Genomic DNA, 144,179 nt, shown 5'->3' with positions numbered 1-144,179 from the left:
GTGCTTACCTGATCCAAGTACAATAGACCCTCAGTTATCCGACCCTCGTTTATCAGAGCAACTGTTCTGTTAAAGTGTTTTTAGTGCAGGTGTATGTTCTATTAGAGTATTTCAACTGAGTATTGTATATAAATGTATGGCTTCAGTTATCTGAACAGTTCAGTTATCTGAACACTTTTATCATTGCCCGAGATCATTTTGGTTCAGATAACTGAGTATCCACTGTATTTGTTTCTAACTTAATCCTAGCTTTTCACAGAAGTATTCCTTTTGAACCCAAACCTCGCAAATGGCAGACTAAATAGTTGCTAAGTGTTTCTGTGATGCACACTACAATATTCATCATATGCAAACCCTCTGTACTGTACAATATACATGTATGTATTGCAAGTAAGGTTGTTGAAGTTCGATCACTATGTACTGTTTATTCATACGCTCAAGTGTTGTTTAGAACCAATACACTATAGTTGACTGTAAGTGAATTACATTGTACCTCTCTTCCCTCCTCCAGTACATGTGGTGTAGACAGGTGTTCATATCTCCGTTGAAGCTATTGACAGGGGTTTTCACTGAAGCCATACTTGTGCTTGATCCTCCACCTACAAGATGTCTGTCAACTGCTATTGATACTAGTAGTGACCCCATCAGTACTTTAATATCCATGAGACAGGTGTGTGCTGTTTGACAGTGTATACTGCATGTATGTTATGTGTGTATGGTGTGTGTACTGTATGTGAAGAATACATGCATTTGTATGCAGTATGTTTGAGCGATAAGACCTTCATTATCTGAACACCTGTGTTCAGTCACATAAGTATTCAGATAGTGTAGCAAACTTACTCTATTGACAAAATACTCTAATAGAACAGTCATTGCTTATTATCACTAGGATTTAGTTAACTGAGACATGGATAATTGAGATCCTAGTATGCTGGGTGTAGTGTGCATTTGTCATGTGCAGTGATCCATCTGAGTGTATGTAGTGATGTGTATTGCATTGTGCAATTCAGTACATTTAAGCTATACCATTTTTGTACTACAGGCAGCTCTACGTTTCATTAAAGGATTAGAGGGAACAGTAGCAAGTGTTGAAGGTGAGGTCAGTGTCCCCCACTGAGGTAGTGTTATTGTTTCTGTCACAGGAAAGGAACTTGAGTTGCTCTACCCATTAATGTTGTCCATACATACTCCATACTCTCAAGCCTTATTACGCTATCCTGCACTGGAACAACAACAACTAGCAAAGAAGTTACAAGATATTAAAATTGTATGACTGTGTGTCAGTATTGTATATTGTGTGTGTTGCATATATACAGTGCAACCCCTGTACTCTGAAATTAGGATATCTTGATAATCCGGACACTTGTCCGTGGTCCCATTTGTATTCCAGAGTACATGCATTTAGATGACACTTAAATAATGACATAGCATGTTCCAAGGTAGAAGGGTTTGTACATGTAGACATATGCATACAGTATGTATACATACGTTTACATTAATGAGTGTGTGTAATATTCCCTATAGTCCTTCCAGGGTCTGTATGATACAGTGAGCTGTTTACTGGACTCTGTGCCCAAAGTGTTTGCAATTGGAAATGAGGTGTGTAGCGTTCACTACTCATGGGGTTAGGGTAACAATATTATGTATCTCATTATGCAGGCTGTGGATCACTGTGTGCAGCTGACAGAGGGGTGGGGCTTAACTGCTCTGCAAGGTGTACTAGAGGTGTGGCTCAAATTATCACTCTGTACACTGTTAACAATAAATGTATCTCCAGACATACTTCAGTTCATACTTCAACAAGTTCACTAGTGTGTTGTCAGAGCTGAGGAAGTTGTGTGGGCTGGATGGCTGTGTTGATAAGGTGTCCATTAGTGATGTGAAGGACATTCCCGACTCCCACGAGGAATGGGTGGAGTTTCAGCTAGCCTTCCAACTGATACAATGTTGTGGTGAGAAATGGTACTATAAGGACCATTGTTATTGATGTTGAATACCCATAAACACAGCATGTGACCACTTGGCAATGAACAGTTCAGTGGTCACAGAACTAGTGTATAGCTAGCTGAGGGGTTGCAGATTGGCAGCAATCCATGTTGAAATTTATTGTAGCTCGATCAAAATGGCATTATAGAATTTTTTGAGGGTAAAATTTTTTGCAGATTGCCACCTTGCAAACTTTCGAGGAGGAAAAGTTTTAATTCTTAAGGAATTTTAGCTACGTATACGGTATCCTGTTATGAGACTTTAGAACTATTTGTTCATATGTATGTATAGTGTACACTATGCTTTCTCTCACAGGCGAGATGATGATACATTGTGACAGACTGAAGGATCACGTGATCACTAGTCTCAGCAGTTGCTCTTCTCACTTACACACCCCCTTATCCCCTGCTAGTCCATTTGGATCACATGACTACCTCTCTGGGAGGTCTCCAGGAGAAAGGAACAAGCTAATGGAGTTGTTATCACAAGTGGAGAATAGTAAGTGTTGTTGTGTGCCAGTTACAATGTCACACCGTACCATTACAGCTGATAGAGATCAGCTAATATTGAAGACGACTGATACACATATCAGCTCACTGAATGACAGTGCCCACAAGTTTGCATTTGACATCATCTTCATCCAACTGAAGACAAAACTAGAGGAAGTGCCAACAATGGAAGTGAGTTACTGTGATATAGGTCACAGGTTTTGTATATAATCCAGTCACGTACATCCTTTGCTCTTGAGGAGTAATTCACCATACACTAACATGACATAGTGTCAGTTACTGTATTTTTTATGTATATGTCCCTATAAATTTGGCCACACAAACTGGTCAGTGACTGATTTTGGTCTTGTTTTCACCTAATTTCTTATAGGTACTGTACGTACATACTGTAAACAGGTAAAGGTTTTATGCGTCGCTTTTCTATATTCAATTTGCATATCTACAAAAATAATGTGACTGCTCTATTAGAGTACTACCATCTGTACATGTGTTTGGATTATTATCCATTAGCTAACTGTGGTAAAGTGTTCCAAAGTCTATAATAAAATGGTTTACCTTAAATGTCTGTTTGGTGACTTGACAGCACAAATTCCACCTTTGAATTTTCAAAAATTATGTGTAATCTGCCAATTCTTTATCTACGATTTTTAATATATTGATACATCGTGTTTTGCAATGTATCAATCATGCACCCTGTGTAACAACATACTTGCATTATGAATTCAGATAAACCATACGAAAGTTCTGTGTGTATGCTATGAAAGATAATGAGAAACAGCATAGTAAGTGGGCCGGGTCATCCAGATTATCCGATTCACATTTTGTCCGGGTCAAGTTGGTCTTATCCACTTCATTGAATATCTGGGTCTGACCCGGATGAGATCACGTGTGACTAGAAGTTGACAAGCTCGATTGTATTGGTGGAAATACAGTTGTAAACACTCAAGAAACTTACGTGGAGCCACACCCACCATTCAGGAATATGCTTTGCTGTCTGTTCTGTGTATGTAGAGTCACATCCACTTATCGAAATCAAATCAGCTGTTCTCTGTGGGCTTGCATTTAGATCGGTGTTGCTACTTGAAATGTGGTAACTAACTTCGGGAAATTCTTAATTGCTGTTGCTGCATGTAGACTTATGTGTAGCCACACCCACTTAATGATAATACGTATGTTGAGCCACACCCACTTGATAACAATACGTATGTTGAGCCACACCCACTTGATAATACGTAGCTACTCACTTCTTGCAGACAATCCTTTCTATAGTGGCTAACTAATGTAACTTGTAATTTGTGGACTTTTAATATAGCTCTTGAGGCACGCCTCTATTTTAATTAAACCGGGTCAGATCTGGGTCCCATCCGGATAACTATTTGGGTCAGTGGGTCAAACAGGTCAACAGTACTGACCCACTTACAACATTGATGAGAAATACAATGTTTGAATTTTGAAGAAACACAAGTCTCAGGGATGAATGGGCTAATTTAGCTTTAAATAGTGATTCCACCCATCCACTTGTTTGTTTCTAATAAGACGAGACTGATTTAAGGATATGTGTCTTATTTTGTGATAATCACATGTTTAAGTTTCCTCTGTGTGTGTGGTAGTGCTGGGTGGTATGTACTAATGTGATGATATTGTTACTAAACTGGTACGGTAAACTAAATGTGTGGTACTGTGGAGATCAGGGTTTTGATAAGTATTTTGACTCTGAGCCAAACTGGCTCAACCCAGACATCTTCTGCTCCACTAGTAGTATACCACTGGACCAATCGGCTTATGTTTGATGTGTGTTAGTCACAACGTTGAACTAGTGCTGAGAAAATTGGAGCAGAAGTCATGAGTTGTGTGGGTCATTTTGTGTTCACACTGGGCCAATGGAGTGTCATATTGCCTTATCAAATACCCTGGTGGAGATGCCAAGCGGATTGAAATTATCATACTGTGCATGACACTACTATGTGTTTTAGTGTTATGTGTTTCAGTAGTCTGTTGATAACTCTTGTGTTGGATTGTTACAGGCCTGGGAATGTTATACACCCCCTCAGAGCCCCAGCAGAGCTATAATGGAGGACCTGCCAATGTTCAGTCTCTCTCCTCTACCATATATCACTGAGGTGAGGAGACATATTGTTGTGAAGATGTGTTTAACAGACTGTCCCCATACAAGCTATATTGTAAGAATTGCAAGACCATCTCTGTGGAATGTTTATTACACTGTGCTTTTTAAAAACTGTATAAAAGTAGTGTGTACCTAGCTGTTTGTACAGCTCATTTCACTAGGCTATTAAAATTACCGCATGAATAATATAGAAGCTAAAACTAAACAATGACAGATTTACTTATCACAACTCCAGCCCCAGTATTGGCTTCTCTTTTCATTGTTGTGCCATGCATGTACGTAGCTAGAATACCCTCCTAACTAATATATCCTGCCGTCTACAAGCACACATGAACTAGCTGATTTGACAAGTAACTTGATATGTCAACTACGTCCTACAACTGATTGATACAAATATTATAAGGAAAATTAGGAATTTTCAATTCAAGTAGGACTCATAGAAATATAAAGCAATGGAACAAGAGAGATCATCTGTAGCTGTGGTTCAGCATGTCCAGTAACACGTCACATACTGCCATGCTTTAGTCCATTCACACTTGTGTGAGAGAAAGGATACCATATTTATTAGGGTAAATGCCACACCTTGAATAGCAATTGATTTTGAACAGTGTGACATTAGATTGTAAAATTGTACATCATTCCTGCATATCAAGTAGTATGTAGTTGAGTTTGAATAGTGTTGATTTTGAACTAAGGTAATAAACACCACAGCATTTAACACATACAGTACCTGTCATGTGTTAATCCTTCAGATTACCAGTCACTTATGATGCTGTCTGAATGAACCTGGTTAAATGCTGACTCTTCATTTTGCAGATTGGTGATTACCTTTTAACACTCCCCCAACAACTGGAGCCATTCATGTCACATGATAACCCTTCCCTGGCTAGTGCTCTTAAAACTGGAAAACTACCAGCACTAGATTGTGAGTGTGTGTGCGTGCTTGCATGTACGTGTGTGTGTGTGTGTGTGTGTGTGTGTGTGTGTGTGTGTGTGTGTGTGTGTGTGTGTGTGTGTGTGTGTGTGTGTGTGTGTGTGTGTGTATTTGGTGTTGGTGTGCATGTGCGTGTGTGTGTGCTGATGTATATGTGTTAATGCATCTTTGTTCAACCAAGAGTAGCAGAGTAGCATTCCCTTTGTTGTTGTCCTTGGTGTTATGTTCCTCTGTTGAGTGCTTTGCTATTTTGTTTCACAGCAACAACAGTTGAAGATGTTGATAGTGAGGATCATCCTTCTTCCTTTTGGTTGGCAGCCATAGCTAAGGGTACCATGGATACCTACTCTACTAACATTCTCAAGATAAAGTCCATTACACAACATGCATCACGACAACTAGCAACGGATATTGGTTGGCTAGAATATAATGTTGAATGTTGTATTTTAACGTTTCCCTCCATTTTCAGCCTACCTTTGTAATGTATTGGCTGCATTGGGCCAATCAGCTAGCAGCACTCTAAGTCAAATGGAAGTATTGTTTAAAGCTGGAGAAGAAGAGTAAGTGATTGTACCTAACACTGATAGAGCAACATAAAATCATATCTTGTATCGTAAGCACTGTACCTGTACATGAGCTCTTTTATTAACTGTTATGTGCTGTTTAAATGGAATGCATGTTTACCCAATAGGAATAGTGAATTAAAAACTGTAATAATTGTTAGGTGAAATGACTAAAGTATAGCTAAGCTGAAGATAAAGCTTTATTTACTAATTATACCAAGAGTACTCTTGATTATATTAGCTATGTTAACCAGGAAAGATTTGCCAGCTAAAAATAATAAGAAATTGATTTTTGTTATAATGATAATTAACAAATAGTAATCCACTAACCACAAGAGAATTTGATCAAGGCATGCACTTCAGTAGTGTGGGCGTTTGAGGAGATTCGTATTGTCACTTAGTCTTGGCTGATGAGATGTCATTTTTGTCAGCATCATTGTTAATCAAGCTTTGATCCAGCTGATAGCAATTACAAATGTGGAATTCAAATGTTAGATTTCTCCACAATTCTAAACACTTAGAAGTTAGGCATGATACATTCTGTATAAATGTTTGGTTTGTGACGTTCATGAAAGTGTGGTCAATCAGGTTGGTCATGCCTGTAGTAGAAACTCAGAAATATACCATTCTCCGTGCTCTGTATTAGCCTGAGCTATGTTTTTTGGATGAGGTTTCGATTTTTGAGAATTGGTTTCATGGATAGTAGAGGATTCCATTTTATTTTGCCGAGGCTATTGATACCGATCATTGGTGTTGATAAATGCCATCTAAAGCTATTGACACCGATTGGCATAAACTTAGATAAAAATGTAGGAGAAAAAGAAACACAAAAATTTTACTAAACAGATCCCGACCTTTGGGATGCTACATATTCTCCAGTCCACCGTGCTAACTGTTCAACTACCAGTGTCAGCTACCGACTTATCTTCTATTCTACCTTATAAATGCGAGTTGAAAGGGATACTATATTTAAGAAGACCAGTGAAGTAGAAATCAAGGCTGAATCCGACCCTAAACCTAACATTAACACTGAAGTTAGCGATGTCTTTCACTATCTGTATGAAAGTGAGTTCGAGGCAAGCTAGGGTTGGAGGGAGCAAAGTGTTTATGGTCCCGGAGAAGGGTTGGCCTGGCTTCGCTGGGACAGTCGCTTTGCTCCCTGCGACCCTAACTTGCCTCAAGCTTATCCCTTCATGCAGCTAGTGTGTTAGATGCTTGAGTTGTTTGGTTGATGTCAATAGCTTTTGGTGGCGCTTATTGACACCGATGATCTGTATCAATAGCCACTGCATTTTTTTTCCATATAGCTGGCTAATTACACAAAGTTTTCAAACCTTGTCCAAAAAATTTGCCCCTGTATGAGAATTATATTGTTGTGATTATTTGCAGGTTTTATGAGTATGAAGAAGATGAATCAATTTCAAAAGACTTGTACACAAAACTGAAGAAAATTAGAATATGGGATGATGACTAGCTAATTGTTTAAAATACATGTTTACCAAAATTTAATATTACAATGATATAGACTATAGTTAGAATATATAATAATACCACATGTACACCATTATACATGTACGTGTGTCCATCTCAATATCAGTGGAGGTCTACTTTCAACCCATCTGATCAGTGTCCCCCACCATCTGCTGGCGTGCATCGGCAGCTCTGCAAATGAATGACATTAGGGATTGCTAGCTACGCCTATACACATTAGTCCAATTACTGATGGCTACTAGAGTTGACACTGATCTTACTCTTTGTGGTGTGAACCCTACAGGAAAGGAAATTGGTCGCGGTGCTTATGGGAATGTTTGAGGTTGACTATCAAGGGACACTGTGTGCTGCCAAGGAGGTACACGCGTTACTATTATTATATTGTGTACTGTGCAGGAATCATGATGCACAGGCGTAATTATAAAAGTGTCCAAATCTCAGTGTATGTGGGAGTGTTAACAATGTTCTGGGATAGATTTAATCACTAAAGGGTAGATTATTCCATAGTTTAATTACTGAAGGAAAGAAGGAAAATTTAAAACTATTCTCTAGTATTTAGTTGATTAAAATAGCCACTTTGTAGAAAGGAGGGAACGGGAGTTAAAACAATCATCTGGAATATCAGCTAAATGATGAATGATTTTATACAGCATTTGTAATTTTTAATTTTTTCTGCTCTGCAGGGTGGGTAGATCGAGATCAGTTAACATTGTGGAAACACTGGAGAATCTAGAAAAGTCTGTATAACACTTTCTTGCGGCAGATCTCTGTACAGCTTCTAATCGATTAATGTTAACACATGTGTGTGGGTCCCAGACTGTGGAAGCATACTCCATAATAGGGCGAACCATTGCTTTATAAATATTACATTTAATTGTGGGAGGGAATTGATAAAGATTAATATGTATATAAGAATGCATTAATTCTGGTGGATTTACTAGCAACCTGCATAACTGTTTTATGTATTCGTTCCAGATAAGATGTTGATCAATGACTACACCTAGATATTTAGCATGAGTAACCACTTAGATATGTTTATCTTGTTTGATATTCGTAGGAATTCACATTTGATTGGATTAAAGGTCATAAGCCACTTGTGTGCCCACTGTGTTAAGGAGTCAAGATCACATTGTAATTGATGGCAGTCCTCCACGGAGTAGATATTTGAGTAAAGTATAACATCGTCAGCACAAAGTCAAAATTTACTTGAGACATGTAAATGTTGGAAGGTCATTGATAAATAGCAATGGAGCCAGAACAGTATTATTACAATATTCACAAGATGACGAGCTTCACAAGATCACAACTGTTTATCTTAGCGAATGTCAAATTTAGAGTGCCATTCGCCACCCCTGTGTCATGCAATTCTTAGGTCAGTAATGTTGTTTTGTCGCGTGACCATGTACTCTACCATGTTTGCTTGGATCACTCTCAATCATAATATAGTGGGGTTGCAATGATGTGAAATAGATCAGAGTACTGAAAATTTCCTGAACCTGAAAACCCTGAAAATTTCTAGTTCCATCACTGTAATACAGTATGGAGTATAAAAAAAAATCAGGAAGATCTGCAATAGGCTTGGGCCAATTATGTTTTGAAAATATAGCCTGTTATGCTTTTGAGCAGTGCTCAAAAATCCAGCCTATTATGCTCAAAATTATATGCTTTCAAAATCGTGATCATGCTCTAGAGTTGCTGTGTTTTAATAGAGACTTAGAGTATATCAGCCTTTCTTGACTGCTGTATTAGAGTAAGTGACATGCTTTTGCTGGCCTATTGTGCTCAAAATTATTCAGGCATAATTGGTGCAAACCTAGTCTGCAACATTGCGATTTTTCTCAAAATACAAAGAATGCAATGTTGAATATATCCTGTACATCTCCATATAACTAATCTACGTATAAGCTATACAGCTATTATAGGTTAATATGTTATAGTGTAACTGTTGCAGAAACTTGTGTACCAACTATTTCAGACTAACTACCTGTTAGCTATTGAGTTCATTGTCTGTGATACAGAACTTTCCAAGGTTTGGTCTGAGTAATATGAATAATCGGAAAAGGCTCTATTTATAAATAGCATCTATTTTTTGGTAGTTGCATCCCCTCAAATTGTAAAGCTATTCATCTGCTTTCTAATTTAAATCTTTTCAGGTCAAAGAAAACACTGGAATGATAGTCAGGCTAGGTGATTCATTTTAAAAATTAGATGCAACATCTTAGTGTGTAGATGATAACTTTGTTTAGTGCTTCAATGGTACTGTTCAGAGCCCAGGGCTGGAGTGTTGCTCTGGCTAGTCCAGCAATGCAATCACTGGACCACTTGGTTTTCTAATAGAATAATCATTGTGATACACTCTAATAGAACAATCATTGCTATACACTGTCATACTTTTCAAAAGTTCCTGTGAATCATTTACATTAGGCTAATTGATCATGCATGTCTTGCATTAGCAATTACAAAAAATTGCTTCCAAATCAAGGACTAAACTGACTCTAAAGTTTTGCTTTCAGAATTTTTGTAGCTTCTAGATATGAAACTAAATTAATTAGTACTGTAGCACAAAAATACCAGCAATATATCCTTGATGTTAACAAAAAGAGATTTTGCATGTAAAAATTCTAGAGAGCACATTAGCATGCCGTAAATTATCGTGTAATTGACATGTGAGTCACTTGTTTGAATTTTGGCGCACATCTCTAAAGCGTGAGCTAGTTTAGTGCTGAGATAGTGAGATTCTTATCATGGTGTGTTTTGAAATAGTAGATATGATCAAGACTTATTATTCACTCTTGATATGATGCTATAGGCTATAGGTGGGAGTAGCTATGTCAGAAAACAAATGTGATCAGTGAAGGGGAAACTAACCAATGTGGCCTGAACCGTGCTGGCAATGAGTGTGTGGTAGAGTTGTAGGTTCTTCCTCGTTCTGCTGCAAATATTGTGACAAAGTATTCCAGCGTCCTAGTTCATTGAGTAGACATGTGAAATCTGAATGCTACTCAGAAGCTTCATCCCCCTATGTGTATTGTTGTCACGAATGCTCAGAAAAGTAAGCATGACAAACATTATAATCAATCACTATGCATTAATGCCTTGTATAATCCCAGCATTTATATTATGAGGAAGAGTGTCTAACTTGCAAAGTAACAGCTCAGTCTTTTCTCAGACCAAAGGCTTTGCCCTCATCAACACCAGTTGACAGTTCTCTATCCCCAGTGGAGAAGATGCTGATTTGAGTGAAAAATGAACTTTACTCAGGGTGTTTGTACAGGCCATGCTCAGAGAGTTAGACACTCTCCCATATAAATTTTATGAACTCTTGATTAAAGTAATTACATCCTTGCAGGGTTAAGGACATTAAAGATTTGCTAAGTCATATTCAAAAAAGGCACAATATTAAAACAAACAGTTCTGTACATAAATTTAGTTCAACTACTGAACTTGAAAAATGGAAAGAAGAGGAGGAAATTTCAAGCAGGCCACACTTCGTTACTAAGAGAGCAGCAAGGATTACTTTAAACACTAAACATGTGTACTACTATTGCAACACATAATTTTTTGCTAACTAGATAATAGTTGTTAGCTATTAGGGGTGGTGGAGCAGGTAACCAAACTGCAGTGATGACTGTTCAATGTGAAATGTTACTAACTGCAGGACAAGCTCTAGCCAAATTAAGTTGAGTAGGCCCCCTAGGGTTTTTAGGTATGCAATATGTTTATCATGGTGGGTGTGGGGCCGTATGATGCCATGATACATTGGATCCACTGAGTAAGCATTCCTTAGTACATTACATAGTATTCATACCAGACTTGTTGGCCAGTTGTACATGTGACATATAGTTATGAAACATTGTAAACTTGTATATGTGACCTAGTCAGGAAAACCGATCTTATCGCCTATTTTAAAGTATCGAAAAATGCTAGTTTTAAGTATTTAGTGTGCTGTAGCTCGCCAATGGTTGAAGCTATGTGATAGTTTACAAGTTTGAGGGTAAGTTTCACTTAACAAAGCAGCAGACTCATATGTATAGTTATTGGGCTTCTTATGTGCACTAGTTAAGATGAGTTTAGTTCTGAAAAGTTGGGTTTGCATAGCCTACTCACTCCCCCTCCAGAGCTGATGTTGAACTGTAGGGCAAATCCTTGTTTGATTCCTTTATTAGAATAGTCACTTGACTGCTTTATTAGAGTATTTCCATCACTTTCATAAAATGGGAGTTCAAAGTACACACTGTATGATTAATGTTAGTTAAGTGTAACTGCATTCATAGTGCTAAATTGTAGTGGTATATGGTTGTTTGGTGTGGTAACTTTCCAGTGCAGCAATAACATGTGACTGAGCTAGCAACACTACATTTAAAGAGGGGGGACCGAGCTACAGAATTTTGGCTAAACCTGCCACCAAGGGTTGGCTTTGGTAATGAGTGTTGTATGTTATGAGATAGTATACTTTTTACTTTATTCCTTTTCATTAAATAGCTAATTACCAAAATATAGAAAACTGATTGTTTTATTAAAGTCCATCATTTTTACACTTGCTTTTCTACTACATATGTTCGAAGAGCAAGTATATGGGCCACTTGCTATAGAACTGGTACCACTGCCAATACTAATAGCTATGCATTTAGAGGCATTTCACCGAAAGCTGAAAGTTGTGTATCATTGTAACAAACAAAATCAGCGTCTTGACTATTTACTTCACATTTTATCATATTTAAATGACTGTGATTATCAGATGAGGTGTGAACGATGCGATGTTTGTATGCATATGTATTCTTGCTTGATGCCACATTGCACTATACCATGTGCAAGCATGTGCATTTGGTGTGCATGCACCACAGCCAAAGTAGGGATGAACGGGATGATCAAGTAATGCAGCTGCACAGAGACAGTATTGAGCAAGATGATCAGATGTTGCAGCAACACAGCCTAAGTAGTGATGAACAGGTGTTGCAGCTGTCCAGCTATACTGATGAACTGAATGATCAGGTGTTGAACAGTTTTTACAGTGAAAGTCATCACCACTGGTAGATACACAGTCACAGTGGGCCCACATGTTCAAATTTCACAGGCAACCCATCAATAAAGTTGCTTGCCGCTGTAGTTTTGCCATCTTCCTTAAACACACGCTACAAACTAAGATGTCAAAACTAGATAACACTTGTTTGCTGGACAAAATTTCCTCATTTGTCTGCTTTTTACAACCAGTTTGCATTTTCTTTCTATTTCTTCTTGTCAAGTAAAAATGTTTCTGCTTCTCATTGTTGGCATTTGGTGAACATCTTTTCTTGATAGGTATATCACATGTATATTCACTGTTACTATGGCTAGCCAATGATGCTTGGACTGTCATTAAAGCACTATGATTTGCATGAAGCACAACTGAAAACTGACCTACACTGCAAAACTTCTATGATATCATGTGTTGGTCAGTGGTTGTGTTGCTATAGCAGCTGTCTTACATTTGCTTATCAAACCATTTATAAAACTGCTGTCTATAATTACTGTATGTTACAGGCTTGTAACTAAACATGCTATCATCATTAAATTTTTTTCAACTGACCTATGCCAACCCAAATCTGATAGCTTTTGCTTCTAGCTATCAGATTTCACTGATTGGATTTCACTTTTTTCCCATTTTCTCTACTTTCACTGATTGGCTGGGGACCCTTGCTTCTAGCTTTATCAATTTCCACACCCACCTGACTTGCTTTTGGTAAGGCCAACAATTGTAAAGTCCTTGTTTCCTGTCCTAGTCAGACAAAAAATACGGCTAGTATTTATTATATTGTTAAAACCTATTATTTAATATCAAGGAGATTAAAGGGAGCCCATTAACTTCAAATTGCTTTTTTCTCTTAAATTCAGAAGAGCTAGATTCAAGGTTAGTTGTAATTTGCTAAGATTCAAACCTCTAGTAGGGATTTCCAACTAAATTAAAAAGTTTACATTCCTTAAAATCTTTGGTATGACAAATATTGTGCATTTTTAGAATCGTTTTAGTGCAAACCTCACCTTAATCAGTGGTTCCAATCTAGAGATACAAACAAAGAAGTTGGTAGAGTGGTGATTTTTGTGTACGACATATTTAGGGCTTTTCTGTACATTAGCATGGCACCAAGCACAATATCCAAAATGCCATAACTTTTAACAGGAATCTCCTAATGACATGAAGTTTTCACCACCTAACCACTCATTGTAGTAAAATGCATGAGATAAATAAAACCTTTCTAAAGTGACCTTTCTAAAGTTGTTTTCTCAAGGAAACAACAACATCATGGGATTCGAACTTTGCAGCAGGCTGATGCTCTACCACTTGGCTACACAACACATGCACGTATGTACATATATATATATATGTACCACTTTCACACCTCAGATCAAAGGAAAGCCAGTGCATATATATATCACATATTGCACTGACTCAAAATATTAACGAGATATACACAGTGCGTATATCTCGTTAAGGCAGTGCGCATATCTCGTTACACACTGCCTTAACGAGATATACGCACTGCATATATCTCGTTAACTTGAGACATTGCATACCTAATAGGTGTGCACACTATATCCAGAAATCATCAGATTTCTTTGATGTTTTACTGTTATCCTCTTCTCTTATATAGGGAATCAAGCAAGCTGTGATTGTGGGATTGAATTCTGCCAAACAACCTGTGATTGTGGGATTCAATTTTAATACATTAGCAGTACTTTGTTTTTTACTTTTGTAAATGTAGCAATTAAAGTAATATAATTAACACTAGTTTCTTAAAATTGCTATATTAGCAATAATAAAATCAAACTACAGTTTGATGTATTAAAATTGAACCCCACCATCACAGCTTACTTGGTTCCCTATATAAGAGAAGGGTATAGCAACTAAAGATTTTGCCAATTAGGTGAGTCTACATGCTAAAGTAGAACATATTAGTTATACCATGGGCACTCGTGCTTTGCTTTGCTTATTCGTCATGCTATTCGTCAATTAGCTACTGAAAGAAAAAAAAATTAGCTACTGAGCTATATTTGTAGGCTAGCCAGCACAACTCTATGAAACAACTGATCCTGACTGGGTGCCCACTTTATACTGACATGGCCGGGCCATAAAGTTTCTGTTCCTGATCCAGAAAGGCACAACAGGGCTGAACAATGGGCTAAAAGGAAGAAAGTTGTTTCTGATTCTGAGGATGTTGGCAATACTAGTTCTGTAGCAGTAGCTAGTACAACCACCAAAACAACCGCGAATCGGATGGATGTCAGACAGATAACGCTTTCATGCTGGAGTACATACAGTTACAGAGGGATAATGACAGGCTAAGAAAAGAGAATGATGAGCTTAAAATGATAGAATCATACTTAGAAAGAACTCACATATCCAGTGAGCACTTGCAACAGAGCGATCACTTACTGAAATTTTACACAGGTAGTTAACACATATTTTTGCCATAATGTAGATTATGACTTTAGTCTTTACAGGTATTGCTGAGTGGTGTGTTTTTAAGGCTTTGTTTGACCTTGTATCATCGGCCTTACCTGATAACACAAAGTTATCAAAAATGTCTATCTTAATCATGTTCTTCATGAAACTTCGCCTAAATTTAATGGATGGAGACCTTGCATTCCGATTTGGGGTGCATTGTAGCACTGTATCTAGATATTTTCACCAGGTATTGGATGTAATGGCTGTGAATACTGCTCCTTTTATCAAATGGCCTGACAGAGATACTCTACGTCAAACAATGCCCACAGCATTTAGAAAGTTTTTTAAGAAGTGTGCAGTTATAATAGACTGCACTGAAATTTTCATAGAGAGACCATCAGATTTACTGGCACGTGCACAAGTTTGGAGTAATTACAAGCATCACTCCACTATTAAATTCTTGATTGAAATTACCCCACAACAAACAATTTCTCATTATATCAAAATGTGTTGGTGGGCAGATGTCAGATAAAGAAATTACTGAACAATCTGGCTTAATTCAACATTTGCTTCCAGGTAAGATGTATTACCATCATTGTGCATTTTACAACACTGTTAACTGTTTAGGTGATGTGATATTAGGCTTTAAATGTGATGACTATGCAAGAATGGCTATGGCTAAAGTGAAGATTCCTCCCTTCACAAAGGGAAAGAAGCAGCTAGAGAAAGTAGAAGTTGACTGGAGCCGAGAATTGTCTGTAGTTTGAATACATGTAGAGAGGGTGATAGGTGTTCTTAAACAAAAGTACACTATATTACAAGGAACATTACCAATTAGACTAATTGTTGGTGATGAAAATGACAGTACCATTGATAAAATTGTAAGTGTATGCTGTGCATGTGTAAACTTGTGTCGATCAGTTGTTAGTCAAGATTAAAATTTAGGATTTATAGCTGAGTCTTTATTGAGATTCTTTTTGGAGCCTTTACCTTTGGTAAATTGTGGCAGTTTTCGACAAGATGGACAATACCAATGATTTTTAGGGGGGCATCTGATTCGTAGACAGTCAAAATGGAACCACTTTATAGGGCACTCTTCATTGTCACATAATACCATGCCACCAAAGCTTGGTTCTTGACAGTAACACCATAATCTTGTGATGTCTTCATCTTCACAATCCAGGTGGTATTCAGTTGATACTGTTCTTGGTACAACATTTGTTGTGTCAGCCACTGGTCTCCTTGTGTACCACTTCCTGATGATTTCTGGGAGCATTCCATAGACAAAATAGTCATATAGTGTTTCCAGCTTTTGTTCAAAAAAATCATTGTCTGCCTTAATCCTTTCGATAATAAACCCACTTTCGCTCCACACAACAAAATCACAATATGTTACTTTACAGATAGCCATTTGCATTTGAACTTGATAAAAATACGCATGTTCTCTTTTTAATTTCCATTTTCCATCATCATTTTTCTCCATATAATAGTTTGTATCAGCTGATGTATCATCTGGTAATGCATCCTTAAAACAAATGGGCATTTGATCTCTAGCACTCTGTGCCCATCTTTGCAACATGAACAATTTACCAAACCATCAGGTGATGCACCCAAATATGGCCGGTCAGCATCAATAAACAAGCCAGCTTCAGAGCACTGAAAATGTTTGTGTTTTGTAATGGCTTGTTGCTTGTAAGCATCAAAGGCAACCTTTTTATGATCACAACCCCACCTATTGTGTATGTATAAATGCATATAACTCATGATCAGATGACAAAATATTATAAATTTAGCTACTCACTTTGTTGCTTTTGTTGTGAACTTATGAACTTCTGGATAGCACAATCTTTTGATTAAACTTTGGGAAGGTGAAAGTAAGCTCGTTGCAGTCACTGCCTTAAAGTTTGAGGCAGTGATCCTTCCTGCTCTGTGTATAAACCAACTCTTAGTTGATGACTGCATGGCCCCTGGTCACTTCGTCTAATTTTGCAACTTGTTCAGCAGTCACCTACAGCATACAGTAATGACAGAATTACTATGAAAAATGGTAGCCATGCATGACAAACCTTGATGGTAGCAATGGTTCTCTCACATTCAGTTAGAAGGTCATGATATTGAAGAGTCAGTGCCTCTGGATTGTACAGCTCCATCATTGCTGTAGGGTAGATTGATTGACTCAAAATAGGAATAAAATTGTCGCTATGTGGAGGCGAAATCTTTAGTATTCCAGGCTTTCTTATTGTGTAATTGTTAATTACATCATAAAAAGTGTTCAATTCAGCATCTGATGGGTCAGATATCTCTGCAGTGGAGGTATTATTTTGTGATGATGTAGCATCTGTACTACCACTATCACATCTCTGCCTTTTACCACTTGAGGATCGAAACTTTATTTCACAAATTTTTGCTGGGGTAACCTATAATTGGAGATACAAAATGTTATACATATAAGCAGCTAGTTATATGAATCATTTTATTATGCAATGTGGGCAATACACTTTCAAAACTTTTATCTATATTTACTTACACTCTTTGCAGGTGGAAGCCACATGCATCTTTGTGATGTAACTGATGCTGATCTCTGTCGTATACTGTTAGCAGCCACAAGACTGGAAATAATGGCAGCAATATGGGAACAGGCTTCTCCTAATCTATACAATTTCATAGATAACATCCTTTCTTTTTATTATTATTATTATTATTGTTACTGAGCAGACAGCACAGCTGATATGCTCAGGAAAAAAAAGCAACCATAAAATGAATTTAGCTACGTAGTTACAAAGATTACAGTTATTGAGTTCCATACAATGTTTGCAGTTCCGCTGAAAAAGAGTCAATATTGTTGCTCTCAATGATGGAAGATGGTAAGTTGTTCCAATCCTTAATTGATCTGGAGAAAAAGCTCTGTTGGTATGAATAGGTGGATGAGTTTGGTAGAATAAAATGATGTGGGTGATATAGTCTGGTGGATCTTGTCATTGAAATAAAATGAAGGGGAATTGACAGTGAATAACCTTGATGTATAATTTTAAGAAGTGCTTGTAATCTGGATATTTTACGTCTCAGCTGAAGGCTTGGCCAAGAAAGATGCTGTAACATAGCTGTGACTGAGCTGAATCGATTGAAATTATTTAGGACCCATCTAGCTGCCCTACGCTGTACTTTCTCTAGCTGTTGAATATTGTTATGGTGGTATGGGTCCCAGATGACTGCAGCGTATTCCATTGACGGTCGTACTATTGTAAGGTAGGCTGTTGCTTTGATGTTAGACGAGCAGCAACTCAGATTGCATTTCAAGAAGTTTAATGTTTTATTGGCCTTAGCAGCTATATTACTAATATGTGGAGACCATGATAGTTTGTTATCCAGTATAACACCAAGGTAGGAGTGTTGGTTTGATGTACCCAAGTTGTGATTGTTTAGCTTGTAGTTGAAAATGATTGGTGATAATGATCTGGTAAACCGCATAATAGTACATTTGGTTACATTGAATCTTAATTGCCACTTAGTTGCCCATTCATGTAGTTGATCAAGATCATGCTGAAGTTGAATGGCATCCTCCTTGGTGGTGATAATTCTGTAAAGTAAACAATCATCAGCAAATAACCGTAGTGGCGAATTTACATGTTCTGTTATATCATTAATGTATAGAAAAACATCAAAGGGCCAAGGACTGTCCCTTGAGGGACTCCTGAGTGAACAGCTATTGAGTCAGAAAAAGTACCGTCCAAAGCTACTTGCTGTGACCTTCTGGTCAGCCAAGTATTGACCCACTGACAGATATGATCGTTGATACCATAGTGTCTTAATTTAAATAATCTTTGATGTGGGACACTATCAAACGCTTTAGCAAAGTCAAGGAGAATGACATCGGTTTGTTTCTGTTGGTCTAGAGCATGTGACAAGTCTTCTATCAGTGAAATAAGTTGGGTAACACAAGAGTGCTAGGATCTGAAGCCGTGCTTGGTATCACTGAGAATGTTGTTAGAGTTTAAATGATTCATTATGGAATGATATATAATATGTTTCATAGTTTTGGAGCATACAGAAGTCAATGATATTGGTCGGCAGTTTGCGGTACTAGTACGGTTTCCTTCCTTGAAAACCGGACATACATTGGCCATGAGCCAATCAGAAGGTAGTATACCTGTGTCTAGTGATTGAGTGAATATAACTTGCAGTATAGGAGATATTTCGTTTGCACAATTCTTCAAGATATATGGATGAATGTTGTCTGGTCCACTGACTTTGTTGGTATCTAATAGGGATAATTGATGTTGTATACCAGCCACTGAAAATTTAATACTTGGCACAGTAGGCAGAGCATTCACAGGGTTGTTGCAACCATTCATGGAAGGGATATTTGATAAGTTTTCTTTAGTGAAGACTGACTCAAAATAGTTGTTCAATGCATTGGCTTTACTCTTTGTATCTGAGATAGATTCACCATCTACAATTTGGGGTGGAGATATTATGGTAGTCCTTACGTTTTGCTCTAATATACTTCAAAAATTGTCTACGATTTCCATTAAATGAGTTGTCAAACATTCTATTAAAATAATTATTGTGTGCTACTTTAATCTTGCTATTTGTAGAGTTTTTAATCTTGCGATAGGCATTCTGGTCATTACTAGGTTTGGTTCTTTTAGCTATGTTGTATAATTGTTTGCATCTCTTCATATCTCTCTGTTTATCCATGGTAATTTGGAGTTGGAACGTCTAGTTTTGTATGGCATGTGCTTTGCAACACTGTCATTGATTACACCTTTTAGATCAGTCCAGTTTTGTTCGACAGTTTTATGGTAAGGATCATTCCCAAGAAAATAAGTTTGAAATTCAAGTAGGTCTCTTTCAATATTCTCAAGATTAGCTCGGTGGTATAAAGCAACTTTGTGTTCAGATTTAGTATTAATATTTGTATTATCAAGAGTTAATATGTGACCGGATTTCATATAACAAGGCTTCCACACACACAAAATTAAACTTACGATTTTACCAGAAATGGATTGCTGGTCTAATACACTATCATATTTCACACTGTACTACCTTCAGCACCGGCAAGTCTGGTTTCTGTAGCAGCTTTCTTCCGACCCTGTCAAAGCCACGAGTGTGAGATTGGCACCATTAAATGGCCATGGCTTTGTGATAATGGTGTGTAGTGAGCTGGGACTTCACAGAGAGCTCGCCAATAGTGTTCTCAGTCACTTTGGAGTAATTTGAGGGCCATGGAGGGCCATAGAGAGCCCAAACTTGGCCTCTGGATTCCAATCATCTTCTTACTCCATTTTATACCCGTATATTAAGACCACCGTCCACCCCCACCCTCGCACCCTGTTACTACCATCTGTGATATTATTACCCGCTCGAAAAAAGCTGCTCAAAACAGGGCAAAGTTTGGGTATCAGAAATGTATACACCCACTCAGTGATAGCTAGTGAACAGATGAACAATTGGTGCAAATTTTGTTTGCACAGCTGTAGGCACTGGGAAGTTATTACACAATGATTCCTTAAAATCGCCATATCTCCTAACAAAGCTTTGTGCGTCGAAGCCTTGTTTTGTCAAATTCAGTCACATATTATTAACTCTTGGTATTATCTATATTATAATGGAAGACAACAGCCTTGTGATCCGACATTCCTGGTGCAGTAGTTAAGTCCAAAATGGTAGAAGAGGTAGAAAGTACAAGATCAAGTATGTTGCTGTTTCTATATATATATATATATATATATATATATATAAATATATATATATATAAATATATATATATATATATATATATATATTTGTTAATGTACAAACTCAATCATGAGTATATTTGTACATATGTAGTTAGTTACTTATTTACAAATTTATATAATTATTAAATAAATCCAGAGATGGAGCTTGGATAATATGATCATCTAGTTGGTTCCATAATTTTATTGTAAAAGGAAATAAGCATCTATCCTTGTTGGCAACTGGAGAAATCTTTGATGGTGACCTCTAGTTGTGGTGTTGCTTGGTCTAAACTGTTGGTGCACATTAATATCTACCATGTCATTAATTATTTTATACATTAGTGAGGCTCTCAATTTATTTCTTCGCTTCTCCAATGTGTGCCATTGTAAACTGTTCAACATTTCTGTCACACTAGCTGTTCTATTATAGTTATTCATCACAAACCTTGCTGCTCTTCTCTGTACCATTTCTAATTTATAGATGTTATGTTCATGGTATGGGGACCACACTGTACTGGCATATTCTAGAATGGGGCAAACAAATGTATCATAGCAGTAGCATTTAACTGTTGCAGGACACTTTGCTAGATTCCGTTGTAAAAGACTTCTTACTGAGTTTGCTTTTGCAGTGATCATGTTAACATGTTGTGTCCATTTAAGATTTTTGTCGATAATGACACCCAGATACATAGTCGGAGTATTGACAAATTGATTAAGGCCAATATCATTAATTTGATCAAGAAATACATTATTTAGTTCTACTCCATAGCTAGGATTAGAGGCAACCTGACCACTTTCATCTAACCAATTAATACCTGGAAGGTTGAAACCACCCATTACTATTATATTAGGTAGTTCAGTAAACCTACGTGTAAGAGTGTTCAAAGATAATCCCAATTGCAGTATGGGGTCAATGGACAGGTCTGGTGGACGATAAAATGAGCAAACATACAGGGGCGGATCCAGAGTTTGGAAAGAAGGGGGGCACCTTGCTGAAAAAAGTTGAAGAGCAAAAAAAAAAAAAAAAGTCACAACAATAATAGCTAGTTATCCTTTACCGAATATATTATATCACGTATGTTATGTAAAATAAAATCCTATTTATAGCTTCATAGGTAAGCTGCACTGCCTCATGAACATTGTGACTGCTTTATTAGAGTAATTGACTGCTCTATTAGAGTATCTCAATCTTGTATGCAACTTCTTGAAGGGGGAGGGGGGGAATTTGCCCCAAATGCCCCATCTTGGATCCGCCATTGACATAAATGGGGGCCCTTCTAGAAGGAGTCACTTTTGCCCAAATGATTTCAGCATTTACATCCAATTCAGGTTCTTCATATAGATCTAGGCCTTCCTTAATGCATAAGAATATACCTCCAGCAGCCTCTACTTGATCCTTTCTTAATACAGTATGTAGGAGGAAAAATTTCTGTGTTGTAATAAGAACTATCAAGATGTGATTTACAGCCACAAATAATATGAGGGTTGTGCTCATCAATTAAGGCTTGGAAATGAGCTCTTTTTCCGGAACTGCGTAAACTACAACAATTTAGACTCAAGATTTTTAGTTTAGTATGAATGGGATTTTGGAAATTTGAAGCATTGTAACTACTTGTAGCTGAGCAGTCATCAGGAAGACTGCTCCTGTGAGCGTGGTTGTTGTGTGTGAGTTATGTTCATTGGTTGAGCTGACGAATTCGAAGCTGTAGATGAAGAGTGTTTAAAAACTGCATTAATAACCTCTCCATTAAGTTAACTGTTGACAAAAATATGATTGCTGCTAAGTTTGATTTGTTTACGGTTATGACCAGCCTTGATTAGGGACCATCTTTCCTTTAGTAAAACTGACTCTATTGCTCTTTCTTGTGGTGACATATCAGGTTTGATAATCAATGGGGAAGGTAAGGAACTTTTGTTTGCTAAAATTGTATTTACGTCCATGGTACGTTGGAGTTTAATTAAGATGGGCCGTGGCCTAGATTGATTTTGTTTGAATTTCCCAAGACGAAAGCAGTCGATTATGTGATCAGGGTTTATCTGAACCTTTATACTACTAAGGGTTTCTAAAATGGCTTTAACATCATTCTGTTGTCTTTTGTGTCTAGATGTTTTTTGAAGAGCATTCATCGATACCATACAAAACAACATTGGATTTCCAATCAGGCATTTGTTGAGTAGGATTGGCTGTATGTCTATCAAGGGCATTTGACGTTGTTTGGATTTGGTCAACCAGCTTTGTCTCCTGCAACTACAAGGTTTCTATTTTATTAGACAAATCGGACACAGCCTTTTTGATTTTGCAGTGTGCTGAAGCTAGTTGCTCAAGATCTGCTGATAAGGTTGAGACAGTTAGATCTGGTTGGGGTAGCCCAGCCTGGTGGATCATCCAATCATTAATGATACTTTTGAGACGAGTTAGACAATCATTAATATTGCAGCAGTACACACAGTTGTTGATTTCAGATAGAGTGTTGATTGCGTTGTACTGTTCTTGAGAAACATTATCACAATTAGCATGTACCCACATACGACATAAATCACATTGTATGGCATCATCATCTTCCTCACATTTCTTATTACATTTCCCACATACATCTAATTGCTTATAACACATAGTGGCACTTATCTGGTGAATCATCAAGTCCAGCTTTTCTCTTCTTGCTTCCAGCATTATCAGCCATTTCAGTGTATTAGGACTAGAAAACTCTAATTAAAGCCCACCTGCCAATGAAAAAGAAAAATGCGTCAAAGTTGACTGCAATTAAATGGATAAAACCGACTGGCCTGTTAAATGTACTGTTAAGGAAGAAGCACAGTCACAGTACCACAACTGGGCCACTTCAGGGGTTGCTTCAGGATACTCCACTTCAGGAAATGCATACTCACTACGCGGGAGACCTTTTCAATATCCAGTGGGAGGAATAGCAGACACTTGAAGTCTAAAACAAGCCTCAAATGAAGAGGACGTACAGAGCGAAAAGAAATCATCCACACGCGAACCACAACCGCTTTCACATGATCCCATCATGTTATGCAAACATACATACCCTGCCATGCAATTACAGTGTGCTGTTAATATCTCTCCATCCTCTTCTAGTACAACCCATGGTATAAGTGGTGTTCCAGAAGTCCTTTGTGAATGCATAACCTATATAATATGTGATGGTTTGAAACAGCGTAACTGGCCCATGATAAACTAACCTTTCCCTTTATCAAAAATCTCTTTTGTTGAGGTCCAGCACAGTTGTGTAATTTCAGCCCATGTACCCATCCAGCCCTTAGAAAACTTTCACCGTCAAGCATTCCTTTCCATGCCTGCAGGTGTGCATGTTATTGTTTATTTAACCCAGGCTATAGCTGTATCAATAATTAAGTTCTCTTGAAATGAAGTGTATAGCTATACAGCACTAATAGAAGCCTACTATCAAGGTCAACTGACTTTCATTACACTGCTGAACTCATTTATCAGCATTGAACTTATTTACACACCCTATGATGCAGTGGCGTAGCCAGGGATAAATTTTTACCGAGGCAAAATTTATACATTGACCTAATTGAAAGGATCTGCTTCTGACTCAAATGATTCACAAATACTTTCAAGTATGGGTGGTACAACATTTGCAAGTTGACTCTCTGGCTGGATGGAAAAAATTGTTTCAGAAGACTCTGAGCGTTTTTCTACATGCCATAAAAAATGATCCAGCTTAGTTATGCACTTGCCAATTTCATGTCCCATGCTGACCCCCGGGTGTCCCCACACCCCAGGTGGGAATTTGATATTGCTTCTTGTCCTTACCCCTGGGGCAATTGACAGTTGTCCAATTCACCGACCAATTCTTGGTAGTTGCATTTCTAAACAATAAAATCGCACTTATTATAATTTTACTAGCTACAGGGCAGGTTTATTACTAGTCACATGCATGAAATATGCGCTTAGTCATCCTTGAGGTGTCGTCAAATCCCCTACTATGGGGGTGGGGACATAGTGGGCTTCAATTATTAAACTAGTTTAATTGCCTTCAACTGGCACAAAACTGAATTAATCCAGAGATAGTTTGAGTGGTCAGGCCATCCATGGACCGCAAGGAAGGTCATAAGCATGCACACTATACTTGTTATTGATCTGATGTGATGTTTAAGTCAGAGATTATCTCGTTCATGTGATGCTCAACTGCATGTGCTAAGCATGTCAAGCTAGAGACTCTGGGAAGTAATTTAATACAATAATAAATGTAAATGATTCAGACCAAGCAATGTAATGAATACGGTGGCTAATCTGTACTGAATGCTCTATTAGAGTATATGTGACCGGGCCTGCGAAAATAGGGCATGTGGGCACAAACTACACCCAGTCATGCTACAGGTCATATCTCAATACTCGAACAGAATATTTGCATTCTGTAACTTGTATCATTAAGCCAATTAAATGCTTACTAAGGGCTAAATATTTCATTGCCATAGCGTAATGTTATGAAAAGTTATGAGTCAAGGAAATTTGCAAAAGTAGGCAAAATTCATGTGCCCACATGCCCTATTTTCGCAGGCCCAGTCACATATTACGATGATTGCTCTATTATAGTGATGTCCTACAAAAAACCAACACCTCTCAATTAGTATATATGACACACCCCATATAAAGCACTACTAACATGCAACTTCTGCTGAAAATTTCAGATCACTACTGTATTCTATAATGAAGTTACAGCTACTACAATGTCATTAAAAATTAGGTCCATTTTACATAGGAAAATGGCACCGAAGGGAAAATTAGCTAGTGATTTCTATATTTTAAATAAAACTAGACTGACTCAAATTGTTTGTATAAGCCACTTAAACCATTCTTAACATATCTACAGGTAAAAAGCTGCGGGACATATTGCTTTCAACCATGTATCAAACTTACAACAGAGAAAATTGCTGCTTCTGAAACATTAGCTTAATTCTAGGGAAAGGCCTTCAGTAATCCCATTTAGACCAATAATTTCCATTAAAATCTATTGTATCATTTCAGTATACAGCCTTATCTTATCACACAGCTGTTCAATGCCAATATTCTATCCATTCAATAACACTACAAAGCACATAAACTGGATTGCGGAGCTAGTATGCACATTGCTCAGCTCAACTACGTTAAAACAACTTAATACACTCAAATGAAGTGCGTACATTAGAAAAATATAACGTTATATTGCATACAGACAGTAAAATAGGTTATAAACGCCTGCTATACTAACTGTACCTTGCATTTTTGGCTTGTACGCTTGTCAGATTTGAAATCAGCACTATTGAAAACCTACGAAATCATGAAGGCCCCTCAAATTCAGCTGTAACGTCGTGGAAACACCATCATACTGAAACAACTAGCTAGTGCCATGACCGTAATACATTTTGTCTCTAATTATCCGATGCCTAAATTTTAATGTATTTTTGACTTTAAAATACGATAACTTCGTAATTACAAAACAAAATAAGTTGAATTAAACTTTATTTAGAAGCGCAATTGCAAGCATCCAGGAACGAAATTTCGCTTAGTGATCAGTAACTTGTTGAAAGTAAGTATTGGTTGTTAAAGAAGATTATACAGCCCTGTACTAAAAATAAGAGGTTGGATATCATTAATTAGAGTATCTCGATCTTATATAATGTATAGAATCTATGGCTGTAGTACTAAGCAGGGCAAGAGCCTACGCCTATAGTGACACGGTGCTGGACCACTTTTCAGCTACTTACAGTGATGCTGTCTAGTATAAACGTTTGAGTAGAAAATCAGGAGTGCCTAAACTCAGGTCTGCCCAGCCTGTTGTTGAGAATTTTTACCGAGGCAGCTGCCTCGGTTGCCTCAGTGGTAGCTACGCCACTGGCTACCATCATTAGAATACTGCTCAGCTATCTGGGACCCCTATCATCACACTAGTATTAGTAAACTAGAAATGATTCAACACCACGCTACTCGTTTTGTTTTAAACAAACCCTGGCACAGATCTAACCAAAACCATGGTAGCATCACAGATATGTTAAGGCCACTCCAAATAAATTCTCTGTTTCCCGTCTTGGACATGGCGTATTCACATGCGGGCGGGCGGTCCATTTCCATTATTTCATTATAAGATTAGCTAGCTATTCAAGCCATTATTTGCCTGGCACAGCCAAAAAGGCTGCATAAAAGCATGCTTAAGCTTGTTACTTCCTTTGTAAGTTGCAAAAATAACACAAACGCGAAGTTTGTGCTGACTTGATAGCACTACTGACACGTGAGCTGACACTGTTTCAAGATAGTTTTACGTGAGCTGACACTGTTTCAAGATAGCTTTTACTGAGCCTATCAGTATGCAAAAAAAGAAAAAATAGAATAACCGGAAAATGATGGAAGAATACGGAATAATGGAATATTTAGAGCTGGCAGTAACCAGATGCGGGCGGTGGACGGGAAACAGAGAATTTATTTGGAGTGGCCTAACCAGTCTTGAATGGCCTACACTTCAAAATAGAACAATTGCTAGACTCACCTTCCTATTCAACTTACTAGCAATACCTGATCATTGCCTACCGTCACCAACTCCAGTGTCCTACACCCGTGCTCAACATCATCTCAAGCTAACTCAATTGCAAACAAGAGTTGATGTGTACAAATACTCCTTCCTCCCACGAACGATTATTCAATGGAACTCCCTTCAAATTCCTAACATCAACACAATAGATCTCGAAACATTTAAGAACACTGTAAGTAATATAATACCGTCACTTCTAGTATACTTTTATTTGAACTGACATGTCCATTGGACAGTGCCCACCATCTTGAGCAGGCTAGATCTCGCAAACAAAATAAGGCTGAACACCACCAAATTCTATCAGAGCTAGATCGGTTAAATGTTATCAACTTTTATGAGACTCTTGAGATCAGCGTTTTAGGTCACTTCCAGCAATTTTCAGTCACTAACACTTACAATGTACTACATTTTATTGATAAGGACATCAATATCACAAGGTCACTGGTTCGACGGATGCTGGATGATGCCTCGAAGGTTTGTATGACTGCATCCCAGAGGATTTTTATGGCAAGGGACTGCCGAGAGTGGTTGTGATAATGTACTTGCAATTTAATATTTTTGTTTTGTTTTGTAATTGTTGTTTTTGTTTGTAATTGTTGTTTTTGTTTGTAATTGTAATTACTTTTCTCCCTTGCCATGCCCACGTTGGTATCACTTGATCACCAGCCTTGTGGTCGCATGTGACCGAGGGTTACTGAATTTGTAAATGTATATACATGTCTCATTTATCATGATGGTTTCAACAACAGGGGCGGATCCAGAGTTTGGAAAGAGGGGGGCACCTTTCTGAAAAACAGTTGAAGACCAAAAAAACTTGCTGAAAACCAGTTGAAGACCAAAAAAAAAAAAAAAAAGGTCTCGACAATAATAACTAGTTATCCTTACCAACTATATCACGTCTGTTATGTAAAATAAAATCCTATTTATAGCTTCATAGGTAAACTACACTGCCTCATGAACATTGTGACTGCTTTATTAGAGTAATTGACTGCTCTATTAGAGTATCTCGATCTTGTATGCAATTTCTTGAAGGGGGGGGGGGGGGCATTTGCCCCAAATGCCCCATCCTGGATCCGCCATTGTAATATGTGATTGTAATGCTCATTAGCGTGTTGCCCCTAGTGGGCTTTGCTAATTAACAATAATAATAATAATATAATACGCGTACGGGGCCCCATACGCGTACAGTCGGTTGCAGGATTCTTGAAAAAAGTATGCCGTATACCGTGAGTGTTTCCGTAATGCTCCTTGTGAGTAAATTTTATTGTCCTTGCCACGGATTCAACAGCAATTGAACCACACTAATCTTGTTCCTCAGTCCGGCTGATCCGGCGCGAGGGGTCACCAACTCATGAAAAAGGGGTACGGATTTCAAAATCTTGAACAACTTTCTCAAGATTTCACGGATTTCAAAAGATTTCACAAAATCGAACGAGAGCTGCAAAACCTGATTTTAAATTACAGGTTGTTGTAGAGTGATAAATTCTGAAATCACCTAAAAAATAGTGGGAGAAAGAAACAGAAGTTCAGCAGGCATGTAAGAGCAAAGCCTCACAAAATCGAGAGGAATTACAAAGCCATATAAAACTAGGAGTAAAGCCAAGACATAACTGTTAAATGAAACCCTATAAAACCAGGAGCAACTCGCAGCTGAAGCCCTATAAACCAGGAAACAAGGCCAATCATTCAGGGGGAATCCCGTGCAAATCCCTCAAAACCGGGAGCAAATCTATCTGGTGTGAAACCCCATAAAACCAGGAGCACCTGTGTGCTTGAGTTGCTTTTGTAGTTGATGTGTTGCTAAGTTTATGAAGTTTTGCTAAGTTTATGAAGTTTGCTAAGTTTGTAGTTTGCTAAGTAAATGCGGAGCGGAACATCGGATTTCACTCTTACCTTTGTGCAGGAGCAGTTTGCATGGATTCTCCAGGTTTTGTGTGGCTTCTTTCCCACAGCTCCTAGTTTTGTTTGGCTTCTACAACTCGCTTAATACAAATCCGAAACGGAGCGGAACATCGGATTTCATTCTTAATTTGATTCTCCTGGTTTTGTAGGGCTTCTTTCCCACAGCTCCTGGTTTTGTTTGGCTTCAACAACTCGCTTAATACAAATCCGAGGCGGAGCGGAACATCGGATTTCATTCTAACGTTTGTGCAGGAGCAGTCTGCAAGGATTCTCCAGGTTTTGTGTGGCTTCTTTTCCATAGCTCCTGGTTTTGTTTGGCTTCCACAACTCGCTTAATACAAATCCGAAACGGAGCGGAACATTGGATTTCATTCTTTATAATTTGACTCTCCTGGTTTTGTGCAGCTTCTTTCCCACAGCTCCTGGTTTTGTGTGCATGCTTCCACAACTTGATTATACAAATCCGAAGCGGAGCGGAACATCGGATTTCATTCTTACTTTTGTGCAGGAGCAGTTGAGTGTAAGCTACGGTACCAGAACGAGTATAGAATCAGAATCACGATAACAACATAAGATTTCGTATTTCAGGCTGAAGGTGTACGAGATTTCGAAGCAGTTGGTGACCCCTCGATCCGGCGTCACTACAGATAGTTTTCCAGCCCACGGAATGTTTACGGCACGGGAAAAGAAATTTCAACAATTCTGCAATCGACTACGGGCGTCCCATATGTGTATGGGGCAAGTGATCCCCTCCTTTTTACGAAGTGGCTATTTTAATCAACTAAATACTAGAGTGGACAGTTTTTTAAATTTTCCTTTTTCCCTTCAGTGATTAAACTATGGAATAACCTACCCCAGAATAATAATAATATAGATTTAATGTACATACCTCCATAAGTGGAGTATAATCGTACATATCTGAATTACAATTATATGATTGTGTGTGAATGTATATTAACATTATTTTGTTGTCAGTTAATTACAAGTATGTGTGTGTGTGCAAGTTGGCTTGAAAATTTTCCACTGAGTTTTGATTGATAACATCTCCTGGCAAAGTATTCCAAAGTTTAATTGATGATGGCATATATGAATATTTGTATGTGTCCACTCTTGTGTACGGCTGCATGAGGTGACCACGTGTATAATGACATGTTACTGGTACTAGTATATTGTCATCAATATCAACATCAACAATATCGTTAATTATTTTGTAAAACATTATCAGTTTTGCATTTGTTCTTCTGCTTTGCAAACTAGGCCATCCCAAAGAACATTGTTAACGCTCCCACATACATTGAGTTTTGTAATAATTTGGACACTTTTATATTTACACTTGTGCATTATAATCATACATGATTCCTGCACAGTACACAATATAATAATAATCTGCCCCATACGCGTATCATGGAATGCCTCATACGCGTACGGGGAAAAATACACGTATACGGTTCATAACATTTTTTCGTTAAATAATTTTTTTACAGCTACAATAAAAAATTACTCTACTATACTAAACTGCAAATACAATTAATTACAACAGGGGTTTGGGGAAAGGAAAATCACAGTCCTCACACTGCAAAGCCCAGTACCGTAAAATCGCACGGGCATTGTTCGTCCATAAAGAAACTGAAAGTTGTTGTAACAAATGTTCATAACATCTCGAACTTCTAATGTGCGATTTGAATCGTATTTCCAAGATCCAGTCGCATATTAGCTACAACTATAAACCATGATTTTCAATTTGGCTAACAGGATGCGTCATTCTGTGACGTCGATGCGGTAACGTATTGCTGTAAAATGATGCAGTTATATGAACGAAGTGTGTTTTTCGGTATTTTATTATTTATTGTTAATCAGCAGGACCCTCCAGGGGTATAATGCTGATGTGCAATGACATGTGTACAATTTCAATTAGTTACTTAACTATATAAGTATGTACAATTACGACAAGTTACTTAATTATATACATAGCTATATACAATTACAATAATAAACTATAAAAATATATACAATTACGATAAGTTACTTAACTATATGCATAGAAGGGGCTAATTTTTGTTTAAATTCTTCAACACAGTCAGTCTCAATAATCTCATCATCTAATCTATTCTATTCTGGTACAGTTCTTGGGAGGAAGGAATATTTATATACACTAATTCTTGGTTGGTATGGTACTAGTTTAAAGTTGTGTGAGTGTCGGGTCCGTAATACAGTAGATTAAATGGGAGGTAACAGTTTGGTATAATTAATAAATCATGTAGTACTTTATATAGTAAAAGTAGTCTAGCTGATTTGCGACGTTCTTGTAGTGTAGGCCACTGCATGCAAGTTTTCAAGGATGTATCATGTTAGTGATGCTGTCTCTATTATTTCGTCTCCATGGTTGACCTGTACTTTATGATAAACACAATACCCTTTTGTTAGCCTCTTTTTGCACATGCCAGTTGTGGTTACTACACGTGTTACTGCCAACTATTTACCTTATAAGCCTATAATATTATATGCCACAAAAGTGATAATGAGCTCATTGACTTACAGTGGTTTCTAAACAAATAAGCTTAATTACTGCTATTGTTATGTTCTTTGTATAAATGCAAGATATAACATGCATACAGCTAACTACAGTCTAGCTAGGCTATTATAAGGAAAGTTAACAATATGGCATTGGAGAAAATGATTGCCGTGGGATTTATATTTGCAGCAGGTAAAAGCTAGTTTGTTACACTGTAGATACAACTTTCAGGTTTTACTCTTGTCTAGAGGATAGACAAAATAAAAGCTAGTGTAAAAATAATTTTCAGAAATTAAAACATGGGAATAGAGATCGCTGAAAAAGTAAAGAAACAAGAGTCAAACAAGCTAACACGTTAAACACACAGAGATCTCTATTTGCACTCAATTGATATGGTATAGCTAGAGACAAAGAAAAATGAGTAATTTTATATAAATAGGGCCAGATTAGTACTGAAAATAATCAGTAAGCACTGAGAATGCTTCTGTATAAATGTTTATTTGAGTCCAAATAGAGATCTCTGTGCGTTTAACGTGCTGGCTTGTTTGACCCTTGTTTCTTTACTTTTTACAGCGATTTCTATTCCCATGGTCTCTTCACAAGCTTCAAAGAGCTATTGATCTGAATAGTGAACCTGGAGCCTCTTCTTGGCTTCTGGCTTTACCACTGACTGCAAGACCAGGGTTACCATCTGACAAAGCAGGAGTTCTGGGATGCTCTTCACCTGCGTTATGGATGGACTTAACTGAATACTCCTAGCCACTCTGTGTGTGGCTCATCTTTCACTGCTGATCATGCAATGATCTGTCGACATGGTGGTTTGACCTTTGTTCGCCACAATGACCTGCGTGATACAACTGCTGAATTAGTTTCAAATGTTTGTACTAATGTTGCAATTGAGCCACCACTTCAATCCCTGAGTGGCGAAGAACTTACCCCTCGATCAGCTAACTGCCAAGATGATGCCAGGGCTGACATTAATGCACGCGGATTTTGGGGGCGGCGGCAAAGTGTCTTTTTCGATGCAAGGGTTTTTCACCCAAACGCACAAAGCTACCGCAATGTTTCGATACCATCTGTGTATAGACGTCATGAGATGCAGAAGAGGGAGTATGGTGATCGTGTACGTGAGGTGGAGTTTGCATCCTTTACTCCATTGGTGTTTGCAACAACTGGGGGCATGGGGAAGGAAGCCATCACATTTTATCGCCGGCTTGCTGAGCTCCTTTCCAAACGTAGTGCTTTATCGTACAGTAGTACTTTGGCGTGGATTCGCTGTGCCCTGTCTTTCTCCCTGTTGAGGTCAGCGACGATGTGCATCCGTGGAAGCCGCTCCATCTCGTTTAGATCACCAGATGCTTCCCCGGAAATGGGCCTAACAAATGGCTCTAGGGACTTTTAGATGTCCCGCTTTTCAGTTCTTGTCCAGCACGTTTGCCTCTTGTGCTGGGGGTGGTAGGAAAGGGCATTACATCTAGCCCGGAGAAAAAATCTCTATTCCCATGCATGTTTTAATTTTAGAAGATTATGTTTAAACTAGTTTGTTTACTTTTATAAATCTATTTATGGATAGCTAACATGATGAAAATAAGAGGTGCTGGTAGTGCTTGATATTATACACAGTACTAAACATGTATCATCATGTACAGTAGCTATTAGCTAAGTATGTAGTTATTCATCATGTGCAAAAATTTTGACTGCATTTTCATGTAGAGCACCCAGAGCACCAAAAACTAATGGCACTACTTATTTTTTAATTTTATTTATTATATTCTACTTCAACACTGGAGTTCCGCAATAAAGTAGGCCTCATAAAAAACTTTACGTATCGTTATCGTATTCGTGTCGTAATCGTATCGTGATACGATCCGTAACACGGAGTTAACTAGTGTTAATTTATAGTAATAATATTAAGTGATACGTGACATAATTACGGTTTGTACGTACAGTACTGTAAGGAGTTTACGGCGAGTTGTTACTATCTCCAGTGTTGGGAGTAACGCGCTACTTATGTAACGCGTTACGTAATATTATTACTTTTGTGGTAACAAAGTAATATAACGAAATACGCTATGAAAACAGGTAATATAACGCAAGATACTTTACTTACAAACGTAACGCGTTACCTAAGTAATATAATTACTGTAACGAGTCTAATATGACGAAATATTATTATTAAAAGTAACGAAGTTACTAATCTCGTTAGTGATCCTCTGAGTAACGCCTAACCACAACGAAGTAATGAGACCTACTGAATGAAGCTTATTCACTAGCTTCTTACTTATAACCAAGATTTGCACATTGTCCAACAACGCAATCATGTCACGTGATAAGGTGGTAGTTTCACACGTGACAGCTTAAGGCTGTGGACACAAAGTAATATAATATGTAATATTATTACAGTTATTTTATTTTATGGGTAATATGTAACTGTAACTAAATAGTTCTGTTGCAAGTAATATGTAATATGTAACTAGTTACTTTTACAAAGTAACTTGCCCAACACTGACTATCTCAGTAGCAGAAATCGCCATTTTCGAGCTTCTGTAGCCGTGATTTTGAAGATGTTAGTGCAGTTCAAAGATGGTTTGATCAACACGAACCATTTCATTTAAATGAACACAGGCTTTGTTCTTTATCATCTGGTTTAACTGCTACTGATGGTGATGGAATCAACTGTGACAGAACCGAGGAGGTTGGCATGAAACTTCAGAAGTGAACAGATTAAATCTTTAGACCATCTATGTCCAGGAGTTCAGGTTGATAAACAGAGAGTGCACATAAACCCAACCCTGCTGTTTTCCAGGCTAATAGCTATTGTACAAAGAGAAGAGGACATGACCCCATACTTTGAATACGAACTTACACCGATTCCAACATCTTTATTTAAAGATTACGCTATGCGCAAAACTGCTAAGTCACAATTAGCAAAAGTTTTGACAAGCAATGTGCCAACCTTGGAGCGAAATTCGCAATCTTTTCATGTACTGGATGGTGGAGCTCTTATTCATAGGATTAAATGGCCAAAAAAGGCAACATACAAAGATATTGCGGGAATATATATGTTTACTACGTGCAAGAACACTATGGACATATAGTTGTGTCATTTTTGATGGATATAAGCAGGGTCCTTCCATAAAAGATCATGAGCACCAGAGAAGACTTGGGAAAGCATGTGCTGATATTCAAGTAAGAGAGTTTATGGAAGCACACCCCAACCAACAGATGTTTTTATCAAATGAAGGCAATAAATGTCAGTTCATCTCATTGCTCCACCAATATTTGGAATCTGATGGGCAGATTGTTCATACCATGCAGTAGAGGAGATGCTGACACACTGATAGTCACAAAAGCTTTAAGTTATGCTGCTCAGGGAAAGGAAGTTAATGTTGTGGCAGATGACACAGATGCTCTTGTTCTTTTGATGTACCACTGGACAGAAGGCATGGCAGATGTTTATTTCTCTTCCGAAGCAAAGAAAAAAAAGACACAGGTATGGAAGGTACGTGATTTAGTTTTCAAAGCTGGAAAACTAATAACTTCAAACCATCTGTTTGTGCATGCATGGAGTGGCTGTGACACAACATCTGCAACCTATGGCCATGGTAAAGCTTCCCTGTTGAAGAAGGTGAAGGAGTCAGAAGAAGTACGGCAGATATCCCTCACAATGAGCGATACTAATGCAACAGCACAATGGATAGGCAAGGTGGGTATTAGATTATTTGCTATCATCTATGGCGCTAAGAAAGAGGATTCCTTAAACAAGCTGCGGTTTTTGCGATTGATGGAGATGGTATCATCAAGCAAATCATTGCTTGATCCTCAAAAGTTTCCACCCACAGAACGTGCAGCATTCCATCACAGTTTACGGGTTCACTTGCAAGTTATAATATGGATGAAGCTATCAATTGACATTTTGGATCCTAGGCAGTGGGATTGGAAACTCGATGGTTCAAATTTTACACCAATAATGACAGATTTGGAGGCAGCGCCAGAAAATTTGCTGAAGTTTGTTCGATGTAAATGTAAGCTCACATCGAGAAATCCATGTGGAACTAACTTGTGCTCCTGCCATAAGAATGGACTAAAATGTGTAGCGGCATGTGGAGACTGCCGAGGAGAAGGATGTAATAATGCTGTTGAAATAATTCTAGAGACAGAAGAAGAGCATACTAACACCGATTCAGAAAATTTACTACAATAACTCTGTATACTAATTATGAACTCAATTATTATGTGTAATTCTTGAATTATTATATATATATTGTGCTACCTAAAATGGTGTTGTGGAAGCAGTAGTAAACACAATAAATAAGGTGGATAATAAAATTTAATCTTAAGTATCAATGCCTTTCTAACATTTTTGACTAATTTGGACAAAAATTTCAAACGCACGTAAAAAATTTTCCCCGAAGAGGATTTTATAGGATTTTGAATATGTTAATCTGCAAAAAATTCTGCTTCTAAAGGTACCAATTGCAGCTTGGTACCATTTTTTTCCGGGTTAAAACCTTCAACAACCGCACTATTAAATTAGCGACTTTTAATCACTTGAATTCGCACGAGACGACATTGCATTGGAGTAGTACCATCAAGAATCACGGTAGTGAGTCGCGCGGCCAGTAAAGCATAAACGCGCGCCGCAGACAATAAATGACGCGACCACTACGTGAGGATTTTACAAGAACGAACGTTGTCAAATTCGGCCTTCCTGTAATCCACCCATCACTTACGTTATCCCTCTGAAACTCTGGAGTTGAACTCATCGTGTCACTAGTAACTACCACACAAGCAGTGAAACAAATCCATGCCGATAGTTTCGTGATCGAGGTTGCCGACATCAAAGGGGAAGTTTCATTTTTTTTAATCGCATGCGGTTAGACGCAACCGCAGGTGTATGCCTTGCGTTCCTTTGTGCATTCCGAACATTGATCGCCCTGTTATCGCTTCAGTATTCACTCAATCACCTCAAGATTCACATCATCGATTTCACCATACATGATTACCCTACAGTCGTGATTTCAGCACCAAACGAAGTTTCAGTCGTCCTCAGTCGACCTAGAGGCCAAATACAAATCCCAGATTGTTGTTTTCCGCAATACTCGCTTGGCATGTAGGGCAATGTGTCTTTAAACTGTTCTGAAAGTTTCGTTCAGATTGAAACATTTGTTTTCGAGAATGACTAGTTTGAAATTTGAATTTAGTCGCCCCCACGTCATTCGCTCTCTAAGAATTTTACTCGGAATTTAAAGAATGACGCAGAGCACAACTGCGGTCACTGGGTATTGATGAACTGGCTCTCTATGTAGTTAATCAGTACATATAGCCACCAAGAAGTGTGCTGCCATAGATTATAGTCCATAGATATAATCTATGGTGCTGCATACCATCCTTCGTTTTGAAATTAGTCGCCCCCACATAATTTGTCCTCTAAGGGCGCGGCTTAAAGAATGACACAAGAGTACAACTGCGGTTACCAGTTGTTGACACAAGCTGTGAGTAATTAGCACATGTAGCTAGCTTAAAAGGAAGTGTGCAAAATCGCCTAATACAATTGTCACCATGCATTATTGCATTTTATAGCACCCCCACACAAAATTACACATGTAGCTAATTACAACATACATGCAGAGGAGACACATGAATACCAAACACTTTTCACAACAATAATGTAAGAATTGTACAATAATGACTGTAACATAACTGCTATGCAAATGTTTTCCAGTGGCCCGCCATGGTAGCAAGTCTCACATGATGGCATGTATATTCATCCAAACACAATGGGAGTAACGAGTAAGTATGATGACAACAAGTTGGTATGACTCTATTTGTAGAATCCAGATGAGTGGGTGTGGCTCCAGTATGTCTAAACAGTTAACAAACATTCCTGTGATAAATACGTGCTAGAGTTGCAATATAATAGTATAGTATTTAAATGCAATAATACATAGTCTCCATTGCATCACTATCAAACAACACTAAGTGGAGGATATTGTTGCATCTCTAGTACGTACACTCTATCAGTACAACCTATCTTAATGGCCACTAGTATAGAAAGACAACCACTCTTGAAAAGCCAATTCCAATTGAGAATTTATATACTGTTACCTGCTGAATGAGTGAAGGTGGCAATAAACAAGTTCCACCATAATTTATACACGTGATCTGATCCTGTATATTCTGTCAGTGGATGAGATCCACTTGGCCAGGACAAAATGTGACTCAAGTGCCCTGGATGATCCATACTCAACCAACTTATGACCCAGCGGCACAATGGAACTGACTATTTATAGAGAATACAATTATATTTATTTCTAAGATGTGTGGATGTGTGGACACATTACAACACATTACATGTACATACAAGACATGCTACGTACTGTTTTAGCATTTCAAGTCACCACATTATACACGTACCAGTCAACAATGCTTCATAGTGCCCATCAGTAAACCTGAAGAAAAGTTACGAAAAATAAAAATTCACATAAGTACCATGAAACCTCATTAATATGGCAGGCTGTGGGACCAAAAAATTTGGCCTAAATAACAAGGTGGCCTTATTAATGAGGTCATAAGTAATGCTTAGCTATATTTGGGACCTACTAGAGGTGGCCAATATAATGAGGTGGTCTTATTAAAGAGGTGGCCACTAAGTGAGGTTTCACTGTACATATAGTTCACAATATTGTGAACAATATTAATGGTTAACAATATACACTGAAACCTGCAGGTCACTTCTTGTGGAAGATTGCTCTCTACACAAAATGACACATTCAGAGATTGTATTTAGATTGATGATACAGTAATGTATTGTGACTTCAATACTCGTGATGTGTCACTGCTAGGCAGCAACCATATACACGGCACTGCCACATCGCACTTGCTCACACACACAATTTTGCTAAAGATTTTACAAATTGATAATTAAGGGGTGTGGCAACTAGCTGTTTCGCTTGCAAGACTGTGTGGCAGCTGTTTCCCTTCTGTACAAGTGGCCACCAAGACAGGTCCACTGTGGATGAAAGCCAGGCATTAGATATTTGGTATTTCATGTGTTGAAGACATTCCAGGGCTTCTGGTAGTCTCAAATCTCACCACAGTTTAACTCAGGCAGTGTTGTGGTCACCACTAAACTACTGGAATGCTGTGTTATGTTCATCTTATGCTTGGCTACTATATTGTAGAACTGAAATGGATACTCTGAAAAATATATCCTATGGATAATGACTTCATCACTTTCTTCATCAGGAGCTTATAAGGACCAATAGTGAAACTTTTTACACTTGGGGCTGACAGTCAACTGCCTATGTCTGAAGCAGTGCTTTTGGTGCTCTAACAGATTGGCTGCCCCCTTGCTGCCAGCACTCACTGTCTCATACGCTGTCATACACTAAATCCATCTCTATAGCCAGTTAGAACAGCATGCTTCTTACCTTTTTAAGGCCGCATAATGCAGCCACCTCTTTAAAAGGCAAGGTTAGAAAATTTTGTCCCTACGGCCTGAATAATGACCAGTTTTCACTGTACTATTAGTGATTAGTGATCATGGGGGATTATTTATTAGGCCCCTATTTGGTGATTCTTAGTTGCCATATTTTTATATTGTAAAGTCTGTAAGTAGCTAGTAATTTAAACTATACAATCCGATGCTAAGCAGAAGTTGTAACTATGCTAAATATTGATTGCTGTGTTACAGCTGTTTTGTGACTGCTCTAATAGAGTATCTTGATCGTTTCAATGCAGTAAAAGATGAAAGGCAAAGTGTTGTTAAGGGTTTACTAGTTAAAATGGGTGTTAGTTGACTGCAGTTGCTACCACTAACAGGGCCATCCAGAGAAATTAGAGGGCCCAGGGAAAAGAGTTAAAGAGGGGCCCAGGGGCAAGGAAGGGTCTAGATCCTGACTGCTCTATTAGAGTATATCGATCTTTCTTTAAACAGGTATTCAAGTGGCCCCTTTCGGGCTGTGGTAGGGGGCAAAATACCCCAGTTACCCCCAATGTGGGCGGCCCTGGCCACTAAAATTACAGTTATATTTTAATATTCTGTCACTGTAATCTGGGATTTCTGTCAAAACCATGGAAACTCACCTACTGTTATCAACAGTGCATTGCTTATTCTAACAAAAAGTATTGAAATCCCATCCAAAAACAGCTTATAGCTGTAAAAAAAGTGCGCGTCCAAGTAAAGCAGAGTTAACTGCGACAAAAAGTAATGATATCATAATGCGGCCATGTGCGAGGTGTGCAAGTTGTAAAATTAATATTAGCTAATCAGATAATACAATGCTATTGTTAAAGTGTTAATGAGAACTATGTGATGCTGCTAGTTTTTAAGTGTGTGAGCATCTTCATAAATGCCACATAAATTTAATTCTCAATAAAGCAATGTGTATAGATTCTCTGATAGTAATAAATAGTTTGAGTTTGGCCACCTTTCCTTTGTTCGTAGCATTGCTGTATACAGGAAAGGCGGCCAAACTCAAACTATTTATTACTATCAGAGAATCTATACACATTGCTTTATTGAGAATTAAATTTATGTGGCATTTATGAAGATGCTCACACACTTAAAAACTAGCAGCATCACATAGTTCTCATTAACACTTTAACAATAACATTGTATTATCTGATTAGCTAATATTAATTTTACAACTTGCACACCTCGTACATGGCCGCATTATGATATCATTACTTTTTGTCGCAGTTAACTCTGCTTTACTTGGACGCGCACTTTTTTTACAGCTATAAGCTGTTTTTGGATAGGATAAACATTACATATACAACACCACTCAATGATTACAATATGATCAACTAAATTATAACTATATTATAGTTCAGTTCATTCTACCACACAGTAGAGTAGTAGTTAAGCCGAGTGGAAATAATTCCAGCTGCTAGCAAGCGGCCAGATGAAGGATGAAGATGTCTGATCAGAATGAAAATAATTCCAGCCGCTAGCAAGCCAGATGAAAGATGAAGATGTATAATACAACTACCGGTACAAGTATTACATTACTCATTACCTTGTTGTTCCAGCTGGTTGTTTATGAGCGTATCAGCTGGTATCCCAACTGGTCATCAGCTGGTTATTCACTGCATGACGCCTGGAGCGCGTATCCTGCACACAAAATACACAGTTACAAACATTTAAACATACTTGTAACGTTGTTGTTTACCAGTAAAGTGGCGCCTGGCCTCTCCGCGGACGTTAACTAATCTTCTCCTTCGACAGGCCCGTAGCCAGGGGGGGTTCGGGGGGTTCGGAAGAACCGCCCTCTTGGGAAAAAGGTCCACAATTTCAGTAAAAAGGTCCACATTTTTAGTATACAAGTCCAAATTTTCAGTAGCAAAAGTCCATTAGCTCCAGTTTAATAAACACCACTAATAAGAAGCTAAATTAAGTGCTCCGAGTAGCTGGCTCATTCAGTGCTTGTAATGCAATGCAAGATCGAGATACTCTAATAGAGCAGTCAACCACCCTAATAGAACAATCACTCTAATAGAACGGTCACAATTATGTTTTCTTCTAAAATCTGTATGTAATTACTTAATTTATTTACAAAACCATGTTTGTTGCCTTAACTAGAACTTTCATAATATAAAAATTTTGGTGGGCAAGCCCCCCCATGCAGAGCCCATAAATAGCATCCATGCTTCAATGCACGATCCAACAGAGCGCTCAATCTTTCCCATTCTTATTCACTGTGACATTCCAATATATTATAGACACAGATGGTATAATTACAGTAGTATAGTAGAGATATTTCCCAGATGTCATCCAAATAGCTGGTCTTAAGCCTACCTAAAAATTGTTATTTTTATTGACTGAAATGCCGCTAAATTCAACCTTTTAGTGTCTATTTTCAAGAAATTTCCTGGGGGGGGCATGCCCCCAGACCCCCCTAGTTTCAGCATGCTTCGCATGCTGGGTGTGCTTCACACACCATAATGTAATCCATATAAAAAGGGCCTCAAAAAAGGTCCACTTTTCTTCTAAAAGAACCTACCCAGATAAAAGTCTGGCTACGGCCCTGTTCGAGCAATCTGTAATTAAACAAGGGTGTGGTGCCGGGCGTTATATAGAATTACATGTACGGTAAAGTCATCAGCACGAACAGGCGTACTTATTATACGGTTGTGCCTTCATTCACAGGCGAATCTATCCCCACTTAGTCCATGTCTCTAGGCCTCGTAGTTTTCTCATGCATTATTTATTTATTATTAATGACGTAATTTTAACCGCATTTCGTATTATTCTTAGTACTTGGTTGTATAATTAAATACAGAGAAAAAGGCATTATGCTTGTGAGTCAGGGACGTAGCCAGCCAATATTTGATGGTTGGGCATAACATCAACTTAATTATACACACAAGAAACACGCTCACTTTCATGTGAGACTTTATCAAAGAAAAATATGAAAAGTGTATGCACACAAGGCCTACAGCTACCTATGCTATAGTGTAAACAAATGTTGCTTGCATGCATTACTAGCTATAGCTATGCTATTACTTGTAGGGTATGCATCCGCTGACGATCGTCGTAGCTGAGCATCACGTGACATCAAACCGCTGAACCTACAAGAACCAACAACGTAAATAGTTCATCACATATTTACTACAATCAACTGGCAGTATAGCTTACGGACCAACCACCACAGCATAGATTCTTTTGGGTGTGTAAAGGATCTATGACCACAGCGATATGCAATGCTTTTCAAGTAAACGCCACATAGCCCCAAATGAAGGCCGGGGGGCGCTAATTTATGAACTATAATGAGTCCGTAGATAATCACAAATATCAGTATGCCAAGAAAGCTTCGTCCCAGACTTATAGCAGCCAATGTACATTTTGCATGTATCTGGTGTAAGCCACAACTCGGTTAGTCAGTACAAATTGTGCACGTGACACTTTATAATGACTTAACCTTTTCTCCATTTCCAGCTCCATCTGCTATTACTGTTATCTAGAAGAGTACGTTTTCCCGTTTTCTTTCATCAGCAATAAGTTAGGCTATATGGTATTTTCCTTATCAAAAAATATGCTTGACAAGTCCACTGAAACGAAATCTTTTGCTGCCAGCACCATCCGCACTGAATCCTACTGACGATTATCACTAACTGTGACTTAGAGGTACAGTACCACGCTTCGACTCCATTTTAAATTTCGAATTTAAAATGCGCCAAGGAGCGTGGCACGTGCGTTTACATGAAGTGGGGACTTTCCAAGGGATTTTCGGCGCAATGAATCACGTGATACACCATCTATCTTCGAAGTCAATGGTTCACCATGATGTACACGTTTACGCTTTACAGTATTAAAGTAGGGTTGTTTTGTGTGCTGCTGTGAATCCTCGCGTGAATCTTAAGCTACTTGTGATGGTTGGGCAAAAGTTTGTGATGGTTGGGCAAGAAACTGTGACGATTGGGCAAATGCCCGCCCATGCCCACCCTTGGCTACGCCACTGTTGTGAGTCCTGCTCATTACAATAAACAATTGCATTAAAAATAAAAGTTATCAATCAAACTTTTAAAATTGTCAGTAGAATTACTGAGACGACACTATACATAATTGGGTAAATTATTCCATGAATTGATGGTTCTTACTGAAAAGAATTTACTGCGAACATTCTTTTGGGCATGAGGTTTAAAAAGTTTGAAGTCATATCCCCTTGTGGCACCTGACAAATTCAGGTGGAAAAATAATCCAGGTTGAAGATTAACATTCCCTTGTAAGATATTATATACCATAATCATGTCAGCACGATGCCTTCGATATGACAGTGTAGGAAGCTTGAGGGTAACCAGACGTTCATCATACTCTAAACTGGACAGATCCTGAACACATTTAGTGGCTCTTCTTTGCACTCTCTCCATCCTGTCACAATCTCCAATATAATTGGGTCCCATACAACATTAGCATATTCAAGGTGAGGTCTTACCAGAGCCTTGTAGAGTATTGGAAGGGTTGTTCTATTTAGAGTGCTAAATTATTTTTTGATTAATCCCAATTCAGGATTGGCTTTGTTTATAGCAGAGGTTGCTTGGCTATGGAACTTTAAGCTAGAATAGTATTCCTAGGTCTTTATGTTCTGATACTACCTGTAGGGGTTGTCCATCCATATAATATGTATGACATGGGTTAACATGGGTTGTAGACACGGGTAATATGTATGGCATGGTTTGTAGACATGACCTGGTATGCAGGTAGTACCTTTACTAGTAAATTTTAAAACAAGTAAGTAAGTTAACAAAGCAACTGTAATTTATTTGCTGTCTAGTTGCTTAACTAGTTGGATTTCTTGCTGTTCCAAATGTCTATTGCTATAACTCCACCCATTCATCATAAAACACTGAAATTTGGCAGTCCACTTCTTTGTTATTATAGACAGCAGAATGGCTAGTTTTTACTCAGCCAATCACCCTATTGCTATACACTATAGCCAGGTAGTTGTATGCATACATGTTAATATCCTTGCAATATTTATAGGGTGCTTGATATGGAATGGCTACAGTCATCCAATTAGTGTGGAAACAGTGCAAACTACTGTCATTAATTTGAGTGAGATTGATGATGCAGTCACAAAGTTTAGAGCTATAAATGATCCTGAAGTAGCAGCTGTTCTGAAGTCTTTTGGGATCACTAAAGTTGAAGACTACATATATATAGACAACCGGAGAATAGAAAAGCATGTATCCTACACAGCTACTGTTTTCAATACTGAGGAAGCAAAACATGTAATACAAAAGGTTGTCCAAGTATTACCTGGCATGATCACTAAAGATGACCAAGAAGAAGTTTACAGCATTTTGAATGAATTGATACATGACACAGGAAGGCAAAAAAGAGCAGGAGAATTTAACCTTGACTTAAAGATCGGGTCAGTTAATATCCACATTCACATAGAATGGTGAAAAGGAACTTAACAGGAGCTTAGTAACTTTTATGCTGACTTACTCTAGTACTAGCTTTACTAATATTTTATATGTTTTTTATATGTGATAGTAGCTACTTGCTATGGACTGCAACATGTGCTTTGTAATCAAGCTCCTCTAATAATCTAATCCTTAATAAAAAACAGCCCATGGCCACTTGTAAAAGTACTGTAGAATTAAATGGTTCTTGTGGTGGTAAAGAGTATCAAGACTCATCAGTGGTAGTGAGGCATGTGGCCAAGAAATTACAAAGTGCATACCCAATTAAAAGACATGTTATTTCTCTACCTTGTGTTACACTTAAGCTTACAGTCATGTTATACCATTCAACATACCTGTGTTTGTACAGTCCATCTAGCACTGACATTATCTAATTCTGGTTTGTTCCCATGCGTACTTTCTCCATTCAAGCCACTAATTAGGGATTTCTAACCAAATTAAAATATTTACATTCCTTAAATTCTTTGATATTGCCAATATTATGCTATCGTTTAGAATCATTTTAGTACAAACCCAATCTCAATTGATGCTTCCTATCAAGAGATATTAGCAAAAGAAGTTGATAGATTGGTGATTTTTGAATATGTCATTTTCAGGAATTTTCTGTACATTATATGGCACCAAGCACAATATCATAAGTGTCATAAAGTTGAATATGAAACTCCTAATGACATGAAATTTTCACCACAGAACCACTTAGTGTAGTAAAATGCATGAGCTAGGTAAAACCTCTCAAGAATGACTACTCCTCTGTAGAATGACCAAATGTAATGTGTTTGATTTTGCTAAGAATACTGCATGTTCTTTGCAGAATTAATAACACACACATATACCAAATATATTCAGAGATAATTAGTACTAGTAATAGTATGGGTATAGTGAAATTTGGGACAAATACCACAAGTGTTGTATTGGAAATGGGGATAAATTTCATGAGGCAAAGCCGAGTGAAATTTACCATTTCCAATACAACAAGAGTGGTATTTATCCCAAATTTCACTGCTATATCCATGCTATTCCCAGTTAATACCATACTCACTACATATGGGTGCATTAGTATTGCTATGTATGCAATTTGTCACTATGTACTAAACATGTGTCAACACAAATTGTTAACATAAATTCTAGCCAATGAAATTGCAATTACAACTTTTTCACTGCTACCAGTGAAATATGGGATAAATTTCACTGCTACTATTGAGACTTTTGTATGGGCAGTGAAACAGGTATGGTATTAACAAGTGATATTGCATAACAGAGTGAACTTTAGCATCACAGGTCACAGCTAACAACTACTTTATAAAACATGACAATCATATTGCAACATACACAATCAGTAACGTTTGTTATTATTGTAAGCTAGTATTTTTGGATACCACTTTCCTTTAGCTATTTGTCACATAAAAGTATGGAGGATGATAATTGATGACATCACTACATAATTAAGAGCAATAATAAACTGTCTCTGACCAAAAATACAGTCATTGCAGCCACAATAAATAGACAATAACAGCAGTAGGTACATCAATATATCACAACAGGTGGTTGTAAAGCCTTACAGGGTTTGTATTAACTGTTTTCTCAGAAGTTATCCATGACCTTGCATGCTATAAAGCAATTCCGCACAATGCAACACACTGCTCACTTTCGAATTACACTTGGATTGATGCTGATGGGTGCCTTGAATTCCAGGGTGGTTGTTATGCAGGATTCTGAACAGTCCTAGATGGTGGTATACCTCTTGTAGGGATGTCAAACGGATTTTTAAAAGTTTGATAAATGCACGTTTTAGCCACGACATCTTGTAGAGCTCGAAAAACGCTGCAGATTGATATATTGGTTTCCCACATTTGCTTTTGTGGTAGCCAGTATTTGTTAAATAAACAAATAGGCGGTTCTCCAGTCTTCACTATTGAGCACCATTGGTAACCATGGCACAAAACAAAAACAAGTGACGTATGGGTGATTACGTCACTTTGTATTATCAATTGCGTAGAATTGCCAGGAAACTAATACAGGCGTTCAAGCATATGGTTCAAGTTGCATCTTGCACCGACTGAAACCCAACCTATCGATTAACAATTTGTGTGGGCGATAAATCACCAGGAGTTATATGTGGTGTATTTTATTGGGACTTTTTTACTGGCCAACTTCATACTATTACCTTTGAAATCACTGAAAATGCCATTACGGCATTTAAGAGTGTTAAGCACCTCTAAAATAATTATTTTTTAATGAGTACAACTGCTGTTTTGCTTTAAAACTTTCTGCAAAGGTGCTGGCCTGGATTGGCTAGATTCAACTGTGAACACAATGTTGTGGAGTGATTTTTACTGATTTATTCCTAGCTATATTATAGTATAAGCCACTGAGCTATCAAAGACTGCCAGCTGGACAGTCTGGGATCACAGCACTGAAAATTTCCCGAACCTGAAACCCCCTCTGAAAATTTCTAGTTCTGCCACTGTAATACAGTATGGAGTATAAAAAAATCAGGAAGATCTGCAATAGGCGCTTGCATGGGCCAATTATGTTTTGAAAATATAACCTGTTATGTTTTTGAGCAGTGCTCAAAAATCCAGCCTATTATGCTCAAAATTATATGCTTTCAAAATCGTGATCATGCTCTAGAGTTGCTGTGTTTTAATAGAGACTTAGAGTATATCAGCCTTTCTTGACTGCTGTATTAGAGTAAGTGACATGCTTTTGCTGGCCTATTGTGCTCAAAATTATTCAGGCATAATTGGTGTTAACCTAGTCTGCAACATCAGGCAGACGCGATGCTTCTCAAAATACAAAGAATACAATGTTGAATATATCCTGTACATCTCCATATAATTAATCTATGTATAAGCTATATAGCTATTATAGGTTAATATGTTATAGTGTAACTGTTGCAGAAACTTGTGTACCAACTATTTCAGACTAACTACTTGTTAGCTATTGAGTTCATTGTCTGTGATACAGAACTTTCCAAGGTTTGGTCTGAGTAATATGTATAATCGGAAAAGGCTCTATTCATAAATAGCCTCTGTTTTTTGGTAGTTGCATCCCCTCAAATTGTAAGGCTATTCATCTGCTTTCTAATTTAAATCTTTTCAGGTCAAAGAAAAACTGGAATGATAAGTGATTCATTTTAAAAATTAGATACAACATCTTAGTGTGTAGATGATAACTTTGTTTAGTGCTTCAATGGTACTGTTCAGGGCCCGGGGCTGGAGCATTGCTCTGGCTAGTCCAGCAATCACTGGACCACTTGGTTTTCTAATAGAATAATCATTGTGATACACTCTAATAGAACAGTCATTGCTATACACTGTCATACTTTTCAAAAGTTCCTGTGAATCATTTACATTAGACTAATTGATCATGCATGTCTTGCATTAGCAATTACAAAAAATTGCTTCCAAATCAAGGACTCAACTGACTCTAAACTTTTGCTTTCAGAATTTTTGTAGCTTCTAGATATGAAACTAAATTAATTAGTACTGTAGCACAAAAATACCAGCAATCATAGGCGGCGGAAAGGGGGGGGGGGGCTAGGGGGCTAAAGCCCCCCCTAGGTCTGCTGTTAGCCCCCCCTCAGAATGATATCACACCTAAATTATCTTTCTTGGAGTGGAGCTGAAAACCGTGATAAAGATCGAGATACTCTAATAGAGCAGTCACTCTAATAAAGTAGTCAGTGTGTAGCGAGCTATGTAAGGATTTTTATGTAGTTTATCAGCTAGAAATGGTAGCTGGTGAGGTGGAAAGCTCTTGTGAGTTGGTTGTGACCTTCTTTTTTTTTTTTTTTTGGTCTCACTTTACCAAACTATAGAAACAAGTCTGGGTCAGCTCAACGGAGCCCCCCCTCATATTAACTACTTCCTCCGCCGCTGCCAGCAATATATCCTTGATGTTAACAAAAAGAGGTTTTGCATGTAAAAATTCTAGAGAGCACATTAGCATGCCGTAAATTATCGTGTAATTGACATGTGAGTCACTTGTTTGAATTTTGGCACAAATCTCTAAAGCGTGAGCTAGTTTAGCGCTGAGATAGTGAGATTCTTATCATGGTGTGTTTTGAAATAGTAGATATGATCAAGACTTATTATTCACTCTTGATATGATGCTATAGGCTATAGGTGGGAGTAGCTATGTCAGAAAACCAATGTGATCAGTGAAGGGGAAACTAACCAATGTGCGGGCCTGAACCGTGCTGGCAATGAGTGTGTGATAGAGTTGTAGGTTCTTCCTCATTCTGCTGCAAATATTGTGACCAAGTATTCCAGCATCCTAGGTCATTGAGTAGACATGTGAAATCTGAATGCTGCTCAGAAGCTTCATCCCCCCATGCGTATTGTTGTCACGAATGCTCAGAAAAGTAAGCATGACGAACATTATTATCAATTATTATGCATTAATGTCTTGTATAATCCCAGCATTTATATTATGAGGAAGAGTGTCTAACTTGCAAAGCAACAGCTCAGTCTTTTATCAGACCAAAGGCTTTGCCCTCATCAACACCAGTTGACAGTTCTCTATCCTCAGTGAAGAAGATGCTGATTTGAGTGAAAAGTGAACTTTACTCAAGGTGTTTGTACAGGCCATGCTCAGAGAGTTAGACACTCTCCCCATATAAATTTTATGAACTCTTGATTAAAGTAATTACATCCTTGCAGGGTTAAGGGCATTAAAGATTTGCTAAGTCATATTCAAAAAAGGCACAATATCAAAACAAACAGCTCTGTGCATAAATTTAGTTCAACTACTGAACTTGAAAAATGAAAAGAAGAGGAGGAAATTTCAAGCAGGTCACACTTCGTTACTAAGAGAGCAGCAAGGATTACTTTAAACACTAAACATGTGTACTACTATTGCAACACGTAATTTTTGCTAACTAGATAATAGTTGTTAGCTATTAGGGGTGGTGGAGCAGGTGGCCAAACTGCAGTGATGACTGTTCAATGTGAAATGTTACTAACTGCAGGACAAGCTCTAGCCAAATTAGGCCCCCTAGGGTTTTTAGGTATGCAATATGTTTATCATGGTGGGTGTGGGGCCGTATGATGCCATGATACATTGGATCCACTGAGTAAGCATTCCTTAGTACATTACATAGTATTCATACCAGACTTGTTGGCCAGTTGTACATGTGACATATAGTTATGAAACATTGTAAACTTGTATATGTGACCTAGTCTGGAAAACCGATCTTATCGTCTATTTTAAAGTATCGAGAAATGCTGGTTTTAAGTATTTAGTGTGCTGTAGCTCGCCAATGGTTGAAGCTATGTGATAGTTTACAAGTTTGAGGGTAAGTTTCACTTAACAAAGCAGCAGACTCACATGCATAGATAGTTATTGGGCTTCTTATGTGCACTAGTTAAGATGAGTTTAGTTCTGAAAAGTTGGGGTTGCATAGCCTACTCACTCCCCCTCCAGAGCTGATGTTGAACTGTAGGACAAATCCTTGTTTGATTCCTTTATTAGAATAGTCACTTGACTGCTTTATTAGAGTATTTCCATCACTTTCATAAAATGGGAGGTCAAAGTACACACTAAATAATTAATGTTAGTTAAGTGTAACTGCATTCATAGTGCTAAATTGTAGTGGTATATGGTTGTTTGGTGTGGCAACTTGCCAGTGCAGCAATAACATGTGACTGAGCTAGCAACACTACATTTAAAGAGGGGGGACCGAGCTACAGAATTTCGACTAAATCTGCCACCAAGGGTTGACTTTGGTAATGAGTGTTGTATGTTATGAGATAGTATACTTTTTACTTTATTCCTTTTCATTAAATAGCTAATTACCAAAATATAGAAAACTGATTGTTTTATTAAAGTCCATCATTTTTACACTTGTTTTTCTACTACATATGCTCAAAGAGCAAGTATATGGGCCACCTGCTATAGAATTGGTACCACTGCCAATACTAATAGCTATGCATTTAGAGGCATTTCACCGAAAGCTGAAAGTTGTGTATCAAAGTAACAAACAAAATCAGCGTCTTGACTATTTATTTCACATTTTATCATATTTAAATGACTGTGATTGTCAGATGAGGTGTGAACGATGCAATGTTTGTATGCATATGTATTCTTACTTGATGCCACATTGCACTATACCATGTGCAAGCATGTGCATTTGGTGTGTATGCACCACAGCCAAAGTAGGGATGAACGGTATGATCAAGTAATGCAGCTGCACAGAGACAGTATTGAGCAAGATGATCAGATGTTGCAGCAACACAGCCTAAGTAGTGATGAACAGGTGTTGCAGCTGTCCAGCTATACTGATGAACTGAATGATCAGGTGTTGAGTAGTTTTACAGTGAAAGTCATCACCACTGGTAGATACACAGTCACAGTGGGCCCACATGCTCAAATTTCACAGGCAACCCAGTCACAAAGTTGCTTGGTGCTGTAGTTTTGTCATCTTCCTTAAACACACGCTACAAACTAAGATGTCAAAACTAGATAACACTTGTTTACTGGACAAAATTTCCTCATTTGTCTGCTTTTTACAACCAGTTTGCATTTTCTTTCTGTTTCTTCTTGTCAAGTAAAAATGTTTCTGCGGCTTCTCATTGTTGGCATTTGGAAAACATCTTTTCTTGATAGGTATATCACATGTATATTCACTGTTACTATGGCTTGCCAATGATGCTTGGACTGTCATTAAAGCACTATTAATATGTTTTTGTACCTCACTCAGTACTTCAATTTCATCACATTGCTTTTGCAGAGAGTTTAACTGTAGTAACATTGAGCTAATTTCTTCTTGCATGGTAGATTCATTAATTTTGCTTTTTTCCTCTTCTTTAACATTTTCAAAAAGTACATGTGTGTCCCCGCACACTGACTACTGTGCCTTCCTGAAGCATCTCAACATCTTGCTCATTACTATGCATGACCTGATCATCTTGCTCATTACTATGGCTGTGTTGCTGCAACACTTGATCATCTGGTTCATCACTATATTTTGGCTGTGCTGCTGCAACATCTGATCATCTTGCTCAATACTGTGTCTGTGTAATTATTTTTTGTTAATGCGTATAGTGTTAGTTTTGGATATTGTGTACTTTAGTGTTGATGACTTATACTGTAACTGTTCATAGTTTTTATGTACAAGTGACAATGACTTTTACTGTAAGATTTGTTCATGTTAAATTATACCATAATAATTGTTTGTGACAAACATGCATGAATGGAGTTGAGTAAGAAGGCTGATGCATCAAGGTATAATTCTTTACCTAAATACATTTCTCACTGTGGGGTACAATGTGCTGCCTATGATTTGCATGAAGCACAAAACTGACCTACACTGCAAAACTTCTATGATATCATGTGTTGGTCAGTGGTTGTATTGCTATAGCAGCTGTCTTACACTTGCTTATCAAACCATTTATAAAACTGCTGTCTATAATTACCGTATGTTACAGGCTTGTAACTAAACATGCTATCATCATTAAATTTTTTTCAACTGACCTATGCCAACCTAAATCTGATAGCTTTTGCTTCTAGCTATCAGATTTCACTGATTGGATTTCACTTTTTTCCCATTTTCTCTACTTTCACTGATTGGCTGGAGACCCTTGCTTCTAGCTTTATCAATTTCCACACCCACCTGACTTGCTTTTGGTAAGGTCAACAATTGTAAAGTCCTTGTTTCCCGCCCTAGTCAGACAAAAAATATGGCTATTATTTATTTATTATATTGTTAAAATCTATTATTTAATATCAAGGAGATTAAAGGGAGCCCATTAACTCCAAATTGCTTTTTTCTCTTAAATTCAGGAGAACTAAATTCAAGGTTAGTTGTAATTTGAAAGGATTCAAACCTCTAATAGGGATTTCCAACTAAATTAAAAAGTTTACATTCCTTAAATTATTTGGTATGGCAAATATTGTGTCGCGGCATTTTTTAGAATCATTTTAGTGCAAACCTCACCTCAATCAGTGGTTCCAATCAAGAGATACAAGCAAAAAGAAGTTGGTAGAGTGGTGATTTTTGTGTACGACATTTTTAGGGCTTTTCTGTACATTAGCATGGCACCAAGCACAATATCCAAAATGTCATAACTTTTAACAGGAATCTCCTAATGACATGAAGTTTTCACCACCTAACCACTCATTGTAGTAAAATGCATGAGATAAGTAAAACTTTTCTAAAGTGACCTTTCTAAAGTTGTTTTCTCAAGGAAACAACAACATCATGGGATTAGAACTTTGCAGCAGGCTGATGCTCTACCACTTGGCTACACAACACATGCACGTATGTACATATATATGTATACATGCATATACTCACACATATACATACATCTACAATATTATGTATGTATGTATGTATTATTGTACATATGCATGCGTGCACGTCTGTATTGTACTTGCTATTGTGGAATGTTTTACGGACAACTTTGAATATATAGACTATAGGCATGCACATGATAATGATTGTTGTAGTTATTTGAATCCTATAGTGTTGTTTAGACATTGTTTATGAGTTTTAAACTACATCTATCCACATCCTATTCTATTGGATCTAACGTCATCTCCAAAGTTTGTACTCACAAAGACCTGGGAATTGTAATTTCATCAGACCTAAACTGGGAGCCTCATTATAACTTCATTTTGTCCGAAGCTTATAAAATGTTAGGACTATATACTACGATGTTTTTTCTCAGTAAATATCACTTTCCAGTCCAAGAAGCAGCTTTATATACTTATCACTTTTCAGATATCAGTTTTTGTTTTGTTCTATACTGTGGAAACACAACTTATTGAAAGACATTAAAACACTGGAGCGACTTCAACGTAGAGCAACAAAATATATTCTTAATTACTACATTGGTGATTATAAACATTGATTAATGACCCTCAAGATTTTTGTCGATGATTAGTTATAACATTATACATTTAACAATACGTAGTTTATGATCACGTGTAATAGGTTAGGAATATGACGTCACTTTGTACTTTGAATTTTGTAGCACATGTAATCAATAGGAGTGACAGTGTTGTGTTGCGTATGTATCCGTGGCGATCGTGGCGAACAGTGAACGAACCGAGCTATACTAATCAACAGTCCCCCACATTTTTGGTGCTGTGACCAGGATAAGTCCGTCTGAAGAACGAAGCCAACCCTATCGAGCTAGTTGTGCTCGCCTCTCTAGTCCAAGTATTAACCCGTCACTGAAACGTCATGGTACCGTGGCAGAATAAGAGAACGGTACCCAGAAAGGCGAGCACCCCATACTCAGTGAACTGTTGTTGCCGTTCCTTCGTTACAGGTTTTCCAGTGGTTGGCATTAATTCGAAGACAAGTTCGTCACGGCATGGATGCACTCAAGCGTCATCGTTTATCACGTCGCGGATATAGAAGTCACCTTACCAGAATAATTACTGCAACTAAAGATATTATTGAAAGAGACCCCAGTGAGCTTACAGAATCAGATTACACCTCGTTAGTGGACTGGCAGAAGCAACTTGATCGAAAGAAGGAGATCCTCACTGATATTGATGCTAAGATAATTGGTCTTATTGATGAAGAAGGGGAACTGGAATCTGAGGTTCTTGAAACTGAAGAGATCCAAGAGACAATCTCCCAACAGGCAGCTCAAGTTGATAGAGTTTTAAGACTATATCGCCACACTCATCCAGACCCCAGTACTGTTGTAACAAGAGTCACTCCACCGCAGGTCCCAACTTCTGATGAGAACAATGAAGAGTCTACCGCTTCATCTGAAACAGTGAGTATACCTGCTACAGATGACACTCACCATACACAAGTGATTCCACACGACACTGAAACACAAACACTACCAGTCACGGTCACACACCCAGAGAATCATGTGAGCACACTCCCTGAAAGCCATGCCACACATCCGGTAATCCCCACAAATGCTGTCACCTCAGAAAGCCATGTGGTCACATCCTCAGCAAGCCATGTAGCCCCACTCCCAGCAAGCCACTTATCAAGCAGCAGTGGAGCTACCACCCGTCTACCTAAGCTCAGTATTCCCGTTTTCTCAGGTGAACCATTACAGTGGCAGTCCTTCTGGGACTGTTTCGAGGCAGCCGTACACAATAACTCATCTCTAAGTAATATTCAGAAGTTAAGCTATCTACGTGCACAACTACAACATGATGCTGCAAGAGTTGTGGCTGGTTTCCCACTAACAGGAGTCAATTATGAGCATTCAGTCACTTTACTGCGACAAAGATATGGCCAACCACATAAGCTAGTAAACGCTCACATGAATGCCCTACTTGAGATGCACAATCCAATGAACTCATCATCAGCTCTACAACTATTCTATGATGCAGTTGAAAGTCACGCACGAAGCCTCTCTTCACTTGGCAAGTCCCGGGAGACATATGGTTCGCTGTTAGTCCCTATCATACTGAACAAGCTTCCAGCAGATGTCAGAGTCAACTTGGCAAGACAGCACGGCAGTGATGAGTGGACCATTGATGAACTACAAGGTGCTTTACTGACAGAGATCAGAATTTTAGAAATGGGTTCTCACCACCCCCAACCTAACTCAACTCAGTTTACAGCTTCATTTCATGCAAGTTCTGTTCGTAAACCTTCACGTACTGCAAGTGATCTCCCAACTCCGAAGAAGCCAACATGTGCGTACTGCAAGGGACCTCATGCTCCTGGTACCTGTGAATCCATCAAGGACCACCAGAAACGTTTGGACATAATTAAGCGAGATAAATTGTGCTTCAACTGTTTGGGCCATCATAGAGTGTCTAGTTGCAACTCCAAGTACCGGTGTCGTAAATGTGGCCGTAAGCACCACACAAGTATCTGTAGTGAAATAACTAGAAATGGAACTCAAGTACAGCCATCTTCTCAACCAGCAACCTCTGAAACACAGGCCACAGGGAACACTGTCAATACAAACTCAACAGCTTCACTCACTGCTCTGGCCCATCCTCCATCGCACAGCATGCTTGTCAAAGACAACACTTGCCTGTTGAAAACTGCTGTAGCAACAATTACTTCCTCCTCACATGCAGAAACTAAGGCCAACATACTATTTGACGAAGGGTCTCAACGTTCCTTCCTGACCCAAGAATTGGCAGATTTTTTATCACTGAAGCCTTACAAGAAAGAAGACATTTCTCTTGCTGCATTTGGTGCGAATCAATCACACCACAAGAGCATGGCAGTTGCAACTGTGTATGTCAAGACGCAATCCAAGGAACACATTCCTTTATCAGTCCTTATCGTCCCTACCATTGCTGTCCCACTGAAGATAAGTGCTACCGCCAGGGTAAGAGCACTACCATATCTGCATGGATTACAGTTAGCCCACCCTGTCAACACAGATGGAGACTTCAATATCTCCCTCCTCATAGGAGCTGACCACTACTGGGACATAGTGGAAGACCACATCATTAGAGGGGACGGTCCAACTGCTACTAGTTCTAAGATTGGTTACCTGCTTTCAGGACCAGTTTCACATACACACTCTCTCAATGTAGTAACGAGTGCCCTTCACGTATCCACCCAGCACAATGAAGATCACAACATCCAAACGTTTTACGACCTTGAGACAACTGGAATAGCAGTAGAGAACAATTCAGACAAACAGTTTTTACAAGGGTACTCGCGGACATGTATTACTCGTCTTCCTGATGGTTCATACTGCACCAAATTCCCGTGGAAAGAGAGCCACCCACCACTGCCAACTAACTCTAATGTATGCAGGAAGAGAACCCGTTCATTGGCTCACCGTCTTTCACTAACATCAGGTCTCCTACAAACATACAACAGCATTATCTGTGATCAACTCAACAGGGGTTTTATTGAAAGAGTGTACACACCTGAAATACCTGGCCTGACCCATTTCATTCCTCACCACTGCGTCAAAAAGAACTCAATCACAACACCAATCCGCATAGTGTACGATTGTAGCTGCTGTCAATCAAAGGATCATCCCTCCTTGAATGATTGTTTACTCACCGGTCCTCACTTTCTAAATGATCTATGCTCAATCATCCTTCGTTTTCGTACACACAACTATGCCATCTCCACTGATATTGAGAAAGCCTTCCTCCATATCCACCTTAATGAGAGTGATAGAGATTACACACGCTTTTTTTGGCTCAGTGACGCTACAGATCCCAACAGTGAGCTCATCATGTACCGCTTCAAGACAGTACTCTTCGGAGCTGTAAGTTCACCATTTATGTTGTACGCTGCACTGTACCATCATTTACAATGCTTTAACACACCACTCTCACATGACATCCAAGCCAATTTATATGTTGATAATATTGTGTCAGGGTGTGAGACAGAATTGGCTGCAACCCAGTATTACAAACAGGCTAGAGTCATTATGTCAGAGGCCAAATTTAACTTAAGATCATGGGTATCGAATAGTTCACAACTTAGTTTGATAACACGTCAGGAAAACACTGCTGACTCCACTGTACCTGCTAATGTCCTTGGTGTCCACTGGCATACTGATACAGACAAACTATCACTCGTACCCAAGAACACCACTTTGGCTACCATAAACCTAATTACTAAGCGTGAAGTCCTTCAAGATTCATCAAAGGTGTTTGACCCACTTGGACTAGCGGCTCCAGTCACCATCCGTTCCAAGCTTCTAATGCAAACCCTCTGGCAGAAACACCTGGAATGGGATGAACCACTTGAACCTGAGCTCTGTGAGCAATGGCAATCTATAGTCACAGACATCAAGCAGTTACCACAGTTTAACATCAATAGACGATACTTTACCATCACTTATGAGAAAAACAATGTACAACTTCATGTATTTGCTGATGCCAGCACCAAGGCCTATGGTGCTGTAGCATTTCTCAAGCTACAACAGGAGCCTTCATTTGTTATGGCAAAATCCCGTGTTGCTCCACTCAAGCGTCCAACCTTACCTCGCTTGGAGCTCATGGCTGCATTGACAGCTACACATCTGGCCAAATTTATCACTGATTCCTTACAACTGCACAACACCTCTGTTTTTATGTGGACTGACAGCCAGATTGTGTTGTACTGGATCCATAGCAAGAAGACCCTTCCACAGTTTGTTTCTTCTCGAGTAAGTCAGATTCACAATGTACTACCATCAGCTTCCTGGAGATTTTGCTCAACTAATGACAACCCAGCAGACCTTCTGACAAGAGGTATTACTTATGACCAGCTACAGTCTTCCTTGATGTGGCTTAAGGGACCACCTTGGTTACTGTCTGATAACCTTTGGCCAGAGTGGAAACCTACAGAAGCTCTTCAGCTACAAGTTTCATTAGTGGAAGCCGAAGAGACTGCTCAACCAGAGACACAAAGTATTACCTCCGTGGAAGACACTAGCCTTCACTATATTCTTGATGTTTCAGCATACCATAGCCTATCACGACTCCTCAATGTCACTGCATATATTTTAAGATTTGTGAGAAACATAAGAAGGCCATCCATCAAGTACTCAGGCCCTATCTCCCCTGCAGAGTGTACACAAGCTAACTTGAAATGGATCCAAACTGTACAACAGCAATCATTCCCTGCCGAAATCCAGAACATCAATTCTCAATCAAGTCATTTACCTTTAGTTCGTCAACTCCGTCTATTCATAGACAAAGGTGGACTCATTCGTTGTGGCGGGAGGATTCATAATGCCCCAGTCTCTGAACTGGTGAAATTTCCTTACTTGCTACCAGCCAAACACCCATTCACCAGAATCATTGTCTATGCAGTCCATGAGAAGCATCTACATGCTGGAGTGACATCGACATTGACAGCCATCAGACAGAGCTACTGGATTCCTGGTGCAAGACAGTTGATACGGAAACTTCTTAGACATTGTGTGATCTGCAGGAAGACTGAAGGAAAGCCATATCAAACACTGGATCCACCTCCCCTTGTCAAGTGTAGAGTTCAAGAGACGCAGCCCTTTGAAGTGACTGGTGTGGATTTCACTGGCGCATTATATGTGAGAGACACAGGTAAAGAGAGTAAAGTGTATGTGTGCCTCTTTACTTGCGCAGTGACCAGAGCTGTGCATCTTGAGATAGTAACTGACCTCACTACCGAGAACTTTCTACAAGCCTTCAGGAGATTTAGCAGTCGCAAGTCTTTGCCCAAGTTTATGTTATCGGACAATGCGTCCACTTACTTAGCAGCCGCCGATGAACTCAACAAGTTGTTCAGTTGCAAGATCTTACTAGATGCTTTAAGCCGGAAGGGAGTCACATGGAAATTCATCCCGAAGCGCGCCCCCTGGTACGGGGGATTTTGGGAGCGACTTATCGGGTTGACTAAGGCTTCCCTTAAGAAGGTACTTGGAAGATCGTATGTGAGTCTACTTGATCTACAAACAATAAACGTAGAAATCGAAGCCATTCTCAATGATCGTCCATTAACATATGTCTACCCTGACCTTAAGGACCCAGAACCACTCACTCCAGCACACTTGCTGTATGGTAGGAGGATCGTTTCTCTCCCACATCCAATAACCAAAGAAGATGAGATTAGTGACCCTGATTACAGCTCCAACTCAGAAGTGAAAAGGAGAGCAAGAACCATAACAGTGTTATTGAACAACTTCTGGAGAAGATGGAGGACAGAGTACCTCACATCCCTTAGGGAATTCCATCGTGCAACAGGAAATAACTCCCAGACAGTCACGAAGGGTGAAATTGTTTTAATCCATGATGACACACCCAGAGCCAGTTGGAAACTCGCAGTAATCGAGGATGTCATTACTGGACATGATGGACTCATCAGAGCTGTTAACATTCGCACGAGCAGTGGCAGGACAAATAGACCTATAAGCAGACTTTACCCACTCAAGATAACAAGTAAGACTGATGCTGAACCTGTTAACTCAGATGCTACCAATAGCCAGGACAAGTTAGATTCTGAGAGCAATCAGCAGAATACATCACAGCCACAGGACATCCGCCCCACAAGACAAGCAGCTATGAAGGCCCGTGCAAGAGTAGCCGAATGGACCAGTGTCTTGCGTGGCGCCCCGGAGGATGTCGATGATTAGTTATAACATTATACATTTAACAATACGTAGTTTATGATCACGTGTAATAGGTTAGGAATATGACGTCACTTTGTACTTTGAATTTTGTAGCACATGTAATCAATAGGAGTGACAGTGTTGTGTTGCGTATGTATCCGTGGCGATCGTGGCGAACAGTGAACGAACCGAGCTATACTAATCAACAGTCCCCCACAATTTTAGTTCCACTTATGCATGTATTTTCTACACATCTCAGACATTATGTTTCTGATTAAGTGTTTAAAATTGCCTAACAATTCCTTTAATATTGTTAACTTTATTAGTTTTGCATCAGGAAATACATGACTAGGTAGCTACACTGAAGTAACAAATTACAACATAATAGAAACCCCAGTTATTATGACTATAGCAACTTTTACTTTAACCGATTAGCTACCATGGGTCTGGAATACACTACCCATCATCAGCTGTTACCTTAGTATAGCAACAATCAAGAAAAAACTTATCCGGTCTATGGAATCATTTTGAAACTAATTTTGATCCAAATAATGCATGTACATTGTAACAAGTCCCCCAAATCACCTAATTTTGAAGCATTGTAACCCTTGTAATAACCATCACTTATATAATTTACGTATTTTTTCCAACTAATAAGGCCCCTATTTGGTGATTATTAGTTTCTCATCCACCGCCCGCATCCTTCTTAAGCTACCGCATGATAAGCCATTATTTACTATGTGCATGCTTAGAAGACTGTACACGTGATACCAAACTGTTATAATTTTTGTTGATGAACTCTACACTCGCTCTACAATGCGCTATATATCGCCAGGAGAACTGTTGAATAGCTGCAGTGCCAGTTGCAATCGTGTTCTATCGACTTCATCAAAGCAGGCTTTCAGTTGACTGTCGAAAAACAGTTGGCGATCATGAAAAGTAGAATCAGCTGGTGAAGGAACCGTTTGTAGTAAGAAAGAAAGACAATTTGGACAAGATCTGTACATCAGTGTGTTAATATTATAAAATAATGGCATAATGGTAATACCCTCCCGCCCGCATCATAATAATTAGAAAGGCTGGATGAGAAACTAATAATCACCAAATAGGGGCCTAACTGTAACTAATTCAGTATTTTAGGCCACTGGCACAGGTTGCCAGTGGACCTTCAGCATACCTGTAGCTACGTAGCTACCATTCCATGTATAATTGTAATTCTGTATGCTGTAAAATAATATGTATCGCTCCATACCATGAAAGTTGTTTGCCATAATTAGCTAGAGAATTTGTTATAAGCCATAAAAGCATGTCACACGGGGAGTCCCTGGGATTTCCCACAGTTATGTTTTCATACTATAAAAGCATAGTATAACGTTACAGCTTCAGCATTCTGAAAGCGATGAATTCGTCAAAAGAAGTGGCTATATTTACGGGCCCGCGCAACGTAGGATTTTTTGCTATATTTACGGCATTTCTAAGTGCCCATGTGCAAGCATCTCGTGACGTTTGTTACATTTTTTGGCTGTAGCCGGTCATTGCTATTTTTAAAAAAAAGCGAGCTAGGGTTGGCCTAGTCTGGCGTAGCCGACCCGCGCGCGTAGCGCGAGGGTCTGGTGACAGCCGCATTCAGTACCTGTGCAGATGGAATGCAATTATTCCGTATTCTTCCATCATTTTCCGGTTATTGTTGCATACTGACAGGCTCACTTGAAACCATGTCAGCTCACGTGTCAGAAGTGCTATCAAGTCGGCACAAACTTCACGTTTGTGCTATTTTTGCAACTTAAAAAGGAAGGAACAAGCTTAAGCATGCTTTTATACAGATTTTCATGGTTATGCCAGGCAAATAATGGCTTGAAAAGCTTATAATGAAATAATGGAAATGGACCGCCCTCTCGCATGCAAATATGCTTGAGTCCAGGACGGGAAACAGAAAATTTATTTGGAGTGGCCTAATCGGAAATAATGTCATAGAATGTTGTTAATTGGTCACTAAGCGATCTGATTGGACGCATCAGTTTTTCGTAAGGCTGGCACAGGTACTGAATGCGGCTGTCACCAGCTACGCGCGGGTCGGCTACGGCCTACGACAGACTAGGGTTGGTCCGGATTCGCCGGGACGCTCGCTCCAACCCTAGCTCGCCTCGAACTCACCCAAAAACTTACCTTCATACAACTAGTGTGTTTGATACTCGAGTTACACAACAAACGACCGTCTAAATAAATATTTGCACCGTGACTAGTCTCGTGCCCAGACCCCACCCACTGGTGACTTACGCTATGTTTTTGGGCCTGCCGCCATATTGTTTACGTATTTGTATCCATAGCTGTAGTCGGCCATTTTCCTAGTTCCAGCCTATCAAATCGCGTTGTACCTGAATCAAGACGTCCGATTGGTTAGAAAAGAAAAATGGCGTAGGGCCCAAATCTCCTGCGAATGTCACCAGACCCTACTCAACGCAGTGGGTGGGGTCTGGGCACGAGACTACACCGTGACCGACTAAGTCACGAGATGCTTGCACATGCGCACTTAGGAATGCCGTAAATATAGCAAAAAAACAAAACAAAAATAGTCCTACGTTACGGGCCCGGAAATATAGCCACTTCGATCTTCAAATTGTCGATGGCGGAAAGTGAAGGAACAGACGTAACCTATGATCAAAAATGTCTCTTAGACTCAAAAATGTCATTTACACCTCATATCAATCAAGTTATCTCTAAAGCAACAAGGATGCTAAACTTAGTTAAACGTAACCTTTATAGATGTTCTGCAGAAACTAAATGTTTAGCCTACACCAGTATAGTGAGACCACTGTTGGAGTATGGATCGGCAGTATGGGACCCCTACTTGCAGAAGGAGATACAAAGTATAGAAATGGTACAACGACGTGCTGCTCGTTGGGTCAAGTCAGACTACCGATATAACAGTAGTGTTACATCTATGTTAGCAGATCTACAATGGCCATCACTTCAACACCGACGATACGTGACTAGATTAAAAGTATTCTACAACATTGTTTACTCCTCATCAGTCTTAACAGTCCCAAATTATTTCACCAACACCACATATCCCACCCGCCACCACCACCCCTTCCATTTTGAGATTCCGTTTGCTAGAACAGATCATTATAAATTCAGCTATTACCCCAAATCTATCCGCGATTGGAACAATTTACCAACTGACACAATAGAATCCCAATCTCTACAAGTATTTTTAGATAAATTATAACTGACTCTCATCTATGTGATTTGTAATGTTTTTTCCTTACCTGAACATATCAGTTTGTAACTGTGTTTTCAGTAATCATAATCATAATCATAATCATAATCAACAAGTGAAAGTCACTGAGCGTCCACACTCGCGTCCACAAGAACCATCTACTCCTTCAGGGGCCTCGGCCTCGGCCCAGAGCCGAGGAAGGCCTAGAAGTCAGAGCACCTCTTCGTTAGAGTCACTGTTACCTGTTCAGAGCACACATGCTCATATTTTTAGAACGCTGAGCGAAGAAACAACACAACAAAGGGTTGTAACGTTTCTGAAGGTACCTGTAAGAGATGATAGCCCACAATCTCGATCTCTGTCCCTGTCCAGTACACGGAGTGGAGAAGTGTCTTCGCCATTGTTTACACCACGCCGACACCAGTGCTTGCGTAGTCGATGCTCGGACAGCGAAATAGACAAAGAACATGCTACTAACAAAGATGATATGGAGGACTCGTCGAGCGGCGAACCAAAAAGTGACGGGACTGCTCGCCAATTCAGGTCAGTAGCTAGCTGCCTATGTTGTTCAGTCGGTTAACTCGCATCATGTACTGGTACCTTCACAATTCAGACCAAGAGCTAATGCCACGGTAGGAAGAATTCAAAGGAAAAGGAAAGTAAGTATGATTAGCAGCGATAATAATATTATTATGTTGTCAACATGTATAATCTGGTCATTTGTATACAGAGTTCAAGCTCGACTGATTCACCCTCAGAATCTCCAATGGTAATTGGAGGACATATGCCACTCGTTAAGAAGTCAAGTGTGCAATTGAAAGATGAACAAATTAGCACACTGAAAGTGATTATAGTTGGAGAGCCTCATACTGGCAAGACTTCTTTGCTAAAAAGCTATATTTACAAGGATTTTTGTTTTACCTATGAAGAAACGGTATCCTTAAGCTATAAAAAATAAATTAATTTTTATAGATGCATGCATGTTGAGGGTTGAAGATGCAATGGCGGATCCAGGATGGGGCATTTGGGGCAAATGCCTCCCCCCCCCTTTCAAGAAATTGCATACAAGATCGAGATACTCTAATAGAGCAGTCAATTACTCTAATAAAGCAGTCACAATGTTCATGAGGCAGTGTAGCTTACCTATGAAGCTATAAATAGGATTTTATTTTACATAACAGACATGATATAGTTGGAAAGGATAACTAGCTATTATTGTTGTGATCTTTTTTTTTTTGGTCTTCAACTGGTTTTCAGCAAGTTTTTTTGGTCTTCAACTGTTTTTCAGCAAGGTGCCCCTCCTCTTTCCAAACTCTGGATCCGCCCCTGAGATGGGTATACTCATGCACCAGCATTACCCATTGACCTGGGTTTTTAAGACCCACTGTTTGATTATAACTAAGACGTTTGTCAAGTACTACATTTTAGATTTGGACCTGCATTTTATAGTAAAGGTTGAGACTGCAAAAGCAAATGGTATAAGCCTATTCATGTACGTAGTGCCTTTTACACATCAATGATTGGTGATAGTCAGTGTGCGTTACTTATGTTATGTAATAATTATTACTTTTGTGGTAATTAAGCAATATAACGAAACATGCTATAAAATAACTCAAGTTACTTTATTTACAAATGTAACTCATTACCTAAAAATGAAAGTAACAAGTGTTATATTAAGTAATATCTAGTCCAAAACAGTCAAGCTGTAAAAAAAGTGCAACCCCAAAAAGCTGCACCAAATTCACCTGAATTGTCTTTATTAAATTTTTTGCCATTAACCTACCATCACAGCCATTTTTTGGCCGCCACCTTGGACTTCACATCTTTTTACCATAGGGGGCCGCACTCTTTTTTACAGCTTGGCTGTTTTGGATTAGATATCATGCACTTCTTTTTGTATTTATATATTTTTCAGTAAATATACAAATGATATATAGCTACATATATAGTATATATTTATTACATGCAAATTATTCCCTACAGGATAACTTGTTTGCAGCTGATCTCTGACTTGAAATGTAGCTGAACTCTCTACAGGGTGATTTGCTTGCAGCTGAACTCTCTACAGGATTCTCTCTACGGGTGGCTTGTTTCTAGCTGAACTCTCTACAGGGATATCTGTTTGTAGTTGAACTTTTACAGGGTGATTTGTTTGTAACTGAACTCTCTACAAGGTGATGTTGTTTGTAGCTAAAGTCTCTACAGGGTGACTTGTTTGTACAGCTGATCTTTCTACAGGGTGAATTATTTTTTCTGATATCACTAGGGTGATTTGTTTGTAGCTGAACTCTTTACAAGGTGACTTGTTTGTAGCCAATCTCTCTACAGGGTGAGTTTTTTCTAGCTGAACTCTCTACAGGGTGATTTGTTTTTAACTGATCTCTCTACAGGGTGACTTGTTTCTAGCTGAGCTCTCTACAGGGTGACTAAATTGCTTGTAGCTGAACTCTGTACTAGGTGATTTGCTTGTGGCTGAACTCTCTATACAGGGTGAATTGATTTCAAGCTGATCTCCCTACAGGGTGACTTGTAATGGTCTGAATCGCTAGAGCGATTTATCTGTAGCTACATGGTGACTGTTCTATTAAAGTATCTTGGCATTTGAATGTTTTATTAGGGTTACTGTTCTATTAGAGTATCTCGATCTCGCTTTTGCTACACGTAGTTTGCTGTCAAATCATAAGTGGTTTGTAATCCGATTTTTCTGTACTACTGCAAGGACATTTTATGATGATTATTCCAGCTGCATGTCGATTTTCAGCTCATTGTTCTAAGTGGTTTGCCTGGTAGGCGTGAAAACTAATGTTTTTTAAAATTCATTAAAATAGATCGTGTAATTGTGACACAGGTTGGGTTTTGTATCATATCTCGATGGCCTTTAACTGGATTCCTTTCAAACCACAAAAAGGCACTCCTACGATAGTTACTCCATCTACATAGCAATTTTCAGCTCATCCCTTCAAGCGGTTTACCCTGTGGGTGTAACAGACCTTCTACCTTATTTTATGCAAATAATCAGTCATAACTCCGTGAATGTTGATTGGATTCTTACCAAACTTGGTACTGAGATCCGCTGTAGTGAGCCCTTTAAGTGTAACACATTTCAGCCTGATTGGAGCACATGTTAGTGTTTTATGGTAGATTTTGCAAAGTGTGCGAAATGAAGAAATTAAAATGAAAGTTTGGTCACTTGTACCTCGGAACTGTCTGGAGTGATTTTCTTCAAATTTGGTATGTAGACTCCCCTACCTGGCTGGCACCTCTGTAGCAAATTCGGTTCCAATCGGATAAGGGATCACAGAACTACATAGGTGTGAAAATCGCATTTTCTTTCTTCCTGTCAATATACTCAAGGTGTGGCATGCCGGCTTCTTGGGCCGCATGGCACACTACCATGTGTCTTGATTATTACCACAAGTAACAAAGTTACTAATCATCATTTGTAATCCACTGAGTAACGCCGCCGGCCTAGCCACAACGAACCCTACTGAATGAAGCTTAGTCACCAGCTTCTTACTTATAAGCAAGATTTACACATTGTCCAACAACACATTCATGTCATGTGATAAGGTGGTAGTTGCACACGTGACAGCTTAAGGCTGTGGACACAAACTAATATTATTATAGTTACTTTATTCTAGCTAAATAGTTCAGTTGCAAGTAATATGTAATATAATGAATTACTTTTAAAAAGTAATTTCCCCAACACTGGTGATAGTGTGCATGCATGGCTCCAACACACAAACATGCATTTCTTACTGCTTTATTGACAATGTTTTTGCTCATGATTTAAATTTACATGCTTTTGGACTCAGTCCCCAGTTCATTATTCTTTGGGTTGGCATTTATGAATTTGAGAAAGAACATGTCTAATCAAGTACCACCTAGATGGCAAAAGGGGCTCAAGCACTATATGCTATATGGCTTGTTACATTTAATCAATTTGTTAAAGTGATAGGCTGAAACCTAATGAGTGCATACACTTACATTGCCATCTGCTTCATCAATATAATCTAGTGAGACCATTAACCTGTGACCTGGATCATAATGTGCACCCATTTCAACCCTATTGTGCATGCATTTTCATGATCATGTACTATATTAGGTTTTTGAGTAGGTGTGAATCAGATGGTGCATATATTTGAGAATTTCTTCCTTGAGCAATGGCTCGATTAAAACTTGTATATTCTTTCTTTGTAGCATGTGTAATCTCGTTTCTTTTCTGTGACATGCATGTGTAAACTATAGGTGGGTTTTTGCTGAGACGGTCATATATAAATCACTATTTTCTTGATTTAACTGGTTTGTACTATGTAGCCCATGTGGTCTCTGTACAGTTTAATATGTCATATGCCTCAAGTGACAAAATTGTTACTACTTTTAATATATAACAACTATTTCAGTTGTGCATTCTTAAAGTACATATTTAACCTCGTCCGTTGATAATGTCCATGCATGCCATGCATGCAGCCACTCATGTTGCATGCAATGGATGATGTTTGGTGCAGTATGCATGTAACGTATGTATACCTTGTTGCCTTGACTATATATTTAGAAAGGACAGGATTTTCATTCTTGTACAGTTAGTTTTATGGACAAAGACTGTCGCATCAACTTCTGGGACACTGCTGGTAAGAGGTGGTCACTGTTATTATCTTTTGATATAGTACTTTTGGTATAGGCCAAGAAAGATTTGTGCATGATCGACGAAAGTCATTGAGTCGGGTAAGCCACAGTTTTGTATTTTATCTTTGTTGTATTCCTCCACATGTACATAGTCATTTTTTAAAAACTCTTCGGCAGCTTTCATAGTGTATGACTGTTGTAAACCAGAAACGCTGAATCGTGTCCCAGAGTGGAAAGAAATAATTGATTTTATGGTACGGCAAAGAAATGGTGACCCTATCCCTGTTTTTGTTCTTGCCAACAAGGTATAATTATATATTCAGCTTTAGTATATGCATTTGCATATATTTGCATTCCTTGTTAGTGTGATATGGGCCATTCTGACATTAATGTTGAAAATTTTTGTCAAACTTTTGGCTTTGCTGGATACTTCAAGTGTTCAGCTAAGAAATTTGATGGAATGGATAAAGCAGTGAAAGCCATGGTAAAGAAGGTATTGCTACTTTGTGTATAAGTGACCACAGTACATGGAACTGTTTTTCATAGGTGTTGGAACAAGGCCCTGAGGTGCCAAAGACTTGTGTTGTTCCTGTAGAAAACGTTATCGTTGATTACCGGTATCATTCTGCAAGCTCATTGACTAGAGGATGCTGTTCATGAACATGTGTACACACCTGACACTATAGTATTGATTTCTGTCCATACTATTATTATTATTATTATTATGTATAATTGGTCAAAAAGAAGACAGAGTCTTATAAAACCAATCTCAATTAAATCATACAAATGAAAAACGTTGATTATACAAAAAATGATCTAAATTAGTCTTAAAACTTAGTACATTGGGAGAAGTGGCAATTTCATAGGGTAAGGAATTCCAGTTATTGATTATTCTCTGTGAAAAGGCAAAGCGTCGTGTTGAAGTCTTATTAAATTTCTTATAAATCTTAAATCCATTAGATCTAGTACTGTAACTGGTGTTCATTGTAAAAAAATATTCTTTATGTACTAATACTGCTCCATTCAAAATTTTATATGTCATACAGCCAAACTTTTGTGTTTTCTTGCTTTTTGTACATGATCTCTGTGCAGTTATAATTTTTTTTTGTATGCTATAGTAATTTATATGTATACGTATGTGTGTAACATTTTGGGGAAGCACCCTCGTGCAGGCCTAGCCTTTTGGTGCCACCCCTTTCTATTTGGATTTGGATGAATTAGATAACAAATAAATAAACTTTTGTGGATTTTTAAACTAGTACATATTATAAGGTGCATTGCATGCAGACTAAAGGTCATGACTAACTAGCAATGACAAACTTACACTGTTTAGTCTCGTCATCACAGACCCGTTTTCCGGGGGTGGCACAGGAACTCCCGTAAAAATAATTTAGACTTGAGGTTACAGCAGGACCCTAACACCATTTTTAATAGTGTGGCAGGACAAAATGAGTGAGTAATAGTGTATAGGGACCCGCCTATTATGCTCAAAATTTTACCTATTATGCTCAAGCTTTATACCTCATTTCCCATGTTTAGCTAATAAATTTGCAGTTATGGGCACATAATAAGTGGCTGAAACACATCCTTACTCTTAAAATGCATCAGTGTGACAAAAGATCGATATACTCTAATAGAACAGTCAACTGCCTGATTGTTCTATTACAGTATTAGAGTATATCGATCTTTTTCTGTGATAATTATTTTGACCGCCAAGGATTTGTAGTATGGCCCAAATATTTTTCCTATTATGCTAGCACTATGCTCAATGCTTTCAGGCACCTATTATGATTAATTATGCCAACATAATCGGCGGGTCCCTAAGTCCAAAACTGTATTTACACATTTACAATGGATGGCAAGTGCATGGTACTAAAAGACCTGAACAGGGCCAGAGCTTAGTGATCCATATACTGACATATACAGCTTTATCTTGGTTACCGACACATGTTATCATTGATAAAGATGGCAACTTGATACATTGCTTTGGCTCCCTATCCATCATGGTGACTTTCATCCTCCAAAGAGAATAGTTAACATGTACAGTTCTAAGTTAGTGACAACAAGAATTGGAAAGTGCAAAATCTTCTCACTTTGATAACTATTTGTCTTGTTTGTTTACACCGATTTTTATAACTGAATGTGCAATATAGCATAAGGACACATAATTATGTGACTGAATTTTGGAAAATCACCCTTATTGTCATGCCTAAAACAAGCAGAATTTTTGAAACTATAGCATGTTGCTGTTAATAGCAGAAATACTTTTCAAATATATTTCTAATTTTTTCTTGTACTTCATGGTAGCTATCTATGGTTTATTCTACCCATAACTTAACTTACAATACTGTGTTTCAGAACTAAATAATGTGTTGAATGTGCCCATAATGGTGATTTTCCAAAGTTTGGTCATGTATTTCTACTTTTCTACTGTTGCATACGTGAGCATGCTATACTGTATGTTAATTTTTTTTCAATAGTCATGTATAACTACAAGTGTACATGTAACTACATATACAGTTACAATTAATACTTATTAGAAATTGTGATAGAGGAGTATACTTATACAATGTCCATTATTCTGTGTTATAAAATAATTATCACAGCTCCTACTTTTTGATAGCTATGGGTCAATACAGCTGGATAATTAGAAATTCCTACTCAGGTCTGGAACGACCTTATTATATGCTAATACTTACAACTGCATGTTTGATGAATGGTTACTTTTGAAAACAACCAATGCAAGTGCTTTTCAAGATAGTTATGAAACCAAATTGATACTACAGTGTGTATCTTTACTGCATGGGTTGTCACAGCGATAACACTTTATGCAATTGTATATACACTGTCACCCAAGGGGGAAGAACTTTTAAGTAGCTCTATGTATACACAGTGTGGACCATATTACAGTTTAACTATTTCAGGCAGCTCATTTGCATGATTGGCTGCCTGAGTTGGTACTTATAACAACACTATTATTTTTCTGTTGTCTTTATGAAATTGGGAGAATATATGGTAAAGTGCTGGAGTATGATTGAGCAGGTTAACATGATGATGTAGTGACTTATATGTTAGTGATATTATAGGTAGTATATGTGGTTAAAATACCTGCATCATTATTTTTCACAACAATATTATAGTTTAAAAATATTTTGTCTGTTCAGAGTACATTTGGCAAAATGGTATATTCATGTACTGCACAATGGTAATAGTTGCAAAGCATGTGTATGTGGAATGCTAACTATATGGTGATGTCCAGTTTCTTAATCAGTAAACTTGATGTTAGAGACAACTTCATAGTTGTGAAGGTTGATTGTGCATACCAAAAAGAGATTATCTGCAAGGAAATATAATTGTTCAAATGTAATCTGTTATGCAAAAATCTATACCTTTGAGCTTAATTGTTCTTTTTATTTGTGATAACGTATCACCCTTTATTGGCTGTCGCATGTCATTGAGCTTCTGAAGAGGCATAAAATTGGACTTCGCAGTTGCAATTGGTTGTGTAAACAATGGTGAACTTGATCGACAAAAATCTAAATTGTGTACAAATTCATAATGATACCAAAAATTATCATGCATGTCACAATTATGTACTTATGAACTCAGGCACTCCATTTTTAGTAGCTATATATACCATAATAGGAAAATATTATCCAGTTATCATAAAGACTCATTATAGCTAGTCCTATTAATGAAGTTTTGTTATAAGTATAAATCCACATGGTGGCACACTGACTCAGACATGCCCCAATGATATATTAAATTTTCTAATTATGCATTAATATCTTACATTTAACTGATTTTAGCTGTGATACTGCTTTATTAAGGCGGCCAGTGTTATCAATAGGAGAATTGTTGCACTCAAAGCACCTAAAGACAGCATAATATATTATATGGTTGGCTACCGTATAATGTTTATAATGCAACCTACCATGGTTCCATGTCATTCATCAGCAAAACAATCTTATGACAGGTGTGATGTCTACCATGTAAACTTTGGAACATTGATTTGCAGTACTACAAAATGGAATACGGTATCTCTTCACTGCTACAAATCAATGTGTAACCTAATTAGATATGTAAAAAATACACTTGTGTATAGGCGCATATTATTGGGGGTCTTGCATTTACTGATTGTAGTGTATGTAGACAAAATTTGCATGTGTCAATGTATAACCTTCAGTGTTATGTTCATATAATGCGTATACATATTATGTTTTGTTATAATTTACCTTAATTTTCCAGCATCTATTTTTCCTACATAGCTACCTCAGTAGCTATATTTTTTCTACGCATGCACTTGTAATTTGAAAGTGCTTTATCTAAAGTACTCAATTCTATTGGATCAGTATAATCTCTTAGCACAAGCTCCAAATATAAATTTTCATATAATCTCAAGCAGACACCTACAATACATTTATTTGTATTCCTATTCTTTCATACAGCAATGAATAATCTTATGATTATACAATGCTTGAGTCGCACATCTATCAGGCATGGTCCACCACCATGTACTGTGTTTATATGTGTTTTTGCACATGAACAGAACCATGTACTGTCACAGTAGCTATAAAGCCATAATTTAAAAATTTTAACATCTATGACATGCATACATAACAACACAAACCTTATCACCACATTTCAAGCAGATGGCTGCACAGTTGTGGTCACACTAAAATATCAGGAAAAATGTTTTCAACAATGAATCAAATAATAGTCTTATACTACTTACATAAAACATAATACTTCTACAATTTATTGTGAAATCTTTTGTATGCCTATACATATTCTTATAAGTTATAGTTGTAGTTGATGTATACAATATTTCAGTAGAAGAAATTCTTAGGCTCTGCGGCTCCAGAAACTTAATTTGGTGACCGTTTTCCCACAGTAAAAATTAAGTATGCCCTGCACACCAAAAAATGTCCAACTGGTGTGAGTGTTGTGAGTATTATGGTATTTTGGTGTGTAGGGTACTCTTCCTAGTAAGCAAAACATGCTAAATGAAGCATGAGGGTTGCTGTTGGAGGAACGTGCTTCCTTTGGAAATTTTTAAATAATCTGTAGTCTGAATTAAATGTAGCAGCAATTTTCATCAAAAGCTGACACATAATATTATTGAGAATTTATTGACATATGCTAGCTGGTTCAGTATCAGGGCAATGGGACAGAAAGGGGGTGGGGCAGTGTGAAGTTTAAATGCAACAGACATAGCATGTCCTCCAGCAATTTTTTTCAGATTTTATGCATGAGAGGATTTTAGATAATTTTCATTGTGTTGTTGCAGATAAATTAAGTAGCTCCTTACAATTTTTAAGAATGTTCTATTAGGGTAGTTGACTGCTCTATTGAAGTATTTCAATCAGAACCTTTTGTATCTTTACTTATATTATTATAATTAGAGGGCATACAAATTATACACTAAAATGTTCAAAGAAATAATCCTTAAATTGGTTTGGTTTGGCTTAGTTCAACTCTTGCTCCACTGTTCTTGGAAAGATGTACTTCTAAGAACTGACTGATGTGTGGTAATGTAAAATTTTGTAATTAAGATTTGATCTTGTTGCAGATAGGGGAGTTGGATTGTCAGGTAAGGATGGTAGGTCATTAGAGATTTATATAATAGTGTTACATACTTTTGATTTAGAGACAACAGTGATTTACATGCAAGCATTGATGTGATACTGTCTTGTGTTTTTTCTCCAAGGTTTACAAAACATGCAGCTCTGTGCTGCATCATCTCAATTTTCTGGTGGTAGGGATCCCACAGTATTCTCAAGTTGGTATGATGAATTGCTTGTAACTTAATTTTTGAGAATGTTTTGTGCAGCTTTGGAGATTTTTTAATGAATCCTACTAACTTGTTTGAGGTAGCCTACCTATGTATGGGTTCCAAAACGATGGTCAAATTTTACACCCAAACACATGTACTGTTCTACTATTGTTAAGGTATGGCCAAGTATTGTATAAGAGAATAAACTTTTAATGTGGCATTTCAGTCATGTGCACAGCAGTTTTAATTACTTGACCAGTGTCAGAAACCTCCCTGGAGCCACTCCTGAAATTTAACATCACTAAGATACTAAGTGAATCAATTCATACTAGAATCCAAAGTAGAACTTTGTACACTGGTGCACATCATCATGGTATATGTATATCTGCAATTTCAAGATGCACTAGATATATTGCACACTGACCTTACAGCTTCTGAACTTATCACCAGTCTTATAATGGTATTTGGATACCCATTGTTCTGCTGACACTCCTGCTGTAATATGAGGGCAGCAAAGTGGTTTACTAGCCATGATGTGTCCTGTAAGATCATTGACATATTAATTACAAATATGTGACTGGATTTTGGAAAATCAGTCCTAATGTCATTATAGCATTCTTTCTTGGTTTTGTAGCTGTGTTTTTCTCTGTATTTATCCCCTCTGTTTTTAGTTTTGTATCTTCTAGGGAAACATCCTTGTACAGGCTCTGCCTTTTGGTGTCACCCTGTCTCTTTGACAAATCAGATAAGTAATAATAATAGCAATATTCTTGTTGGATAATATATTCCATAGTAGTTGATGTAATTTGAGGTGTGTAGTGACTAATGATTGTAATACTGAACAACAGCTTGAAATGTTCTATTTGCATGGGTCATAAACATTTGAGTTGTCGAATGTGACATTAGGACTGACCAGTCACATGGTACATGTGTTGTGGTTAATATTACTGTAACAATGTATGTATTATTATGTATACATGGTATTAGTATTATCCTTGCTAGCATATATATAGTTTATAAAATTACCAGTTATCGATGCAAGTTCTGTCCAACAATCCACTTGTAGCTCAAGTTGCTGCAGCTTGTGTCAACCAAAAGCCAGCAAGTTTTGCTATTTAATTCTAGCAAAACTATCTTCAACTGCTATCACACTGTGTCTCTTACAAATAGCTATTCTTCTTTTTATAATGTACAAGTATATGCTGTTGCTAAGTCATCTTGTGAAATATTTTTATTAGCTGTTTCATCATACATACAGTTGAGAGGATGCATCTTCAACATGCACAGAGAGCTACGTCACAGTCTCATTATTGATTTACTTACTGATATGTACCCTGAGGCATCATCTTCAATTTATGGTGCCATAACATTTGCACATTTGGTTTAATCTTTATTACACAATATGGTATCCCATACGTACTTATAACTAATTACTGCATGTACATAATAACTATATATATCAGCTGGGTACACAAAGAACCATTTATTATTTTGAATATGTAATATTGGCTGGCACGCAGGATACAGTTCATAGGTACATACTACATACATTGTAACTACACACAGATTATAATCAACATCATGCAAGCCGTATAACAACTATAAGATCTTGTTAACAGTAAACTAAACTTTTGAGTTAAAGCAAACAGCAAGCTATATATGAACAGCCAGTCTAATGGACAAATGCTGTCATCATTGTTATAGAGTAAGCAAGATGTGTCTATATTATGTATTCATGTACTCTTGCATTGACTATACATATCTGTCATTCTAACCATTATCAGTGTAGAATTACATAGTTACGCATGCATGTACATGTAGTATGACCATGTGCATTTATTTCCTTGTGAGCTAACCATATGAAATGCAAAAATTAAATAGATTTAAATTATTTTGTTCATTATCAGATTATTATTTCCGTGTACACCTGAAAGTCTTAGCTACAGTTCTACATCAATAATAGTGCAAACTATTGCACTTATACATTTCTTGTAATATGATATTATTCTTATGAAATAAAGTATTTCCTGCATGTGAAACGTGCACCACATCACGCAGTATATGTGCCATATCTTTTTGCAATAATATAATTATTTCCTTGTTACAAAGTATGCTTTTACAAATATCTTGATACACATTATAAACTTACATCTGTAGCACTTCAGTAATACACACACACACACACACGCACACACACACACACATATCATAAACTTGCATCACATACATGTGCATATTGTTCCCTTAATGCACGCACTTATCAAATGCCTATGGCCTATGACATTAGTGCTTCCTTGTGGTGCCATATTTCCAAAAGTTATAGTAACTTACATATTCATGTACTCATTAATTAAAATCACACTTTCAGCAATTACTGTAACACATTATCACAAATCATTCATTCATTCATAAGTTACACACACCATATAGATTTTTACCCTCCACCCCTAGGGTTTTGGTATAGTCTTTGGAGGATGTTGGTACCCAAATAAAAAAATTAGAAAGTGGTTTGATAGTTTATGGGAGGTTCCAGCTTCAGGTAGGCATACTGAATCATGTGGGTATAGGGTTATTAACTACCTATCCACCAGGAAGCTTAATTAGGTGCAAAATGGGCTTATACATAATAGATATTTAAAGTGTATAGATAACTTTAATTATGTCTTTAAGCTTAGCTTTAACTTTATAATTATTTGGCATATTGAAAATGCCCATTGAATCATTGATTGAGCTAATAGGATAGTATAAGTTTAGCCTGGCTGGTCTTTTATCAAGTTAAACTAAATGGGAAAGCCATTGCATTAGTACAGGTATAATGCGTAACTTATATTGAGTACATAGAAATACTGAGTACATAGACATTCAAGTATTTCTATACGTACAGTCATTCAATTTATTGACAAGTATCTCTATAGTGTTTATCTGATACCATATATGCTGTGACTTAAAAGAATAGTTTAATAATAATAATAATTGAATTGGTTAGCACACATATATGTACAATGCTTGATCCAATTGACTAGCATACCGTAACACACATATACATGCAGTGGAGTAGATGTGACTATAAGTGTTCTGCTAACTGAAATACATGTACCTATATCACATGACGCTTTTGTACAGTCCCATTTTATGCTGCCTAACATAATATGTGCATAATAAATAGAGGAGAAGGATGTAGGGGATGCTTCAGCACCCAACTCTGTTTTTTGCTGCATGTTTACTAGTAGTGCAGGTACAACCACATTTTAAGTGTACACAATGGAATTATGGAAAGATGCAAAGAGCAAATTATAAAGGGGCTCAAGGTTAAGCAAAATTAGTAAGAGGTGGTCAAAATTATGTTTTTAAAGTAAGAATTAATTAAATTAACAACTGAAATACTCTAATAGAACAATCAAAGTTTTTTTTTTGCTAGACAGTGAGATAAAAGAGCTTAAACTGAACCATTAAATTTCTAAGCTCTTCTTGTGCTCTGCATTTTTGCCTCACCATTGTACCAAACATCATGCCATACCACAGTTGAAATTCTATATACCTTTATGTAGCCACAGTTCTTTATTAAAGCTTCTTGAAATATTATTCCAAATACATAATTGTTACAGAAATATATATACTGGATATTTAAAAGCTACAGCTGATGGTTACTGCAAGAACAATAAGTCATTCACAAATATTTAAACAAACACAAGTCCACCTGTATAAGTGTTTATTTGCACTTTTTCCCTCAACTTTTAAAATGTGGAAAGTTTACCAACCGAAGTCATCAATGCAAAACATGTGGAAGATTTTAAGATAAGGATATTTTTGTACATATCCGAGCTATGTATGCATGTTTATTGCATTTTGTGTCTGGGCCTAAATACTCTATAATGAAGGTACATACAATGTTTAAATAACTGAATTATACATATATGCATGCGTGTGTGCATTTTAGTACATATGTTCTGTAAGATGTAGAGGTGATGGTATTATGTGCTTCTACTGGATATTTGACTAGTGTACATTTACGACTAATAATAATAATATGTAGCTACTCTGTATGCATGTAATACTTGTTGCTATCAGACCTTCAGTGCTGGACACTGTAAAGCTCTAATAACAATAACAATTCTACTTTATAACACTAAAACTGCATGAAAGAAACTAGTCAGGTACAATTTGCTTCCCTTGTTGATGACATACTCCAATTATTATTATAAAGTGCATATCAGATTAAATGAATGCACAAAAATTAATCTGATCAACATTTCCTTTTCTACTGTATAGCTGCGAATGCCTGACTTTTCCTCATATATAAATGCCTGTGTCTAATGTTATTATCTTGTCTTGAGCTCAGGCTGTGATAGCCTGCAGCAGTGTTATTTACAAGTGTATGAATATGGTTCAAGGGATTATACAATACAGTGAAATTCACAGACACTTGTGTGGATCTTGCTATGGGTGTGGGTACTTTGCCCTAGTACATTTTTTACATTTCCATGAAGATAGTATTAAGTACTCTGATACAGGTAGCCATGCATACTCACACCATGGAGAACCTTTATGAATGAATGTATACATAGGTAGATCTAGGAGACAATGTTAGGGGGGCCAGAAGTGTCAGGAAAAAATAGTTTTTATTAATAACCACTAGAAGAAGAAGAATGGAAGTTATGAAACTCTACACAAGCAATACTCTTCACTTTGATGAATGAAGGACACTCACATTCTAAGATTCTAGTTGGATATTTCTATATAGGAAATGTTTGAATCTGAGATCAATTTTGATGGTTATTTAACTGTGTGCTTTGAAAAGCATGAGGAAATTAGTTTTCTAGTTTGATGGTTTAGTACATTCGGTGTTTTTTGAAATCAAGTTGAGGGCAATACTAGTTTTGTTACATATTGTAATATTAACTGCTCTATTAGAGTAATGACTGCATTTTGATCTTGACAAAAATTCTAACATGTTTGTCTCAGTTTCTTCATGGTGCACAGTTTATACCATGTTATCTCTATTTACTCGTTGGTTTTCTATTCTTCAATACAGTGTGAATAATTTCCAACCTGTTCAATATTGTCCAATAAGTCCAAGGTGGGCAAGAGATAGGCCAGGGAGGACTGCACACAGCCTGCTTACATCCACTCAGTCTCAGAATTTGAAAAAATGTGATCAGGGACAAAGTTTCCCTTGGTCTCCTCTCAGATTCGACTATGAATGATGCATATGAAGTTCACACAATAGTTTTGTTGGTATTGTTACATACACTGTGTGCGCCATACATGTGCTTTTAGGAATCAACATAAGTGACCAAATTTTTGATAATCAATGATCTATGCACACACCAGTGAAGTTCAGCTTTCACCATGAATGGATAGCCACACCAATACACTACACATTTGCACCACTAGCCATGCCACTGCCTTGCTCAGGCTGCTTTTCACAAGTGGATTTCTAGACACATTGAGAATACTCTGGCACCTTGTAATGCCACTGACCAATTGAAACATGAGGCTAGAGACTTTATGGGAAACATTGTTTATAAATGCACTGATATGACCATAAATCCCATAAATCTGTGAGTATAAAGCTGGTGAAGTCTATACAACATAACAGTCTATACAACATAACAGTCTATTACTATGCAGCATGATGCACCATTATAATAAACAAAGTGGCCATACAGGTAAATCTGAATTATTATAAAATGTTATGTATTTATATATGCAGCTTTATATGATATGTAATTTTCTACTATATATGTGTTTGTACACACACATTATGTTACAAACTGAGTGGTTAACCAGAATAGGTCTATAAACTCTGAAGCTATATTATATGCTCTGAACAGCACATAAAGATTTTACACCATCAATATATAGGTGGTATGATACGTAGCTTTTCAATGAATTCTATGTTTTTGGGCTGATGGGTGCATCCCAAATATAAACAAACCTGTATTTTACTATAACACACCATACACCACTTCATGCATTTCCAGCATGTATACAGCAACTGTAAGTAAAATAAATCCTTTTGTAAAAGTTCTTGACAGACCATGCAACTTTGTAGCCCTTTGAAAAAACTGAGATTGTACTAAGTTATTAGTGACCAGATTTGCGAAAAGGAGTGTTCCACACTCATCCAATTTACCAACTTTGATGATCAATAATGTAAGATTGGTACAAGCTATAGAATTGAAATTAGGTCAGACATGAGTACCACCATAGCTTAATGGATGGAGAAAATTTCAGGTTTATATGTTAGAGTTATGGTCTCCCCAAGTTCATAAAATTGGATGTGTGTGGAAGACCCCTTTTCGCAAATCCGGTCACCATGATTTGTAATATCTTTTACATGTATGTACAACAATGAACACTGTCTAATAGTATTTACTGTATATAATTAAACAATTCAAAGCCAATACAAAAAATATTCAAATTTGTCTTTAAATCAGCAAAGTATGTTTGATTGTCAGGGGTGATTGTCCTTCACATGGTGTTACTGTGATGTAATCCAGTATACATTATCTAGATAAAAAGTTAAGTTTATGACAGTCCATATTACAATAGCAAACTGTATTACATGAATGCATGCATTATGACATACAAGTCATGCATGTGCTTTAAGATCATTACAATTTGCATGAGATGCAGTAGTTAACTGTTTGCTACATAAGTTATAAGGTATATGTACTGTAACATTAAAACCACACTTTAGCCATTTTATATGTTTGTATGCAGTACTCATTATGATATAAAAATCCGTCCATGTTGCTACCTGCATGTGCACATGTGTAGCTCACAGAATCTGAACTTAGAATACCACCCTAGCCCTGAATATTATATACATGGTGTTGACACTTCATTAGCTATTTATAAATAACCTCTTAGCTTAATAATTCTTGTTGGGGTATCAATCCTGGCAGATGACAGTGGTGTTCCATTTTGACAAAAGTCTAAATACATGAAAACACATGCAGTATAGGCTAACATCACATGCAATTGCACTCTGAAGTTATTAACGAAGTAGTATATACATGTAATTACACAATTAATATAATCCATATCTGTTTCACTGCCCATACAAAAGTCCCAAATTCACTGGTAGCAGTGAAAAGTTGTAATCGTAATTTCATTGGCTAGAGTATCGGTTGCTAAGGTATGGTTGCTATGGCCCAAAATGTTTATTACCTTAGAAACGGTCTCTATGTAAGGTTACCACATTGGTGGTTGCCTAGCAACGGTCGCTATGAGCTATTTTGATTTGATTCTCCATTTCAGCCATAACAACCAGATCCTAACAACTGTTACTTGGCAACCAAAGTACAAGTATGGTATTAACTCAGAATAGCATGGGTAGCAGTGAAATTTGGGATAAATGCCATGAGTGCAGTGTTGCTTGGAAATTAAAATTTGGGATAAATACCATGAGCTTTGCATTGAAAATGGAAATTTCAATGCAACACTCCTGGTATTTATCCCAAATTTCACTGCTACCCATACTACTACTAGTACTTATAGACTGTTATAAACACATATAGTTACTAGTGGTGTATGTGTGTACATAAATTTCTATCTCAATCAACCATACACAAATTTTATTAAAGTGTACATAATACATTGCTATGCATTGCATAACATAATTCTGGTCATGTGCATGTGTACAGTATAATATCTGCATTTCATAAACACTTTAAAGTCAAAGAATATTCCATTGTTTGTAGGATAGAACATAGCTATGTGGTAACCTTTAACATAATTTATTTTATGATTAACACTAGTCTTGGCCTTGGCCTGGTGTAACAACAAAGTGTAACCTGTATATCATGAACCACAGTAGTGGTTCACAATAGAGGTTGCCTATATATATCGTTAAAATCCTAATAGAACACTCACCTGAACACCACCTTAGAAAGCCCCCAACCACAAAAGAAGCCTTAGAAGTTAATTTGGAAGAAGCATAAGTCTACTGGAAAACGTGAAGTCAAAAGGAGACAATAAAGTATTTTTAAAAAGAATTGAATTATGCCATTTTGTTCATCTCCAGAGTGGTGCTAACTAGTTTGACTACCCTAAAGTTTTTTTTTTTAATATTGAAGGAAGCACCCAAAATTAAAACTAACTTGGCACCAATATGTACGACTAACTAAAACGAAGATAACATAAATTCAAAATATATATATATAAATTACCCTAATTCAACTTAATTACAGCTGGAGCTTGGAGAAAGAGAAATCAGTGTCTTCGCACTGCACAGTCCAGTATCTTAGTATCATATGTGTGTTATTTGTCCATAACAAAACCAAAAGCTGTTGCAACAAATTTTTCTGGGCTTGTTTGGTTGAAGTACCACTTCTGGCAGTCATGCGATAAACGATGGTATGCAGAGTACGAAGAGCAAAGGGTGACCAAACACCAAATGTTTCTACTACAAGAGGAATAGAATCACACCCTGTCTCCTCTACAGCATCTCTGATCCTAAACTAACTGCCCAGCTGCAGTAGCAACCCAAGCACTAGAAGAGTAAGAAATGTGAGAGGATTTGGTAGTGCTACAAACTGATAAATCAAAGTACCATATTGAAAATCAGGGTGGTACACATCGCCTGGATGGGAATAGTCCTCACAAGAAATGCATTGTTCCTTTAAAACTCCTGGGACAGAGCATGACAGACAATATCAAAGCATCATGGTGATTCTGATGGGACCATGGGAACATTCTAGAATGTGATTGCAAAATTGGTCAATAGAAGCAAGGCACATGCATAGTGGGGATAGTGGAAACGAAGGCCAAAAATAAATTCAGACTCAGGAATATATAGCCAGAGCATAAGAAACTTGGGGAATAGCCTTAAGCATTCGGCCACCCACTACTAGCACCAGATAAGTGAGAGAGAGAGCTGTGAGATAAGCTTGATCTTGGAAGAAGCTTGTCATGTTGATGTTGGTCTGTAATTATATAAGTCATCATCATATTGAGTAGCACAAGAGATAAAGTTATCAGACGAATACCTATTAAGGGCAGCAACGGCTTTGTTTTCATTTGGATAGGTTACATCAAGGAAATATTGTGATAGAAAATGAAAAGCTAGTAGACAAACACTACCCAAAAGAGCTGTGGCAGCAGAATGGCAAGATGATCGCAAGCCCAGGCCCCCCACCAAAATGGTAAAGTGGCTTGGCACCATGAATCACCAGGAAGACTACATTATAAATGCAGCGTAAGCAAATTTGAAATTAAGATCAAACTGTTCTTAAGAAAGAATGCAATAAACAGAATGGTACTGTAATAAACAAAGAACATAGCTCTGACTAGGTGATGGTGAAAGAGGATAGCCACTAAATTTAAAGAACATAATTCTTTAGCTATTAAAACTATGCAAGATAAGTTAATGTAGGATAACCTGCTATCTGTGAGTGGTTGAAGTGTGAATGTAATGGACTGTTTGTGTAGGCAAATCATGGCAGTGGGAGCATGTACTTACACACACTTGGCATGCATGAAAGAGCAGTATCTGTTCTGTTTCTTTAGCAACACAACATGGTGAGTTGGCATTGTGTGAAGCTGAACCACAGTGAAATGTTCCAACAACTAGCTATGTACCTGGCAACAGAAACTACCAATACACACTCACAGAAACTGAGACAGAAGCTCAAGCGGAGGCTCTTCATCCCATTACTGTTCACTAGAAGAATAAGTACTAGAATCAGTTTTGAATAAAACTTTGTCTTCCTCTGTGTAAATGGCTAGTTTCATTATCAATTAACTTGCCCCGTAAACTTTATTACAATTAAGGAATGTTTCACCATTTCATGAAATTTACAAAGTCATTTCCAATCCATGTGCAACATATAGTACTATCCATGGCACACACACACACACACACGCACACACACACGCACACAGACACACAGACACACACACACGCACACACAACACACACAGACACAGACACACACACACTTTTATGAAAACAATTTCAAACAATTAATATATGAGAATAGAGATTGCTGGAAAAACTAAAGAAACAAGAGTCAAACAAGCCAATAATGTTAGATCTCTATTCGGACTCAAATTAGTAAACATTTAAACAGAAGCATTCTCAGTACTTATAATTATATCTGCTCCTGATTTATGGAGAAACCACTGTTTTTTCCTTAGTCTCTACCACATCCATTGAGTCCAAATAAAGATCTCTGTGTGTTTAACATGTTGGATAGTTTGACTCTTGTTTCTTTAGTTTTTTCAGTGACCTCTATTCCCATGTTTTAATTTTTTAGAACTATTTTGTAACAGATACTTTGGGCCAGCTGTGTTATAAAGGAGGCTATCTACTTCTAGAGGTATAAAATTGCATTGGTAGGGGTCTGTAGGAATACCAGAAACTTTACCAGCTAATAGAGAGTATAAATTGTACAGTGTCTTTACATAGAGGATCCTTAAAGAGAGGTTCCATTGTACATCAAAGGATAAAAATACAGCTGTTGGTAAGTGATTATATTATATTGCTTACATTTAACTGATCGCAATTTTGACATTGCTGCATTTAGTTGGCCAGTGTGGTCAGTGGGAGACCTATTGCATTCGAAACACCTGTACAATAGAGTGAAATATTTTGTAATTTCTCTCCATTTACAATATTTGCGTATGTAATTAATTGAATACAGATACAATACTTCATAATAAGTATTTGTATGGGTACAATAACATTATGAACTCTTGCAAATGTGTATAAGGAAACACTCAATTAGTACGTATTTGTAACCACTGACATACGTAGCTTATAGGTCATATGCAATTTGCATAATATTATATATATATATATAGCTATAATGAAAAGGCTGTGAGAAAGCATGCAATATGTACATTATATACAAGTAGCTTATTGTGAACTATAGTCAGTAGACAGTAGTTTTACACACTATGCCTAGTTACAGTTAAACCACATTCCTTAGCTATCAATCTGAGGCCGAGGTGTTGATAACTACACATCTGAGTGAAGGTAGGATTTAACTGGTCACATGCAGATATCATTGTGTGAATAAAAATGTGTTTGGAAAAATTACAGGATATGCTTACAGAATGCACCTAGTTGTGATATACATTTTTACATACCACAGTTCCATATTTTCCACGAGAATCACTATTTTGTGACAGGTATAAGATTTAGCATGTTCACTTTCAAACACATTTCGACAGTACTGTAAAATACTTAAACATTATTTGTATGTATACTGGTAGTTGTACACGCTTAGCTTGTGCATGAATGTGTACATAATTATGTGCATGAGTTTATGCAAATACAATACATAAATCCAATTATGTCAGTTGTGTCATGCATGCTGTATTATCAACTCTTATCTATTGGCCGGATCAACACATGTAAAGTGTGATATATGCATGCAGCATAGCCTACTTATAGCCAACATTACAGCATAAAGTTACGAACCTTGTCACCACACCTTAAGGAGATAGCAGCACAATGAAAGCTGCACTAAAACAAAAGAACATTTTGACATACAGGTAATGATTCAATATATACCTGCATGTATGCACATGCACCTAGACTATACAAATTCATAGCACAACATAGTGTGAACATGTGTGTGTGTGCGCGCGCGCGCGCGCGCGCGTGTGTGTGTGTGTGTGTGTGTGTGTGTGTGTGTGTGTACCATGCAACAATGTGTTGGTTGCATTAATGTATTTAGCTATCATACACAAAAATCTTCTACATGATTATTGAGATCAGGTATATGTATGTGGTTGCAATGGTATATATACCTGTCAAGGAAATGTGACAACTTTACAAAGAAATTTGTTACTATAGTATGTTCACGTTGAGCTGAATCCTCAAAAATATTTAATAACTCATGGATGCAATTACACACGATCTTGAAATTTGGCACATTTGTAGTACTGCTTGACCCACTAAAAATATTTCAAAATCTTTTTGTTTAAATGTTTGACATAATATTTACGGCCAATCAAAAGTTTCACAATACATTTCCTATGGGGAAGCCATATATGTACAGTGTCCATTACGGCCCTTTCCCGAACTTGTAATGGAGCCAAACCATATGTGTCTGTTGTTGACACCTTTGCTGTTACCAATAATCATCTGGTTGGCTGAAATGTTAACTCTGTTTTTCAGGATTCAGCTCAACGTGAACATACTATATATAGGGCCATGATAGGGGACACAGTTTAATCTCTTTTTCACATTTCAACTACTGCTCTGTCAAAAGTGTGCAGTTCCTGCATCCATAATATATAATGTAGTTAAATTATATATTTAATTCATTTAATTATATAAGTTTACCTTACAGCTCCTGTATCTATCAACACTCTTGTGTTGGTATTGTGATAGCCATTCGTCTACTTTTACACCAACTTTAACATGGGGACAACAAAGCGGTCTGTTGGCCATATCCTGCAATATGTAAGCAGAATGGTAACAGCAATATGAACTGCCACTAAATGTTAATAGCACAGCTTATAGTAACTTCAAAATACCAAGTAAAATCTCCTGTCAATTTATAACTGCTATAGCTACAGCTGAAAATGAAACAATGTAGCTACTCTGATATTTTCTTCTTATATGGCAACAAGTACTATAGGTTTTCTATGAATTTGATAGTCTTCATGATCATGTGTAAAGTATATGTGTGTCATCAAAAGTGTATGATAATTATATGTGTATAGCACACTCTGCATTCAACAGAGACTTACATACAGAGTTTCAGTATCATCCAGATTCACACTCCACACTATCCAGATTTTAAGCCTTGTTATGGGTAATAGCAATATTATTTAAATAACAAAATGCTGGTTACGACAGTTCTAAGATTTCTAGCCATCTGGGCACAAAAATATGTGCATCTGGATTGTACATGATGGAAACACAATATCCATTGGGATATATGTAGTAGTAGTTTAACATGCGCATGTAATCTGTATAGATGTCACAATAATTGTACACGTGATGACTATATGTGATACAATTATAGTGTCTTTTTAATGTATGTTGTGTATAGCAGAGTACATAAGTGCTCATCAGTTCATAGCTAGTTTTGTTCTTAGCTAAATGCATAGTACTGGAAGCTCATTGTTAATGCACAAGTGTCATGAAGCTAGTGCTAGTTTATTTTATTATTACTGGACAGACAGAATCACTGATATGTCCAGGGGACCAGCCCGGAGTAAGTTACAAAAATCAATAGTTACAGCAATAAATCGTGATCGTATAATTTAACTAAAAACTGTTCAACAGATAGAGATTCGATTCTTTCAACAGGTAAGTTATTCCAATCATTTATTGTTTTGGGAAAAAAACAGAATTTGTATGAATTGCATGGTTCTAACTGAAGGAGTGATGAAATGAAGTGGATGTTGGTGGTGTGTAGGATAGAATGTGGTGGAAAATATGGAGGAATCTTCAAGGCCGAGTGATCATTAATAGAGTTATAGAACATTAATTTTTAGTCTTGAAATCATGCATCGATGTGACAAAGTGGGCCATGAAGGTCTTCAAACATAGATGTAACACTACTATTCCAAGGATGTTACCCATTGAGCACCTTGTCTTTGTACCATTTCTATAGAATGAATAGAGTGGGTCAATGATGATGCGTATTCTAGGGTAGGGAGGATAGGAGACAATAACTATGTACTTATGTACATACTGTACATAATATAAGGTTTGAGTTATAACTGTTATTGATGGAGCACAAACCAGAGCACCATGAGTGCTATCCTGTAATTACAAGATCAGGTTATACAACAGTCTATTGACTAATAAAAACTAAACACAATGATGAGCTGCTACAAAATAATATTCTAGCCCTAGCCCAGGTTTCTGCATAATTATCAAAACAATCTTGTATATTACACTGCAGACACATATAGTCTCATCTTAATTCATGAATGTAAAGTATGCTTGTTACAAATATGGTTGCTATAATTTTGTAGCTGCAATCTTTTTATGATTTCAAATTAGTGTTTCCTTTACAGTTTTTCATTCCAATGAATATTTCAAATAACTTATAGCTATGTGCCTGTCATTTCTATAGTATCATATACGTGTACATAACTAGCTATGTAGACATTTCCTTAAGCCAGCTGCATAGTTAAGTTTTATGAGTTAGCTTTTCCTTGTCACTATAATCATCATTTCTATATCCCTGGTATGTCATTACATTTTCGCATCATTATACTTGCCTTGCTGTGGTATATCAGTTATATACCAAGCATAACGTTTTCTTCTCCACCACAGGTGTAGTATATAGTAGTAGTCTTGAAAAGTGGGAACAGATCTAGATCTATTGCAAGTATGATGCAATAATATAAGTCTAGTAGCTATATTCCAAATTGTAGCAATGGGCCTTGCACCTTTATATGTAAGGGGGCATAAGAAAAGGGACCTATATAGCAGTTAGACATAGAATTTGAGATATGCTAATCAAAGAATTCCACAACTTACCATCTATTCATATTTCAAATTTCAAGTCAATACTCAATTGTTTCATAAGGCCAATGAAATTTGATTAGCAGTTTCGCGTCATCGCCCGCATGCTTTTGATACACCTGCATGGAATTTCATTATTGGTATTTCAGATTGAAATACTCTAATAGAGCAGTCACTTTTACTCTAATGGAGCAATGAGCTACGTATACTCTAATGGAAAAATCACTTGTTATAGATTAGTAACGTATTTTAGCTATTTAATGCAGGAGTAATCAATGTAGACTCACTTTTTTGGCAGAAATCTTCATGTTTGGGATGTGCGTTGTGCTTTTTGGAAAATAATGAATAATGAATAATAACCGCCCACCCGCATCAATTTTTCAAAAATCTGAGCGAGAAACTGGTAATCAAGTTTCATTGGCCTAAAGTTAATACAAATGTTAGTTTCCAGGGTTTCTGGGGGTAAGGAATACTGATGTTTTGTATGTGGTCTTGTCAGATGAACAGGCAAAGTTGATTGAAGGCTTTTCAGATAAAGCATGAGGGCTGTCATTTTTGTTATCTCATTATGGAGATTGAAATGTATTACACTTCAGAAGTCATTGTTGCGCTGATTCAGCTATATCTGCAGCTAGCTACATAATCCCATGTGCCATGTAGTGCCAGTTATAATTCAACTATTGGGCCAGGCAAGTTAATTCACTGTTCATGTCAATGGTGTTTCAAAAACAAAGCATGAGGCTGGCAGAAGATCATTTCGAGGGTCATTTTTTTTTGTTTTTTTCATTATGAAGATTGGAATGTGCTATATGCTTCAAAAGTTATTGCCAGCGGCGGAGGAAGTAGTTGATGTGAGGGGGGGCTTCGCTGAGCTGACCCAGACTTATTTGGTAAGGTGAGACCAAAAAAAAAAAAAAAAAAAACAAGGTCACAACCAACTCACAAGAGCTTTCCACCTCACCAGCTACCATTTCTAGCTGATAAACTACATAAAAATCCTTACATAGCTCGCTACACACAGACTACTTTATTAGTGTGACTGCTCTATTAGAGTATCTCGATCTTTATCACGGTTTTTAGCCCCACTCCAAGAAAGATAATTTCGGTGTGATATCATTCTGAGGGGGGGCTAAGCCCCCCCTCAGCAGACCTAGGGGGGCTTTGGCCCCCTAGCCCCCCCCTTTCCGCCGCCTATGGTTATTGCTAAACATTTACTAATTACTATTAAACAATGTAGCGGTTGTTTAGTTGTTGAGTCCACTACACAGCCCTACACACAGATAATAACACATGAAGCTAGCAACCTAGAACCAATTTACTGTGTTGGAGAGGCATTGTGCAAAAATTATGGACAATTTCTGTTTTATTCTTATGTGATAGGAAAAATGGAGTCATTGGTGAAGCTAGTACTGTGAATCAACACCTTGCACTATTAAATACAGTCACAACAAACTCTTATCTGAATAATCTGATTTGTTGAGACTGAAATGGTGAAACTTTCAATAGTATCACCACCTGTGGGACAAATGAATACTCTATATGAGATAACCTTATTAATGAGGTGTTATGATTGGGATCTGTAGCTGCCAGACATAGCCACTAAGAGAAATGATCCTATAAAAGAGGTTCCCACTCACTGGCACTCAGTGAGACTTCATATATTCAACAGTTGATGGTTAGCATTTTTTAGCCACTATTATAGCATGTGCAAGCAATCATAGGGGGATCTAACAGACACTGTTTGGTGGCGCAAGGGCACAGGAAATTGTAGGGGGGAGGTGGAAATGAAGTTTTAGGATAAAAGCATAGACCGGGTTTTTGCAGGCTATACTCAGCCTTCTATATCCCATATTAATAATACTAAAGAGTATTTAGGAAGTTATGGAATTCTATTGCAAGCTATTTTCCTCTCGATCAGGGTTGGTATAGTTTGATTCATGCAGCACAATTACATTCTAAGAGTCTAGTTGGACAACTCTTAAAATGTTTGAGGTTGGCTCCCTGTAATTGAATTTGAGGAGCATATTGATGGTTATAAGTGTGTGCTTTGAAAAGCATAGGAAATTAGTAAATAGAACCTGTTTGATGACTATAATAATGTGTGCTCAGCAAAATGATTTAGTGTCATGATAAAAAATGGATATCAATTGAATGTCCTATTAAAGTAATGACTGCTCTATTACAGTAAATCTCAATCTTGACATGAAAATTCAAACTCCGGATTTGTTGCTTTGAGTTTGCAGTTAAAGTGCATGTATACACTAATTATTCTTCTGCACTTCAATAGAGAGTGTGTACTTCCCAGCATGGTAAAACTGATGCCCATGCCATACGGTGTCCTAAAAATTCACAGAACAGGGGTTGACAAAAGAGAGTTCCTAGATCACCTTACGCAAGCCTTACATGACTGCTGAGGAACCAACTGCTCAAATAATTAGACCTCCATGCATTAAACATGTTTCTACCTGTACAATAACCTCAGCCAATACAATTTCTTAGTGCATTCAAGCCAGGAGCCCATTAATGCTGTCACCTATATGGATTTCTGGTCGGGATATTTAACTGCTAGATATTGTGATATGTTGACCATTAAAATGGATGCAACAGAATTTTTGTAGTTTATCAACAACATTTTCTGAGGATATGTGAAGTACATACGTACATACATACAAGTGTATGAGAAGAATATGTAGGAATTTAAAGTTGAGTATAGGGCTAATAAGCAACCAATTATTGACCATGTTTTCCCCCTTTAGTCACAACTCGCCATAGAAGTGTCCTACCAATTTCCAGTTTTTACACCCTATATGCTATTTAGTAGTGCTTGGGTTGCTCAATAGCTGTGTTTCATAGACTAGTTTGTTTTAATGTTCTGCATGCTGCATGCAAAACATTAATTATTGACTACCAGCACCTATTATTAACCACATGTACATTTCGCTGCCTACATGTCATTGCAAAAGAACATTAAAAAATAAGTACACAGAAGGTATTAGAAACAAGGTACTTTGAGTACTGACCACAGTCCTATGCTATACTACCTTGTCATTGCTGCTGCTGCCTACTTGCTATTGTACTATTTAAAACTTACAAAGGTAAGGTTACCCCTGAAGTTAAAAAGACCCAGTGAAGAAGAAACCAAAGCTGAACCTGACCTTCAATCAACTGTAATGCTAACTGATTTGGAGATGATGTCTTTCACTGTCTGTATGAAGATGAGTCTGTGGTGAGTTCAAGGTGAGCTTGGGTTGGTGTTCCCTTCAACCCTATCTCTAACCATAAACTTACCTTCATACAACTAATAATAATAATAATTGAATTTATGACTGGCTAAATAAATTCAGTCCTATTTACAGTGACTGGCTAAGCATCCACTTTGTAATGCTAGGCAAAGCACAGAGGACAGACACTTGTTGGAACCAGCTGCACAAAAGATATAATACAATATCATAGAGGAGCTTGTTATGGTGTTCCCTTGAAAGTTGTGGATGAACTGAAATAGCTACATACTTAGGGGTGATAATTGATAGTAAACCATCAAGATCCACTGGGTTTCCTGTGTTTGCATATTGTTGAGAACACTGGGTTGATAAACTGTTGATAGATTCACTTAATTGTTTTATCTATCTTAACTATGATATTCTATCCCCTCTCTGAGATGATTAATATTAATCACTGGCTTTATGAAGACTATGTTACCATATTCACTACACAAACCACGCCCTACCCCTCATTAAAGTAGCACTTAGATAGCTGAGTGAGTACAGATATCCATATACATATTTGGTATGAATTGCAAAGAGTGGTTGTCTAATGAACATCTTAAGAATGAATGGTCAATTGTGTAATAACACAATAATAATTTAACTTTGCAATCACCATATTTGGTTGTTTCAAAACAGGATATAGAATATTGAAGTATGTACTTATAAGGAAGCATACAGTGCACAGTATAGTGAAACCCTATTCAGATGTGCTATTTCAACATCACAAGATTTGTCGGCCTACAAATAGTTAAACAGCTATTCAGTTGAGCAGTATTGACTAGTCTACAATGACCATTACTATTATTATAACAATGCTACTTTTAGGAGTAGTGCTAGCTGATGATACTTGTGATTATGGTGATGTGGTTCAAGGTGACTGTCCCATTGATAACTGCTGTGATCTAGGATATGGAAAATCAAGCTTTACTTACATCTCCAACAAACCTGACATTTACAAGATTAAGAACTTTTGTGGACATAGTCGCTCAATTCTTAGTGGATACTGTGACACTCTCACTGACGGAGGAGGATGGTTAGTTATTCAGAGGAGACAAGATGGAAGTGTTGACTTTAACAGAGACTGGGTGGATTATGAAAATGGATTTGGTAGTTTGTCTGGTGAATTTTGGTACGGGCTACATTCCATTCACTGTCTTACTAATCAGAGGCAGTGGGAGATGCGTATTGACTATATGTTTACTAATAGAACCAAACGTTATCTGTTGTACAATGACTTTAGAATAGGATCAGCTTCTGAACGTTATCAATTGATTATTTCAGATGGAATTCCAAGATTCTCAATAGATCCATTTGCTCACAATAATGGAAAATACTTTACAACAAAGGATAGAGACAATGATCAGCTGGTTAGTGGCAACTGTGCTGTAGACTTCGCAGGTGGTAATGCTGGTGGATGGTGGTATGGTGTTTGCTCCCACAGTGTTCTCAATCATCTTCACAACCACACATATACAATATACCTCAATGACCAGTGGTATCGCCTACCATTTGTCGAAATGAAGATCAGGCCAAAAAACTGTATCATGTAACTTCATCAGAGATAACATGTGTGCATGTGTGTATATATGACTTTGACTAACTGTGTTAGTATTGCAAGAATGGTGTATACTGTACTAATAGATATTAAATTGTAACAGTATCTTTCGTAACGGGAAATTTATTTTGGGACAAACCCTGCGTAGCTATTTCTATTTACTTTTCATATTCACACAAATAACATGCAGTTTTAAAAATAGACTTTTTACGCAAATTTCAAATGTTCATGTGTATAGACATGCATGCACATTGGTCCACTTGCACTGGCATACTCTGTGCCTTATAGTGCTGGGTGATATAATACTTGTGTAATGATGGGTGTTGTTGGTCAATTAATTAAATGTATCATGTGACATTGTGGACTGGAATGTACTGGAATATTTGGTTGATTCCCTATTGTGAAAAGGCAACCATTTCATATGGTATAAAATTAAAACCAATTGCAGCACAAAGTCTTGGTGAGGTGTTATTGTTATTGCGTACTTTATGGCAATCACTGTAGTCCTGTACTATTAATTCTCTTAATATAAACTGAAGAACCTGTCATTCTGGAAGGTTTAGTGGATTACCTGTTAGTTTATCCTAACAGATCTCTGTTAGAATAAGACAGAGTTTAGCCTTATTTTTAATTAGTAAGCAATATGTGCAATACAAAGTGTTCACCAGTTCCATACAGTGGTATTATTATTTTTACTATTAGTATAAAGCTGTGTGAGACTGTACTGAGACATTAGCTAAGTACTATGAATTACTGGTGACCTTATCAAATGGATAGAGCAATGGCTGACTAAAAGAAACCAAATACATTAATAGAATATATCAGCTGTTCCCTGATGATTGTGTTGTGTATATATAGAATGGTTGTATACAATCACTGAACTGGACTAGTGGACTGGACTGTTGGACTCAGGTATTTTTTCTTTTTTCACCAAATATTGGTCAACTGGCTATTGTTTTATTATAGAAAATTATGTTAATCTTATGTAGTTAGACCACTCCCACCTCCACTCACAAAAGAAAGCACCATAGCCATGCCAGAATATGTCAGCTTTTCCCAGCTGCAGTTATACAGGATTTACTGTATGTATCACCTACCAATGGAGGGAATAGCAAGACAGTCACTTAATTTTGCTGACTCAGAAGACCATTACTTGTATTATATATAGCTAAACATGTTCTGTATGGTTTATACTCCATGATAAGAAGAATGGTATAGTCATACATGACTCTCTGGAGATCATGCCATGAAAGAAATGCTTGACTGTAAAACAGATGAGTATATATATACTTTCATTATATTAAGCACATTGATGTAACAGCTGTCTCTTTCAAAATTGAATGGCAATTGACACCTGCTCATTGTGATAATTGCCGAGTGTGCTAAAATGCACAGGCAATGCAAAGTAGACAGATCTACCTGTAGTTATATTCTATATTAAATGTAGCAATAACTACAACCAATTGCCCAAATATGTGCTTAAACGACAGAAGAAAGAATAAAAACCTTGAGTCCAGTAGTCCAGTCCACCATGCAGTGCAGTCCACTAGTCCAGTCCAGTGATTGTATACATCTGTATAGAATAATTGATTCCTTAGAAGATTCACTGTGCCTGCAAAGAGACCTCAGTACCATTCTTAATGTTGCAGATGCAATTGAACATTGACAAATGTGTAGTATTAAGGTGTACAAGATCATCATCTCCCGTTAAACTTAATTGTAAATTAAATTTCCAAGTAATAGAACAACATCGATACCTGGGAATTATTTTCATGAAAGCATGCAATGGCCACATCATATTCAAGCCATGTGCATTAAAGCAAGCAGATAATTTCTTCGTCATAACTTGAGTAAATGTAGTGGCAATGTTAAGGAAAATGGCTACCTTACCTATAAGACCATTGTTAGCATATGTAGCTTGTGTCTAGGACCCTCATGAATACTTAATATATGACATCGAAAAAATCCAACAATGTACTGCAAAATGGGTTCTTTCTGATTATAGTTATTATATATAGTAGTGTGACAGATATGTTGAACCTCCTTAAATGGCCAACCCTACAAGAGAGAGAAGCCACATTGCTAGATTAAGCCAATTCCACAAAATTGTTCATCAGCTCTCTTCTTCCATACAACTACCACCATGTTTCTTACAAACACAGTATCCAACCAGACAGCTTCATCAACATCGGTTTATCATCCCCGTCAGCTCCACTGTAGTGCATCAGAAAAGTGTCTTCCAAGAGAATGGAACAACTTACTTGACATTCTTGAAGAGCAACTGATCCACAGAGATTTTTATTAACCACATTGTTATCAAACGATAAATAATTTTATGTATGCATGTATGGTATAGCTATGTTAATGTTTTTCATTTATTTGTAATTACCTGGGTTAATTATCAGCTATATCTTGACCCATTATATATCATAATGATAATCATATGATTGTAGAGCAACCAATAGCTTTCTCCAGAGAACTGAAACAGCTATCGTATTCAAATCAGGTGTGAAAGAGGTTTTGAACTTTGAATGCACATTTGATTTTAACCATTCTGTAATGGAGGTCATTATTTTAGGCTCCACAGCAGGTTTTAATGCCCCAGCATGTTTCACACATTGACAGCTCAGACCACTTAGCTCTCAGACTTAGACAGCTCAGACTAACCACTGCTAAGAGCAGAAAGTATCTATCTATAAGGCCAGTAGTCAAAGCTATGTTCAGCGATGGTCTCATACCCAGGCCACTTCATCAGTTTCAGTAGTTTTTTTTATCCTTTTGTGCGCCGCCAGGAGTCAGTTTATTTCTTCCACACCCACACAAAGAAAGAAGTGGTCTGGACCCAAGATAAATTCAGCGAGTGTAGCTCAGATGCAGAAGTGAAGGAGCTAGAAGATGATCATGCAGGATAGTTCAGGGGTGGATCTAGGATATCAGAAGGGGGTGCTAATATGAATGGTTAATTGGCTTATAAAAGTGACAACTGGTTAATACAACTAGCTATAGTGTGCAAAGCACACTCAGCATGCAGAGCATACTCTATCTAGTGGTCTGAGGGCATGCTCCTACTGCAAATTTAGCCTATTCAGTATTAAATTCGGTAATATTTTATGATGCCACTTTGTTTAAGTGACACCTAAGTGTAATATTGATGAAATGACACACTTGTGCTGTAAAGCATTAATAAATAAATAAATAAATAAACAGTTGTAATAGCTATAGCTGTCATAAAGGCACAGCCAGTAACTAAAAATCTATTCTTTACATAAAGAATAGGAAGGGGAAGGATATGAATATCAGCTATACATGATCTATTAATTTTGTGTTTGAAATACCTTAATTTAGCGGTACATTAAATTTAGCAATTTAAGCATTTTGGTTTTTTGCTAATTGATTATATCAATTCATGAATTAATAATATATATATTATTGTAAATTCATCAATATACAAGATCACTAAATTTAGTGAATTGCTTGGCTGTACTCAGAAAGTGATTAGTATATGGCAGGATGTTTGGAGCAATGGTAAGATAGCAGTGCACAGGTCAAGAAAACACACCGACAACTTCTTGAAAAAACAACAATATTATGATGGATGTTCTATTAGAGTAGTTGACTGTTCTATTAGAGTATTTCGATTTTTAGTGGTAAAGTCTCACACCAAAAGTATAATTTGAACCCCTCTTAGTAATTCTAAGAAAAGATTAGCCATTCTCCCTTCTCTTTCCATCTTGTCATTGCCCATGCATACGTATAAGATGCAAATGCATCTGTACTGCAACTTCTAGAAGCTTCCTAGCTTGCACCTAAATCCGCCCTTGATAGTGCTTGGCCAAGGACTAGCTATATGTTACAATGTTAATTTTCTTTATTTGGGTAATTTTTTTTGCAAATAATTAGAATCTATGAGTGATTATACGGCAAAAACGGGAAGCACGTAACGGACGAAGCAGCCCATAGCTACCAAATCCAACGGTATGTAGTCATATATTGTGTGCTCGTTATACGTTTAGCTACGGAAATTCGTATATATTATTAACTCTTGGTATAATAAGTGCGGATTTCCCACAAACACTTGCCGGGACCCGCCCTTGTGAGAAACTGACGAAAGTTCGTCACAAACCAGGGGCGGATCCAGACTTATGAAATGGGGGGATCAAAATGAACTGAGGCAGTACATTGTCTCTGGTTCTCTGGTTTGGTAAGGTGAAACCAAAAAAAAAAGGTCTCAGCCAGCTGACAATAGCTGTCCACCTCACCTACTACACATTTATTGCTGATAAAGTACGTAAAATCCTTAAATAGACCCTTAGCAGGTGAGCTGCTACCGTAGCAACACCTGCCATCTTGGAGTACAACCCGTTTATAAAGGCTGCAGCACATGTTGCTGTCAGACCTTCAGTGCTGGACACTGTAAAGTACGAATAAGAATAGGCAACCCTGGTAGCGTTGCTTTCTATAAGAGTAAAACAATACCCAGGAAGTAGAGCTTCCTTGGCATTCCACAGCAAAGGTTGACCAGGTTAAATGTACGCTTTCTCCCACGCTGTCAGGGTTTCAAAATGGATTGTAGTCCAAAATGGCGGATGTAGCTATGGCAGCAGCTCACCTGCAAAGGGTCTATAGCTCACTACACACTGCTCTAATATTGTGACTGATTTATTAGAGTGACTGCTCTATTAGAGTATCTCGATCTTAGTAAGCTAAAAATTTTTGGAGGGGGGTCAAGAGCCCCCCTGACCCCCCTGTATCTACCCCTGCAAACCCAAAACTGCATGCTATAAATATACTATGCAGAGCGTTGACAGGGGTGTAGCTAGAAATTTTAAATAGGTGAGGCAGACCTTGCAATGCTTTATGAATGATGCTTGCACTCTAGTGTGTATGTGTACAATTAGTATGCATAAAATTCTCCAGCTAGGGGGTCTGGGGGAATGTCCCCAGAAGATTTTTGAAAATTAAGCATTACAAGATTGAACCTGGAGATAATTTTAGTCCCTACTATTATGATAATTGCACGTTATGGTATTTTATGCATGTAGCTCAGACCTTGTCTTGAGTAGTATAATATATAAGCACTGGTAACATGTCAATCCAGGGGGTGTGGGTTATGCACCCCTGGGAATGTTAAACCATCTGAGATTGATTGCGAGAGCAATTTAATCAGAACTATTATATTAAAAATTTGCATGACTGTTAAATTAGGGTGAGTGCTCTATTAGAGTATACCGATCTTGCTTGACCAGTTTCTGAAAACCTCAGTATAGCTAACCCACTAGAGGATGGACGCCTACAAATTGAATAGCATATAAACTTTGTTAATGCAAGCTTTCCATGCATCTAAAAGGTCCAATGTAGCTCTCAGTTCAGTGACTTCAGTCACCAATATTTGGTGAGGCAACTGCCTCACCTGCCTACATTGTAGCTACACCTCTGGTTGATACTTAACATGGTGTATAAGATAGAAGCAGGCATTTCCAGACAAAGTTTTCACATGCATTAGAAATTTGTTCATTTCTCCTCGAGAGAAAAACGGATTCTAAAATGCTTAGTGTCAAATTGTAGCTAATCAACTAGGCTAATCTTGGTATAACTTGTGGGAGGTAAAGTGTAGGGTGCTAGCAGAAAGTTTAAATTTACAGTTTGAGAAAATGCCAAAAGTTTATATGGCTGGAGTTTCCGGACACCACTAAAAAAGATATACCTGCCATTGTTCTGGGAAATGCTGCACTCTATTGAGTGTCACAGCCCAGCAGAGACTGATAGCATTCTGTTTGTCTGGTTACTTTATTGATGACAGCGATTTTTTAGAAGCAAAACTGCTGCTCGGACCATGTGAGTGTCTTGCAGTGCTTTTGAAGATGTAACATTTGATCTACTGCCTAGAAACCTGTATCAGTCCTTGCCTTAACACTGAAACAGCATAGTTAAGTAGTGTGGCCCCGAGGATCCTTGCTTGGGGCTTCTCCAGGCTGCTGGTTGTGTTGATTACACATACCAGTTAACACGTCGCAGGTAATGGGCTTGGATTCCAGTTGTACTATCTCTAAATCATATATCCGTTCACTGAATAGTGTAACTGATCATTTGTGCTGCCTATGGTCGCTTAGAATTACGAACGGTGCCCTCAATCTCCTGTTAACATGTGTAGTGAAAGTTTTTTACACATCTACACATGCAAGCAAATTGTGATGTGCCTTGGCAATCCTTAAAGCTATCAAGTATTTTATAGTACACAAGTATGGTACTTACTGTAGGTACTTAAACTATAGCCTGATTGGTTTCTATTCCATCCTTCAGTAGCAGATTAAAAACGAAGTGTCCAGAATACCCAGTTGTCCTGAAACCACTTACCTTAGCCTATATCCATGACGTCTAATAATAGTAGCCACATAGATCTTGTCTTCAAAACTACTGATCAGCATGAGGAGCGGCATGTCAAGTCAATCAACAAGGCCACTCCAAGTAGCTAGAGTCTATATTCATTGTTTCCTGGTATTTCATTAACCTCAAACATGCATTCGAGTGGACGCCAAGTTTATTATTCATTATAGCTACTTCTTGACAATTTCGTTGTTTTGCATACACAAATTTATGTGACTGAATTTGGAAAACCATCGATATACGCACAGTAGCAATTTTGTAATAAAATGCATTTAAAACAATGGCAAGCTTCAGAAAAAATTATGCAAGTTTTTATTGCCTCACTGATCAGTGAATTAACACAAATCTCCTTGGCATCATTGTGTTTGCCTGTTCATAGGAAGTTCAAAAATCCTTGTTTCATCTCCATACACAGGAGGGCTTCTGAGTTACTGATGTTTGTTTACGTTGCGTGATGAAAGAATTTACCAATGATCTTTCTTCAGTGAATGTGCCCTCATTCTCAAACACAGAAGTTTACCTTGGGCAAAACCTATACCTTGGTGGATTCATGAATTCATGGCAAACACAGTGAGCCAAAATTCTACTCTGTATGCTGTTGTATCAGTAAATTATGATGGTTTATTTAAGCGGCTGTACACTCTTGTATATACCTTGAAGCTTAAGCCAAGCATTGTATTAGTCATCAGTTTTTAAATCATATCCTTCCTTAAGACATCTTTTATACAAGGGTATCTCATTTCTGTTTCTAATCCATAGTGGAGAATTCTTTAGAGAAAGTTTACAGCATGAACCACAGTATGTACCTGATAATGTAACTGGTGTTTTCTTAGTATTAACTCCACTAGTTGCTTTCAACATATCACCACACTCTTTAGCTACAAAATAATTCATGAACACTGATTTGCACAGTATGTGCAATAGCACTCCATGCAATCTACTTAATGAGACATGCATACAACTAAAACTTTTGCAAGCTTTCCTAGATATGCATCGTGTGTGATCAGTGATCACAGTGGATACTTAATTTGATAAATGTACATACCTTTCTTCTCCACTTGCTTTTGTAATCGCTTGACTTTATCTTTCTTGTTTTCTTCTTTACTTCTCGATTTCTACTTTGTTTTTTCCTCAGCCTTTTTTGTTATTATGTCCATATTCTCTTGGCTGGTGAGCACTCTTCCACAACTCTTAGGTTTAACTGTAGGGATCTTGTGAGGAGCCTTAGGAACAGACAGAAATTGGTAGAACAAAGTGGTTTCATCCACACATATTCAGGATAATACTTTTCAAGACAGGCATTATATCTTTCATTCACTGTAGCATTAAAGATGGCTTCATACCATTTCTGAAAGAGCTTTTCTTCCTGTTTTTCAGATATTTCTCAGCTGTCCAGTATTGTGCTCTCTGTATTTTGTAATGACTTGGAGGCATGACACCTTGACGATGGACAAATCAAAGGAATAAATGCCAGCCCATGTATCAGAACTTCAGCAGTGCTTGCCGATCTGTACGATATATCCCTGTCATCCTAAAGCCTGATACAACATTAGAAATAGTCATACTTCACATCCAGCCCTTGCTGAACAGTTGAGAAAACTGGTATCATGTTATGACTCTTCCTGGGTTACTGATCATGAACTCATGACAGACTACTTTCCACAACGCTTTTAATGAACTGAAACATCCCTTATCTAAGGGCTGTGACAAGTGGGTTGTATTGGGAGGTAAAGCTTTCTGCCTTGCTGCCAGACTTATTGTCTCTGGACAATAATGAGAGGATTGGCCATCCAGCATCAGCAGAATTTGTCTTGCAGATGGTGCATATTGTCCCATATTATCATTGATGATAAAGAAAAGCCTGCTGCATCACACAGCCTATACAACTGTAATTTGTGATTTATCTCCAAAACTAATAGCACAAGCATGACCACCCTTTTCACGAGCAAGCTTTAGGGGGTTTAGGATCCAGTGGCATCCCAGACTCGTCCATGTTAAATATCTGTCCAGGCTTACCACACAGTTTGTTTCCTTTATGGTCTCCTAAGGTCAAAAAACAAGGACAAATCTGTGTAAACTAAACAATAAAAGTACCTATAACTAGTCAAAGTACCTCATGATAACTTCAGGGTCCATCACTTTGCCCCTTACATGGGATACAGACACTGGTGCATGTAGCACAACTTGTGGATGCCATTTCCTGAATAAATCCCACCACCCGTGGCTAGTGGTGTGGTCCATTCCTTCACTGTCTACTATTGGTTCAGCAATAATCTCCAATCTGGACTGGACATACCTAATTTGACAAGAACAAAGCAAGAATGTCACAAGCTCATGTTCTTCTGCTAGCAAATATGTTGGAGGATCACTCACAGCTCCACATTGTACATGCCCACTGACTCTGTTGCCCAGAGTTGATGTGGGAACTGTATAGCATTCCTAATACTCATCTTGGATGTAGTTATTGCATGTAAGACTTGATTCATCTGCGATTTGGTCCACTGTTTGTAAACAGGACGTTTTCTGGTGTCCCTACCCATCGAACCAACCTTATCTGATGATGATATGGCCTTATTCTTCACTTTGTATACTCTGTCGGCAAGCAACATAGCTACACTTTTCCTGAATTGTGATTAAGTTAGGTAAATTGTGCATGCATCCAAAAACAAACTTCCGCGTGGGAACCTGACGTTTAATTGATCACGTTACCAAGTCAGGAAATCAGGCTATTTCTTTAATTCTAACAGGAGTAATTCCAATATGCTTGTACTGAAGGTTAGATCTACTAGCCACCATCACACATTAGTTTGTGAAGCTGTGGAGACAGGCCGTCTGATGCTTATGCGATCATCCGAGTATTGATGTTTTTGGACACTCTCTTTCGAAGGTCACTGCAACTACATCAAATCCCTTCATATTTTCAGGAGTTTGTAGTGATAGACCATCATAGCGCTTCATTTCCCATCTAGGAAATATCGCATCCAATAATACATGGTGGTCAGAAATACCTGAGCTGCTTTACTATACATGTTACGGTGCAGCTCACATTCTAAAACATGACCGATTAAATATGGTAGTTATACAAATAATCATGTATTTTAAATCAATCATGCAATCTTGACTATTAACGCAGTGTTTGATATTGGATTACTTATTACCTACTGATGCTATCAGTTTATATTTAGTCAGGGAACGATCTTAAATCTCCATCTTTATGTAACAATGGTCACTTTCACCATTTTATGTGTTTTGCTTGTAGTATTACAGCTGATGACTATACCACTAAACCACTTGTATTTCCCAGAATCAAGTTTAAACGTATGAAGAATTCCTGTTTATATCAGTAATACTAGGATCTCTGGTATCTGGCTGTACCATTTTAAGCGTCTTCTGGTGTCTGTGGGTGTGCTACAATACACTCTGTTATATCTTAGATAGTGGCCGCTCTTTGTGAAAATGGAATTTTGATTTTCTGATGAATTACCTTTTTCCCTAATGTTGATTTGCATTCTGATCAGAGATAGTATTTTTTTCCATTTCTTGGAGAAAGTTAAGTTTACATCTCATCTAAACCTTTCTTTAGCTCCAGTGTGGTAGTTATTAGATGCTGCTGAGAAAGATGCTGACATTTTTAGCTGCTTTCTCTCTCATGATCATCCTTCCCTGATATGTCTGTGCTTGCTTCTTGCTACCACTTAATTGTGCCATTTTTTAATCTCTACCAAATTTGATCTCGTCGTTTGGTGCATGTTAGGAATTGCTGTTGTCAAATAGTCATTTAATCCTAATAAATATCATTGCTTGGTTTGAGTGTTTTCAGAATTGCAGAGACAGCAGGCTTTCTTGCTTCTTTTGTATTTTTGGCAGTGTCAAACAGTCAGTCTTCAGAAGTGAATACTCTGTAATCTTTGTTTGCTACTATTTCAGGATTTTACCCAAGAAATTGTGTAGCTCCAAATAATGCTGGTTCATATCAAATGCAGTTCGTTTGATTTGGTTAGCATTACCAAATCAGCATATACAAAGTAACATATGACGGCATCAGCTTTTAATTTTGAAAGCTCTATACCATCAGCACTTTACAATTTGTGATATGCTGTTGTTTCGGTTGTTTCCATATTTTTACCTGTGTATTCTAGGAAGTCTCTATCTGCTTTGATTAGGTACAACATTTTGCATGCATTGCAAGCTGACACAAAGTATCTACTACATACTTGCCGTTCCAACTGGACTTCTAAACAGGATTGATAATAACCTGCTTCAGAGGTCTTGAGCTTGCATAGCTGCAGCGACAAAAAATATTGAAAGTTTATGGTACCACAACCATGCTCAGGTACACCTCGCCTTCCAAAGAGTTTGCAAAACTCGTGAATAAATGTGTCTGTCCTGTGATGCTCCTTTTGAGGTTTAGCACCATGTTAGTCAGCATCATTACAAGCAACATTCTTGGTGCTGTCATTGAAGGTTACTGCTGAAATGCATTGCACAAAGATTTTCAAGTAGCTCAACAGCTTCTGGAGAGGCTGGTCCATATGTCATTCTATCTTTCTCTTGATGTTCTTTCACTAGGCGATTGAGCTTTTTTTGAGTTGATGCACAATGATTATCTGAAGTTGAAGGGGCAAATAGAGTCCAGTTTATTTTTTCAGGATTAAATCCTTTCACCAGCTGGTTTTCCTCAATTTTTTCTAAGTTTGCTTCTATTAGCTCAATCATACTTTCAGCTGAACCACCAAGCACTTGTCCTAAACATAAGTCTATTTCCATTAACAGCTACTCCTCCAAGCTTCTGAAATTTTGTGGTGCCATCACTATTGGCATTAACAGTACATATTACTACCAATCACAGAGCATGGTTTGTGAGCAGTGCTAATTGTATGGACTTCTTGTCTTCTCATGTAGCCTGCACATCTTTCATATATTAACTGCAAATTTGTGGCACTCACAGATAGAATAAAGCGTTCAATACTGCTGTAATCATTCTGGATATTTTTGCTAGTGCAATTTGATCAGCCAGCAAAGAATAGTATAGTTGCCGTATAGCATGAAAAGACATTTTATTGTCCTCTTTGGTTTGGAAATTGCACAGGGCCAAGGTATTATCTTGTGCAGTTGCTAATGTAAAGAGCCACTTATTTTGTTTTCTCTTCAGATTCAACTTCTACACACTTAAGGTCAGAACTGCTTGCCTCATGCACATCATTAAATCTGGTTTTCTCAGGTTTTGCTTTTGGAGTGCCCTATTCTTTTGTGTCACCTGGCCTAAAATTTCCTGTGCTTGAGTAAGCTCTCTTTCTACATCTTCAATTTTTGTTTTCGTGTAACTTAATTCTTTTTCTTGCTGTTTTCCTCCAGTGGCATGTGACTTCCTTCTAAATGGCTGAATTTTTTGTCATGGAATATGACATCAACTTTGAGTCTGACTTGCTGGAAAATGTAACCTTCTCGATAAACCTGTATTTGCATTCATAGGATCATCTCTTTTCCTTGTTGCAATTGCCGATCAATGTAAAGGTACATTTTACCAATAGATAGACTGGGTGTTTCCCACTTTCACTGAAATAAATGCAGATTTCTGTAAAATTCAACATTAGGAATGCAGGCCTTAAATTAACGTGCGGTCAATGGACAAGATCGGCACAAATAGCACATTGTCTGCACATAATTAGTTTTGGGCGGACACCCATGTCCTTGCAAAACCAACAGTGGTACCATAAAAGCTGATGTGTGCATGTTTGTTTGTAGTGCTAACAATAACTGTCACTTGGTTGCTAGGAGATACTACATTTTCCCAAACCAAGGATTTACCAATGCCACCTCCCCTTTGTGTACTGCTATCACCAGCAGCTGTTATGACCACAGTCTGGTGATATGTTGCAGCTATGTGGTTGTGTTTAACCTCAAAACTTTCAATGGAAACTCTCTATTCCAATTCCAGCAGTCTATACAAAGTGCTCCTCTAGCTCATGTCTGTACAATTTGACGCTATGTCTGTACATTTGTGAATATGTAAGGACATTTATCCTCAGCACCTTAAAAATTAAATTAAGGCCTGGGAATGCCATGTAAATACAATACTGGATTGACTTAGTACACTGAAACTTGAGCACACTGAAATGCTTCACATAGCAGTTCAAGGGAAAGACCATAGCAAACAAATATATCCTCAGAAAATGGCACTGCATAGATCTGCATTGTTAAATACCACATGACTACTCTGTTTTGGAATCTTGAACCACTTTTGTTGCATGCATGTATGGTTGGTTTTCACGTTATTATTCAATAGACTAATTTCTATTACATTAGTTACCCGACATATGCAAGAAAATCCAACTAATTTGCATAAGAGATTTAGTTAGTAGTAGCGTAACAATAAATTGCAATGAGGGTGACTGCCATATTAGAGTACTTGATTGTGTAACTCTTATGTATGTTAGCCTATTGTTTTGTTTGACTATTTTTGTAGTACTCTAATAGAGTGCATATTTTTTCTGAACACTTTAAATACTTTTAATGCAATGCATATAGAATGTTCTGGATGTAAATCACGTTCTGGTGTAGTAAACTAAAATTTCCATTTATAAGGTAGAAATTTTAGTGAGGCATGCAACTATCAGAGTGGTAAAAAGTTTGGGTGTGGAGGTCCAAGGTTTGAACCTTGAACAATCATCAGTGTTTTTTCTGCACTTTTTTTACTTCTCTCAGCAACTGTTTATTAGAGTATCTCAATTGTGCATTTTTTGCTTTATATCTCCGTAACTAATGCCCTCAGTACTTTCAAATCACAAAAGGTCCATGCTACGATGGTCACCCTATCTGCATACAGATTTTAAAATTGTTCCTGTCAGTAGTTTACCCTGCAGGCGTGACAAAAATTCACACTTGCGATTTTGGAAAATTAATTGTAACTTTATATATACTACTTCTACCAAAAACTGGAAGATAAGTGAGCTATAATGCTCTTATGCGTTCCAAATTTGAAAAGTAAGGCTTGCACGAGTTGTGCAGATTTTGTATGTGGTGTGAAAAGAAAAATTATTGAAAGAAGAAAATGTGAAGAAAATAAGATGAATTTTGAAGGCGCATATTTCAAAGATGGCTGTATTGATTTTGCTTGAATTTGGTATGGAAGATGTCCCACCCTGTGGAAATATTTCACAGAAAAAAATTGGCTATTTCTGTGTAGCTGTTAATGAGGTACAAATTGGTTCCTGTAATATACTCACTTGTCTGTTGTGCACCCAGACGAATTGGCTTTCATTGGCAGCATGAGACATTATCGTGTGTCCTGATTTCTATGATCTCTAATCCAACTTAATTATTAGAATTACATGCATTCACAGGGTATGTGAACACTGACTTCCTGTACATACATCATGTGATCATGGCTGATAAGGGAGTGCTGAAGTCAATGGAATATCTCACTTGTTCCTTGTGTTGTGAAGTTTTCAAGAATCCCAAGTATCTGCCATGCTACCATTTCTTGTGAAGAATGTCTGGAGAATGAACAAAAACAATCACAGATCTTCTGTATCAACTGTGAGCAACAAGCTGTTGTTCCAGTGGGAGGAGTGAAGGAGTTGGATAATGCCTTCTTTGTCAACCACCTCATAAATAAGTTTATTACTGAGCACAAAGAAAAAGGTGACATAGAAGTGAAATGTAATGGGTGCTCTAGGGGTGATCCAACTGAAGCATTTTGTCTATACTGCAGCTTGAATATGTGTAGTACATGTAGCAGCAATCACAAGAGTAATCCCAAAACTGCAGGTCATTCCATTGTTCCACTAGTGAGGTTAAGAGATATTTCGAAGCAACCAAAACCCCGGACCTTGACATGTGAGGTACATGATAGTGAGCTACTGTACTACTGTGAGAGCTGTGACCAGTTCATCTGTGTGTGGTGTACAGAGAAGGACCATGATGGACATGATTATGACACTGTGGAGAAGAAGGCTGACAAGTACAGGCAGGAGCTGACTAAGATGGCAACTGCAGTAGATGAAATGAGTAAAAGTCTTTCAGAGGCTTTTAATAACATTGACAAGGTGGAGGAGTTGTTGAAGAAACAGAGTAAGGAAGTACATAGAAAGATTGACCAGTATTATGACAGTTTGGTGCAACAGTTGTTGGAGCAGAAAGAGAAAGTAAAGCGACGAGTTGGTGAAACAGCATCACAGAAGGAAATGGTACTGAAAGAAATGCTGTACACACAAAAAGAAGCCGCAAGCATGAAAGAATTGTATAGTGCTGTAGAGAAAGGTTGCAATGAAGAAATGCTGTCTGTGAAGAAGCATGTAAACCATGAAACAGAGCAGTTGAATGACAAGTACAAAAAAGTTGTATGTCTCACAGAATCAGCTGTGATTGATTTTATACCTGCCAAGATGCAGTTCCCACAATTTTGGTCATTTTATCATTGATGCTAATGTATGCACATCTAAGGCAACTGATCTTCCACCATATGCAGTTGTTGAACAGAAGGTCGAATTTACCATCATCACCAATGAATGTGATGGCCGTCACTGCTCTGGTGGTGGAAAACATATACAACTACTCCACTATGCTACAGGTGCATTCATCAATGCTGAGATTAAGGACAATAATGATGGAAGCTATCTGGTTTCCTTTGTACCTGTGTCACATGGTGAAGTGAAATTTTTAGTCTCAGTCAATGGGAAACAAGCTAGTAGGACCCCATATAGCATTGCAGTCAGGAGATACTCAAGCATAATTAAACCTAGTGTAATAGTGGAGGGTGATGATGATGACAACTGTAGGATGGAGAGTCCCTGGGGTATTGCATGGAGCAGAAAGGGTACATGGCAGTGGCCGACTACACCCAAGATTGTGTGTATCTATTTGATAATGACAACCATTTGATAAAAACATTAGGAAACAGTGGAGATGATGAAGGCCAGTTTCAATCACCTCAGGGAGTTGTGTTTGATGAAGACAACAACTTGTATGTGGCTGATGGTGGTAACTTCAGGGTGCAGAAGTTTGATAGTGATGGTAATTACCTGCTCCAGTTCAGCAGTCAAGGATCTGATCCAGGACAGTTTGATAGCACATGGGGAATTACTGCACACAATGGTAAAGTGTATGTTGCAGATGAACACAGGCAATGTGTCTCGGTGTTTACGACTACTGGTCAGTTTTGTTCAACTATTGGACTAGGAACACTGGATGCCCCACATGATGTAACAATCAATCATGATAACCACTTGCTTACAGCTGACTTTAACCAAAACTGTGTATACACATCTACACTGGATGGCAAGTGCATAGGAAAGGTCGGCACTAAAGGATCTGAGCAGGGCCAGCTTAGCGGTCCATACAGTGTCACTACTGACATATATGGCTCCATCTTGGTTACCGACACATACAATCACCGTATATCAATCTTTGATAAAGATGGAAACTTTGTGCACTGCTTTGGCTCCTATGGTTGGGGCCATCATAGTAACTTTCATCTTCCAAATGGAATAGCAATCAGTCCTAATGGTAGCATTAATGTTAGTGACCATGAGAACAAAAGAGTACAAATTTTCTCTCTTTAGCATAGTATATTACTTTTACCTTTTTTGTTTGCTTTAATTTTATAACTGAACATGATCAGTGAATGTACTGGATCTTCTATAGCATTACATGTAACTGGACACATTTTTTTATTATTAATGTATTTGTGTGTGTGTATGTTGATTATAATACAGTGTGTTAAAGATTGTTTGGACAATTAGTTATGCATTAATTATATGTACACTTACAATTTTTTTATCAGAATTTGTAGTGGGATGTGCTTATATTGCTTTACACTAAGAATCTGTGCAGTATATTAGTTTAGCTGCTATTGTTTAGAGAAAACATCTCATCTCTGCTATTGCATACTTTATGACCCAGAATTTTCAGCCCAATTTTTGTTGCAATATGAAGGTTTCCAGAGGTACAGTTTTATGGGCACTGGCTGCAGCTTGTAGTACTGGTGAGCATCACGGGCACTGAAAACATAAAAGCTAGCATGCATGCTAATTATAATTTTAGTTTATCTCTATTTTGTTTGCATTAATTTACAACTGAACATGATCATTGGATGAACAGAAATATTGCTTTATACTAAGAATCTACGTGGTAATTATTTTAGCTAAGAGAAATGTATCATTATTTCGATAGAGCCATCAGGAACACTAACAATATACTGTATGTAGTCAAAAACATGTAGTTCTTTTCAAATAACTAAAAAGTTTCCATGTATTTGCAAGCAACTAGTTAAACAGTTTTTCAGTGAAAGGAATTTATTGTTGTTCATTTTAAACACTGTGATTTATAGCATATAGGCTCAGCACTTCAGAATCATTTTTTTTATTTCATGACTTTTCCAAGCCCACACTTCCTCCACAACTTCAACTTCATCTGTGGATACTTCCTCTTCGCATCATCTCCCTAGTACAGTGGAACAGCTACAAGCAGCTCATGTTTTAATGATCAACTTTTTCCTCTCCTGTGCCATCCTCATTGCATTAACTAGCTACTTTTCACTAGTACATGATCTGTAGTACCTTTTCTCCCAGACTAATGACCTGGATACCATCTGCAATATTATTGGTATGGTGGTGACTTGTCTCCCCAGGGTCTGAACACAGTCACATTTAGTTGTGTTTCCTGATGCTGTAGTGTTAAGGCTGTATGTGCATGTAATATACATATAGTGACTCACATTCACACATTAAATATATGTGCAATGTGAAAATTTCCCTCAGCACTGTCAGCAGCTATATATAGGCTACTTTCATCTGTTCAGTGGCTTAAGCCAAGCCAAGGGCTGCCAAGGAATTGAATTTTGCTGACAGCTAGGTTTCCAATTTTCCATTGCATGCACACTTATATCTAGTGTGTCCTAGGGGCATGTTCCCCCAGGAAACCTTGCTATATGTTATATAGGAATATATTATTGATTTATGCTTGCTTCTCCTGGAATATAAAGTTTCAGGAGCAGGCTAAAGAGTTGAGAGATGGAGTTTATGTGAAGTTTGAAGCATACAACATGCAGACACAAACATGGATGGTATCCTGGGAGTGTGGGGGTATGTATTTTCATGTCTTAAACACTTTGAGATAAAATTTTAGACTATTTTAATTGTGTTGGTAAACTAAGTAGCTTAAAAATACAAAATGTAACTCTTCTATTAGAGTAGTTGACTGCTCTATTAGTGTATTTTGATCTGAACCATCAATACCATTGTAAATAATTTTAATTGCCTGAATATTCTTGACCAGTTTCTAGAAACCTCAGAAACCCTCGCCCCTGAAAGCACTAGACAATAGGATGTATAGTAAGTAACCATTGTGATGTATTTATTATTATTATTATTAGCGCTTTACAGTGACCAGCACTGAAGGTCTGACAGCAACACATGCTGCAGCCTTAGGATTACCTAACCTACAAGGACTTAGACCTAGTGACTTGACTTACTAACTGAATAAGGTGTATGAAAAGTATAGGTGCACAGTAGTGCCCAAACAAATTTGGATTGTCATGGTTCAAACATTCATCAACTAAAGTTCATGAATCTTTCAAACTTTTAAATGGAGCTGGTTCCTCTTTACAAATTATAAATTACAGCATATTAAATGTTAAATACATGTCTCAAAAGTTTGCAACACACACATGCAGCTGTACTGACTCAACAGTTTTACTGAGAAAACTTGAAATTGAATACCACAAGTAAAAATGCTTGTGGTTACTAGGTTTTAAATACATTTTACTACTGCTATACAGTTGAGACAAGTGACTGGCACCACATAGGAACCTTTAAACCTCATAGAGGCATGGCTGGTGACCACCACTAAACCATCAACACATAACTTAATTAAATACCATGTGTCTAGCTCCCCCCACATCATAATGGAACACTGCAAGATGGACAGCTTAACAGTATCACTATCTAATTAGTGGCTATAGTTCAAACTGTTCAAACTATATTCGAATGTTCGTTCATTCGAATGAACCTTCGAATTCACCTAAGTTTGTTTGGGCCCTAGTACAGAGCTTGCATGCAGAGGAAATCCAGATCCCAAGCCGTGTGACCCATTAGGCTCTAGCTAGTTGGATCACAAGCCGTCCAGTCCAATGCTCAGGCCCCCACCTTCCCCTGGGAGCCTCAATGTCAAAGTTGTACAATAAATAGCAAGCTTTCAGTAGTCCTCTTGCAGATTCAAACTTTGAATGGAATACCTCTTGATCATTGTACTAAGTAAATTGACATTCACACGTTATTCAGTAGCAGTCAATTGCAATGCATAATATTATGTACCTTGACACTCCTACTTTAAATTTAATAAATTTATTAAATCTTCTATACAAAGTAATAAGCACTGCTCTAATCACTAATGGTTTTTGTGATAGTCACAGTTAAGCTACAGACTTATAGTACATAGGAAAAAACATTTACAACTCATGTCATTACAATCATTTTACTGACAGCAGCCTTCCTTATAAATTATCTTACTTTGTTTAGTCCTCCAGGTGAAAGTCAACAAAGCAGGAGTTTTAAATATTATAGAATAAGATGACATATTTGCTCTTCTCTCAATGGTTCCACAGCAGTTTTTCAGTGGTCATTATTATAATACACAAAAGTAATGCTTGGCGTAGCTACTGCAGGCATACAAGAATTAACAATAATTCATGTCTCCTAAGTGGCGTTCACTATATAGCTTTTCCCAACTGAAAGCAAAACCTCAACTCAGATACTTTCTTGCCGTACAGCTGTACTTAACCACATAAGCAGAGGCAAGCACACACAATAATAGCATCCACAGCCATCAACTAGCATTGTAGCTTTCCCCAAGTAGGTAGCTGGTCCATTTCCATTGAACTACACAACATTGCTTTACATCTCTGTTCACAAAAGGTGGAATGGTCAGGTACAGTATGCAATGTTCAAAATTTATTATACTTCTGTACAACAATATAATATGTTTAGCACACATTATGCCCAGTCATGCACTCATGCATGCAAACATACATGCATGCATGTATACAATAATGCAATATTAAGTAAATCCTGCATGTGCGAGGGACTTCATGCAGCTATGTAGTCAGCAATGGAAAAGAGTACCATGATTGTCATACTTTCAATTTGCTAAGCCTTCAGTTCAAGTTCAGGTGCTACACAATAAAGCATGCCTTAATGCAATGAAAAACATGCTTCAGATACGCTTTATAAAATGATAATATTATTACACAATTACAATACACAATATGGATTATACATTGATACGGATATCATATTGGTTTCCTGAGTCAGTAATCTTTAGTGTTCCACTGAGGTCTCCATTGTGGACCTGTTCCCTTAACAATGACACTATACGATCACCATCATTAGTGTGTGGCACACTGAAGTAGACCTGTGGAGGAGTATAGTGTTTTGATAGTTGAGAAGTGTAATCTAATTTTAGTACAAAAAAATGTGGTTTTGTAAGCTGCCATATTTGTAAATGGCTAATTGAAGAATTTAGACCCTGTGGATTTCACACTGATGTGCTAGCCACAAGGTAGCTATTTATTTTCTCACTGATGATCTATGCAATAAAAGTTTTAGCTTTTCTATGTGAACAATTGGAAGTGTTTGAAGTTCCACTGTGGAACTTGGGTAACTGATTTATAGTAATGCTTTGGACTATATATGTAACAGACCACAATGTACAAGCAAATAAACACCAACCACAGGTTATTTGTTATTACTGATTATGTTGCAGTACTAGAAAATACCCATTGGCCATCATAAGAAGTCCAGAAAAAGTGCTGTACAAACATTTTTGAAGAGAGAGACCTCCGCTTTCAAAGGTGCCGAGTACTGATTCTTAATTAGTCTAGCACTGTAGTAACTCATTAACTCACTTGTATTAGAGGAGTTTGTGTTCTTGGTATGGTGACAATATTAGTAGTGAGGATGGTTGACACATCCACCTACAGTGAGGGTGCATGTTATAGTACATTCACGTTGAGCTGAACCCTCAAAAACATTTAATAGCTCATGGATGCAATTACACACGATCTTGAAATTTGGCTCATTTGTAGTACTGCTTGACCCGCTAAAAATGTTTCAAAATCTTTTTGTTCAAATGTTTGACATAATATTTATGACCAATCAAAATTTTCACAATATATTTGCTATGGGGAAGCCATATAAGTACAGTGTCCATTACAGCCCTTTCCCGAACTTGTAATGGAGCCAAACCGTACGTGTCTGTTGTTGACACCTTTGCTGTTACCACTAATCATCTGGTTGGCTGAAATGTTAACTCTGTTGAGAAAAAATCCACTTTTAATTTTTAGCTGTTTTTCAGGATTCAGCTCAACGTGAACATACTATAGTGGTGTGACAGTATAGTTAGGTACCTCAAACTGATCAGCTAATGCTTGTTTCATCTGATCCTGTATATCAGTGATGTTACCATCAAATGTGATGTTTAGACCAAGTACATCAGGAGTAGATTCCTATAGTACGATAGTGTAGTAATAGTACCTTCAAGCTACATGAATCTTCTATTAGAAAATATTTTGAAGATTGGAATAAAATATCTAAAGGTGTTTGGCTACACTAATGCATCACATCAGTGTTGTTGACTGATCAACTTCACCTCACATGAATAATATACAACATGGTGCTGGTATATGCAGACAATTAACTGAACCAAGAACACTAGGATTTAGACTATGGGTGTATCATTTACATGTGCACAATAGGTGAGCATTTGTGAAAGCAAAATATTGCGTACACAGATTCTAATTTGATGAAGCGATGTAGGGACAGTTATTGTTGTCACAACGCAAGGTTGATTGTTTTGCATATAAATACACAGCACACTTGTGCAATGTCATTATGTTACAACTTGTGTTACCAAATTGCATTGACACTTAGCTGCTTTCCTAACCTTCTTGTAATTGTGGGCACTAATTGGGACAAGACGCATCACACAGCAATGTAACATTATGCAACTCAAGGTTACATGGTAATACATGTTGGTATTATATGCCCACCATTATCCTATCCTCTAACAACTGTGATGCTAGTTCCATAATATCTGTAGTACACAATAAATGGATCATGTGATCACAACATGTAACATACTGCAAGTGTTAGCCAGAGGAGCTCTACTACTGATGTAGTCCAGTGTGGATGGTAACTGATAAGTGTACAGGCACACCAAGTCTCCCAAACAGTCTGAATTGTTGACACACATCTACACAACATATATAATTACGCTAATAACACATATAGCTATAACACACATATTACTGCAACTGACCAATATTTTACGTTTGAAAACAATTTGCCAAACTTTATTGCTAATTAGCTATTGCACACTGTTTAGAGCATGATACATTTGCCAAACTACGGCAAGTAGGTATGCATACATTATGCCGGAATAATTTTTGATGATCTTCAAGAATAATAAACATATTTTTGTGTAGTATCACAGAAAAATTTGTAAAGGAACATCCACAATCATTGTTAGCACAAAATCGGGCTAAGATCAAAATATTCTAATAGAGCAGTCATTTACTTTAATAAAATAGCCAGACTAGTTAGTTGTGACCGCTCTATTAGAGTATCTCGATCTTTGGGCGTGCGAATAATTTTGCGAATAATAGGTGAATTAAAGAATTGCCATAAAGAATAACAGGTAATTTAAAAAGCATAATGTACTCAAGTCTAACGTCAAGCTGATTTCATTGCTTACTTGACATGCAGAAAGTCATTACCAATCCAGTACATATATGCTGAACCTTATATCATTCAAAGAATCAATGATTACATGATCACCAAGTTATCAAGATAGTACTAGCAAGCTTTAATCCTTTTCAGTGGATACTCTCATTCATTTCAAATCAATCTGTTAAGCATGTGGGGATATACCTGAGTGATGTTACAGGGTGAGCAAAACTCTCCTCCACAATCAACGTCAGTCTCATGGGGACTCTGGATGTTGTCAAAACATGTTGCCTCTACAATGATACATACACATGTACACATAATAGTCTATTGCAGGTTCTCTTTTGTATTGTATGTAATAAAATATAACAGGAGCACTATATGTGACCGGGCCTGCGAAAACAGGGCATGTGGGCACAAACTACACACCATCACTCTACGGGTCATACCTTAGTACTGAAAACGTATATTTCCATTCTGTAACTTGCATCATGATGCCAATTAAATGCTTACTACAAGCTGAAAATTGCAATTCCATAGCATAATGGTACAGAAAGTTATGAGTGATGAAAGTGTGAAAAAGTAGGCAAGAATCATGTGCCCACATGCCCTGTTATCGCAGGCCCGGTCACATATTATGATGTTCGACTACATACGAACTATCAGATATCTGCTACACGTTTTTGCTTTGTGTGACTATAATAATATAATTCAATTATACTGTTCAACATTATATTATATATAAAACTTTTTGACAGCTATAGCTTTAGCCAGCCATTTGTGCTTCCACAGTTTGGTATGCAGTATACTTAATTCACAAGCGGTGGAAATGGGTAGCATGACTTTTATCAGTAAATGCTTGATCAAAATACTCTAATAAAGCAGTCAAACATTCTAGAACTGCAAGTTGCTACTTAATTTACCTATAAGTTAAAAAAAAAACAGTCAAACCTTTCTTAAGGGGGATTCCCACAGACTTCCTAGAATCCATCATGCCTGCTTCAAATTCAACTACAGCTATAATGTTGAATTATTTGTGACTAGAAAATGCATTATGTCCTTTAGATATTTCTGACCTTAAAACGTAGCCTTTCATCAAAATCACCAATACAGTGGAACCTATCTAAGTACCTAAAAATTGCTTTGATAGGCAGGTGGTTGTATTTTGACAGGTAGACTAGTGTATAAACGTCTCTTTTGGGGGATTTATAGTTGACCCTTATACAGAGGTGGCCTTTCTATACAGGTGGCTGCTAAGACAGGTTCCACTGCATTTACAAGGTTGGTAACATCCAGGCACCAAAACAGAACTACGTTGTCTACCTAGTTCCAGCACACATGTGACACTTCAACAACATCTCACCTGTCACATTGAGCTCTCCAAAGTAGCTACTATCACTTCCGTTAATATTACTGATCACACACTGGTACACACCAACATCATCCAACATTACATCACTGATGAGTAGAGACCCATCCTCCAGCAGCTGTACCCTTTGATCATATTCTATAGACTGATTGTCCCTCGACCATGTCACCTCTGGTCGAGGTAGGGCAGTGATGTTACAGTTTAGTGTGATAGAGTCTCCAGTGAGTACTGAAGTGTTCTGAGGATGTGTAAGTATGCTGGGAGCATCTGAAGTGATCAGTTACTATAGTAACACATCAGATTGGCAATCTCACTTACAGCAAGTGAAGGTGACATTCATTTCAGTAACAACTGTGATAGACACACCCCTTGACTCTAATGGCCACACACATATAACATCAGTCACCAAAATATTAGGGTTGGCAGTCAGGTAGTCACGTAGTGGGACAGACATACAGTCGCACTCCCAAATGTTGTTAGACAGGTCACTATGAGTTGAGTAGTAGTGATAGCAATCAATGTAGACACTCACATGTTAAATGATGATGTGTTTACTGTAGAAAATATTCCTTCTGGTAAGTGTGTGAGTTGTGTTCCCTTTACTGAACTGTTAACAAGAGTACATGTATGGTTAGCAGCTTATACTATCGTATAATCTGTAAGGTACAGATCTTTCACTTATGTCATGAGTTCTGTTATGATGTGTAGCTAGGGGTCGAGCCAAAACATTTGCAGTTAACACTAAAATTTAAAACAAATGGCTATAATATTATGGCTAGAGCTGATTTTAGGAAATCACTACATGACCATGAAATTAAATCATCTAGAACCCTGTATAAATAGTTATCATAGCATGTCTCATAAGCTACAACACAAATAACCACACAACTTACACTAGTGGTGTTTGTCCAATATGGGTGAACACATCTGCTGGGAGCTCTTCTATATCACTCCCATCAAGAGTTCTGTAGTAAAGTAACAGTATACATGCACCAGAATCTATAGTAATCTATAGTAAACTGTGATCAAGAGCATAATAGAGCAGCATCTCACGTGATATTTTATTATGCCACATTACATTGTGAGCTTTTAACTTTACTCAAATTATGTATTGTATGTGTATGGATTCTGAGATGAGTAGACAGCAAATTTGCAATGTTGATTTATTTAAGATACTGAATGTGTGTACTTTTCTAGGAGTCAAATGTCCTTATGCATGATGTAAGCAGCTATTTCTCTTCATGTAAACTACTCCATATTCATTCATCTACAGCTATACTTAATTGTTCACAAGTTAACAACACTTTCTAGGACCATGTCTTTGGTAACACAATGTTCACAGACATTGTGTATAATCAAAAATAATGTTATAATGGGTGCATGCATATTGTGTCCATCAAACAACACTTACAAGTACTGCAGATGAGATAGACCAAGAAAGGCATCGGCTTGCACTGTGGATAGTGGAGTGTTCCTTATCGTTCTGATGATGAATGAAGGAAAATGTTACAGAGTGGTCACATTTTATGTGCTGTCTTACAAGTTCTGCAATGCTGTCAGATTGGAGAATGCTCTGTCGCTAATGTTCCACAGTGGATTACCATCCAGACTCCTACATATCAAATTGCATAAAATGGCTGTAGACAACAGAAGCATCTTACAATAATAGAAGTTGACTCAAGCCTTCACTGAAATCATCATTGCCAATGCTTGCTATTGTATTGTCATTTAAGTACCTGCAGAAAGTGGATAGAGCATACGCCCCCCTGACACAGACACACACCGCAACACACAGACACACAGACAGACAGACACACACACACACACACACACACACAGTCACACACACAAACACAATACAGACTTACAACTCTTCAAGTTGACTATATCGAGTGAAATTACCAGGAATAATTTCTGTCAGATCATTTCCAGTCATAATCCTACAGAAATCAACAGTAGATTAGCCCCACCTCCAAAGTGTTTATAAATTTCCCGCAAAATTTTCATGCAGTTTCATAGGCCGATGCAGTCGTGCAAACACACGGCAAGCATATGGAGTACAACTGCAGTTGCGAGATACTCACAATACTCTAGTGTTGAGTGGCGCGTCATCTGGTATAGACGTGTACTGGAACGATGTGGCTGGCCGACAATCCACTGTGCGCGTGATCCCAGAACAGGAGCAATAGAAAGGACATTGAGCAGCCGATAACTGCATAAGTAGCGCGACAAGAACTAGCGTACTAATCATCTTATGTCCCAAGGAGCCCCGCCCACTCCGGTTTCTAAGGTTACTGGAAAATAGAGCAACAAATTAACGAATCGAATGGTCTAATTTCTCGAACGAAGGGAATATTTAACATGGCGCTGTCTACTGACACTGTTCTGCCTCCAGGATGGGTGAGGAAGGAATCAAAGACAACGAAGAAGGTGTATTATTTTAACACCCACACTAACGCCAGTCAGTGGGATCGACCTGAACCGCTACCTCCTGGAATGGTATGAAAATCATAAATTAGAATACACTGTGTCCCGTAGTTGTATTCACGTGATCAGATGTGCTAGGACTACAGATATTTGCGTGACCTTGTCAAATGTACAAATTACAACACACAACTAGTGTTGTGTCCAGACTTTACCTACTGCTAGGGTCTGGTGACAATGCCTGAAAGATTGTGGCGTACGCTATTTTTCTTTGACCAATCAGATGTTCCAATCCAGTATAACATTTGATTAAAGCGATGAAGATGACCAACAAAGCAAGAATACAAATGTGTAAACAGTATGGTAAAGGGCAAGACCCTATGGGTGGGGGTGTGGACATAAGTTTATTAGCCAGTTTTTAATTTTAGCGTTTAAGGTCATTTACTAAACACAAAAATAAACTTTGTGTCACTTTGCAAGATATAGTGAGATATAACTTTTCTTAATGTGTGTGCTAGTGTAAATGTGTGCTAGTGTAAATGTGTGCTAGTGTAAATGTGTGCTAGTATAAATCAATCAAAGCTACTGCAATTCAAGGAGGGAAAGCCGTCGCATGTTTGGAATGAAAAACCACTACCATTTGTTGCTTAGAGTCCCCTTTAGTTCAGGTGTTGTCTGTCAAGCTCTCTCTTCGTCTGTGCAGACCCATTTCATTGTAAATATGATAGCTAACCAGCACAAACAATACAAGTAGGACACGTTACAGTAATTCATGTATATGTGTAAACTGTGTGGGTGGATCAAAAAGAACCGCCCAGGCTAAATGTAGCCAAGTTACCTACTTTCGGACTACTATTGGCTAGTCGATTATATAGCATTAGTACTCATGTGATTAGTATGCATGGCCATAAAAACACTCAGATGGAAGCGTTTCATTATCTCGCTATCTATAAGTTTAAAACACTACATTTAGTGCATTAAACTAGTGCTATAGCTTATTCACAAATGCTTCGATCTGTACATTTTCGAATACAGGCCACACCCACTGTACTGATTACACGAAAAACCACTCTACTAACAAGCTTACCCATGTACTGTAGGCCTTTAGTATTGTTCCTTCAATAGCATAGATTAAAACATTAAACTCGTGATAACTGGTGATGATAAGTTGTGATTGGCTATCGGCTAATATTTGTCCTGTATCAAAAAGGGTAACCGCAGTAGTGTCAGCAATTACCAACCTATATCCTTAACCCCCAACTGTGCTAAGACTATGGAACACATTATCATACAGTACGATAGTACTGTATAGTAGGGACATCAAAGGTGTGGGGGTGATCCGTGATATAATATAACCCAAAAACCTGTCACAATTTTTCCTCACAATGACTTGACAGTATTGGTTGGGTAAAATTGGGCCCTAAAGTGTCTTCAGATTGACCTGAAACGTTTCTGTCAAGTTGCTACAGCATTTAAAAATAAATAAAATACAATTATTCAACGGAATATTCTACTGCCTGTCTGCCTGCCTGCCTGCCTGCCTGCCTGCCTGCCTGCCTGCCTGCCTGCCTGCCTGCCTGCCTGCCTGCCTGCCTGCCTGCCTGCCTGCCTGCCTGCCTGCCTGCCTGCCTGCCTGCCTGCCTGCCTGCCTGCCTGCCTGCCTGCCTGCCTGCCTGCCTGCCTGCCTGCCTGCCTAACACCTTCAGTCAAGCGTAGCAGAAAACTGGCTACAGCTACAGCCCTAATTCTTTCACAAAAATGTTTCTAGTTCGCTTAAGAAAAAAACCTTTGGTATATTGATAAACATACAATGCTTGCGCTATTGTCTTAACTTTTATTCTTCTAACCATGGCCACCAATCAAGGTTCTACTGCTGAGTGTTAATAGACTACAGTACAGCTTCATCTACTAGTGTATATTGCATCAAACTATTTGAATACACGTGGTCGCCGGTTGCACCAAAAACACATGCATACATGACTTGCTGTTGGTATCGATCAGAGAGCAATTCACAACGAACTATATAGCAATGTGTAAGTCAATAAATATAGTTTATTTAGTAACAATGTCAAACTGAGTCGGGTCATCCAGGTCCTGCTTTACAGATTATTCGGGTCTGACCCCACATGCTAAATTAAATGTGGACGTGTTACTACATGTCATAGCGTAGCTCTGATTCTTTCATGAGTCACGTCCACTTATGTAAATTACTGTCTATAGACATATGGTAGCCACACCCATTGATCAGTCCATACGTATATGCACGAATCCATGTCCATTATTGTCTGCAGGCTTATGTAGAGCCATGCCCACTGATCAGTTGTTATTGTATGAGTCATAGTCTAGTATAATAGTGCTGTGATTAACTCTTTTAAAATATTGTGACTAGATTTGTGAAAAGTACGCTATTTAGTGGTCATGAGCTTGCAAAAAAAACTTCACAAACAAGTATAAGAAAAAATTAGGAATCTTAAATTAGAGTAGGGACAGTGTGTGTAGTAGGGATATTCACTTCTTATTGTTTTACAGTATTTGGACATTACGTATTACTCCGATCCAGCTTGTTTCAGTACTTTTTATTGCAGCACTATACACTGTCCCTACTCTAATTTAAATTCCTATTTTTTTCTTATACTTGTAATTATTTACCATTCCATCATGGACCAACACAAGGTTTTCATTGAAAACCAACATGGCTTTCGATCAAACCACTCTTGTGTCACTCATTTAATCACTCTGACTAGTGATGCGCACTAACACCACATTTCACTACCGATCCGATATCGAGTACATTTTAGATGGAAATGGCCGATACCGATACTTTGCCACACTGAGGCATTACTCACAAAAACAGCTAGTAGTCGTTGATAGACTAGCTTACTAAATACATTAGCTAATTTCATAAACTGTAGTTCCTGGTTTTGTGGCCATCAAGCAGATAACGACAATAGTTTATGGCTTCAATGAATCTTATTTCGTGGCTAACTGCTGTTTCCACATACTAATAATGTTAATGGCTGGCTTCTTTAAAAGAATTCAAGGCTGCGTATATCAGCTTTTGCTCAACTCCGTTTGACATGCTATGTATGTCGCCATCTTGAAAAACAATTAGGTGACGTCATACAAAGTATCGATTAGTATCGGACAGTTATAGCTTTACCGATTCCAGTCTGATACTGCCAAAATACTAACTCTGACCAAGTTTTTCTATGCTCTTGACCATTGATATAATCCTTTTAGACTTCTCTAAAGCTTTTGATACAGTCCCACATCAGTGACTTCTGACTAAATTAAGACACTATGGAATTAACAACAGTATTCTTACATGGATTGAATCTTGACTCACTAGACGTTCACAAAGCATGGTGAAACTTCAAACCCTGTACCGTAGGGCAAGAAATTTTCGTGGGATACAAATTTGTCATGTCTTATCCACAAAAATTAAATATTTTGTAGCTCCTGTACAAGTTGTATGGAGATTGATGTCTAAACCACGAAAAAATTTTCCATGAAAATACAGATTTTACCACATTTTAGCAATCCACGAAACTTTAATACCACAAAATTACTTGCCCTATGGTACCAGTTTTGTCAGGAGTACCTCAGGGAACTGTCCTGGGTCCCCTGATGTTTTATATATATATAAATGACGTCACAAAAGACATAAATTCTTCTCTTTGGATTTGGATGTTCACAGGTGATTGCTTGCTTTACAGAATACGGTGGAACCCCTATAAGACGGACACCATTGGGGAAATGAAATGTGTCGTTTAAATGGAGGTGTCCTTATTTAAGGGGTTTTTTAAAATTTTACAATAAGTAGTTTTAATGCACGAGAACTAGACCAAGTGGTGGAGCAAGATGGGTTATGGTACCATGTGAACCAGATATGATCAATTTAATAGCAACAGACATGATGTTATTGGGTTACCTATGTTGTGTGGCCTCTACTACACTATCCAGACAATTAGGCACCACAACAATTATATATGTGCTCCCATAAAAAGACTTATTTGGATTACTCCATGTTTGATTATTTATCAAGATGGTTGGCTATACAGATAGCTATGTAGTTTATCCTGTAGTGCAGTTTATGCAGTTTATTCGTAAAGTACATCAGCCACTATTTTCAGAAAACTTGGGTAAGAACATTAATAGCAGTACTTTTATGCGCATTCATATGGCTTCTCGTAACTTTGGAACTTTGGTAGAATAGACAATACAGAGACAGTGCTTTCTGCATTAAATGTTGTAGTTCGATTGATTGTTGTAACTGACAATGAACCTTTCTTATTTGTGTCCGTGATTAGCGAGGTGTTGTACTGTAGTGCTTGCCACATCTGGGAATTGTGCACTGTCTTGTTTACAGAATAGAGAGGTGTCCTCTACTGAGGGGGAATTAATACACACAGGTATTGGAAATTGCATTTGGGACTTTATTAATTGTCCATTATAAAGAGGCTGCCCACCATTCAGGGGTGTCTGTTAAGAGGGGTTTCACTGTAATCAATAACCACTAGGCTCCAAAAAGATCTGGACAAGTTATCTGAATGGGCTAACACTTGGCAACTAAGCTTTAATGTCATCAAATGTGCTGTAGTGTGGTGCACAAGGACCTCTTTACCCATCACACATAATTACATATTGAATGACCACTTATTAGAAGTGTCTGAGCAACACTCTTATCTGGGTGTTTTGATTAACAGTAGGGCTGGGAGATTATATTGATTGTGGGATTAATCATGAACATGTGATGTTGATATGTAGTATAAATAATTGTGATGTTGTGACATCACATGCAAATGTGCATTAGTTAATTCAAAATGGTGGCACATACTGTTGTGGAAGAATACCAGGGGGGTGTAGGACAAGCCCACGTGAATTTGTAATGGAATTACGTAAGGCCCTTAGCACTACTAAATATATATTCAAAAGAAAACAGTTTCTTCTACCTCTCTATAAGGATATATCCAACACGGGACGATTGTTGTGGTTGTTTGATGAATGCGGAGACCGTTAGTGGCGAATTGGTGATCGCCACATGTCGTCATTTCAGAACACTAATTTCTTCATAATGGTTTTGTATTTCTTCACGAAAATTACACCTTCGTAAAGTACAAACATGGTAGAACTCAAATATCTATCAAACCTTGTCGAACCTCTTCATCGATATTTTGTACAGTAACCATTCACTCACGTGGAATATTTTCAAGCATCACTTAAGTGCATTGTGTAATGCATGTGGGCTTGTCCTACCCCCCCTGGAAGAATACAGTCCAGAAAACAAGCCTGATAGAGATCATTGTGCGAATAAATCTTGCTACATAGTTTAAAGCTTACCTGTATAAACCGATGGATTTCTAAGGGTACTATTATTCATTTATTTCATTATGTTGTTTATATTAAACTGTAACTACCTATGGCCTTATTTGTGTTGAACAGTTGTATACTACTTCACTCTGTATTAAATATTTCGTACAAAGTTGTACATACACGTTGCTGATGTATGTGAGTTATAACATTGTAATAGTTATCATAATCATGATATGTTGCATCCTACAATCATGAAAGTAGCAAAATTTCACAATCGCATAGCCCTAATTATGGTAACCATCAAGAGCTAATAACTTGTGTTAATTCTGTCATACTAAAAATGCTTCAAACACACACATCATCGCCACTCTACCGATTACTTAACGACATGATTGTCAACTAATCAGATAGCTCATTAAGGGTCGTCACATCACATTTGATGATGATCATTACGAACATATAACAAGTTCATTGGTCTCCATGGGTTACAGGTTATATAGTTAGCCAATAGTCTATACATAGCCCTAATTAACAGATCGTTATCCTGGTTCCCACCAAAGTAGCTAAAGCAGCAAAAATTCTAAAAAAAATTTGAAGCGCAACCTCAGTAATTCAAAAAAGTTAAGGAATTGGCATACCTCACAATGGTTAGACCACAAATGGAATACACATCAGCTGTGTGGGATCCATACTATAATTCACAAATCCAACAATTAGAAGAGGTACAACGTTGTGCAGCCTGATGGATTTATACAACGACTATAGTAGATTTAGCTCAGTCTCAGCAATGTTAAGTGAACAATCTTGGCCATCTCTTGAGACCCGTTGTAAGATATCTAGATTACAAGTCCTACACAAGGCACTGTATCACCAGCTGCTATCTCCATTCCATCGTATTACTGACCATCAATGAGAACAACCAGATCATACCACCCATTACATTTCATCATACCATCTTCATCCACAAGGTCATATCAGAACAGTTACTTCTCCAGAACTATTAAAGAATGGAACACCTTGCCACTTAATATTATTGAAACCTCGGACTCTGATTTATTTACATTACTTTTATAATCACATTACTGCACTTGTAATTAAATATTTGGTTTGCATTGTAACTCTTTTTCCTGAGCATACCAGCAGGGCTGACAGCTCAGTATTTCAGCGCTTATAAGCTCCTGGTATAAATAATAGTACCAAAACACTGAATTTAATACAATAATTAAATTTAGCTGGTTTAGTGATGCAGTCAACCCTAACACAGACATGTTTATGAGAATTTCATTAAAAACACACACATCAGGGTCTAGTATCTTCCAACTTGTCTCTTGAACAAACCTACTATCATCGTATAAAGTTACTTGATGGTGCATTACTAAAAAAGAGGTTTTATAAAACTTAATTTTGCTTAACTTAGCTCCTGCATACCCTTCTGGTCCTTGAATGTTTATGTCATACTGTATTTACTGCTGCACGAATGTTTGTACTGTAGGTTAGCTTTCATGATGAGTACAGGCTTGTTATCTTCAGTAGTTGTTATGTTTTTTTCTTCTGTTGTTAATAATAATTTTGTGCTTTGCACTGTTGTGTTTGTGTGTATGTGTACTGTGTGTTTGAATGACGATTAGTCTTACAGTACATACATGTACTTTCTCACAAAAACATTGACTAGAAACCAGCCTCACAATACCTTCATGGCACCCCTTGGCAGTAATAGTGTTATAACCAAGCCCAGCAGTACTTTCGGTATGACCCGATATACTTCCAATTAGTCGCTACAATTAAAAAAAGAAAAATTCTTATTCAGTCAGTTTTTCTACTGACTGATTGACTGACTGATGCCAATAATGGCTAAGGCTACGGGCATGATGGTTTCACTGTTACACATCTGGCTGGTGTCACACCGCAGTACGTACTATGTACACATCATAAGCTTACCTTTGTCTTCCTTTGTGGCCCATTTTTCAACTGACACTGCAAGATGTTGATTCGGAATGGCTACCTTATGTCATTGACTATTTTGGGGAATTGACTGTCTCTGTAGTGACTGGATTGATTACAGAGGTGCTTCTTGTACTTTTGGTCTTTTGTAATGCTGTGTAACGAGTAGAACATAATTGAAAGTGAAGTGTAATAACCACCATATTTTTCAGTAATTCATAGTTAGAGAGCACATTCAGATGCGAATTGATATGTCTAGTGCCATTTTTTCTTTTGATGCAGTATAGATGGGGTCACCAGTACAAAATAAGGAAACAAGTACTAGGAGTTTTAAGGGATTATAGAAATAAAAAATAATGGATTAAGATACAGTGTGGGTTGCCTACTCCTGCAGATATGTTAGTGAAATTAGGAAGTAAAAAGTGCAAATCTAGTAGTCCAGTTTGTACGTATGTGAAGGAAGAACATCTGTTCCATTTACTGAGAGAAGTACATTGACGTGAATCTTGATTAACTATGTATTTTCTGAACATTTGTTTGTGTGTGTGTGTGTGCGTGCGTGTGTGCGTGTGTGTGTGTGTGTGTGTGTGTGTGTGTTTTCATAAGTTCTACTATAAATAGCCAACAGTCCCAGAGACCTGAGCCATGTTGACATTGATAATGGTTCTTAACAAATATGATATTGTATTAATGCTTTACAGTGACCAGCACTGAAGGTCTGCAGCAACATGTGCTGCAGCCTTAGGATTACCTAACCTAATTTCAAGGACTTAGACTTAGTGACTTATAGCTGAAAAGGTGTAACATATCTTAAATAGGTTGTTATTACTGTTGCTACAGGTACAGGCATCCCATCTTCTTGTGAAACACAGAGAATCTCGCCGGCCATCATCATGGAAGGAGAAGACCATTACACGATCTAAGGAAGAAGCTTTGGAGATGATCAAAAGTATTGTTTGTTTTGGTGTTGAAGCCTTTGTCTTGTGAACACATGTGTGCCCTACAACTACGTAGTAACATGACATGACTTGTCAGAACAGGCAGCCTTATTAGCCTTTGTAATGGAGCATTTAGCAATTTGATGTGGGGCGTATGCAGCAGCGGATGATGTATGGTATTTCTAACAGATTATTTACAACTTGAATCATTAACAAAAAATGTAATTGTTTTTGTGAAGCCAAGGTTTAATTGTTAAATGGTGGGTGGATACATACAGAATAGTATTCCACCCTTCTATATTATTTTACTCACGCACTCAATACATAAGTAGGTCCCTTCACCAATATCGTTGTATTTATAATCAATGTGCTCACCTTCTAATCGATGCATATCATATTTAAAGGGGGGGGGGTAGCATTTCCATCTGTTTTCCTTAGGAAGTAAAGTTTCCTTAGACCCCTACCAAAAGTGTACTATGCATGAAGACATCCTCTGCACAAGCACTCTGGATATGCAATGGCAGTGACAAGGCTAGAACTGAAGCACAAAGAGCTGCTATTATTTTATATGCTGTCGGAAAAGGTTGGTTGCAAGCATCATGTGATTTTAATGCAGTGGACCCTCGGTTCATGTGAATCTCAGTGGTCTCGGGCAATGATCATGCAGAACTCTGTTGAAATACTCTAATAGAACAGTCATTTCCAATTACTTGATTGGATAACTGAGGGTCTGTATTGAAATAGATCACCAGACCAATGCAAACAAAAAAAAGTATTCTATTGGTCTATTGTACATCATGCCATCAGAACCCTTGCAAACTATTTATCAGCCACCCAGACATCCCTTTGTACTGAAGAAAGGAGCCTCAACACCAGGAGCCATACTTTGTTGTATAGTTGTACAGATATTTGTAGTCTTTATAAATTGATTACTGACATTTCAAATGTCATATGAATGCGACTAACATCAAGTCTGATATTCTGTGTGGTGTGTCTGAATACAAATTTGCTATTTAAGCACTAGTATATATATGTGTGTGTGTGTGTGTGTGTGTGTGTGTGTGTGTGTGTGTGTGTGTGTGTGTGTGTGTGTGTGTGTGTGTGTGTGTGTGTGTGTGTGTGTGTGTGTGTGTGTGTGTGTGTGTGTGTGTGTGTGTGTGTGTGTGTGTGTGTGTGTGTGTGTGAACAAAATAATCATGATAACCAAATAACCGCCCATCCCTAACCTAGTGTGTATGTGTGCGTGTTCATGCGTGTGTGCATACACAGTACAGTGCATGGGTGTGTTAAAAAGGGTTTAGAGTGAGAGATGGGTTGATCATCGTACTTTTTTATCCTTTCAGAGTACAGAGAGCAACTGGTATCTGGTGAGCTAAAGTTTGCTGAGGTAGCATCCACAGAGAGTGACTGCAGTAGTGCCAAGAAGGGTGGTGACCTTGGACCATTTGGCAAAGGACAAATGCAAAGTCAGTTACCATATATAGCACTATTACCTGTGTGTGATTGTGTTGTTATTGTACTGTAGAGCCGTTTGAAGAGGCAACGTGAGTGGCTGCTGAGTGGTGCTTATACAGATGTTATTACACCGTGTTTGTTATTCAGGTATGCTCTAAAGGTTGGTGAGATATCACAACCAGTGTTCACTGATTCCGGCATCCACCTAATCTTGAGAACCGGATGAGGACTAAGAACAGGTCATATCATTTTTTTTTCAATTTTAGTATTTAATTTACAAAACAAATATACAATTTAATTATACAATGATTCGAAATGAATTCAAGTGTTGATGGTGCATCAATAGCACTCACAGTGTAGGTATGTGGCAAGCTATACATGATGTGTGTACATGTACAGGGTAGTTTATATGTCATGAACTGCAGTAGCTGTATGCTTACAATTTTTGTGTGGATGCAAAAGCTTTTTACAAAATATATATATATGTATATGTTGCATGTATGTTTAGTGTGTCACACATTGTGCATGAAGGCATTAAACTAAAGCAAATGTTTCTACTTTGGCTTTGATGAACATGGTATCATCTTTAACATACTTAGGATCGCGAAGCACTGACAGACTAGTAAATTTTGGAAATCCTGTGCCAGTGTTCATACTAGTTATCGGCCTCTGAAAATGTACTGTATTTGTGGACTGAAATGAATGTGTGATGCTATCAGCTTGGTTATACTGGTTGACAATGGTTATGCTGACTTTGTAATTAAATGGCCACTCAAGTAGGGAATCATACTCCCCCCTCATTATAACAAAGAAAATTGAGATGTGTGTTTTGTGTCCAGCACCATTACCATCAAGATAGACACAGAGACACATTTTGTATCCATCTGCTTCAGTGTAAAATGGGGGTGAGAAAATCAGCAATTCCTTTCCACAGTATTTTTGACTCAATTGAGGGATCGGCCATGTAAGTTTGCAGTTTGTAAATCCAGCTGCAATGTCTATACGCAATGCTCTCATGTCATATTGAAGCCTCCTCACTGCACTCTGAAGCTCGACCACAGTCACTTGTTGTATGTTCTTGTCTTGGATGATTTCTTCTACTTGTCTAACAACACTCTTGAGTTGGTCACTTATGGCATTTAGTTGAGATGTCATGTCCTAAGGGTGAATCAGTCAGTCACAAGTAAGGTATATCACTGAAGCAATACAAATATCCCAAGGGAAGCTATCAATAAAAGAAGGTGTAGGTGGTATACAACAGATCTTCAAAAATTTCATTCCAAAATTACTAGGAATTTTTTGCAGGTGCAGTGGTGTAAAGAGCCATCAATATATGCTCTCCAAATGTAAGACACTGATTGGAAATGATGTCTAAGCTCTGTTTTTAGTTTGCATCACCTTACAAGACTTACCATTGGTGAGTAGTGTAGATCTTGATTGCCACGGTGAATTGAGAACACTTCTTCACTAGATCCACTGTGTTGCTGTGTAGTAATGTGTGTCTGTGTTCTGTGCGGTCTAACAGAAAGGGCTATAGCTTACCTGTAAGTATTCATCAGATTGGGATTGTCCAGTGGATGATGAAATGTCAGACTCAGGCTGAATGAGTGAATATATACTTGCAACTTACATTTAGTGCCTCACCTGTACACCAAAAGGAGGTGAAGCAGCTCTATTCACATGATCACAAGCTGCAGAATGTTCCTTTAATATTAACACAATAAAGAATTCCTGTGCAGCACAAGGTGGGCACTTACAAATAAATCCTTGAACTCTCCTCCCCACTGACACCCATTATGTGGACACATCACCAGTAGCTTATCAATTTCTTCCTTCACAGCAATTACCTGCTGTACTGCCAGTTATAGTGTTAGTTGACACACTACGCATACCTCATTGTTTGGATCCAGCTCCAATGATTGCCTGCAAACATTTACAATTGTATATCTTTAATTTTCTTGTATAAAGCATACCACATGCACCTCCCCTCACATATTAACTTCCTGTATATACATAATGTAAAGACCTAAGTAATGCTATACACTTAGCCATATACAGTGGGCTAAAGCAGATGGTTATGACAAGCAGGTCACTTTGTCTGCACATATTTGATTGGAGACACCAACTGTGTGATGATCACTGCCAGGTCTATAGTGTGTATGACCACCTTATTATCATCAACTGATGGCAAAGTCATAAGCGCATAATATTATACCCATGGGAACTCTATAGTGGTTAAAGTGGTCACATTAAAGGAGAATGATGAAATTGTATAAATATTTCAAGTAATCTATATATAGTTATAATGAAAACCGCCACCTTTTTATAATGAAAGTGCAAACATCAATAATATTCCTACAAAGAATATGGTTTAGTGATCATACGGCACTCATGGCCGCAGCAACAATCACTATTTGGCAAATGTGATATATGCATGCAGTGGGTGAGGTGTCTGTACATATAATATAAGCTATGCATCTCTAGTAAGTGTGGACATCTGGCATACGTGGTAGATTGACTTGCACTAAATGTCTAACTTGCATGTTCTACACTACATGATAACTGCTGGCATGAGCAAAATGTGAGGGACATTTTGCGAAATTCCATGATGTACACAGTTACTATAATTGCCAGTTTTGTTGTTCTAGTATCATGACCGCAGTACTATGATGGTTCACAGTTGCATTTCAGAAGCTATCTAGTCACAGTACTGAATCTTCTGATTCAATAGCTACACTCAATCATGCATGCAATGTTGCTTTTTTAATGAAATAAAACTTATATTAATAGAGCTAGCTAGCTAGCTACAGCTACTGAGCTACAAAATTCGTATTTTGTATGCAATTGCAATTTGTAATTTAAACTACAGTACGTATACGTAGCTATGTTGGTCTCAGTGATTTGTGAAGACACCCAAACATAGACCAAGTATGTACGGCACCAGCTACATACAGGTATAGACTGTCAAGGAACCACATAACCATGGACGTAGACTCTGTACCAGATAGACTAGCTACGCCTACATCGCTGCATGCCGATAGATGTTGGTCGGCAGCCTCAGGCCTGCGAGGCAATCAGTTTTATCAGGGCACCCCAACGATCTAGGATCTAACTAACCTGTTTGTTTCCTCAAAACACTCTCTGCAGAATAACAATCTTTGGGTAGTTTGCACTGGATCCTTCAACACCAGCTGACAGTGGGAACACTGCAATCTATGGGGAACTTCTCCTCCGTTTTGAAGGTGCACCTGATAACCCGGCATGCTTCGCCTGCATACGTACACGACTCGTGAGTAAAGCTTCAAACTCACTGCACAATCCAATGTCGTTTCGTACGTGACTCTGAGCTATCTCCTCCGAGATGCGTAACTGTGAACTGATGACGCAACTGTTATAAATATAGTATCAAGTAGACCACATCCTTTTTGACCTTACTTACTGCATCAGGCATTTTTTTATTTTTTTTTGTGGGGGCACACGTACCTTGGACTTTAGTTCGCTTGGGCAATTTTTTTTTTTGGGCACACTGGACTTCGACACGATATATTTTTTCCGGATAATGTTGTGTACGTATCCCGGATACTGACGTGTTGGAAGGGCCAGAGTGTCTAATAGAAGATTGCCACATGGTTACCCACCAATTATGATGGATGATGTTATACTATCTGTGGTGCCCAAACAGAAATACCTTGGTCTGATATTTGATGAGCGTTTAACATGGTATTACCATGTCTCAAAAGTGTGTAAATCCATGTCATACTATCTGCATTTGCTTTGTAAACATCGGCATGTCCTTACAGATGACTTCTTGAAAACTCTTGCAGAAAGTTTAGTTTTTTCTCACTTGATCTATTGCCTGCCTGTGTGGGGTCCTTCATTGCCACATTGTTCATTTGAACGCATCAAACGTATGCAGAACCGTGCTGTCTGTTTGTGTAGATGTCTTCACAAGTATGACCATGTTAGTCATCATTACCACTCATTGAACTGGTTACCTTTTGAACTATTAGTCCGGTATCGCTCTCTTTGTGCTCTGCATAGAATGTTCAAGTACCAACGTTTACCATTAGATCCGGTAGTAAACACTCCTACCATACTAGAACTTCTGCAATTTTTGCTCAGCCGATGCGATATCGATTGTCTTTTGCACAAAAACATTTTAGATGTAAGTCAACTATGTGGTGGAATGCTTTACCTGAGGAAATGGTGATGGCAAGAGATTTTTCTGATGAACTGTTTTTATGTTTATTGTCAGTTACTTAATTGATTTTGTAATTATTTTCTGTATGTTTTGTGTTGTATTCTTGTGGTTGTATCATGTGTCATGTACTATAAACCATAATGTATGTGTGTTTGTAGTTTTTTGTTGTTGTGTGTACTCAACCAGGGAAGAACGGCTGGTGCCGACTGGTTTTGAGTTTAAATTATAAATCAATCGATCAAATCAATGTAGTCATCTTCATACCACCAATTGATGCGCTTGCAACCGGGATCAAGACTTAATCAAGTGATCAAGGAGTATTTTTGCAGTGAATCAAGCAATCAAGGCATCCGCAAAAGTGGCAATCAAGCACCTTTGGGCAACACGAGAATTTACTAAGCTTTTACGGTTGACGATCAAGAATCAAGGCTCTTGGAAATATGAAATCAAGTGATCAAGGCAATATTTTGGCGATCAAACTTTTTGATCCCGGTCGCGAGCGCATCAATTGGCGGTGTGGAAGTGACTACCCCTTGAACAACGAGGCCAACAACGATGTGTTCTCCGCCAGGCTGGCAGCCGCTAGAAAAGAAGAGCGAAAAAAATTGAGCCAGTTTAGAAGAACTCTTTTCTCCTGCCGTTTTTTTAGAAGGACTGTTCTTACCTTGTTTCTCTTACTGGCTGCCTCATCAACTGACAGACTGATTTGTCAGTGGCGTCTCGCATTACCTGGCAGCACAGCTATTCACAGGTATTGGTGAAACTGATTATGTGAGTGTGAAGTAGCTTGTGTTTTATTCTTGTGACACCGCTGTGTGTGTGTGTGTGTGTGTGTGTCTCTCTCTCTCGTTTTTGTGCTATAATGTAACTACTGTTTGTACCTCCTGCAAGGAAGAACGGCTTAGCCGATTGCATTGAGTTTAAACAATAATCAAATCTGTGCGTACATGTGCATGTGTATGTGCGTCACTATAGGTGTTATGAATTCTCTCATGGAAAAACGGCTCTGCCAAATGTGTTGAGTTTAAATTTTTTTAAATTCTGACATTAGATAAGGCCACTCCAAATAAATTCTCTGTTTCCCGTCCTGGACTCAGGCATATTTGCATGCGGGCAGGCAGTCCATTTCCATTATTTCATTATAAGATTGGCAGCTTTTCAAGCCATTACTGTATGCAAGCAAATTTTGACATAAGAAAAATTTGACGAATTCAGACTTCAGCAGATTTGACGAATAAAATGTTGACGAAAATCAAGAACTTGTAGGCAAAACCTGTACTTTTAAGGGCGCTTATAAACATTTGACGAATTTAAATTTGACGAATTAAACCGATTCGTCAAATTCGTCAAAATTTTTTGACGTCAAAATTTCCTTGCGTACGATATTTGCCTGGCACAACCATAAAAGCATGCTTAAGCTTGTTCCTTCCTTGTCAAGTTGAAAAAATAACACAAACGTGAAGTGTGTGCCAACTTGATAGCACTGCTGACACCGTTTCGAGATGGCTTTTACTGAGCCTGTCAGTATGCAAGAATAACTGGAAAATAATGGTAGAATACGAAGTAATGGAGGTTTTAGAGCTGACGGTAACCAGATGCGGGTGGTGGACGGGAAACAGAATTTATTTGGAGTGGCCTAACTTGTTTGTTTTTATCTGCTTTACCAGTTATAACTGAACAAGGGATGGTCACTACCTATGTATGGTCCTGTAAACCCATCTGTGACTGTGATCAAGATTTTTGTTCAACCTTGATTTCATCTCAGGAAAAGGAGACTAAGCTTAATTTACTGCTTTGCTAATACAAGCCACATGATTGCCTCTTTTAAGTCAGTAGAAACTAATGTCACAGTGTTGATCTCTTGACTGATTGCTGTCATGGATGGTTTTATAGGAGTATTATATATGTGTGAACAAGCAATTGTGCTTTTGATGGGTAGCGTAAGCAATCAATTACCGACACCCTTATTACCACAGAACACCCTTCCACTGTAAACATTCCTCAGGCACAAATTTTGGCAGTGGTATTCCCCTAGATATCGTCCTTCTGTGCCTTAAGTTTGATGTCAATAGCTTCCTTCCCTGACCAGTAACAGATGAAAAAGTGCAGAGTGGAAATAACCGATTACTGGAACAATAACTCGTTTACCGGAACTCACATACGCTTGCATGTTTCAATTACCGGAACAATATCTAATCACCAACAAAAGGTTATTCCTAAAGCCATCAAAATTTTGACAAAAATCCCACATAATTGTGAGTGCCTAATGGACATCTATGCAAAATTTTGGAACGTCAGAATGCATATTGTAGGAGTTACAATTTTTTTAGTAAAAATGTATGCACAAATTGCTTGATAATTGAACACACAATGATCATTTAACAGTTCTACAGTAACAAATAGTGAAACAACAAGCTCCCAACCAATTCTAGATCCTTTGCCATGCACTGTTCTTGATTTCTTGGTTTCAGATGTTTTGTAGGGATAGCATGGTGGCATACTTCACTTCCAGTGATGAAATTGATTACCCACGCTTCTTAACAGTTGGCCTGATGGTAGTACACTATTCTGGACTATATTCTCACCAACCTCTGTGTTCACCACAGCCGCCATGTCATCTATGAGCATGTCAGTTCAACTGTCATGTTCGATTGTAGCCGTATCATATTTATTCGTGGAAGTTTCATCGAGTCCTGGTCTTGACTATGGCTTGCCTTGTTTCTTTTATTGTTTGGTGACTAACATCGAAGCAGAAATCAACAGTAGAGGGGTTTACTCTCTCAAAGTGACGGAGAACAAATACCATTGATGGTGTAGGGTGAACTCGCATCCAAATACAGCTCCAAACCTACAGTGCAGAAGTCAGACAAACTGTAAACCTTTGTCCAGTCCGTTACCAGTAGAATTATAACCCTCAACAAACATAAAAAAAGTCTTTGTCAATCATCCCACTTCTTTGTACCACGGAACTCCACCATTTTTATTAGTGAAATGTCCGTCTGATAATTGAAGCATGTGTTTCCGGTAATTGAGTCAATCCGATAAATGATTGCTTACGCTATAATAGAGATGTTTTGGTCTTTGGACACTATGATATTTGTTGTATTGGAGATAACTTTGATTCATCCAGTTTTACGACTATGCTGCTGTGATCTATGGGCCTCATTATTAGGGTGATAATAACAGAGTTGAATCACTTAAACACAGAGCTAGTTAGTGACTTTCATCGTTATGAAAGACTCCATCGTTTACAACCACCCACCTTAGTATACAGAAAATTTAGAGAAGACGCGATCACCACGTATCAGATGTTTCATGGTAACATGCACCAATCCTTGCAGCTTACCAGATCCACCATTGTCCATTGACATTCAATTGTACAAGCATGCAGTGCATGAAAATTTGTGAAGAAATATTTTCTAAAAAATAATTGAACATTGGAATGCACTACCGAAACATGTTGTAATGGTTGACAATTTTAAGCAAGATTACTATAAAAATAAAATGTGACCATCTCAGCAAAAACCCAACTCAGCATTATTAGCAGTGTCCAAGGAATGGATCACTAAAGTTTCAGCCTTCTGTGGTGTGTAGTTTTGAAATTATAGCACTAGCCAGTAGGAAGAGTAAGATAATCGATTTGTACAGTGACTATACTAAAAATAAACTACAGGCACTTACATTCGCAGTCATAACTTCCGTTTGGATTAGTCTACAACATTGCAATTTGGCTTAAAATGTTCACCATGGATTAGTACATCAGCCAAGGTATAGTGTTAGTCCTGTAGATACTTGCGCATATGGATATGAAAGCAGTTTGGTAGAAGAAACGATGACGATCTTGTTTACGTTTACCGCATCGTAAACAAACGCATGTGACACGCATACCATTGAAGCGACAGAAACGAAACAAAGATTTGCGAACTCTCCACGAGCAGGCGAATAAGATGGTATATAGTTTTAGTCTTTCTTCTTTGAATACTGGCCCGATAAAAACTTGCGTACATTTTTCTTTGTAGCATGTGTAATTTTACAAATTATTTTAAATTTTGTTTTTCTCAATGTACGCATGCTTGTGTGAACAAGTCGGGTTTTTCCTGTCGTTTTTCTCAATATGCAAGTTTGTACCTGATAGCTAGTAGGTAGGTTAAGATTGTAATTTATTAGGTAAAATATTCCATATACGAGGGAGTCTGCTGGAATAGAAGCTGCTGCTGGAAACATTGGTATTTCTTTTGTGTTGCAGTTTATAGCTAGATCCTAATTGTGTGTTTCCTGAAGTGAATTTAATATAGTCAGTGATATTAAATGCATTTGTAGGGGCTTTAAGACTTTTGATATAAAACATTATGTCACAGATGTCCATTTGAGCTCACTAGTCAAGTAATCGAGATTTATAGTTGCTGGTATAGTTATTCAATATGTACTTTGTTGCACGATGCTGAAGTTGTTCTAGTTGTCTGATATCTTTTAATAGATATGGTTTCCATATAGTGTTGAACAAAACATTAATTGGGATCTAACCAGTGATATATATAGAGATGTTTCTTGGATATAGCAGATATGTTTGTTGAAAAGGAACGTCGTAATAAGCCTAACATCCTATAAGCCTTTGATATTATGTGTTGGTGGTGGGGTTCCTAGTCTAAATTTGATGAGATAATGATACCTAGATCTCTATGAGTATAGTCACTTTGGATATGACATGTCATGAATTGATATACAAACCATATACTATTTGTTTTTATACCAAGATATACAAAGGCCACCGCTAAAACATCAGGATGAAAAACAGTTCCTGGCATTGAGTGCAGTTAGGAGGCAAATTTATATTAACCACTGTCTTACAAACTTTAGCACAGATGATTGGGTGGATTGAATTGATGTCACTATAGTGTAAACCTTTCCACAGTAATATGAAAGTTAAATACAGATGTCACAAAGTTTTTAAGTATCCACACTTTGCATTCCCCTCTAATAAAATGGAAAGGGTTGGCGGAAGGTCATTTTAAGGTTGGTGGAAGATCAGTCTGTTCACTCCATTCATTTACTTTTAAGAGCAAGGCTCATAGCAGTACATTCCTCTCATGTTGCATGATTATTGAAATTCAATGCTATTCCACCTCATATCACATCTACACCTGGTCCAGATCTCGTGCTAGTTTCATTGTGCTATTAGAACTCTTTGTGCATGTGGTCACTAATACTCAGCATCACTTTTTGGCTGAAGGAAATGTAAAGAAGATCATTGTGGTTCATCACTGCTGGACCTTCAACATCCTGGATTTTCAGTTGATCTTGTGACAGTTGAAGTTGCATGCATTACAAAACTAAGCAATAAATGCCATCTACTGAAAACTACATATGCTGCATACTTAGCAGGCAGTTCATGTTTCCATCTCCTATTTGCACAGAATATTCAAGTCTCGGGCTTCAGCATCATGGGATGTAGTCAATTTGTTGATATAATTTATTTAGTTTTATACGTAGCTACAATTTAAATGTTTTTTGGCTCCAATTATTACTTTTTTACCAACGTGGTAACCCTCAGACTACTGAGATTCCTGACCCTTCACAATTATATTGTACATGTAAGTGTCAAATTATGACATCATGATTAAGTATTAACCACTGACTGGCCACTTATGCATATAGTGTGGGCTTGGTCAGTACTACAGTACCCATGATTTGTTGACATACATTCACCAGCAAATGTTCAAATTTATAGTACATTTTTTCAGTTGGACTCGGATGGTGTCACATTTGTTCTACACTCATTGCTATCATGTCCTACTCAATATGCCAGCACCCATGCAGGTAGCTAATATGCTGACAACCACACTTATTAACACAATAAAAATTGTTTTTACCAGCAAACCACGAAATATAAAATACACAATATACAACATAACAATGCCTTATAATTACCATAATTAGTTTGTAATCTGATTGAATGAGATAATAAATACCTGTGTCCCTTGCATGTGTGTGACCTGCTATTTCACTAGCACATAGTCTCCGTTAGCTTTCTCTACCATGGCTTTGATAAACATGGTGTCATCTTTAACGAAGCTGGGGTCTCCAAGGACAGAAAGCTTGGCAAACTTTGGGAAACCACTGCCAGTACTATTCATGCTAGTCTGTGGCCTCTGAAAATGTTCCAGTGGTTTGGCCTCAAAAAATGAGTAATGCTTTTATTTGGGTGATTTTGGTTGACTAGAGTAATGAAGACCTTGTAATCAAATGGCCACTGAAGAATGGCATTGTACTCTCCCTTCATTACAACAAAGAATACAGAAATGTGTGTTTTGTGTCCATCTCCATTCCCATCCAGATAAACACTGAGGCACATCTTGTAGCCATCTGCTTCAGTGTAAAATGGCGGGGAGAAAATCACTGGTGACTTACCAGATAAAACCTCTCTAATTTTTAGGCTCACTGTTGGTATCTTCCAAGTAAGCTTTTGATTTAAAAAATGTAGTGTTACTTATATGTGATGTCTTCATTTCATGTTGAATTCTTGCTATAGATCACTCAAGTTCAGTCACAGTTGCCTGCAAGACGGTATTTTCATTACCGACTGTGGTGAGCTGAGAAGTAAGCTCATCAAACTTCTCATGAAGGGTATTTAGTTCTGACAATATAAATGTAGTGTCCTACAAAGAAAACATTGTATATAAGCAGAGTATGTGCACAACACTATAAACAATACAAAGAAAGTTTTTAAAGTATCGAATAAGAATACTAACCAGACCCTTTTTTTTACATCATACATGACTATTCTATGAATTTTATAGGTAAATGGGTCCATACTCAAACCATTCAGTGCTTAAAATTAATAAAAAAGACCAAAGGGGTATGATGAAACTCTTATAATGAAACAATACAAACTTTTAAGGCCATTATTTTCTGATAAAGAGGTTATATGGGTTACCATTCAGACAACAAGTGGACTGTACCTGCACTGTTTACCATTAACTAATCTCTGTGGTGACAACATTACATTCAAACACTATACCACAATGCATGTCACAAACCTAAAGGTCATGTACATACGTAAGTGTACAGGTGTTAAGGACTATAACAATTTCTCAAATCAGTTATACTTACCACAGGTAGTTGAGGTGGATTATCCTTATCATGAACAGGTGAGCAAACTTCCTCGTTGGATCTGCTAAGTTGGCAAACACCAGCATCAACCTGTGTGTGGGTCAAAGAATTGTATGTACATTGAATGATAACTATATAGAGAAGTGCAGTATTTAATCATCTTTTCACAACCAATATGGAATCTGTTCATATATATAAACATCCCTTATATTTGAATTAGTCAATTTATACCATAGATCCTTGTGCCTTGTATCCTTCCCTAGCTAAGATGTGACCAAATTTTGATGAACCACGGCACAATATACTTTTAAGTTGAGGTGAGCACCAGCTACCATAGGGTTCAAATTGGCCAAAGGAAGCATAAGGGTAAATTACATGCCCCTGTGAGCTCTGGATACACTGCAATGACCTAAGGTAATAAATGCCACACCAAGTATATCTCATGTTTGCATAGATAACTAAGCCAATAACACATCTCGATAGTGAGTCACCCATGGCCAGTGTCTTGACAAGACCACCAGACTGCTACATGGCTTTTACACTACTACAAAAATCCATCTCCAGACAGTAGACCTGACAAGTTGTAAGAATGGAAATCCAAAATCGTTAGCCAGGTAGATAATGCAGCGACCCAAAATGGTCGGTTTCCAAAATGCACACATAATTCAGTACCTTAATTTAGACTTTCATGAGGATGTGCTCGTCTGGTGGGAGGTGTCTGAATACCATCACTATCAACACTACAAGGCTGGTGTGTTAGCATTATAAACTACCTTATAATAGCACATAATCCTCACCTGTACATCAGGTGGTGTAGTAGTTTTACACTCACATGTGGCAGAGTGTTCCTATAGCAACCATATCTCTACTAGGGTCAGTGTTTATAATTATCAACTAATTACAAGACATCTCTTGAACTGTCCTGTCCACTCACACCCAGTAATATGGTATGGACACTTCACTTGTAGTTTGTCAATCTCCCTCTTGACAGCTTTGTCACTGAATATCTGCTACAACAAGCAGTTATAATTATATTGTTGACCTGATGTTCCACTACATACCTCATCATTTGTATCCAGCCCCAAAGTTTCACTGTTACTATATGACAATAATGATTGATGATAAGCAGGTTATCTTATAAGGCATGCACATGCCTACATAAGCCAGTTCGATTAATGATGGGTCAATGTGTGTGTACCCATCTTCATGGCAACTGCAAAATATGTGTTCATTATTCTAATGATGTCATTACCTGATAAAGAATACTGGTCAGACAAACAAACATGTGACAAATTTTTTTTTAAAATTTAATAACTCCCAAGTTGTGTTACCAGGTTTATACTATTTGATTTTGCAGTTTAATAAATACAGTATGGCCCCGACTAAACATTGGGTGATCATGACTTGCAGTTCGAATCCTGGGGTTGGAGGGATTTTTTCCTTACTTTGACCACTTTTCTGTTATACCTTATCAGTCACTAAGTCAATTAAGCCACCAAGTCAAGTCATTAAGTCTAAGTCCTTGAAAAATTAGGTTAGGTAATCCTACAAACCTACTCAAGTTGGTGTGCAGGAGCAGTAATCAAATTATGGTACAATCTTTCTAATATCTAATAGTGTTTATTATTGCATGTTGCTGCTTGTGGGATTATGTGTAGCCACACCTATACTTATCAATTATTCAAGCAAGCTTGAAAGTTTAATTTAATATGAGTAAGTACATGCATGACTGCACATTTACTGTTTGCTACTGTTGGCAATCTTTGCTAAAATGAATGACTCACTGGTACCAACATTGTGTCCAACTGGGTCACCTAATTATGGGTCTCATCCAGATTACTATCCTTATCATAGATATTGACCCATGTTCTAATCACACGTACCCACATGCATGTGTGAATTCACACTGCTACTGATAATTATAGAGTCCATGCACATTACATAATGAAGCTGTGTAACAAACTACCAGAACTATACAGTAAGAGATATATCATTCGTACTGAACCAACTCCCTGAAAAAAATAAAGTGGCATGTTTGCCCCCTCCACTACGTATGATTTTGTTGTGCCAGAATAACATAGTAGCAAATTGACAACACCAGCTACAGACTGCAACTGATATGATAAAACAGTTGCCAGCTCACTTGTAAATTAAAACTGAGCCGGTAACTGAAGTTTCATATGCGTGATGCTTTAGCTTGCACTATACTGAGACATTGCAACTCACCCACGAGCTTTATCAAAGCATTCTTTTATTTCTTTACAAAATCTTAGTCCAGTTTCAGAAGTTTGTGTTGGATTATTCAACACCAGTTTGCAATAAGAACAGATCAATCCCTCACGGACTTTTCCACCATCATGTGGAAACACTCTGTATCCCGGCATTCGGTTTCTTTCTGCAGACGAGAGCGTCTAAGTAAACAATCGCTTGATTACGCAAGATAAGCACTTCTGTAATTCGTCGCCCTCGACTCCTCCCAGTGAAACCTTTCTGGTGTCTATATTATGACTTAATCTACTATAAATAGTACTAAGCCTAAGGGAGCGGCGGGTCAGCGGGCTGATCTTCACAAGAGGAGAGCGCCGCTAGACTTGCGGTTATACAGTTTACCATTGTTTGCATTCCCGTTTACATTGCAAGTAAGTCATTTCACTTATTTGACTTGAGCACTCACGTGCTGAGTGTATGAATCATTTGTTCATCCGAGTATGGAAAATTGGTGGAAAAACCTACAGTTTCTCATACAGTATGGGGATTCTTGACCAATAGACAGTCAATAGTCAGTTGAAAAGAAGAGCTTTGCTAAAGACTACAGTTGGGTAGCCATTTTGAAAACAAACTTCTCAAACCAAGTAAAGAATAGCTGCAATTCACAATTTTAGTGGGAGATTTAAAGGGATTCCCCAAAACAGCTCTAAAATATGTGGAGCAGGCTTGTTGTAATTACTTACCAGATTTAAGCATTACAATTACAATTACCCAAAATTTGGTAATGATTAGTAATCAATTATCTGTTTAATTACAATTTCTAACAGTAATTACTTGAAAAAATGGTAATGATTAGTAATCAATTACCATTACAATTACAACAAGCCTGATGTGGAGTTTGATGAAGTAAGGGAGCTACCCCTGACACTGTTAGCTTTATTAAAGATGCTTGAAATTTTATTAATAGAAGTAAAAAGTATCTGTGGCCGAATTTGACAAAACCAGGCTTCCACACATGTCCAGTTTTATGACTTTGAGAGATCATAACTCAACATAGGAATATGGCATCATCTTCAAATTTTGACCTGCGATGTTGTAATGTTGTGAAAACATTGTATGAAAATCTCAGGTTAATAGCATGCTGGCAGGTCACATTACAGTTGGTCAAAGTCAAGGAATGACGTGTGTGGAAGCCTGGTTTTGTCAAATTCGGTCAATCCGATCATCAAGATTGTTTAGCTGCACCCACTATAAGTATTTAACCCAACCTTAGTCTGTATAGATAATTTATTTTATAATGGGTGTTCTATTAGAGTGTTTCAATTTGGCAGGGTCTTATAAATATAATTTTGTCTACTTGTACAGTCATTAATTGCCATAGTTACATAAAGAAATGCTTCACACATGTACCACTGAAAATATTCTCAGATTCAATCTCATATCATTCAAAATTTGGAGAGTATGCTGCCAGACCATTCTGATACTCTTTGCTAACTAATTAAGGAGTATACTGGAGTACTATCCACCTTTGGAGTACTGTTCTCTGCTCTTGGTTTTACATGTCTCCAAGTCTCTTTGTAAGAATTATTTGTAGAGCATAAATGTGGGTTTTGTACTTTCTACAAGCTAGGGTTATACAGCCAAGTCTATTTCAAAACTGGTGGCAAATAATGAGATTATTAGCCTCTGTAAGTTTGCTGATAGAAAGGGTTTGTATATAACAGTTTTATCAACTAAGCCCATGATACATTTTTGGGTCATGTTTGTCGGGATTAATTAACTTTTTTTCCTCAACATTTCTTAGGCCTAACTGGTTTGCCTCGAAGATATTCAGATTTTCCTGATAGTTTCGCTGGGTGGAACTTTATAAGTTCTGTGGGATCCGTTATTTCTATAGTTGGGGTCTTCATCTTTTCATATATTATTTATGATGCATATGTTAAAAAGGTATTATTTCGAGGTTGAGGGTATGATGAAGGTACATTAGAATGAGTGTTAGGATCTCCGCCTGAGTGGCATACTTATTTGGAAGCTCCCTTTGTAAGAATTAATAGAAATTAACAAAATCTTTCTGAATCCAAAATGGATGATCTTTGATTGTCCATTTTGGATTCAATGAATGGCAAATGGATAGTCTTCGATGAACCATTTGCCATTCAATGAATGGCAAATTGTATTCTATTCTATTGATCTCTTAGATTGAATGGGCAGCAAAATGTTATTTTGTAGGCAGCCATGTATTTCACGTGGAAATGTCACCAAATTGCAGTATTTTTAGTATTTATTAATTTTGTCAAAACTTTCCTGCATGGGAGAGGGGGAGCATTCCCCCAGACATTCCTACATTGTTTCTTGTACACAGGGTACTCAGAAATGTTACCAGTTGAGATTATGAGGTGATGAATTGGCCTTAACACAGAACAGGCCATTCCTGTACATTAATAGTGGGAAAATGCAAAAATGCTAGAAATTATTTTAAAATCGATTTATGAGAATACTATTTTAATTCTCTAATAGAACAGTCATACATTTTGTAATGTCATTTCAAGATTATAAATCACTAAAAAAATCAACAGCTTTTTGCTC

At 37.7% G+C, this 144,179-nt stretch overlaps 10 protein-coding genes, 2 long non-coding RNA genes and 1 pseudogene across 12 annotated transcripts in view; 7 read left to right on the top strand and 6 right to left on the bottom strand.

Moving 5' to 3' along the window:
* The window catches only part of LOC136265719 (conserved oligomeric Golgi complex subunit 7-like), a 12,232-nt gene extending 4,513 nt beyond the window's left edge, over positions 1–7,719 (top strand). The window contains exons 10-22 of the mRNA XM_066060629.1: positions 512–670; positions 1,043–1,094; positions 1,143–1,267; positions 1,525–1,599; positions 1,660–1,725; positions 1,778–1,952; positions 2,302–2,484; positions 2,533–2,666; positions 4,520–4,615; positions 5,437–5,545; positions 5,816–5,968; positions 6,024–6,114; positions 7,507–7,719. Of these exons, the coding sequence (XP_065916701.1) occupies positions 512–670; positions 1,043–1,094; positions 1,143–1,267; positions 1,525–1,599; positions 1,660–1,725; positions 1,778–1,952; positions 2,302–2,484; positions 2,533–2,666; positions 4,520–4,615; positions 5,437–5,545; positions 5,816–5,968; positions 6,024–6,114; positions 7,507–7,591 (1,503 nt within the window). The 3' untranslated portion in view covers positions 7,592–7,719. The remainder of the gene's footprint in view (positions 1–511; positions 671–1,042; positions 1,095–1,142; positions 1,268–1,524; positions 1,600–1,659; positions 1,726–1,777; positions 1,953–2,301; positions 2,485–2,532; positions 2,667–4,519; positions 4,616–5,436; positions 5,546–5,815; positions 5,969–6,023; positions 6,115–7,506) is intronic.
* A 7,167-nt stretch (positions 7,720–14,886) lies between these two features.
* Positions 14,887–15,969, top strand: LOC136266579 (uncharacterized; annotated as a pseudogene).
* Positions 15,970–16,114: 145 nt separating this feature from the next.
* On the bottom strand, positions 16,115–24,062 carry LOC136266578 (uncharacterized). Its single transcript, XM_066061579.1, has 9 exons — positions 23,953–24,062; positions 23,799–23,899; positions 17,559–17,682; positions 17,098–17,448; positions 16,989–17,039; positions 16,833–16,927; positions 16,622–16,763; positions 16,428–16,556; positions 16,115–16,297 (listed from the first exon to the last, which is right to left on the bottom strand). The coding sequence occupies exons 1-9, from the start codon at positions 24,052–24,054 to the stop codon at positions 16,115–16,117; spliced, it is 1,278 nt and encodes a 425-aa protein (XP_065917651.1). The 5' UTR covers positions 24,055–24,062.
* Positions 24,063–40,459: 16,397 nt separating this feature from the next.
* On the bottom strand, positions 40,460–40,942 carry LOC136266325 (uncharacterized). Its single transcript, XR_010706057.1, has 3 exons — positions 40,890–40,942; positions 40,737–40,831; positions 40,460–40,667 (listed from the first exon to the last, which is right to left on the bottom strand). It is a non-coding gene; the product is annotated as an uncharacterized lncRNA (long non-coding RNA).
* Positions 40,943–53,972: 13,030 nt separating this feature from the next.
* Positions 53,973–59,660, top strand: LOC136266577 (uncharacterized). Its single transcript, XM_066061578.1, has one exon. The coding sequence runs from the start codon at positions 53,973–53,975 to the stop codon at positions 59,658–59,660; it is 5,688 nt and encodes a 1,895-aa protein (XP_065917650.1).
* Positions 59,661–62,317: 2,657 nt separating this feature from the next.
* LOC136266122 (uncharacterized) lies at positions 62,318–68,181 on the top strand. The gene is made up of 8 exons (XM_066061088.1): positions 62,318–63,399; positions 63,470–63,515; positions 63,587–63,790; positions 67,412–67,487; positions 67,538–67,581; positions 67,635–67,787; positions 67,847–67,975; positions 68,029–68,181. The coding sequence occupies exons 1-8, from the start codon at positions 62,891–62,893 to the stop codon at positions 68,140–68,142; spliced, it is 1,275 nt and encodes a 424-aa protein (XP_065917160.1). The 5' UTR covers positions 62,318–62,890; the 3' UTR covers positions 68,143–68,181.
* Positions 68,182–70,644: 2,463 nt separating this feature from the next.
* LOC136265539 (uncharacterized) lies at positions 70,645–74,370 on the bottom strand. The gene is made up of 7 exons (XM_066060410.1): positions 74,285–74,370; positions 73,683–73,798; positions 72,113–72,157; positions 71,417–71,502; positions 71,276–71,355; positions 70,872–71,018; positions 70,645–70,819 (listed from the first exon to the last, which is right to left on the bottom strand). Exons 2-7 carry the CDS (start codon positions 73,788–73,790, stop codon positions 70,746–70,748), a joined length of 540 nt encoding a protein of 179 aa, XP_065916482.1. The 5' UTR covers positions 73,791–73,798; positions 74,285–74,370; the 3' UTR covers positions 70,645–70,745.
* Positions 74,371–91,785: 17,415 nt separating this feature from the next.
* On the top strand, positions 91,786–92,523 carry LOC136266574 (ryncolin-2-like). Its single transcript, XM_066061577.1, has one exon. It carries the CDS (start codon positions 91,786–91,788, stop codon positions 92,521–92,523), a length of 738 nt encoding a protein of 245 aa, XP_065917649.1.
* Positions 92,524–106,007: 13,484 nt separating this feature from the next.
* Positions 106,008–108,475, top strand: LOC136266573 (tripartite motif-containing protein 2-like). The gene is made up of 4 exons (XM_066061576.1): positions 106,008–106,109; positions 106,358–107,241; positions 107,300–107,730; positions 107,808–108,475. The coding sequence occupies exons 1-4, from the start codon at positions 106,008–106,010 to the stop codon at positions 108,473–108,475; spliced, it is 2,085 nt and encodes a 694-aa protein (XP_065917648.1).
* A 3,648-nt stretch (positions 108,476–112,123) lies between these two features.
* LOC136266572 (peroxidasin homolog) lies at positions 112,124–117,939 on the bottom strand. The gene is made up of 14 exons (XM_066061575.1): positions 117,872–117,939; positions 117,665–117,739; positions 117,544–117,615; positions 117,415–117,486; positions 116,897–116,968; positions 116,536–116,610; positions 116,322–116,491; positions 115,998–116,270; positions 114,839–114,927; positions 114,050–114,161; positions 113,959–114,002; positions 113,317–113,415; positions 112,816–112,884; positions 112,124–112,322 (listed from the first exon to the last, which is right to left on the bottom strand). The coding sequence occupies exons 1-14, from the start codon at positions 117,937–117,939 to the stop codon at positions 112,182–112,184; spliced, it is 1,431 nt and encodes a 476-aa protein (XP_065917647.1). The 3' UTR covers positions 112,124–112,181.
* Positions 117,940–118,364: 425 nt separating this feature from the next.
* Positions 118,365–128,159, top strand: LOC136266201 (peptidyl-prolyl cis-trans isomerase NIMA-interacting 1-like). Its single transcript, XM_066061206.1, has 3 exons — positions 118,365–118,502; positions 126,522–126,630; positions 127,963–128,159. Exons 1-3 carry the CDS (start codon positions 118,365–118,367, stop codon positions 128,142–128,144), a joined length of 429 nt encoding a protein of 142 aa, XP_065917278.1. The 3' UTR covers positions 128,145–128,159.
* A 449-nt stretch (positions 128,160–128,608) lies between these two features.
* On the bottom strand, positions 128,609–139,720 carry LOC136266571 (TNF receptor-associated factor 5-like). Its single transcript, XM_066061574.1, has 8 exons — positions 139,691–139,720; positions 139,386–139,475; positions 138,853–138,931; positions 129,832–129,929; positions 129,719–129,778; positions 129,617–129,673; positions 129,487–129,558; positions 128,609–129,232 (listed from the first exon to the last, which is right to left on the bottom strand). Exons 1-8 carry the CDS (start codon positions 139,718–139,720, stop codon positions 128,609–128,611), a joined length of 1,110 nt encoding a protein of 369 aa, XP_065917646.1.
* Positions 139,721–140,062: 342 nt separating this feature from the next.
* On the bottom strand, positions 140,063–140,394 carry LOC136266203 (uncharacterized). The gene is made up of 3 exons (XR_010705944.1): positions 140,288–140,394; positions 140,183–140,233; positions 140,063–140,133 (listed from the first exon to the last, which is right to left on the bottom strand). It is a non-coding gene; the product is annotated as an uncharacterized lncRNA (long non-coding RNA).
* Positions 140,395–144,179: the final 3,785 nt, after the last annotated feature.

Source organism: Dysidea avara, chromosome 9 (genome assembly GCF_963678975.1).
Source record: "Dysidea avara chromosome 9, odDysAvar1.4, whole genome shotgun sequence".
Classification (NCBI taxonomy): domain Eukaryota; kingdom Metazoa; phylum Porifera; class Demospongiae; order Dictyoceratida; family Dysideidae; genus Dysidea; species Dysidea avara.
The sequence above is the reverse complement of the archived record's forward strand: the minus strand, read 5'-3'. Positions and strand labels throughout refer to the sequence as shown.

Coding starts and splice junctions, on each gene's coding strand:
- LOC136266578 (XM_066061579.1), bottom strand. CDS start 24,054: ATGCTTGACGGTGAAAGTTTTCTAAGGGCTGGATGGGTACATGGGCTG. Junction 17,683..23,798: donor CACTGTAATTGCATGGCAGG/GTATGTATGTTT, acceptor GAAATTGTATAG/ATTAGGAGAAGCCTGTTCCC. Junction 16,764..16,832: donor TTCACAACAAAAGCAACAAA/GTGAGTAGCTAA, acceptor CATACACAATAG/GTGGGGTTGTGATCATAAAA.
- LOC136266577 (XM_066061578.1), top strand. CDS start 53,973: ATGGATGCACTCAAGCGTCATCGTTTATCACGTCGCGGATATAGAAGT.
- LOC136266122 (XM_066061088.1), top strand. CDS start 62,891: ATGTTTTTTCCTTACCTGAACATATCAGTTTGTAACTGTGTTTTCAGT. Junction 63,516..63,586: donor GAATTCAAAGGAAAAGGAAA/GTAAGTATGATT, acceptor ATTTGTATACAG/AGTTCAAGCTCGACTGATTC. Junction 67,582..67,634: donor GACGAAAGTCATTGAGTCGG/GTAAGCCACAGT, acceptor ACATGTACATAG/TCATTTTTTAAAAACTCTTC.
- LOC136265539 (XM_066060410.1), bottom strand. CDS start 73,790: ATGGCTAGTAAACCACTTTGCTGCCCTCATATTACAGCAGGAGTGTCA. Junction 71,356..71,416: donor ATGAATGACATGGAACCATG/GTAGGTTGCATT, acceptor TGCTGTCTTTAG/GTGCTTTGAGTGCAACAATT. Junction 71,019..71,275: donor ACAGCTAAAATCAGTTAAAT/GTAAGATATTAA, acceptor TACACAATTTAG/ATTTTTGTCGATCAAGTTCA.
- LOC136266574 (XM_066061577.1), top strand. CDS start 91,786: ATGCTACTTTTAGGAGTAGTGCTAGCTGATGATACTTGTGATTATGGT.
- LOC136266573 (XM_066061576.1), top strand. CDS start 106,008: ATGGCTGTATTGATTTTGCTTGAATTTGGTATGGAAGATGTCCCACCC. Junction 106,110..106,357: donor TCTGTGTAGCTGTTAATGAG/GTACAAATTGGT, acceptor TGTGTTGTGAAG/TTTTCAAGAATCCCAAGTAT. Junction 107,731..107,807: donor TATTGCATGGAGCAGAAAGG/GTACATGGCAGT, acceptor TAAAAACATTAG/GAAACAGTGGAGATGATGAA.
- LOC136266572 (XM_066061575.1), bottom strand. CDS start 117,939: ATGACTGGAAATGATCTGACAGAAATTATTCCTGGTAATTTCACTCGA. Junction 117,487..117,543: donor CTGACAGCATTGCAGAACTT/GTAAGACAGCAC, acceptor ATTCATCATCAG/AACGATAAGGAACACTCCAC. Junction 114,003..114,049: donor TCCTCTGGCTAACACTTGCA/GTATGTTACATG, acceptor TGTGTACTACAG/ATATTATGGAACTAGCATCA.
- LOC136266201 (XM_066061206.1), top strand. CDS start 118,365: ATGGCGCTGTCTACTGACACTGTTCTGCCTCCAGGATGGGTGAGGAAG. Junction 118,503..126,521: donor AACCGCTACCTCCTGGAATG/GTATGAAAATCA, acceptor CTGTTGCTACAG/GTACAGGCATCCCATCTTCT. Junction 126,631..127,962: donor AGCTTTGGAGATGATCAAAA/GTATTGTTTGTT, acceptor TTATCCTTTCAG/AGTACAGAGAGCAACTGGTA.
- LOC136266571 (XM_066061574.1), bottom strand. CDS start 139,720: ATGGTAGCTGGTGCTCACCTCAACTTAAAA. Junction 129,779..129,831: donor GAGAGTTCAAGGATTTATTT/GTAAGTGCCCAC, acceptor TTAATATTAAAG/GAACATTCTGCAGCTTGTGA. Junction 129,674..129,718: donor CACCTCCTTTTGGTGTACAG/GTGAGGCACTAA, acceptor TCACTCATTCAG/CCTGAGTCTGACATTTCATC.